The sequence below is a fragment of the Ruditapes philippinarum genome, unplaced genomic scaffold, assembly GCF_026571515.1.
Source record: "Ruditapes philippinarum isolate M1 unplaced genomic scaffold, ASM2657151v2 ctg3383_1_1_1_1, whole genome shotgun sequence".
Classification (NCBI taxonomy): Eukaryota; Metazoa; Mollusca; class Bivalvia; order Venerida; family Veneridae; genus Ruditapes; species Ruditapes philippinarum.
This window is the reverse complement of record NW_026853419.1, coordinates 1-108,085: the sequence shown is the minus strand read 5'-3', so window position 1 is coordinate 108,085 and position 108,085 is coordinate 1. Positions and strand designations below refer to the sequence as shown.

The following is a 108,085-nucleotide window of genomic DNA, read 5'->3' as shown; positions in this document are numbered from 1 at the left end:
ATTCCATAATATCAAAAATTAAAAAATATGCTACTTAAATTGATAAATACTAAAGAAACTATTATATATCTCCGCAATAAGCCCACCCTGTTCCGAGCAGACTTAAAGCATGCTAATTAAAAATAAAAGAAATTATAGGATATTGTCCCTCCAAAATTGGTTTTCTGAACAATAATGTCAGCCATATTCTGAAGAGAGTAAATCCATACCTTAGTTTAATATTTAAAACATATTAATTCTTTAAATTATTTCTAAAAAATAGAGTTGCACCATTCGATTGTCAGCGGCCTACAAATTTTCCGCCACAACAAAGTGTTTGCACGTTGTCCCCCAAAATTATTTACTACAGAAGCTTCAATGAAATTGAAGATGTATGGTTGCAACTATATAATCACATAATTATTTTTATAAGACCCTAATGTACCGCTAATATAACAGGCTGTCCAGCATCCCTAAAATTCCTAAAAAATCCTTTTTTTTTTCAGTTTGGCTAAAATTCCTAAAAAAGTGAAAATTTCAAAGGGAATTCCTAAAAATGACCTATTTTTTCACTGATATTCCTAAAAAAAATTATCTTTTGTTATAAACATACTTACAACTTTTAACACTGAGAAAATGATCTCGAACATAACAAAGTGGACCATGTTTTGAACATGGTCAAAAATGATTTTGCCATGATTTGCCAACTTAAAATTGGTGACATTGAAATGGTTTCGTTCCAACTAAAAGTTACTTTGACTATGTCCCTAACATTACTATTTCATAATCAAAGCAGTTGTTTATAATCATGTTGACAGTTAACAGCAAAAACACTACCATATCATGGTCCTGAAACTTAAATCATAACCATAAGAGGTTGACTTATACTGGAATATTTTGACACTGTTTTGCCAACTCCAGATATCTTGAATTTTATGTTCGTTCTTTTTTTCCAAATGGCTGAAGTGGTCCATTTATATCATATCATATTTTAAAATGATCATTATGAAGCTGTTGTAACACAACTTTAATCAAAAACATGTATAAATAGTTGTCAAAAATTAATGTGCAATTTTTTTACTCACAACTCTTTTATTTAAATCTGCATAATTTCAAAACAACATTGTAAAGTACTAAATGTGTTAACGTAGACTTTGCAAAATTAATTCTAACCATGTACACACATTTTGCAATTATATGATCTTCAAATGACTGTACTAAGGCTAATACCTTTTTACTTCCTACTTGTACAAAAATTTCTTTGTCCATATTCAAAAGCTGCATTGTGCATGAATTTCACTGTATAAAAATTCCTTTTAGATTCTCATGGTTATAACATTCACAAAACATAGGTAGAGCATGTTCTTTTGACATGTTCAACTAATGAAAAACCATATTTAAAATATGGTTTGAACATGGTTTGACTATGACTATTTCTGCAGGGGAGGCAGTTGAGTCCACACTGGTAGAAATCTTTGCCCTAACTAAACTAGAGCATTATTTGTGAGTTACTTTTGTGACAAATATGCAAAGGTTAGCCCACATCATGGTCCTTTGGGGTCATAGTTTATAAAATTCCAAATTTTAGCCCTAAAATTTCTATTATGTACCCTTAAATTCCTAATTTTAGCCCTAAAATTTCTAAAATATTGCCCTAAAATTCGCCCTAATTTTATGTCCGAAGTAGCTTGACAGCCTGATATAATTATCCAAAAGAAATGAAAACTTTTATATTGCATGATTCTTTCAAAACAATTCTGGCCTGAATTTCTTGTTTGTTATTATAAGGCATTATACAGCCTTTTGCGTTAATATGTCGACATCATACCTTGGGTAAGCTCTTTTAGGGAACCTTTGAGATAATGCTTTGAATATGTAGCACTTTTTAACAATATCCATTTTCTGATTTCAATACAATCTATAATCACCTATGAAAATTTACAGATCCCTGTGTTGATGGGTATGAGTCGTTGAATGACGCGTGTGTGGAGTGTGAACGAGGGACGTACAGACAGCAGAATGTGCAGCCAAGCTGCCAGGATTGCCGAGCCCAGTTCACAACCCTAGCCCCGCGTCAAGATACTGTAGACAAGTGTGTCCGTAAGTTGACTCTATCAAACATATCCACAATGCATTTCACTTAGTTAAACTTTACAATAATAAACATTTAAAATATCAGCATCTGTTTCTCATTTTACATGCTTAAACATGTTGTATGATAAACCATTTTAAATATTACCCATTTTTTTTTTTAATTTATAAATTAAATTAATTCTTGCAGTTCCATTGAATGTCTCATTTCAAATAAAAGTTTCTCTTTTCAAAACTACACTATTATTTTCTTTGTAGATAATTGAGTTTTTTTTATATTTTTTTAAAATCCTTTCTGAATAAAAAAACTGATTTTATTATATATTTTAAGCATTGTGCGGTCAAGGGGAACACTGGGACGAGGATAGTGATTCATGTGTACCATGTGAACCCGGTAAATACAATCCGGTTGAGTACCAGTTAGAGTGTTTGACCTGTCCTGCTGACAGACCTATCAGTTCCGATGACTTCACATCATGTCAAGGTAAATTAACAAATAGTTCTTAAGACCTCACATCATATCAAGGTAAAATAAACAAATTGTTCTAATGACTTCACATCATGTCAAGGTAAAATAAACAAATTGTTCTTATGACTTCACATCATGTCAAGGTAAAATAAACAAATTGTTCTTAAGACCTCACATCATATCAAGGTAAAATAATAAACAAAAAGTTCTTAAGACTTCACATCATGTTAAGGTAAAATCAACAAATAGTTCTTAAGACTTCACATCATGTTAAGGTAAAATTAACAAATAGTTCTTAAGATTTCACATCATGTCAAGGTAAAATAAACAAATTGTTCATATGCCTTCACATTCTGTCATAGTTGAATAAACATTTAGTTGTAAGGACTTCAGATCTTGTCAAGATAAGATGTTTAGGAGCCCCGCCCCCCATCATTGTCAATGTAATACTCCTTTTCCCATCTGTTGTTATTACTAAAGTATAAAATGCTTCTTTATTTCTTTTGTTTGTTCATTATTAATTTTATAATTTACATTGCACATACACATGTAGTTACATTGTACATTGAGTGTATTTATATTTCATCTGCAAAATAAAATAACTTTCTAAAGTGGGGATAATTGAAAACCTTATTTTGTGGCAGTGCCATATTTCTTGCTTTTACTTATTTTGGATCCAAATTAAGGAAGGTTAATTTTGATTTCACGATGCTGCTTTCTCTTTCAGCTGACTGTCCTCCTGGGGAACAATGGAACGAGGAGAGACAGTTATGTAACTGGTGTCAGCCGGGAACGTTTAGCACTGGTGGATACACAAACTGTCAAAATTGTCCTCCCGGTACATATTCATATATTATGGGAGCCACTTCATGTATAACAGGTAATGTCTCTGTTTTCAAACTAGTATGAGTAACTTCATTTACGTTTTTTGACATACATAAGGAGACCTTAAAATATTTTTTCAGAGATTTTTTTTACCATTTTGAAAGATCTTGACCAAAAACTTATGTGTTAAATACTATATCATTTGCTCTCTTCGGTTTATTTTTTTTTCAGAAAATTCATTTTAATTGTAAAAGAATTATCATTTTAATCGTGCAAAGTTACATTAAGTTACGTGCAAAGTTACATTAAGTTACGAAAAGGTTTAATAAAAGCTTTTAACTCAATGTGGACTAAGAATCACATTAAATATTGAATTTTCAATTTAATTATAAAGACATGTGCTGGTAAATGGTTGAGACTTTGATGAGACACATAATGTGTCAACATATGGAATTCTTCGTTATCTTAACCTTGATTATTTTTTTCTGAAAATTCAATATTTATACCCCCACAACATCATGTTGATTGGGATCATGATATGATAAAACTGGTTTCCCTTGATGCAATCAGTCTGTCGGTTTCTTTGGTCTTAAATGAATGTCTCATTGAGCTTCTTGAGATTTTATTATGCACAGAAAAGGGTGTATTTATCCAGTTATTGTTAAAATACGTAGAACAGAGATGAAATGTAAAACATAGTGATGTGTATACATGTTATGATATACATGTAAATAGAAATTATTTAAAAATAGAAAATACAAATAAGAAAAAAAAAACTGTAGAGAGAAGGTAATATACCGGTATCTAATTCAGGAGAATTATTTGTTGTTATTTGAAGTCAGATTTTACAACTATTTCACAAAAATTATCACCATATTGAAACAATGTGTCACGCGCATCACTTGGGTTGTTTTTACACTTTGAACTTTGTCTGCGACTGCGACATAACTCTGACACTACAAGAGGTATACCTTCCTGTGTCCAAAACCTGTTCGGGGAGCATCACCCGGTTCAACTGGCTCTTGTCTTCTGTGTGTATAGCAACAATATCATGAGTCATGTTGAAATTTGAAATAAGTTCCTTTAATTTATTTGCAGTGAATTGTGGTCCAGGATTTGTCAGACCTACAGCTGCTTCAGGTTGTATACAATGTACAGGGAACCAGATAGCTAACCCTACACAAAATGAATGTATTGATTGTCCTCCAGGCCTGGAACCATCTGATAGTCATAACAGTTGTGTGAGTCCAGGTATGTGTATTATATGAAATAGTAATTTTTTTATATGAAAGATATTTGTAACCATTGTTATTAACTAGCATATCAATAGAATGTGTAAACTATTTTTTACATGACATGAATGTTATTACATTTAATTTACATGAAAACTATTTAATACATGAAATTGATGCTAAATTAAACTTACATATTAAAAAGAATGTGTAAAGTAAACTATTTCTTACATGACATGAATGTTATTACATTTAATTAACATGTGAACTATTTAAGAAAAACTAACATATGAAATAGAATGTGTAAACTATTTCTTACATGAAATTGATGTTATTATATTTAATTAACATATGTAAAATGGAATGTGTTAACTATTTCTTACATGAAATTAATGTTATTATTTTTAATTAATATATGTTATGTGGAATGTGTTAACTATTTCTTACATAAAATTTATGTTATTATTTTTAATTAACATATGTAATGTGTAAACTATTTTTAGCTCACCTGTCACAAAGTGACAGGGTGAGCTTTTGTGATCGCTTTTCGTCCGTCGTCCGTCCGTCGTCCGTCCGTCGTCCGTCCGCAAACTTTTACTTTAAATGACATCTCCTCATAAACCACTAAGCCAATTTCATCCAAACTTCACAGGAATGTTCCTTTGGTGGTCACCTTTAAAAATTGTTCAAAGAATTTAATTCCATGCAGAACTCTGGTTGCCATGGCAACCAAAAGAAAAAACTTTAAATATCTTCTTTTAAAAAACCCAAAGAGCTAGAGCTTAGATATTTGGCATGAAACATCTTCTAGTGAGTGTCTACCAAGTTTGTTCAAATAAAAGCCCTGGGGTCAAAATTGGCCCCGCCCCAGGGGGTCATTGATTTTCCCTATATGCATATAGTAAAAACTTAAAAAATCTTCTTTTAAAGAACCCAAAGAGCTAGAGCTAAGATATTTAGCATGAAACATCTTCTAATGAGTGTCTACCAAGTTTGTTCAAATAAAAGCCCTGGGTTCAAAATTGGCCCCGCCCCAGGGGGTCATTGATTTTCCCTATATGCATATAGTAAAAACTTAAAAAATCTCCTTTTAAAGAACCCAAAGAGCTAGAGCTAAGATATTTGGCATGAAACATCTTCTAGTGAGTGTCTACCAAGATTGTTCAAATAAAAGCCCTGGGATCAAAAATGGCCCCGCCCCAGGGTGTCATTTATTTTCCCTATATGCATATAGTAAAAACTTAAAAAATCTTTTTTTTAAAGAACCCAAAGAGCTAGAGCTTAGATATTTAGCATGAAACATCTTCTAATGAGTGTCTACCAAGTTTGTTCAAATATAAGCCCTGGGGTCAAAATTGGCCCCATCCCAGGGGGTCATTGATTTTCCCTATATGCATATAGTAAAAATTTAAAAATCTTCTTTTAAAGAACTCATGGAGCTAGAGCTAAGATATTTAGCATGAAACATGTTCTAATGGGTGTCTACCAAGTTTGTTCAAATAAAAGCCTTGGGGTCAAAATTGCCCCGCCCCAGGGGGTCATTGATTTTCCCTATATGTATATAGTAAAAACTTAAAAAATCTTCTTTTAAAGAACCAAAAGAGCTAGAGCTAAGATATTTAGCATGAAACATGTTCTAATGGGTGTCTACCAAGTTTGTTCAAATAAAAGCCCTGGGGTCAAAATTGGCCCCGCCCCAGGGGGTCATTGATTTTCCCTATATGTATATAGTAAAAACTTAAAAAATCTTCTTTTAAAGAACTCAAAGAGCTAGAGCTAAGATATTTAGCATGAAACATGTTCTAATGGGTGTCTACCAAGTTTGTTCAAATAAAAGCCCTGGGGTCAAAATTGGCCCCGCCCCAGGGGGTCATTGATTTTCCCTATATGTATATAGTAAAAACTTAAAAAATCTTCTTTTAAAGAACTCAAAGAGCTAGAGCTAAGATATTTAGCATGAAACATGTTCTAATGGGTGTCTACCAAGTTTGTTCAAATAAGAGCCCTGGGGTCAAAATTGGCCCCGCCCCGGGGGTCATTGATTTTCCTTATATATGTGTATAGCAAAAACTTAAAAAGTATTCTTTGAAAAAATCTAAATAGCTAGAGTTAAGATATTAAGCATGAAACATCTTCTAGTGAGTGTCTACAAAGTTTGTTCAAATAAAAGCCCTGGGGTCAAAATTGTCCCTGCCCCGGGGGTCATTGATTTTCCTTATATGTGTATAGGAAAAACTTAAAAAACATCTTTGAAAAAACCCAAATAGCTAGAGTTTAGATATTAAGCATGAAACATGTTCTAGTAAGTGTCTACAAAGTTTGTTCAAATAAAAGCCCTGGGGTAAAAACTGGCCCCGCCCCAGGGGTGTCATTGTTTTTAACTATATGTGTATAGTAAAAATTTAAAAAATCTTCTTTGAAAAAAACACAATGAGCTACAGCTTAGATGTTTAGCATGAAACATCATCTTATGGGTGTCTACCAAGTTTGTTCAAATAAAAGCCCTTGGTTAAAATTGGCCCTGCCAGGGGTAGGGGAGGGCAGATCATTGTTTTTCATTATAAGTGTGTACATCATGAAACGTCTTCTTATAGGTGTCTTCCAAGTTCGTTCAAATAAAAGCCCTGAGGTTTAAACTGGCCCTGCTCCGGGGGCCTACATACAGGTGAGCGACCTTAGGGCCATCATGGCCCTCTTGTTTACATGAAATGGATGTTATTGTAAACTAAATGTATGAAATAGAATATGTAAACTATTTCTTATATGAAATACATGTTATGATGAACTTACATATAAATCATATTTTATAATCTAAAGCTATAATTGTTACATTTTGGTTTTCAAAGGGACAAATTGGTGCCCTGGAGGTTACCAACAAACTATCGGATGCGACAGACTTTGCCCCGCAGGGTCTTTCAGACCCACAGGAAGTCAACAGAACTGTCAGCTATGCCCTTTGAATACTTTCCAACCTTACGAGGGTCAGCAATACTGTATACCATGTTCATCAACACATACAACACAATCCACTGGAAGAACATCTCCTTCAGACTGTAGATCAGGTACTGTTTATTTGGCTGTTTTTTGGGAGGGGTTTGTTTACAAACAATAAAAAAAATTTTTGATGTTATCTGTTACTTGTTTATCATGCTTTGTTGGGCAAAGAAAATGTTTTCTACTTAATTTGAGTAACAGTTAAGGATCTCTTTGAAGATAAGCCACAATTTTTCATGACCAAGTTAGATAATCAATTATACTGGAACAGTCAATCAAGAGTTTAGACCCTTGAAATACCAAAAATGATTCTAGCAGGTTTACTGGTACCTAAATTACAAAGTCTGGCTCTCTTATTACAAAAAAAGTCTTGATACTAGCAGGTGTATTTGTACCTATAGGAAGTTTTGCTCTCCTGTAATGATTCTTTTGTTAGATTGTGTTGAAACAATTTATTCAATTGCTATAAGTGTTACTAAGGACAAAAAACTAGTTTTGTGTGAATTAAATTTTTAAAATCTTGTTGCCATTTACAATGTCTTTTTTATACAAAAAAATGTATATAGGCTGTGCAGTCATTACTCACTTGAAATTAGATATACATGTTTATACTTTGTCAGTGCTTGTTTTCATGTTATTTACTTTTATATAAAATGGTAGGTGGCTCAGTGTAAACACTTTCTTCCTTTTGCAATTCCAACAGTTTTCAAGATATTTACAAAACTATTGTTATGGTATTGTTCAGATATTTAAATTTCATCTATCTGAAGAAAAGTGAGAGCTATTATACTTCACCGAGCGGTGCTGTCAGCGTGCTTCTCCATCAGCACTGACCTCACATTTGTACCTCCAAAGTTACTGAAGGGAATAGGTTGAAACTGTTTACAATTGCTTTCTGTGATTATCTTACATGGGCATAGTTGCCATCAATCTAAGTAACCATTTTACATATTTATGCCTTTCCCTTACAGTCAAGCACAGAAGATATTGGAGCAAGATCTTACGGACAGCACTTGTTAGCAGAATGATTGCCTATTAATATTCACAAATTTAACATTTCAGACTGGTGCCTATTAATATTCACAAATTTAACATTTCAGACTGGTGCCTAATAATATCCACAAATTTAACATTTCAGACTGGTGCCTAATAATATTCACAAATTTAACATTTCAGACTGGTGCCTAATAATATCCACAAATTTAACATTTCAGACTGGTGCCTAGTAATATTCACAAATTTAACATTTCAGACTGGTGCCTAGTAATATCCACAAATTTAGCATTTCAGACTGGTGCCTATTAATATTCACAAATTTAACATTTCAGACTGGTGCCTATTAATATTCACAAATTTAGCATTTCAGACTAGTGCCTATTAATATTCACAAATTTAACATTTCAGACTGGTGCCTATTAATATTCACAAATTTAGCATTTCAGACTGGTGCCTATTAATATTCACAAATTTAACATTTCAGACTGGTGCCTAATAATATCCACAAATTTAACATTTCAGACTGGTGCCTATTTATACTCACAAATTTAACATTTCAGACTGGTGCCTAATAATATCCACAAATTTAACATTTCAGACTGGTGCCTAATAATATTCACAAATTTAACATTTCAGACTGGTGCCTAATAATATTCACAAATTTAACATTTCAGACTGGTGCCTAATAATATCCACAAATTTAACATTTCAGACTGGTGCCTATTAATATTCACAAATTTAACATTTCAGACTGGTGCCTAATAATATCCACAAATTTAACATTTCAGACTGGTGCCTATTAATATTCACAAATTTAACATTTCAGACTGGTGCCTATTAATAATCACAAATTTAGCATTTCAGACTGGTGCCAATTAATATTCACAAATTTAACATTTCAGACTGGTGCCTATTAATATTCACAAATTTAACATTTCAGACTGGTGCCTATTTATACTCACAAATTTAACATTTCAGACTGGTGCCTATTAATATTCACAAATTTAACATTTCAGACTGGTGCTTATTAGTATTCACAAATTTAACATTTCAGACTGGTGTGATGGTGGCTATGAGCCGAAGGGTAACCCTTGTAGCCCTTGTCCTGCCGGAAAATACAAGCCCGAAGGAAATACAGGGGACTGCCTAGAGTGTGAATTAAACTTCTTCCAGGACTTGACCGGCCAAACCTCGTGTAAATCTTGTGGTAATGGAGAGACAACTCAAAATAAAGGATCCACTAGTCAAGATCAATGCCAATCAGGTGAGGTTTTTTGCTGTAATATTCATCCTATATATTCAAACATTGTTTACATGGCGACCTCCATGGCTGAGTGGTTAAAATTCAACTTTCCCTCACAGCTGTGGGTTTGAATCTCTGACTAGTCACAGAGTTCTTTTATGTATAAAAAGCTATTCAGCTAATTTACAAAATGTTAGAGGTTCTTGCTTGCTTATGCCTGAAATGATATTAGTACTCAACAGTACTATTTTAATATAAAAAAAAAAACATATACTGCTTTAAAACATTGAAGGTTTTAAGAATAAAGCAAGGTTTGACAGAGGCAAAAACACTTTTGTTCTGTTTTGTCTGATACATTTTGTTTGGAAATAAATATAAAATTACATGTATGTTCTATAGATTGGTGCCAAGGAGGACATCAACCTAAACCTGGCAGCGCGGACGAATGTGAACCATGTCCACTTGGAAAGTACAAACCTTCAGGTCAGAGTGGACAATGCCTGGAATGTGAGAAGAACTTTTATCAGGATGAAACTGGGGCCGAGGGTTGTAAGTCATGCCCAAAGAAACGTCCACATACGATGTTTAAAGGAAGTATATCAGTGACATTATGCTCCGCAGGTAATATTTTCAAGCTTATAATGCTAGATATAAATTTACGATCTAAACAAAATGAACTTATCAGTGTTTTTTTCATGTTGGAAAGTCTATGATAACATGATTAATATATCTGATTCCAACAACAACAAAAAAGGGTCAACCCAAAATCTACAAAAAGTAAATATGGTATACTATTTATTGTTTTGTAGTTGTTCTCTGGTGCATCATATTACAAACATTACTTATCTCATAAAGTAGGGGTATATATAGCAAAAATGTTAAAGGTCGTTTAATTGCCCCTTGCCGCTGTATGTTTGAATCCTACCAGGGATTTTGGAAACTTTCCTGTGAGGAAGCTAATCAGCTAGCTTACAGAACATCACTGGTCCTACTCAGGTGCCTGCTAGTGCCTGAAAGAATGCATGGTCTCTTCCACCAGTAAAGCTGGGACATCGCCATATGACCTATTCTGTGTCCAACCCAATCAAACAAACAAATCAAACAAAGTGGTCGTTTGATCTCTACTGTTTATGTGACATAAAACAAAAAAAAAAAGCTTATGCACTTTGCAAACATAATTAATTAGCATTAACTAATGGATGAATCGTGAGTTATCATACACACCTTTGTGTTTTTTTATTTATAGAATATTTTTTGTGATTTAAGATATCGAGATCTAGCCGCTCTCTAATCTAAATATGAAGTGTGTTTTTTTTAAAATTTGTTACATTTTCAATGACTTAATGGTTAAAGATACTGACTTTGACTCTCTTGCACCTTGCTGTTCTGGGTTTGAACCTTATAATCATGAACTTTGGATTCTTACATATGAAGAACCTATCCAGCAATCTTATGTAAATTTGGTGGTGCATAACTCACATGTTTGCTTTTGACTGATTTAATGTATGGAAGGACAACTGATGTCTTTTGCTACTTAATAAACCTGCGCAAAAAAGTCAGAAAGTGATAAAATGTAAAAATAAATTTGCTTTTTTTTCATGTTAGAATGGTGTGACCCTGGAATGTCTTACGATAAAGGAAAGAAGGATTGTTTTAAATGTGGAATTGGTAAATACAGGTCATTAGATGATACAGGCTGTCAGGACTGTCCTAGTGGTGCTACATACACCCTAACTGCCAAATCTAGAAGTGAATGCCGAGGTATGTTATTGTTTTACTACCCAGTTGTTGCAGATAATTTTGAATAAATTTAGTTCTGATTTTTTTTTCACTGCACTCTTTAAAGTGAATTGGTCTATAATGGAAGGTTTGTAATACCAGAAGCTTTTTATATTTTTATTAAGTATAAATCCTGACAATAAATCACTAAAAAATATGGTTTGTGATTTATGATTTTATATGATATTTCTATAATATTATATACCAGATAATGAAGAGTCCTAGACCAATATATTATTTTCATTGTCTACAAATTTTTATACTTGATCATTTAGAGCTATATCACATATTTTTCAAGAAATATTTTATGAAAAAAGAATGTATCGAAATGATATTTTTTTTTATTCCATTTTTTTGGTCAAAATTTGAAATACTAATGGAAAAGTTGCACTCATGGAAAAGTTGCCCAATGTAGACCAATCGACTTTGAGTCTGTTGTAGTGTGTATGTCTCATTTACCAATAACTCATTAACTTTTGCTGTTATTTTTTGTTTTTGTTCAATGTTTATTCACTTAAATGGACAGTAACTCAGGCCCTTTGCTCGACCCCTACACTGCCAAAAGATTGGTAGACCATTCAGCCTTCTAGTTTAAACGTATTCTATTTCTTTTAAACTCTTATTCATATGTTTTGGAGAAGAAAATAATATAAAATCGGTGAATGTTTTTGTTTGAATTTCAGATCCATGCCCGAAAGGTTCTTTCATAAATTTAGAAGCGAAATCATGCGAGCAATGTAGAAAAGATACCTTTTCTGATGAAGAGAATTCACTAAGCTGTACTCCATGTGAGGACAATAAAAAAACAAAAGGGAAAGGATCAACAAGTGACATGTGCAATGAAAGTATGAAGATTTTATTATTATGCTGGATATTTTTTTTTTTTTTTTTTTTACAGGACAACTTTATATTTCAGTAAAAACAGATTTGTTGTAGCTTGTTTGCAAAACAAATTCTTGCAGGTTGTTACTTTAATTGATCACTTTTAAGTCCACTTCAAATCAGTGTCAAAAGAGGAAGCATAATTGTGACCGGAGCAGGGTTCGAACCCATAATCCCTGGGTTTAGAGGGGGACACCTTAACCACTTGGCTGCCACTCCCCTTTATATTTTTTTTGAAGATGACCTGGAATCATTTTTGATTCAAAGAAAAATAATACATGTATTTGACTGATATTTCACATTAAAAAACTATATACATTTGATCAGGCAAAGCTTTATTAAAGAATTTTTGTTTAATTTTTTATTTTTGTGGCATGAAGAGATTCGCTCTACTGAGAGTTCATTATAGTAGAAAAAGACCTAACATTTGATTTGAATATGTTTTTGACGGAAGAAACTTAAAACTTTTAATGTCTTTTTTTGTCTCTTTACTGGAACTAACCAGTACTAGTGTCAGAGAAGGACATGACTCCAGTAGGGCTTGTACACAAAATAACTTGGTTTAAGAGATGACAACCTAAATAACTATTGTTATTGTTATATATAGATTGGTGTCCCGGTGGTTACACTTTCGATGACATTGAGGAAAGTTGCGTTCCTTGCGGGTATGGTAAATACCGTAGGTATAAGCTGGATCCTGAATGTATTGATTGTGGTGATGGGAGATCTACACTGATAAACACGGCATCTTCACCAGATGACTGTATAGACAATGGAGGTAAATTGAGCCGCATCATGACAAAACCAACATAATGGGTTTGCGACCAGCCTGGATCCAGACCAGCCTGTGCATCCGCGCAGTCTGATCAGGATCCATGCTGTTTGCTATCAGTTTCCCTACGTGTTATAGGGTTTGTAAGCGAACAGCATGGATCCTGATCAGACTGCGCAGATGCGCAGGCTGGTCTGGATCCATGCTGGTCGCCAACCCATTATGTTGGTTTTGTCATGACGCGACTCAATTAGATATATTACTCTTAAAGTGGCTTGACTCCGAATTCTTGATAATTTTTATGAAACCTTGAAATTGTCTTATAGGTATGTATGCTAGTTATATTTCCTGTATGTATGTATGCTAGTTTTATTTCGTATAGGTATGTATGCTAGTTTTAATAAAACCATTAAACAGTTGTTCATACTTTAAAATTGATCATTGAACATTTTTCTTCTGTAATTGAATTTCCAGCAAGGTCATGTATAAATGGATATGTGTATAGAGATGGGCGATGCCGACCATGTCCGATCGGTACATACAGTTCACAAAACAGCTCCGATTGCACGCCATGTCCTGATGGTTTTACAACAAGACGTTCCGGTTCATACCATGAAAACTTGTGCATAAGTGAGTATGATTTACTTAACTCTTAGCCTGGTGGTGGCAATTGCTTCTACCGGTACAGACCAGAATATCTAGCTCGAGGGTTAATGTTTATGATGGTAACAAAGCTTTGGCAAGTTTCCAGAGCTAAATATTCCAGTCTGTTACTGCAGTCGAATCTTTTTTTTGCATATTTACATAGAAACAATATTTTAGAGCATATATTTTCATTTAGTACTTTTTTCTTACCATAACTTATGAATTACAAAAACTTCATTCATAACATCAAATTGACATCATATACTAAGAAAGCAATTCATTCATAAAAAGAGCTCGGGAATGTCGTTTAAAACACTTCACTTGTCTTGCACTGTTTGAGTTTGTATAAAAAATATATAATTAATCTCAATTTGTCTGAAACTTTTTATTTTTTGTTTTTATAATTTTAGCAATGCACAGTGAATGTGAGAGCCAGTTTGACCTAATTATTGCTGTAGACTTGTCAAACAGTTTGACTCACGATGCCAGTCATCATGTCAATAAACATCTGAAATATTGGCTGAAATGCTTAATTAGAAGGTAACATATTGAAACATTTGACAGAATGTTATGTGATGTACTTGATTAGTAATACAATTTTAGATATTGAAATAAAGTATTGGCTAAAAGAGCTGAGTAGATAATAATAAAGATAATGAAATATTTCCAAAATATTTTGAATATTAGCTGAAATGCCTATCTTAAATATTGGCTCAAATGGCAGAATAGAAGTTAAGATATTAAAATATTTGCATATGTCTTATAATGGACGGTATAGTCTATGGGTAACAAGGATCCATTTACCCTTTCAGGCACGTAGAGTACAGACCTTGGGCATGTCACCAGTCATGTCCTTAATTAAATAGTATTTAATTATCTAAAGTGGTGACCTAATTCATTTGAATTTACAATTATCAATTAAAATTTGAATGATTTTAAGTTTGGTTTGTTTACAATCATCTTATAGGTGAACTGTTCATCATTAATATTGGCTAATATTATACATGTAACTCTGTTTTCACCCCCTTGTGCCCGAGAGTTTGCCTTTAAGGGTTGAGGCATCAGAATTGCAGCCACAGTTTATTCCTGCGCAATGAGACAACTAAATGGGTTTGAATAATTGGAGTCTATGTATCTGTTAGATTCAGCATGTAAAGTGATTTTGACCCCTGATTTTGCTTTCAGTTTGTAACACTCTAAGCCAAATTCATCTTTAGCACCATTATCTAAATTGTGATGGTGCGCCATAGAACCAACCAACCAAACAAACAAACTCTTGTTTTCAGATTGGATATAGGGCTTTAGCCCTTATAGACTTTAATTTTCCTCAAGTAAATATTCTTGAAACATGTGTGATCTTATAAATATATTTGATGCTGTTATCATTATAGGTTAGATATACATCCATACAGAGTGAGAGTAAGTGTCATAAAATACGCTAGGGGAGTGTCCACACTTATAAATCTACACGACAGCTACACGACCGAGAATGTGTGTCGTGTTATCGACAGTGGGCTGAAACCCAGCATACGTATAACCGTGAACACAGCAGGTGCTCTACGAAAAGCATATGACCTATTTAAACAACAGGGACGGCCGGGAGTACAGAAACATATACTGCTGATTATGGACGACAGGTCGTCTAACCCGGCTCATGCCGTCCAGATTGCCAACTACCTTAAAGATAGACAGGTTCATATAACTGTTATAGGTAAGTGAGATAATTATCAGTAGGTTTTTATTTGTAAGAATTGCGCAACTAAATATTTTTCCTTTTTTGGCAGTGGTTACAAGGTGATACAGTACAATATAATACTGTATTAGCTGAATGAAATGTTAACAATTTTTCAAACACATATGGTTCCTTATTTATCATACTCTTTAATTTCTTGGCTTTACAAAGTTGAAGGCACAATTTTCTTTCTAGTAACACCTTATATTAGATAAATTACTCATTTGGAGGACAATTAATGTATGTCAGAATTTTAAAGTATGCATAAAATTTAAGTAATATTAATTTCCGCCTGGGAATTTTGACAAAAAATGTATAATTGATCTTCATTCGCATGAAACATAAAATACAAACGTGGGGAACTGCGGCCTGGTAGGTAAGGTGTCTACCTCTCAACCCAGGGATCATGGGTTCAAGCCAAACTTTAGTCAAAGCCATGTTTCCTTATATGTCATCAGTACTGATTAGTTCTAGGAAGTGGACCCTCGACTGGTTCAAATAGGCTTTAAGCTTGACATCCTAAGCCAAAGTAATTATATTCTTACTAAAAACTTACAATTCAAGTGAAAATGTTTTTTGTTTTTCAGGCCCCGATTTGGCAGAAGCTAGTTTACTTGCGTCTAGTCGATTTTCACAGTTTATTATACCGAGTTATCTCCGCCTTCCTCTGGATTATAACGTTCTCAGGGCAGTTTGCAGACCAAGGAAATAAACATTACAGCATAAATTCACCTCTTACCTCATTAAAATATTACAAAAATGAAATATTGGAATCAGATTACTTGAAACTGTAATGAAATTTTTAGAACAAGTTTCAATCTTTTAATTAATGAAGTTTTAAAAGTTATAGCCCCTAGATTATACACCATCATTTGTAAATGGATTCTAATCGCAGCTGTGGTGGTCTTATAATTTAGAATCTCAACTGGTTAAATTACTTACAATAACAATGTTCACTTATTTTGATGACATTCATGTAAATTTTCAAGATACTGAATTTTCTTATAATAAAAGGAAGATATATCAAAAGATAAATAGAATACTTGTACACACTGTCGTTTGTTTTCATTTTTTCCCTCCTTTGTAGATGACCTCTCTGGTAGAAGTGTAAATGACAACATTCTTTCCTTCATAATGTTGGTGATTCAAATCTTGCAAGGCAGATATTATGGCGGAACATATTATGACGGAACAGACATGTTGAAATATTCTGATATGACCTTGATCTTTACTTGACTTTAATCTCAAGGGCTACAGTTGTTTAAATTGTCATAACTGTTACTTATTTGCATATTTGACTTAAACTTTGACAAAATAACACATGACAAACCGATATGTTGATTTATTCTAAAATGACCTTGAACTTTAAATTACCTTTACCATCAAGGTCAAATTATTGAAATTTCCTTATATTGTCATAACTTTAATATTTATTTATAGATTTGATTCATTCTTGGACAAAATAACACTTATAATGATTGATTCAGATGCAACCTTGACCTTTTTAATGACCTTGACTATCAAGTTCAAATATGATGATTTAATTGTATTTTGTTCAAGACAATTATGTTTTCAGGAGTATTCTTTACTATAATAGTCTTCTTCCAATGTGTTTGACTTGAGAAATAAAACAAGCAAAGTGTGGCTTTCGCTTGGCAGTGACTTGCTACTAAACTAGCAAGTGTAATGATTCAATTTTGACCTTCACAGCTCCCAGTTCCTAAGGCCCTTCAACAATTCATTTGTATGGAGAATTGCTAATTGTTCAATAGACAATACATGAACATTAAAGAGAATCTTTTTTTCCCCATCTTTTTAAGTTAATCTTCATTGGGCTTTCAGGATATATTATTAATTTTATATGTATATATAAATAGCAAATCTGTGAATTAATTGATATCTTAATCAAAATCAAAGCAAATGTGCAACATTACAAATTTGTTATTATAATAAAGACTTTTGAGACACAAAATGGCAGTTAGCTATATAACACTCCTAAAGCAGCTTTGGAAATATAACCTTGAAACCATTTATACTGCAAAACATAGTCTGTAATAACATAGGCATTGTTTGACATGTAATGTCTGTTCATGGAGTGTTTGTTTATTGCAATTTTGTTTTACATTGTTTACAAAATAGATACAAAAAAATTTGTTATGTGATGATAAATTGTAATAAAATGCCCTAAGCCAACTTTGAATGCATTAATGATTTTCTATATTTTCTACAAATGACTAGGTAAGTCTTCTTATAAATTATATTTTTGAACAAGAAGACTCACAAATCCTAACAATCAGGAAAAAAACTTATACAAAGGTCAAAGGGCAATAACCCAAAAATACTAAGCTGGTTATCAAGAGATTTAATTATTCACCCTTAAGTTTCAACCAGCTATCGCCTGAACCTGGTTTTTAGGTGAACGATCACAAAAAGAGATCAAAGTAAGATTATTGTTTGGAGCAAAACTTCTACATGCATTGAGGGAATTTGATATACTAGTAATTATGCGCGAATGACATACAAAACAGAAAGAACATCAAAACACATAATGAGTCGCACCATGACAAAACCAACGTAATGTGTTTGCAACAAGCATGCATCCAGACCAGCCTTCGCATCCGCTCAGTCTAATCAGGATCCATTCTGTTTGCTATCAGTCTCTACTTGTTATAGGGTTTGTAAGCAAACAGCATGGATCCTGATCAGACTGCGCAGGCTGGTCTGGATCCATGCTGGTCGCAAATGCATTAGTTGGTTTTGTCATGGCGCGGCTCATATGACTCAGTTAACTGCATGTTTCATTGTTAATAAATTTGTAACAAACCACTAGAATTACAAGCATTTCTTATGCAATGCTATGGATAAATTTAAAACAAATGAGCTGTGTTACGACAAAACCAACATAATGGGTTTGCGACCAGCATGGATCCAGACCAGCCTGCGCATCCGTGTAGTCTGATCAGGATCCATGCTGTTCGATATCAGTTTCTTGACTTGTTATAGGGTCTGTAAGCGAACATCATGGATCCTAATCAGACTGTGCGGATGCGCAGGCTGGTCTGGATCCATGCTGGTCGCAAACCCATTATATTGGTTTTGTCGTGACGTGGCTCAAATTTGGTTTACTTATAAAAAAATGTCTTATTTCTTAAAAACAGAGCACATTTCAATCTAACAAAATACATATATGTATACAATATAATTCTGGTTTGGCAATTAACAAACAGTACACACTTTTATAATTTAACAAGAATTTTGTTTAGGAAATCTCATAATCCACAAATGGGAATTATAACATGACTGTATTACATGAAAATCTATACCAGACTTATGGATTGTAAGTCAGCCACAATTTTCACTATCAAGGCATGTGTTAAATTTCAAATGAATATCTTGGGTAGTTCTGAAAATAATAATTTACAACAATACCTTAATAAGGGACTTAATAGTGCAGATAGTTCTAAGATACCAAATACATGTACACGTTTTTAATTAAGCATTTTGTTCCTTAAAAGAAGCAGATAATTCATATTCACACTTTCATAAGTCAAGAAATGTCAAAAGACACATATGCCCTTGACTCATATTATTGGTAATTTTGTTAATTGTATTATTTGAAAGAAACTTGCAATAGATGGGTTATGACCAATCACTATGTGAAATATGTAGACTTTGTGATAAATAATTTTCAAGATAATGAGCGGAAACCATTTTGACATTTGTTTGGAATGACATGAGCAAATTCAAGTGTGACTGTCACAAGGATGCTACAGACCAAATTTGAAGTACAACAGCTTAATAGTTTCAGTAGAAGAAGACGATTGTTGACGCAGGACGGCGGACGATGGATGCCGGAGCATCCCCCTTTGATACTTATATAGCTCACCCTGAGCATTCAGCTCTGGTGAGCTAAAATTCACATGCAAAGTTGATCATTATTCCTGTAATTTAGTGATGTTGATCATTACTTTAAAGTTGGTTGACTCTAACTCAAGCACTCAATGAACAAATAACAACATAATGAAACGGTTTTTACTAAGTCAAGAGAAATAACTCTACAAATATTGGAAATATCCACAAGCAAAACCCCAGGTGCACAACTACATATGCTGAGCAACCTTCCTGTAAGGTTAAATGACTCTGTGTCAAATCCTTTTTGAGTTACATGCGACACAAATTGAAAATTACAAAAAATTTCTAAGTCAAGGCCAATAACTCTAAAAATACTAAATAAATCAATTCGAAAATACCCAGGTGCACAACTTCACATGCTCAGATCAACATTTCTGTACATTTTTATGACAGTTTCATGACTGTATCGATGGCTGAACGCAATACTGGTCTAACTTGATTTTTTTTCAAAAATGACTTTTTTGCATATTTTAGCCTAATTGCATGAAATACATCAGTAAATAAAATATTAGAAATAATTGTGAAATTTTATGGGTTTTATTTACCACTTGGCATTTTGCTCTATCTCAAATGTGAGTATAACTTAAATGCAACAGAGAGCTAACTCAAGTTAGAACTGTGTTGCATTAATCAAAATTTACTTATTGGATGATAACACTGTACTAACTCCAGTTAGCACTGTGTTGCTGTTAAATTTCAATACAATAAATTTCAGTATTGTTATATTTGCAGGTATTAAGTTAGGTCTGGCATATTCTTAAATACTTATTTCTACATTTTACCCTTTTTTGTTGCCAAAATTGCAGAATTGTAAATCCAAGGCTCTTAATTAATTCTATTTTGTTTTCAAGGAACAGTTATAAGTTTAAAATTGCTATATTATCTCTACATAGTCATATAAGATTGAAATAAAAAAATAAAAGCAAATTTATTTAACCTTTCAAAAAGATTTATTATTATATTTAAATCATTTAATTGATGAAAATTGATGTGTTGATGAAAATTATTTACAATACAATTTGTGTTGTTTTTTGTTGTTCTTGTTTTGTTTTTTTAAATCATAGTGATCTATTAATACTTATGAAACAAGATCTCCCACCCTCTAAAAATTTCAAGATTTTATAATTATTTAATACAATTTGCTTCTTCTTAAAGGGATTCCTATCTTGGCATCATGGGAGTTGAGATTTATGTTCAATTTGATGAAAGTATGGGCAAATTACTTTGCTTAAACTTTTAGATCATTTGCTAAGTTTTTTTCAGAGCAGTTATGTGAACTATAAAAATGACCGGATATTGAAAAGCATATTAATGCAGCTTTAAACTCAAATTAGATACTAATAGAACCATTATAAAATTTTCAACTTCATGTTATAATTTCTTTTTTTTATCTCTTGTGTATCTTTTTGTTTATGTGGCCCGACCTGATTCATTTCAGAAATTCAAATCTTAAGTTTTTATGCCTTGAAGCTCAGTGAAGTTTCTTTAAGTATCTGTATGTATAAGGCTTGTAATCATTTGAAAAAAATTTTTGGTTTGGTTTGGTTTGGCACACCAACACAACTGAGGTCATATTTTGCTGAAACAGGAAAGATTTTTTCTTGCATATCAGATAGGATTATCCACTGTTTTCACCGGTGCTAGAAAAACCTTTCTTGCATATCAGACTGGCGTTTCCGTGAGTTTTACCCATACCGGAAATTTCATCTGGCATGGGGGGTGCCAGATGAGTCGCGTGCTGTACAATGGCACGCTTAGGATGACGTCATTTTGCCGTTATGAATAAAGTTGTAATTCATACGCTGTTGTGAGAAAGTAGTTACAATTGTAATGATATAAATTTCCATTGAAAGTAAAGATAAAGAATTTAAAATTTAATGGAATATGGTAGAATATGCAAGAAAAAATATCTGACATGTGTTTGCGGTTCGGATCGGAATATCCGTCCCTCGGTCTCCCGCCCATGGGCGGGTCACCTTGGGACGGATATTCCGGTCCTAACCTGCAACATGTGACAGATATTATTAGTCTTACATCCGCCATGTAAGACAAGTCATTGTTTTTAAATGATGTCATTCCCAAGCACCTTTTATGAATGAATTGTGTTCTAATGATGACATCATTTTGCCTAAAGTCATATGCTACTATAAGAGAAAAGTGCTAAATGAAAGTATTAGTTGTCGTTATTTCTTTACGAAATATCACTGATATGTAATCTGCAAGAAACAAAATCAAACACAAGCTGTTGTCATAGACAGGAATATCTATCTCTCAGGTAACTGTGTAGTGGAAACTTGTGTCTCTTTACCGCCATAAAAAATTACCCTCAAGTTAGATATTATTGTCTGTACCAGCAGCCGGTGTAAATTCCTTATAGGCTAAGTAAATTCCTAAAAAATATAAGCTAACCTTGGATGTTACAAACTTGAAGCAACAGAATAATATTTAGTGGGGGCAATGCTGACAAAGAGGGTTATAATGGATTGCGAAATCAATGATGGGACAATACTGGTGATATAGTAAATGGGGACAATGCTGGTGATATCATAGTAGATGGGGACAATGCTGGTGATATGAGGGTTAGTTGGGACAATGCTAGAAATATTATAACTAGTGGGGACAATGCTGGGGATATCATAGTTAGTGGAGACAATGCTGGTATATGAGGGTTAATGGGGACAATATTGGTTATATTATAGTAAGTGAGGATTATGCTGGTGATATTATAGTTGTTGGGACAATGCTGGTGATATTATAGTTTATAGTGAGGACAATGTTGGTATTATAAGGGTTAGTGGGGACAATGCTGGTGATATTACAGTAAGAAGGGACAATGTTGGTATTATAAGGGTTAGTTGGGACAATGCTGGTGATATTTTAGTTTATAGTGAGGACAATGTTGGTATTATAAGGGTTAGTGGGGACAATGCTGGTGATATTACAGTAAGAAGGGACAATGTTGGTATTATAAGGGTTAGTTGGGACAATGCTGGTGATATTATAGTTATCAATAATGGAGACTATGTTGGTATTATAAAGGTTAGTGGGGACAATACTGGTGATATTATAGTAAGTGGGGACTATACTGGTTATGTAAGTGCTGAGGATGACAATGCTGGTGATAAAAGTGTGATTGATGACAATATTTATGTAATAAGGTCTAATTTGGTGACAATGCTGCTTATATGGGTGGTGAGGAAGATAATAGTGGTGAGATGTATACTCAGAATAGTAATGTTGATTAATTAGGGCTAGTGGAGACAATGCTGTTTATATAAGATCCAAGGATGATGATGGTGATAAAAATGCTGTTAATTTTGAAGGTGAAATTAGGGTTTTTGGTATCATTATGCTGGTGATGAGTGCTGACAAGTGGAGAATGGTTAAAATGATGGCTTATGTAATATAGAAAATATTTATTAAATGGGAAAAATATTAGATAAAAAAAGTAAGAATAATGATAGATAAAAGAGAAATGAAATGAATTACTGTAATAGGAATATGGGAAAAAATTATGTTTAAAAATCTGACAAAAAATTGAGTATAACGGAAGATAACAAAGGAAGGTTGACAAAGCTATAGATACAAGTGCCATGCCAAGTTAAATTACAAAGAGAGGCAAAAGTTTTTTCTTTGGCAACTTGGAGTTTTGTTTATGCAAATAACATTTTACTTGAAATTCTGTCTACATAAATAAACTTGAAAATATAAATGAATATTCAATAGGCAAAAATAATGTTAGTTTTGAATCAAATTGCCTGTGTTTTTAGAGTTGCGAGTTTTATATACATGCTTCTATTTTTCAGTTATGAACATGTGCTTCAATTTTAATGTTACATTGAATAATTCTTTATATAAAAAAAAATCTTATCTTGTCTACAAAACATTCATTCCGAACTGAAACTTTATAATTAGATTTTTTTTAAAATAATTTTATGTGATAAAACAACTGACTTTTAAGATTTCTAGTATGTTATGCAAAATTAATAATTGTCAATTTTTTGTAAATTAAAATGTCGGTTTCCGTAGAATAGTTGTTTTCTTTTAAAAATATGGTTAAAGTTATAGCTTTTTTCCATTATATTATCCTATTTTTTCAAACATAGCACTTATTGATTATTCTTTTAGCCTCACTGAACCCATTTTGTAAATGCAACATAGGGCTAAGTCAAGTTAGACCAGTTTTGCAGAAAATTTATCATTGAAATTTGGTGATTTATAGATGGAAAACTGATCTAACTCATAATTTTTCAAATATCTTTTTTATTTACCAATATTAATTTTTGAAACTCCTTTTAAATAAAATTCTAACTTATATGGATATAAAAATCTAAAAAAAATAACAAAAATGTCCAATTTATAGAATTAATGAAGTTTTTATAGCCTCCTTGAAATTTTGTAAAAATCAAGTTAGACCAGTGTTGCGTTCAGCCATCGGTATGTCAAATTATTTTTGATAAACATGCAACACAAGTTGAAAATTGCAAAATTTTACTAATTCAACAGCTGATCAACATTCCTGTAAAGTTTCATGACTCTATGTCAAATACTTTTTGAGTTACGTGCGACACAAAAGAGAACGGATGGACACACAGACAAGGGTAAATCTCAAGGTCAGTCATGAGTCAAGTTCAAGGTCTGTTTGGAAACTTGTAGGGCTATCCTTAAAGATTATTATGCTCAAATTTGAAGACAATTTATTCAAAAATAACAAATGTATATAGCCACTAATAGCAAAAAAAGAGCAAAATTTGGACAATTGACTTTGAATGTCAAAAACACCTACAACTTAGAAAAATTATGCTCAAGGTTTGCAGAGGGCAATGACAACTTCAACATGGCTGTAACAATACCTTTATTTTCATTTTTTTTTTCTCAAAAAATCGAATTTATGAAAATAATTTTTAAACCATTGCATTTGATGAAATAATTACACATTGTAAACAACAAAACAATTAAATCCAAACTGGGATTTGAACCCAGGCATTCTGTTACAAAGTAACAGCTGTTCTACCATTAAACTATCTGGATGCAAAGTGTTTCTTGTTGTTACAATCAGAGTGCATTACAAACAAAATCCCCACCTTGCTCATTTGTATATTTCCTTTTTTTTTTCTTTGATTGCTATTTATTTGGTTATGAGCTTGACTGTTTTGACTTAAACTCAGTCTTTTGTTAAACTTAATGTTCTCAAAAAGCCTTGTGTAAAGAACACACTGAAATCCGCTTAGTTGAAAAATATCTAAAAACAAAAAGTTAAAAGGAAATAAAGAACGCTATACTTTTTTTAGTGCTTGATAGAAAATTTTACATTATCAAGGCTCTTTGACTATGTTCAATTGGGGCAAACAAATTTTTCAGATCCATATGAAAGTTATAGATCTTTGAGATTGACCTATTATGCTCTCAAAAAAGTGTTTAAAATTTCAACTCTCTTCAAAACCAGATGTCAATGGAAAATGAAAATATTTGAGGTGGTACACCAAAAGGCAAATAATATTAGTTGGTATATTAATATAATAAATGTAAATATGAGTCTAAAAGGGGCATTAGAGTAGAGTTACTTCCTCCTGTGTACAGGTTGGGGGGCATGATGGTGAACAAGTGCGCAAAGTTTCAAAGCCATATTTCAATGGACATTGAAAATATTTGAAAGGGTACGCAAACTTTAACAAAAGTGGTTACGTCAACACTCGAGTGAGTTAAAGGGACTCCTTTGAGGTATTTTGACATGATGGGACTGAAAATATTTTTTCCAAATAAATTTACCATTTGATGTAGGTTTAGACCACTAATCTTTGTGCAAAATTCAGATCATTTGCGCACTACGTTTTTTCCAGAATAATTATTCAAATTGTAAAAAATGACCCAAAATTAAAAGCGTTTAAATGCTTTTCACTCAAATTGGGCTAAGAAAATCATTAAAATACAATTTTCAATTTATTTCATAGTATATTTCTTAACTATGTTTGCATATATTTCTGTTTAAAGTGCCCCAGCTCATTATGTAAGAAATTTAACTGTTATGTTTTTAGGCTTTTAAACCTCAGTGGAGTCCCTTTAAAACTAGGAATTAGCTCTATTTATTCTTCTTAAATATCTAGTCAAGGTAACAATGCCTTTTAAAGGATTTAATTCAGGGTCAATTCAATTTCTAACTATAATCAGAGAGCCAACACTCTACCACTATGAGAAAGGGATGAATAATGAGTAATTGATGTAAACAGATAATGAAAGGATACTGAATTTGAGCTATATTAAACTGACTTGCCTATCTTTCAATCTTATCATTTTAGGGAAAATTTCAAAATATATACTAAATGAATTGTGAACAATGATCAGACAATTTTTGTGGATATCACTATAAAATCTATCAACTTCATTAAAATTTTCTTCCCCTCTGCTTTTATCATGGCTTGGGACAATGCTAGTTATTAAACTAGGCAGCATTGGAAGAGTTAAACCTCAGTACCATGTTTAGTGTGTTAAATGGACTTAAATCCATCTTTCAATTTAATTACTTTATTTTTCAGAAAATTTCAAAATATGTTCTGTCTGAATTAAGTGAACAGTGCAGACCATGATAAGAACATTTTTGTTGATTTCGCTATAAAATCTATTAACTTCATTTCTTCCCCTCTGCTTTTATCATGGCTTGGGACATGCTAGTTATTAAAACTAGGCAGCATTGGAAGAAATAAACCTAACCAGGCTTAGTATGTTAAATGGACTTATATCCATCTTTCAATTTAATTACTTTATTTTTCGGAAAGTTTCAAAATTATGTTCTGTCTGAATAGTGAACAGTGCAGACCATGATCAGATCATTTTTGTTGATTTCGCTATAAAATCTATTAACTTCATTTCTTCCCCTCTGCTTTTATCATGGCTTGGGACATGCTAGTTATTAAAACTAGGCAGCATTGGAAGAAGTGTAGTCATAGTATACGTCGAACGGTTTATACGCGCGACTGAATGGACGTTTTATTTTATATTATTATTATTATTATAACGCGCTACACTTCTCCCACCATTCAGTTAACGAAGCTTAATTATGTTGTTGGTATGTGATTTGTTTGTTTTTCTTATTTGTTTTTTTTTTATAATTAGTATTTTTATGTTTTTATTATTATTTCTTTTTTTTTTTTTTATGATTAGTATTTTTATGTTTTTATTATTATTTCTTATATTTTTTTTTTATAATTAGTATTTTTATGTTTTTATTATTATTTCTTTTATAATTTTTTTTATAATTAGTATTTTTATGTTTTTATTATTATTTCTTTTATATTTTTTTTATAATTAGTATTTTTATGTTTTTATTATTATTTCTTTTATAATTTTTTTATAATTAGTATTTTTATGTTTTTATTATTATTTCTTTTATAATTTTTTTTATTACTATTTGTATTATTATAACTTTTTTTATAACTTTTTTATGTTAATTTTATACCTTTTTTTATATACACATTTTTCAAGCATATTTTTATAACACATTTGTTTACATTCTGGAATATTTTTAAAATTCTTTTAAAACATTTATTTTTACCACCTTTTGCACCTTAACTTTTCATATTATATAGACAATTCATAGCATATCATACCAATGTTAACATATGTGTTAACCCTTAGAATTGACCATCTTTGTGCTTAAAATTTCTAACTCTAGAACAGAAATTGCATAAAGACACACGATGAGCTCTGAACCGAAAGTTAGTATGTGCATGTTATACCAACATCAAAGATGCACAATTTTTACCTAAAACCCTTTTTTAAATTATAATTTTGCGATATTTTTTTTTACCACACATTATTCATATCATCTTATGAAATAATGGGGAATATTATGGAGCATACAGCCTACCAGAAACAACTTTACTACATATTCTTTATTCACATTCTCATACAAGTATTTTTATACCCAAGTTTTTATTTTTACTATTAATTAAAAAAAACCTTTGACATGTTAAACGGGATTTCTCGCGAAACAGCCAACCAGGAACCAGATACAATTTAATACCCTTTTATGATACCTTTTTCATACAAATTATTCATACAAGTTATTTTGATACACACATTATTTTTTACAAATCACATCTTACTAATCTTTCTTTAACCCAATTTTATACCCATGTTTTATACACACTTTTTATACCTTTTTTTTATACACAATTTTTATACCAATTCTTTATGTATACACATTTTTATACACAATCTTATACACATTTTTGAAACTCACTTCTTTGACATGTTTACAGTTAAACTATTATTTGTGATATTTTCTATTCCTTTTTTTGCATTTAATACCCGGCATTATGCATTTAATACTGATAGTGAAACAAAGATATCACCGCGCCGACCAGTAGCAAAATTTATATCCATTTATTTTACCAATTTTTATACACATTTTCTTCAATATACATCCTTTTACATATAATAAATAAACCTGTTTGACATGCGCAAAATACATGTATTAATAATCAGAATGTGGCGGGAATGTTTGTCAGTATACAATAAAAATTAAACAAAAAACGCCGAAGAATGCTATGTCGCGCGAAGTATGTAACGTCGAGCGGCTGGTCAACCTAGTCCGTAAAATTCAACATCAACCATAATCATCAACACGATTACTAGCAAGTCATGTGGGAGCAGGGTAATAAAACGGCCAGGTGTCTAAATTATCAGGAGCAATTATGCATACAAATCATCAAAATAAAAATAAGCAGGCAAATAACAAAGGCATTCAATACGATAGGCTAATGAAAAATGCAAATGACACAATAAAGTTGTTAAATATCAACACACCTGCACGCCATTTCTTCCATCTTCGTCATGTGACTCTCACTCCTAAATACGTTCTTAATTCTTCTTCTTTTTCTTCTTCTTCCAGTAAAACCTGTGACTGAGAGATCAAATTTATTTTCAAACCTTTTATACATGATTTTACGTAGAGAGTATGGACCCCCACCCAACCTGCGGCTGAGAGACCAGACTTTTTATACCTTTCTCTACATGTTATAAGTTGGGAGTACGGACCCCCAGCCAATGTGCGGCTGAAAGACCAGATTTTTAATACCTTTTAACACATGTTTTTATGTTGAGAGTAAGGACCCTCAGCCAACCTGCGGCTAAGAGACCAGATTATTTTATACCTTTTAATACATGTAGTATGGACCCCCAGCCAAACTGCGGCTGAAAGACCAGATTTTTTTATACCTTTTTACACATGTTTTACGTTGAGAGTATGGACCCCCAGCCAACCTGCGGCTAAGAGACCAGATTATTTTATACCTTTTTATACATGTAGTACGGACCCCCAGCCAAACTGCGGCTGTAAGACCAGATTTTTTTTATACCTTTTTACACGTTTTAACCTCGAGAGTATGGACCCACAGCCAACCTGCGGCTGAGAGACCAGATTATTTTATACCTTTTTATACATGTAGTATGGACCCCCAGCCAAACTGCGGCTGAAAGACCAGATTTTTTTTATACCTTTTTATACATGTAGTACGGACCCCCAGCAAACCTGCGGCTAAGAGACCAGATTATTTTATACCTTTTTAAACATGTAGTACGGACCCCCAGCCAAACTGCCGCTGAAAGACCAGATTTTTTTAAAACCTTTTTATACATGTAGCACGGACCCCCAGCCAACCTGCGGCTAAGAGACCAGATTATTTTATACCTTTTTATACATGTAGTACGGACCCCAGCCAAACTGCGGCTGAAAGACCAGACTTTTTTAATACCTTTTTATACATGTAGTAGCACCCCCAGCCAACCTGCGGCTAAGAGACCAGATTTTTTTATACCTTTTTATACATGTAGTACGGACCCCCAGCCAAACTGCGGCTAAGAGACCAGATTATTTTATACCTTTTTATACATGTAGTACGGACCCCCAGCCAAACTGCGGCTGAAAGACCAGATTTTTTATACCTTTTTACACATGTTTTACATCGAGAGTATGGACCCCCAGCCAACCTGCCGCTAAGAGACCAGATTATTTTATACCTTTTTATACATGTAGTACGGACTCCAAGCCAAACTGCGGCTGAAAGACCAGATTTTTTTTATACCTTTTTATACATGTAGTACGGATTCCCAGCCAACCTGCGGCTAAGAGACCAGATTATTTTATATCTTTTATACATGTAGTACGGACCCCCAGCCAAACTGCGGCTAAGAGACCAGATTATTTTATACCTTTTACACGTTTTAACCTCGAGAGTATGGACCCACAGCCAACCTGCGGCTGAGAGACAAGCTTTTTGTGTTATACCTTTTAATACCTAATGTATTTATAATCAGAATGTGCAGGGAGAGTTTGTCAAATAACATAAATAAAATAAACAAAAAACGCCGAAGTTATCTCGCGCGAAGTCGAACAACACGATTACTAGCAAGCCATGTGGGCGCAGGGTAATAAAACGGCCAGGTGTCTAAATTATCAGGAGCAATAATGTATACAAATCATCAAAATAAAACTAAACAGGCATATAACAAAGGCATAGGATAGGTTAATAAAAGAATAAAATGACACAATAAAGTTGTAAAATATCAACACACCTGCACGCCATTTCTTCTTCCATCTTCGCCATTTCTTCCATCTTCGCCATGCGACTCTCCCTTCTAAACAGGCTCTTCTTCTTTTTCTTCTTCTTTCAGTACTGTACATACCTGAAAAATCACAATAAAGTTGTAAAATATTAACACACCTGCAAAATCAACAGAGAACGCCATTTGCCCTCTTCGCCGTGCGACGTTCCCTCCTAAACTGGTCTTTTCTGTGCTCAAATGATCACGTGACCTGTAATGTGTGAAGCGGGAAAATTGTCCGGTTTTTTTCGCCGAACCTCGGTCAACTCTGACCTTTTCATTATAGAAAACAACAATACATTTATCTAAGTGTTCTTTTGTTAAAATAAATATGTTGGGGTCGCAACTTTTCGGCCCTTTCCGTCAGTCTTCGGACACGCAAACAGGACGTTTCGACCCCAAACCAAATCGGCCCCAGTAGAAAAATCGGCCCCTGGACGTTTCGGCCCTTTTCAGCGAGACGTTTCGGCCCTACTATAGTATATTGCTTGATTGATATTATGGCTTCTGTTTTCTTTTCATGGTAAAATTATATGACCGAATGTTTCGATTTTCACGTGCATGAACAACTAACTCTCCTTACCTGATACATTTAATTAAATGTGTTAGATTTTTCAATATCAAGGAAATAATTTCGAGTAGCTATTTATCGTGAGATATTTTTAAACATTGAAGTTAATTAACATTAAATGCAACAAGTATCTAATCTTTGATGGTTTACACACTCTTATGGTATAATTCCGTTTTATAATTCCTTAAAAGCTAAATGAAAAATGTGGCATTCCCTTATTGAATTGTAGCAAACAAACACTTTACCATGGGTAATAAAAATATTATTTATAATTAGACATGTTTTATAATTAGTAGGTTATTTTATTGTTTTGTAATTGATACGGACGAAGATAAATAAATTACATAGGTTTATTTAAAAATGGTTGTCAAACATATTTTCAAACCCCTTTTTTCGATGAGTGTCACAATTTAAGCAGAAGAAAATAAAAAAAATCGGTTCTGTACTGGCTACAAATACTAAAGAGGAAGTTAGCTAGTGAAAATTAGAAACATAGACCTTACAATTTATCTGAAAAAGAAAAGTGAACTTGAAAACGAGTCTGGCGAATGGTTTTCTCTCGAGCATTTTTAATTCTGACTACGTTAATACGTCATGGAATGTTATCGTTACATTATATTTTTAGACTGTAAACTACATGTATACTTATTTTGAAAATGTGATAAACAGAATATTTTGTTCTCATATTTTCTATGACTTAATTCATTGAAGTCATTGGTTGAATAAAGTAGTAATATTTTATGAAACGTGTTCAATAAATCAGAACCCACAGCGATCTTTAGGAAAAACCCGGACACTTAAAAGACTGTTGTTAACTTAATTCTGACACTAAGCTTCATTTTAACAAAATGTTAGGTTTTATATACATGCAAAATAAAATCACGTCCCTTGTTGTCGCAATATAAAGCCCAAGAAAAAAAGTAATCAGAGAATGAGCATCTGAATAGACATTTCTATCGTTGTCCATTTATCTGTCGTCACATTAAGTAAACCCCAGAAAAAAGGAGCCACTCTACAGGCATGCTCTGGAGTGGGGATATCTAAACACGTACTGTGCATGTATACGATTTAACTCTGACAGAAAGGTCCCTAAACTATAGTACACTTATAAATTGGTGTTCCTCAGTATGATAATATAACACAGTGACATTTTAAACTGAGATTGTTCTTCAGGGAGACGCTCAAAATCCCCTTGATCATAATCCCCTTGGTTGATAAACGACATAGTGATCGAAATCCCCTCAACAGAAATGACAGGGTTATCATAATCCCCTTGGCAAAAATAAAGGGGTGGTCATAATCCCCTCAGTGGGTAGTCAAAATTCCCTCAAATAATGTGAAATGGTTGGGAAATTTCTTTTCTTATTTTTCTTTTTAGTTCAATGAATTTAAGAACCAACTGCTTCAAGAATTGCTGAAAAAAAAGAGAAAAGCATACAAACAATTAAAAGGTGTATGTTTGTCACAGCCAGTTAATAATGACACCCTTTATTGATGTTATTATTGCTGAGAAAATTGTAAAATACAAACAAATAAATGATAGTTGATTATAATTAATCATTGCAATTATAGTTATATGTAACAAACAATCAATTAATCTTTGCAATGATAAACACCTTTAAAGGCAAATTTGTTGCACACTAGCTTTAGATCTTTCCAGATAATAACTTAAAATGAGGCTATTAATTGCAGTTTGCTATCTAAAATTACTTCATCTTTGTTTTACTTAACTGCAAACTGTTATTTTGTTGGGTATATAATATGATGGCTCTCTGCAATAGACATGAATACCCAAAATGGAATTCAAGTAATAAAGGTTCTCGTAAGCTTCTGTATGAAGGTTATGCCTACACAAAGAAAAATGAAAATAAGTCCTCAATGCGGTGGGAATGCTCTCAGAGAATTGGTCTGAACTGTAAAGGTGCACTGACTACTGATTTACATGTAAGTATATAATCAATAATAATCATTTGGTACATTGAACATGAGATAAACTAATATGTATCAATTGTGCAAGTTATGCCTGAATTAATTTTTTTCGTCTTATTATTTTTTTTAACCTTTGTATAGCACTCTTTTTAAGTAAAGCAAAAGAGATTACATGAAAATATTAATGGAGACATAAAGCACATCATAATAAAAGTATGCATAAATCTGAATTATAATAGGTAAATATTAATTTCAGCATGCTAACTTTATGTTCTATTTCTAGGTGTCTTCTGTCAAATCTGAAACCGCGCACAGTCATGCTCCTGACAAATTTGCAATGCAGGCACTTAAAGTCCGCAGTGAGATAAAAGCATCTGCTGAAGCTAACCGTGGTAAACCCGGACAGATAGAAACAGATAAATTATCGCTGCAGCCTACAGAGGTGAGTTAATAAATAAGACTCATAGAAATCCTGTAAATTTCAAAATTGTTCTTTTTTAAATTTCAAGATTTCCTCCACCAATTTGGAATGTGCACAGTGCCACAATGACTGACCAGGATAGAACAAATAACCAGTGTGAATCTTGGAACAATGGGTTTAAGCACCTTGTTGGACATTCAAATCCTTCACTTTGGACAGTTGTGCAATGTGTTGAAAAGGATGCAAAAATGGTGGCAGCTGAAATTCTGAGATGTAATCGTGGTGAACTTCTACAGAAACGAGTGAAGAAGGCCACTAAAGCTCACCAGTAGAGACTGAAAGTTTTGTGCTCACAGTACGCAAGTGGCATTAAATCCCTTGAAGACTTCTTGGGTGCTCTGGGACAGATTATCAGAATAAAATAATGTCGGTGCTATGTAAATTCTGTGAATGTGCTAACATATGTAAAATGTGCTGTCAGAAAATAAATAAGAGTGAAATTTTATGTCTGGTTTTATATTTTATATTAACATGAAAATGACAACATTGGAGTATTTAAAGATAACCTGTATTATATTGCTAAAGTATACTCCATACTCTTTCCTCTACTCAATGTAACTGCTGTTTGCAACATTTCTTTATGTAACACAATAGTTTAGCTGGAGTGACAAAAGATCAAAGGAAAAAGAATATTGAGTAAAGGGGGTTGTTTTTCACAAGTTGAGGGGATTTTGACCACCCCATCATTTTTGCCAAGGGGATTTTGACTATCCATCAAGGGGATTATGAACACCCGGTCATTTCTGTTGAGGGGATTTCGATCACTATGTCATTTTTCAACCAAGGGGATTATGATCAAGGGGATTTTGATATACATTCTGTTCTTCATATTCAATAATAAAGTATGTTTTGTTAATCTTCACGAGTATCTCTTTTATTTGTTTGTTGTTGAACCTGGAACAAAGGTCTTTTTACGTAGAATAGTCTACCAATGAAATTTTCAATGGAAGGTAAATAGTTCTAAGCAGAACGCCAGCATCTTTTTGTATTATTTCAAATACCAAAATAAACACGTTTCTTTAATGTCAAGTAAGACATATGTGATATGGTTTTGCCAGTAAAACATTAAAAGTAAAATTCAGTCGTAAAATTACCGAGAACGGCCATATTTTATTCACGGCTTCTGCACCTTATACTCCGACGCCGCTGCGATGGACCCACCACTTCTGCGAAAGCTATGGCCAGTGTGTTTAACTTATTGTACTTATTATATTTAACTTTTCCGATCATTGAAGATCGTTCAGCACGACATTATTGCTGTGTTTGTGGTATTTTTTAGTTTTTACTTTTCAGCATATTTTTTACTTGGGTGGTTCCAATGTGCACTAAACGAGAAAACAATGTGCGGAAGGTCTGAGGTTATGAAGCCTGCATATCACAGATAAGACGTCAAAACCATACGCCGATTTTAATGGAATGGCACTAACATGTCACATTGAAGGTTCCATGATACTCACCGTATGAACACATCTGCTGATGTATCTAAATTAAAAATACACCATTTTTATGTTTAAATGTTAAATTCTGCTAAAGCCGGTGCTAGGGGGCGTGGACGGTGGTTTGCACTTGACAGTACCGTCTATGAACAGGCTCAATCAAACCGAGCCTTCAACATTTTCAATTTTGCCTTGTTAGGTAGGGATTCTTATTTTCTCTATTTTAGTAACACAAGTAATGTCTTAGAGGAAAGTAGCAAAGCCTCAATACAAGGTTCATTTTCTCTTTCTAAATGAACGTATTATCTTATGACAATACTTATCATGCAAACATTTATACTAGTCACCTTTAACTATGTAATTAATCCTTTCTCCAGCATGTAAATATCACACCATTCTTTTCCGTTGTAAAATTACATGTATGAAATCCACGATTTTCACGTGCATGGACCCACCAACTCTCCCTACCAAAAGAAACTAAATAATCTTTGTAAAGGTCACTTAGTTGATCCTAATAGTTTATAATAAAATATATATTTGCGCAAAGAACTCGTTAATAGTAAAATACAATTGATTATACCCTTATTGTTTATGTGTAACGAACTATTTAAGATTGAAATATATTTCATTCGTGATCACCTGCTTTTCTATTTTCACTTGTGGCTATGCCACTCGTGAAAATATTGCATTTGGTGTTTACTAAGTGAAATATATTTTAACTTTACATGCAGAACAAACAAATATCCTCTATATATTTTACTTAAATTGCAATGATAAATTCTAAAGGGCAGGTTGCATTGACATTAGGACAAAACAACACTTGACATGTTGTGTAAGATAAGACTTGGTATGACCCTAATCTGTAAATGACCTTAAATGTACAGGTCAAATGTTATATTTATAATAATTTGTGTAAGAAAATGCTGTTTTTCTTGGAGAATTCTTTACCACAATATTCTTCCTCTGATGTGTTTAATAATAAGAAAAAGTCAAGCATGGCCCCCACTTAGTAGTTGCTCTAAAGTATACTTTTAGCTCCTGTAATTCTACATCAAACTGGAATCTTTTATATAAATTGTAGAGTTGCCCTCTTGAATTATTCCTTGAGGTTCGGCCAAATTTTACAAGGTAATTTATGGGATATTGTTGAAAGAAATTGTGGATATTTTATGTTAAGCAACAAGCAATATCACAAAATTGTGCAGAAAGAGATGGATGAATAGTGAAGTGGCTTATTTTAAATCACTTGTCCCTCACTTCTGTGGGCACAAATCCTGCTGGGAAGGTAGCTATTTGGTTTGTGGTTTAACTTTGGGCACCAGCTCATTTCAGACATTTTTTTCACTCCATTAGCAAAGCTTGAAATTCACCATATAACTTATATGTTGTGCCTGGGGTGATGTTATACTAGTATATACTTATATTATGACTATGAAGGTACTCTGAAAATTAGCAAATGTATGTTTCTTTTCAATTTAATGATAACAAACTTACTCCTACAGTTACAACTTGGAAGAAAAGTATATTGATAATAGGAGCAACAAGTAGATCACTTTTGTGAGCAGAAGTGCATTTTTAAGCTATAACAGTTTCTTTGTTTGTTTGTTTGGGTTTTACGTCACATCGACACAGTATAGGTCATTTGGCGACGTTCCAGCTTTACTGGTGGAGGAAGGCCTCAGGTGCCCTTCAAGCATTATTTCAGGCACGAACGGGCACCTGAGTAGAACCACCGACATTCAATAAGCTAGCTGGATAGCTTCCTCACATGAAAGAATCCAAAGTCCCTGCCGGGATTCAAACCCACAGTTTCTTTGTACCCTGGAATAAGATTGGAAAAAAACTCCACATTTTTTTCCAGATCCTCGAGAAAAACAAAATTTGAAAACAAATCTTTTGTTATATAATTTTATTTTCATACAAAAGTATGTGTATATAGCATATATCTTTTTATAATGATGTATTTGTATAAAGTCTTTGATTACAAAAATGAGTCAATAAAAATAATTTCATTTAAGGTTAAATGGGAACATGTTGTTTGTGACAATCTGGAATAAACAGTACTAATTTCTTAATGCTTTTTATCACATACCCGTGCCGCTTTGCGACTCTGTAAAAATGGTGTTGCATGGCCGAGCATACATTTTGAAGTGAAGTCAATTGTGTTATACAAACATAACATAAAGGTGCGCTAAATGTTACCGTTATACTATAGCGTCAATGATTCTTTTTCACTACAAACGGTCTTTATTTTTGGTATCTGATAAATAGAATATTAAATTCATGTAAGTTCATCACTGAATTTATTGAACTCGTTGAATAAAGTAATATTACGCTCGCCAGAGGCTTGCATAATTTAATTTTATTCAACTTGTTCAAATAATTCAGTATTGAATCCACACTCCTGTAATATCTTCTATATAATAAAAAATACAGTTGTATGAAAGATTTAACCTTATTAAATGCATGACAAGATCTAAAAAGAACTTGAACAACAAAGTGTTACCTGCAATGGTTTCACATTATCGTGTTAAGAAATGTTTTATATCTTATTTGATTATATTCATCATATTTAATTGTTACAATTTTATTTAATTTCTGAAATATCAAAGATTTAGAATACATATAATTTGATGAATTTGGCTTTAATAAGGATAAGAAACACAACTTCTGGTTGTATCAATTACAGGTTACCTGTTATAAGCACTGTTAAGCTTTTTAGTAAATTACTGGGAGAAAAAAAATGACTATAAATTTGAAGTTAGACATGTTCATGTTACAGGCGACTGCTGTATGAATAATTGTAAGTATAGCAAAATTAAATGATATATCTAAAATGAAATACATAAATGAAGGATTTGTCATGAATGACCTCTTTCTCACAATCTTTATCTCACTTGGTCTTCAATTTCATAAAGTTTTGACAATAATTGTTCTTAGGTGTCTACCTAATTTATGCTGTTGTAAAATTTACGCTGTTGTAATTTCTAGTCACTTCAAATGTTGAATACTCCTAAATGTTGAATATTCTTTTGTTTCTACTGAAAATCAACTTTATTAATAACATAATTAATATAACATTTTTGTTATCAATATTATTGTTATAAATAACATTCTTGAATATCCTATTAATAACATTTTCATTGCATTATTAATAACATTCATGTTATTTCAATCATTCTAGATCATTGCATTAGTGAGGTTATTTATGTAAAAAAATGAAAAATACATACATGTAACTATATACATCTATTATATATACTTTTATCATTTGTCTCTTTTATTGAGTATTATCAAATTGCATATATTCCCCCCAGGGGAGTGTTTGGGGTTCTACCCCAATCCCAGGGGATAAAAACATTATTTACAAATATAACACATCTAAGCTGGAATTCTTGGGAGGAGAAATTGCAACTCTTAGAATGTATTACAAACATACATATCTAAAATTTTCTATAAAATATATCTTTACAATATAATAACTGTCATGGAACAAGAATTCTAATTTTATTAAATTGAACAAAAATTTAATAATAATCTTCTAAAACTTCTAAGAACAACATTCAAATTACCCCTTCCAGATGAGCATTTTTGATTTGTAAATACATGTAATTTGATTTTTTTTCCAGGTAATTATCTATAAACTACAAATTGATAACATTTTGAATACAAAAATATACATAAAAAAGAAATTCATTAACAAAAACATCAGTAACATTCAGATAAAACTAAACTCTAACATTATGACAATGATGTTTTAAAAATAAAGAGTTGCCGCTCGTTTTTTTCTTATTTTGAAACCACTTTCTAAACCTTTTTTTATGGTCTTTTTCTTCTATTCCCAAGTGAAATCTTGTAATGTACTCTCTTTTACAAAAACACTGTTTTCCCGATTCTTACCACATACTCTAGCACTGTTACATTTCATTATGTACATTTTGCAATGATATATAAACTGAAAACGAAGTTCATTAAATTAGATAAGAATCTCTTCACAAACTTGTATCTACATTAAAAGTTTAATCTCAGGTTTGTTCACTTCTCCACCTCTCTTTTTGTTAATCAATTAGTTCACCTATGCCTCATACACTGCTGCATCTGAAAAAAACAACAACAATGATTTACTTCAAAGTTATAACTTTAGACAAATGTGATCTGTTATTAGTTAATTCTGAGATCTTATAGTGAAATTTTAAAGAGCAAAAAAAAATACAGAAAATTATCATCATAGAAAATGAATGGTTCAATATGTACTCTACAACAGTGACTTATATTAATGATTTATCAAAGAATGATAACTGTTACAATGATTTATCATGGACAAAATGACAATGATTTATCATGAAAGGAATAACAATGATTTATCATGAAAGGAATAACAATGATTCATGGACAAAATGACAGTGATTTTCATGGCAAAATTAACAATGATTTTTCATGTTAAAAAAATGATTTTTTTTCAAGTGAAAATGACTTGTAATGACTGAAATATCAAAGATTATTATCTTGGTAAGGATTAACAAAAATTGATTTATCAAATGTTTATCATGATGAAAAAAATACCATTAATTATCATTAATAAAATTTTAATGATTTGTTGGGGAAAAAATCAAATGCTTTATCATTAAAGAAATACTATTGATTTATATAATGACAGAAATTTCAATGATTAATCAAGAAAGAAATTTCAATGATTTATGAAAAAAATAATATTGATTATTATTAACTAATAATTTATTGTGAAAGAAATTGCTATTACATATAATGAAAGAAATACATGTACCAATAATTTATCATGAAAGAAATTCCAATCATGAAAGAAATTCAAATGATTTATACTATCATAAAATAAATACCATTCATTTATGATGAATGAAAAACCATTATGTTTTATCATGTAAAAAATATGGGTTTCATCAAGTAAGAAACTAGTGTCATGTGAAGAAATTTGCTTTTTCACAGGTATGACCTTGATCAATAAGGAGCCTGTTAAGTGTATAAATTTAAATATAAAATACTTTTTAATTCTAAATTATGTAAACTAAATTTGCTCTGTAACTTCTCTCTTTCCAAAAAAAATCTTAAATGAAAATTAAATGCACTAAATGTTCACAAAAATCATTTGAAGTATAAACAAATAATTGGGAATGTAACATGAACGAAACAAAATGGTCCAAAATATGAATAATTCCCATTGTAATGAACTCTTTCCAAATGATATTTCAAAATAAAATGGACTTGTGTAATTAAACTTGCAAAACTAATTTTACTGACATTGTAAGTTAAAAATATTGTATGATGTTACATACATCCCTTAAATTTTTTATTTGATATTCAATTAAATCCAGCTCAATACATCCCTATTCGTACTTTGTTGCAATAAAACTATAAACTACATGTACTAACTACATCAACTCCCTTATAATTGCACCTAGTGTATAATGATTCAAAACGAACTAAATGTAATGCTGAAATCTCCGAATGTAAAATAGTTATGAATTTAACTGAATAAAATATAACAACAAATGGCTTATTGTGAAAAATTAAATTCACATACAGTTTTACCATCTTCCCATTTCATAGCAATGACTAGTTTCAACCTCACAGTCATTCCCTTCACATTCTTATTCAGAACCATTTACCTTCTCCCACCACCAATTCCTGTTCAATCACCAGTTAAATTTCGGTCATCCCCTTACTTCATCTGTTCAAATGGATTACCAAATTTACTTCTAAAACCTAACCTTTTTTTCCAATCACCAGTAACTGTTTTTCATCCCAAAAACTTACCATTTTCTCACAATTATCAGCCTTACTTTTTTTTTTTTTTTTTTTTTTACTACAACTACAACTTTTCCTTTCAATTACTAATTTCAGGATGTCCCCCTCCCCCCATCCTCATCTTTTCCTCACAATAACCAGTTTTACTCCCCAAATCAAACCTGTTTCTCACATTGAAGTTGCCTAACATTTTCCTCTAAACTCACAATCCACCTTCACATTTTCTTATCAGTTTTACAGATCAATCAATTTTACTCTATAACTGCTGCCTGTATCACCAGAGTTTTGCGACTGTCAACCTTGCCCCCTCAATCACCAATTTTACCCCTTGAAACCATCTTATAAAAGCAAACCTTATCCACAGACTTATAGCTAAAGTGAAGATCAGGGCACAAAGGTGACACATGAAAAATGAAAAGAAAGAAAGCCATTAACATTTCTTCATCCTTTCTTTTATGATTCCTTCTTTTTTAATTTTTATTTATTATTGCTCATGCAATTACTGATAAGCCCAATGTTTGAGAAAGATATGTTTATATACTGTACAATCATTTACACAAATTTTCTGTAATGGTAACCCATATCAATATGTAAAGTCCCGTTTCCTGAGAAATTTAATAAAAACAAACCATCAAAAAATGTCATGTGTAAATGATTTTACATGTTTTTCTTATTAAATCACATGCTTTTAGATTTGATAAGGATCATTCTTACAGACTTGTAAAGTATAATTTCTTCAAGAAAAAGAAATGGATGTGAAATTAGGCCATACCAAATTTTATTGATGTAAAATGCCTCTTTTTTGCATATTATATTAAAAATATCTGAAAACATTTTGAAATTGACACTTTTGCTTCATATTTTTTTAGTTAGCAAAAATGGGTCTGTTACGAAATTCATGGATAAATATACTTGTGCATTGATGTATTACATTTTTCAGCCTTAAAGCTGCATGCCTCCACATTCAAGGTAATTTTTCATGAAAATGTTTTGAAAAGAAAAAAAATGTCAACTGAACAACTTGATAGTAATTTAAACATTGCAATCTACGAAAATTATCAAATTATAGGTCAGAATATGCAAAAATAGGCTTTACTGCATTAGTCATGTATTGGAAATAATTAATATGATGGTAAATACTGCAAATTCAGTTATTAATTGCACATAACATATAAATCATTGCTTTAATTTTGAATATATTTTATTATTCTTTAAATACATTTCTTCAAGGTTGATTTTCTTGAAATATTTTGGCTCATCTGGAGGCATGCAGTTTAAAAAGCTGATTGATGTTAAACTTATAAACTTTGCGGTCAAATTCAGTCTTTGAGTTCAGTTGGATTTGCCTGACTCCGAAAAACGTTAACAAAGAGATTCAGAAAGTAAATAAGACATTGTACAAAGTTGAAATTTGGTATGGCCATAATATTATTCTAAGAATAATTAGGCAAAACAAAATCTCTGTTTCTGGTCCCATATTATAAATAAAAATATATTTTCTATTATTGCTATGTTTAAGGACTAAGTAGACTGGTCTGGCATTGGGGCTAGTGCAAAATGTCCCTATTAGTTTATGTATTTTTTTTTATTTCAGTTCAGTTGTGTCGGAATTTGTTTTAGTATGCTTGTGTTGGAAGCTATTACCTTATAGACGCATTTTGAAGTCTGTTTCTGGAACTAACCAGTACTATGTAGAGCGTAAAAATTGGTGTCAAAAGAAACAATGGTATGCCCCTGATTCATAATTGAATTCAAACAGCCAGCCAGCAATCATTATATTTCTAGTTTGATGCTCTAACCACTTGGGGTCGCCACTAATAGTGTCCTTATTACAATGACTTTAGAGCAGGTAAGGCTCAAAAGAGTATAATTGTATTTGTATATTAATAGGACCAGAAACAAACATTTTTTAAGCAGACAAAATAAAGACATTAGGCAGTTAAGAGACATCTACACAGAAAAGATTTGTCTACCTATCATACTCGTATCAATAACTGAGTGATCTGAAAACAAAATATTAATATATACTATATCTAACAACTATCTTTTCCAAAAAATTATTTCGCCTTAGTAAAGGACAATTTGTATTAAATTGCTAAGGCTTTGAAAGAATTATGTAACCTAAAACTTTTAACATAATATTTATATAAATACTTCTTGAAAGTTTGGTTTCACCTTTTTTTTTATCTGTAATATTGTAAAATGAACAGGTTTAAGCTACATTGTACCAAAGTTGAAAGAAGTGAGATGACTAGAAAAAAAGACTAATATTCTATTGATGGGTAGAGCAAAGTCAGGGGGGAAGAGAAGGATAAAATGTATAAGAAATATGGTAAAACCTGTCTTGACAGACCTCATAAAATTTTCTTTTAAAACAACTTTTGGTTTTTCAAAATAATCAAAATATTTTATTTCCTTTCAAATGGTCTTTTGATCTTTAATCAAACAACAGTAAGAAAAATGATCACAATTTTAAACAAAATAATTTTTTTTTCCTTAAATTTTCAATGGGCATTTTTTAATGTAAAAGTATACTATAAACTAAAATGCAACACAGTTTTACTGCAACCCATCATATGATGAGCATTATATATCAGAACATCTGTTAATAACGCTGTTTCAGACCTTGGACGTCAACATGAGCTATAAAATCGGGTGCAAGTGTATTTTCAAGGAGTGTTCTTTACCCTGAAATTTTACTGTAACTATTTTCATTGGTAGTTCTGTAGCTCAAATCACTTTACTGTAATCATTACAATGAGGTCTTTAGCTTGAGGTTTTACTGTAACTTATCATAATCAATTAATCAATTATGATAGTGAGCAAACTTACTCATTTTACTGTAATTTTTACATTGAGGTCTTTAGCACGAGGTTTTACTGTAACTTATCATAATCAATTAATCAATTATGATAGTGAGCAAACTTACTCATTTTACTGTAATTTTTACATTGAGGTCTTTAGCTTGAGGTTTTACTGTAACTTATCATAATCAATTAATCAATTATGATAGTGAGCAAACTTACTCATTTTACTGTAATTTTTACATTGAGGTCTTTAGCACGAGGTTTTACTGAAACTTATTATAATTATAATAGCAAGTATACTTACTGTCGGTCATATTATAGGCTTTATTATCATAGACTATCTCATGCGCTGGTTGAAGCATCATCAGGCGTGATGGAGGTCTCGAGTTGTATGGCACGGCAAATGAGTGCATGCTTCCTTTATCATACCTGTCTCCGTTGAACTCACTGTACTGAGGCTCAGGCCCCTTCGTAGAGGGTCTCCTGAAAATTTACAGAAAATGGTAACTTTTTGCCATCATCAATTTAAACATGTTGTTTATGTAAACATTTCTATTTAAGTCCTTGTGTATCAAAGAAGTTCAGCTCAAAATAATTATGTCATAACCCCACAATAACATTGCTCTCAAACAAATTATAAACTAGTTATCCCCTGGAAACCATCTGTTTGATGACCGTACAACTAACCCCCCCCCCCCCCCCCCCCATTTGCCAATCTAATAACCAGGCTTTTTCAAAATTGTAAACCTGGTTAAAAAAATAGACTAGTTTACCTTCTCCAGCATAGACAGCAAACAGCTAGGATGATGAGGAAGAGAATCAGTCCACCAACTGCAATTGACACGGGGATTACAATGTCCAAAGTGTCATCTGACAACTCTTCGGCTTCTGCAAATCAAACAAACAGGAAAAACATGTGATTCTTCATATGTTTAGCTTTGTCATGTAGAACAGGTTCTTATCTCAACTTAGATGATATTAAAGTTTTTTACATTACCTTAGTAACAACATCCTCAGAAAAAAGTATTTTATTTTTAATCAGATTTGGTCATGTTGGATAGGTTATTCCTAAACTGCTAAGAATTCTTCCCTTTGTTCTGTTGATATAAAATTGATAGTTACACACTCACAGGCAGCATGCAAGTCTATTTACAACATCTTCTAACCAAAAAAAAACAAACAAAACCAAACCTCTGTTGAAATAATTCTTGCTAATTGAGAAAAACTTTTCACAAAAGAGCACAAGTTTTGCATAAGAGAAAAACTATATATATATTTTAATTTAAAGAAAACCAAAAAATTCTTACTTAGTCTGGTCGCACAGGTATCTCCCTTATACCATTTAGAACAGGTACAGCTTGGTCGCGGCTCTCTTACGCAAGTTGCGCCATTTTGACAGTAACCACGATCGCATTTATCTGAAATGTTACCAAGTTTTTATTATTTTAAAAAATAATTAAAATAACAACAACATTAAACACAATTTACTGTAATAATAATATAAATAATGATGTAATTCACTTACAAATGTGAAATTGGACCAAAATATAAATGTAACGGAGCTAAAAGGGAAACTCCTTTCGCTAAAATCTTTAGTTCTTGCATACTGGCAATGGTCCTGACCACTATCACATTTAACACATGTAAAGAGCTAAGCCAGTCAGCTCAAAGCCTGTATTCAGACATGCCTAGTGCCTTTAGGTATTTAAATATTGAAATTTTTGTTTAAACTAACAAATACTTGTTTTAAATTACATTCACGGACTGACCATTATATTCTTTAAGACATTTAATGTAAATAAAGTTATTAGCTAATCTTTATATTTAAAAATCAATAAATTCATAAAGAAAATGTACCATAATTTTCTTTTTAAAACTAGAAAATAATGCTAAAATGTAATTTAATCTACCCCCCCCCCCAACATATTTGGTACAGAAATAATTTCAACTCTACTTACGAACACATTCCCGTCCATTCAACTGACCGACACTCTCGTAATTGGTAAAGCAATTGCACGTGTAGCCTAACGCATTTGTGTCAGAGACTGTGCACGTGGCATTTGTGGAGCATTGATTGGCAGCTGATGCTGAACAATAACCTATAGAATTAAAAAAAAAAAAAATTATAGTACTATTTCCGTAACCAAAATTATGTTACATATAATCAATAACAGAGCATACAAACTTTTCTGAGTAATACAAATCCAAACAAACTCTTGGACTAATAAACTCTTGGACTAATAAAAAGAAAATTGAAATAGCAGTGAAAAATGTTTATGCCAAATTATGAATGTCAGCGGTTCAACTTAGGTGCCTGTTCCTGCCTGAAATAACGCAGGAAGGGGCACCTCAGATCCTTCTCCAATGGAAAACTGTCATATGTCCTCTACTGTGTTAGTGTGATGTAAAACCGAAACAAAACACACCAAAAAAGACTTTGGTTCAAAACAATAGAGAGCAAACATGAAATCTTATTACTGTCACTTTTTTCGCGAGGTAATTCTAATTATCTTCGATTGGTTCAACAATACAAAGCACACAGGAATGTGCTAACCGATGAACAGATGACCATGGCATTTCATTATCTGTTCAAAATATCTACTGAAGCAAACTATACATAGTTTTTGCTTGATAGTAACGACTGAACACAAAACTGCGTTAATTTTTCACTGACCCATACTTTTATAAAATACATGACCAAAGGTACTACATACTAAGACATGATTCAATGGTAGTTGAGCCTGTTTTAGATGTGAACTTTCTGCCTTCTGGACACTGCAAGCAGGTAAACTGGAATGCCTGTGGCTGGAATGTACCAGTTGGACAAGGGAAACAAATCTTCGTTGCTGGATCAAACTGTTTACCGGCTTCACAAGGACCTGAAAAAATACAATAGTTCCTTTAAAGCTGCACACATCCAGATTTGTGATAAATTATAGTGTAAAAAATATTAAAACTATTGTTTAACCCATTACTTCATATCCACGCCTTTTAACGCCTTTTTCACCCCCCCTTTTTTTGTTGTCTCAAATGATGAAAAAATGCCTTATTTAGGCCACTAACACTTGTTTTTGTTTGAGAAATGTTGTTAAAAAAGTGACCTCTTTTTCGGCGCGGTCCCCCAACAAAAAGATACATCAGGGGGTTGCCAGAAGGGGGATGTGCCCCCTTCTGTTTGTGTGGTTTGAAGGGGGGCGGAGTCCCCCTCATCGCCAAGAAAATTTTGGACTTGTGAGAGGCTGTAAATGACCACAGATTGATCATAAGGTAACGTGTAACCAACACTGAAAAGCATTTGACTCTATCTCAATCCATTGAGAAGTTGCAGCACTTTGAAATCAATTTTGATGGAAAAAATCAACGCAAAATAGTGATTTTTGGCAATTTATAGATGTCCCCTCGTTGCCATGGTAACAGAAAATTTAAGCCTGAGCATGCTGTTGCAAGGGCAATGGTCCAGTCAACATTTGTGCCAAGTTTGATTAGTGTTGAAGCAGTTTTATAGTATTATAGCAATTTGAACTTGTAACGGGAGACTTTTCAATGAAAACAGCCATTTTTCACAAAATGCTCATGAAGTAATGGGTTAATTAACAAATATTGCAATTTTTAGGAGACGGTCACTATCTATGGCAAAAATCACTTATTATGCATGAAAACAAGTCCTTCATCCGATAGTGTTAATGACTGCTAAATGTTCCCTTATGCTAAGCATTATTTAAGAGCTTACTTAATTTGACAGATTCTGGTGTAGAAATTTGATGATAAAAATAGTAATTTCAGTCATGTGTTACCTAAAACATGCAAAATGTTTGGAAGCACACTAATAAAAATCGATAATTTACATTATATCTAGAATGAACAAACCCTGAATGTGATGAATCATATTGTACTTCTTAAACCAAAGTTTAAAAAATTATAATAATACCTTTTGGCAATATGACACCATTTTGACATAGGAAATAATCAAAAGTAAATAACAAGGCTAACTTGTGTAACAAAATGTCTGACTTACTTCTGCATTGGTCCTCAGATATAGCACCAGTTGTTGGGGTGTATTTGATTGAAAACGGACAATCAATGCACTGGAAACTTCCGTTGTTCGGCTGGTATGTGCCTTCTTCACATTCAACACATCTTTGGTTATTAACATATTTTGATCCAGCAAAACATGGACCTAAAATGTGGATTAATAACAGTTTTATTAGAAAATTAGCGTTTTCCTGCAATTAAATTCAGTTTAAATTGACTTATAAACTTTTCAATTAGGATCTGTTCACTTAATTTCAGAAATTTTATGATTTGTAGACTCAAGGTTTTATGGTTTGTAATATGAGTCAAGAGTCTGTTTTGGCTGGGATTCAAACACTAGACTTCCTGCTAACAAGCCCAAACAACTCTAGATTATACAGCCAAAAATCGATTACCTGACCCTTCTGTCAGTGGGTTATAGTTAAGAACATACCTGTGTACTCGACCATAACAAATTTCAACACTTACTGATTCTGCATTTAGATGAACTATCAGCCCCTTCCTCTTCTGTTGTAAGGCCATTAGGACAATCTGTGCACTGGTCAGTGGCTGCGCTACTCCTGTAAGTTCCTTTTGGACATAGTTCACATGCATTGCTTGGGCCAACGTACTGTCCGAGTGGACATATTGCTAAAATGCATTAAATAAGTGGTTTCTCTGTAGTCATAAAAAACTAAAAGCATAATCTGTATTTAAGATAAGAATATGTAAAGAATAATCCTTTTTAGTGAAAAGTATAGTATAATACATTAGCTTTTCTTTATACCAAAAAAAAAAAAACGGAAAAAAAACCAAATAAAACAAAAATACAAAAGAAAATTAATTTTTTTCAGTCCAATTAATATTTTTTTCAGTCCAATTAATATAAAAAAAAACAAAAACTTAAATGTTTTGTTATAATTATAAACACAATTTTGTTATAATTATAAACACAAACATTTTTGCATAATACGTAAATTTAGTATATCTATTTACATCTGCAGTCTGTAATCACAGTGGCTCCAACTTCTCGCGTTGAGTTCCCTAATGGACAGTCTTTACAAGAAGTGACCCATTTCTCCGAGTTGTATGTTCCAATCGGACATTTTTTACATGTGTTTGAAGCAGTATCTCTGTATTCCCCGGGTGTTGTACAATTTGCTAATGAATAAAAAATCAAGACATTGTTATCATCATCATCATCATCATATATATATAAGATATAATAAATCAAATCTAAAATTAAACTTCCTAAAATTATTTATTAAATCATTTTTTGTATAAACATGTATAGATATAAGGTTACTTAGCAAGTCTTATCATATGAACAATATCTTGCACAGCTTTGAATTTAGAAAAGTTAATTCAAAGTGAAGGGGTTTCAACATCATTCAGCTACCAACTGTATACAGCCTGTTCAGACTGCAGGGATGTGCATGCTGACCTGGCACTACCCTGGTACCCTAATGGAAGAGTCGAGTCACTCTCAGGTTACAACAGGTTAAGAGTTTTACTCAAACACAATTATAATTGTATATCTTGTCTGAATATGTGTCTGTCTGTTTCATTGCCTTTAACACAACTTTATGATCGAGTGCTTCATAAATGAGCCGTGTCACGACAAAACCAACATAATGGGTTTGCGACTAGCATGGATCCAGACCAGCCTGCGCATTAGCGCAGCCTGATCAGGATCCATGCTGTTCGCTTACAAACCCTATTGCAAGTAGAGAAACTGAAAGTGCACAGCATAGATCCTGATCAGAATGCGCGGATGCGCAGGCTGGTCTGGATCCATGCTGGTCGCAAACCCATTATGTTGGTTTTGTCGTGACATGGCTCAAATAAAGTTTCAAGTTTAAAATAAAGTTTCAAGTTTATGTACAGACTACCTAAATTTTTGTATAACATGACAAAATGCAAGAACAACAATAGTGGCCATGAAAATGATTACTGACACCTAAAAACTATGGCTAGACAAAATTCTGGAAACAAAGTGATCGCTCGGAGGCATTAATCACAACAAAATTACATAAGAATTGCAGACTCGATTTGATTGAGTCTGTACATGAGAGATAATGAATAAGTGCAACATCCCTCACGCCCTCTAGCACCGGCTTGAGCAGTACTCAATTCTCATAAGAGTCATAATTTCTTTTAATCAAAAGTACTGGTTATTGAGACATATCTAAGTTATAATCATTACATAAGTACACAGACTATGTAATCTATCAAGATAGCTTTCTCACTAGAATAGAAGTCCCTTTTTCTCACTAGAATAGAAGTCCCTTTTGTGATTTAAACCAGAGAGGGACAAGTGATAATTATGGTGTCAATAAATCCTTAGAAGAACAAGTGATATGGTGTTAATAAAATTAACCGCTGACCCATTACAGCCATGAATTTACATCTAAAACGGCAAATTGTATCCTTGCAATTTGGTACATTTTAGTGGTTTTTTTTTTAACTTCTGCTTTTGCAATTTTCATATTCTTTTACTTAAATGAAGCTTCCCATGTAACAATAATGCTTCCCATGTAACAATAATGCTTACAATAATGCTTCCCATGTAACAATAATGATTTGCATGTATTGCTGCAAAATCATAATTTGTTGGGCACTAAATTTTGTGGATAGGTTAATCAACAAATTTAACATTAAACACAAATTCATTTTGTCTGCAGTCAGATTATTTTGCATCGCATTATTTACAGTTTACCTCGTTGAAAAATAAACAGTCCACAAATTTAAGTACCCATGAAAATGTTCTTTGTGACAATACCATGAAACTTCATGCCCTCGAAATGAAGTGAATTTACAGTAATTATTACTTACCAACAGTGCACTCTGAGATATCTTTACCACCTTCGTTTGCTGTAAGTTTATCAATAGGGCAAAGTTGACACTGTGGCTGCAGACGGTCATTCTTGTTCCTATAATATCCTCGAGGACAAAACTCACAACGACCTGTATCACGATTATATTCTTGTCCTGACGCACAGTCCACTATTAGAATGAAATAAAAAGTGGGTTATACATCCATGTGACATACAGAAGGACCAATAGCAACATGACAAAAACCTGCCTTTATAAAGAGATGATGATAATTATACTAGTTTAAAATAGAGAAGAACGGAATCCCAAAAGAACGCCCAACATGACAAAATTGAAAATGTTTCGTTTGATTTAGCCTGTTCATGAAAGCTACTGGGAAGTTCAAATTACCATCCACCCCCCCACACCCCCCAGCCTCAATCATAATATACATTTTACATACCATCATGTTTGTTCTTTAAAGGTACATAAAGCCTCAGAAATAACAACACTTTTTTCCCCTCAGGAAAAGGCAAAAAATTGTTTTATATCATAATAATAATGGAATTAGAGAATGTTAGATGCCTATCACATGGAGAAAGTGGCCCTTAATATGAAATAATTTGTTATAAAAGAAGAGAAATGTAAATAAATTGTATTTTGATTTATATGACAAGGAGTTGATTAAGTCCGAAACTAATGTCCTATTCTTTCATAAAAGTACACATCTGATTTAGTAATTCTGTGTTTTGTTGTCTGTTTTTAATATAAAGATACTGGTTTTATCAAGCTTTTAACAAACTAGTGCCAAGTCATTTGGCACTTATATTTTGATAATGAAAATACCAGGGCTCTTATTGCAATAAGCTATATTAACAAGGCCTCCTGAGTCATGCATATCTAAAAGCATGCAACAACGAGGCATGGTTGTATCATTTTATCTCTTAATAAATGATTTCTCCAATATGCTGAAAATGGAAACTCTAATCGCACACTTTTGTAAACAAGTAGCATCAACTACAGCAAAAATGTGAAAATAAGAAACAAATTGAGCAGCATCACAACAAAACCAACATAATGGGTTTGCGACCAGCATGGATCCAGACCAGCCTGCGCATCAGCGCAGTCTGATCAGGATCCATGCTGTTCGCTAACCATCCCTATTACAAGTAGAGAAACTGATAGCAAACAGCATGGATCCTGATCAGACTGTGACTGCGCGGATGCGCAGTCTGGTCTGGATCCATGCTGGTGGCAAACGCACTATGTTGGTTTTGTTGTGACGCGCCTCAAATATGTTAAAACAGAATACAACAACTTACAAACACAGTCTGAGGCTTCATCTGCACCTGTACTGAGGGTAACCTTGTTGTCTAGGCATGTCTTACATTGGTCTTGCCAAATCTCATCTTGATAAAAGTCATATGCACATGGCCTGCACAGTGGATTGATTGGGTTTGATACCTTATCAAGGTACTGGCCAGCAGGGCAAGCAGCTGAAATATATATAATTTTATCTATGATTATACATGTATCTCCGGACTCAAATTTTTAATTTGCTGATTTCAGACAAACTTTTATTTTCAAACTTTAAACTGGCTAAAGACTGATTTCAGCATGACCACAGTCTGCTGATTTAGTATTAACTACAATTTGCCCATATAAAGTTACCAGTACATATGTGAAGTGTGAGATAAAATCCCTATAGAAATAAAGAAGTTATAGTGAAACAAAACAACTTTTAAAGAAAATTGTAAGTCTGAAGGGGAAACAATTCATGGAATATGAGTGCTAGAGTCATGAACCTTATCACATGTGATGAATGGGCTGATGGTGAATATATATATATACCTGAAGTATGAAGTAAATCTCTTAAGAATTAAAGAAGTAAAACAAGAAACATGGCAATGCCATGAAACCAGGTTTTCAATTATCACCATTGTAGATAAATATGTTGAAGTTGAAATATAAATACAAGCAACAAAGAATGTAACTATGTGCAACGTAAATCATGAATAATGTAGGAGGAATTGCACACAGAAGAATTGTTCACTATATATTCTGTTTAGGTGAAAAAAACAAAGGGCCATAATTAGGTAAAAAATTATCCAATCACAAAACCCCGACACTATAACCAGGGCACTTGATGAAAAGCTTCTGTGAAAGTTAGAACAAAATCCATTGAGAAATGTAGGAGTTGAGCATAGAAGAAATTGTTCATTATATATTCTGTATAAGGAAAAAAAACAAAGGGCCATAATTAGGTCAAATATTATTCAATCACAAAATCCCGACAATATGCGCCAGGGCACTTGATAAACAAAGCTTCTGTGAAAGTTTGGTCAAAATACGTTGAGAAATGTAGGAGGAGTTGCGCACAGAAGAATTGTTCACTATATATTCTGTATAAGAAAAAAAAACACAAAGGGCCATAATTAGGTCAAATATTATCCAATCACAAAAACCCCTGACATTATGTGCAAGGGCACTTAATTACAAAGCTTGTGTGAAAGTTTGGTCAAAATCCGTTGAGAAATGTAGGAGGAGTTGCGCAAAGAAGAAATTGTTCACTATATATTCAATATAAGGAAAAAAAAACAAAGGGCCATAATTAGGTCAAATATTATCCAATCATAAAACCCCGACAATATGCGCCAGGGCACTTGATGACAAAGCTTCTGTGAAAGTTTCGTCAAAATCCATTGAAAATGTAGGAGGAGTTGCGCACAGAAGAAATTGTTTACCCCCGCCTATCCGCCCGCCCGCCGACATACCTCTAATCTTATAACCAGTTTTTTCCTTCGGAAAACCTGGTTAAAAATGAGAATAATTTAAAAAAAGATGATATGACCTTTGACTGCCAAATCAAGTTAAATCATGTAAACAGGATTTTCAATGTTAATGTCACTGTGACCTTGACCTTGGAGCCAGCCATGCGGAACATGCGTTCTGCACGTCATCTTGATGTGGTAAACATTTGTCTGAAGTTTCATCAAAATTTCTTCAAAGGGTTGAAGAGTTACAGAGCGGACAGGATTTTCAATGTTAATGTCACTGTGACCTTTGACCTTGGAGCCAGCCATGCGGAACATGCGTTCTGCACGTCATCTTGATGTGGTAAAACATTTGTCTGAAGTTTCATCAAAATTCTTCAAAGGGTTGAAGAGTTACAGAGCGGACACAATTTCGTTTGACGCCCGCCCGCCCATCCGCCCAGCCGCCCATCCGCCCATCCGCCCATCCGCCCGCCATACCCCAATCTAATAACCAGGATTTTCAAAATTGAAAACCTGGTTAATAAAACAAGTTTTAAGAAAGTTCTGACTGAAAAAGATAGATAATTCTGAATATATGGGTGCTAGATTTAGATATACTCAGCTAAAATTTCAGGAAAACTTAACAATACTATGGTTTTTATTATATATATAAATGAAGTTGAAAAACTTTCCCGATGCAAAGGAAATATATCATGAATAAATTTTGTTTTTTCTCATGCTTTTTCTCAAGAGACCCGTTGTATTAAGCAGCATTTTTGTGTTTCCCTTGCGAGGTCGCTTAACACAAGTTTAACTGTATTTTCTTGTTTCACACAGCATTTAATTATAGGCTATTAAATTTTTTAAATGATCCCTTCTTTAAACATGTCTGTGTAAGAACTTTTTCAGCAGAACATTTTTGAAATGTTAAAAATAATCAAACAAAATCTATTAATATAATGAGCAGAGACTGTGTAATACAGCAGTCTTAATCTTACGTAATGTGCATGCATTAGACGAAGTTGCCCCTGTTCCTACAGTTGTGAACCCTGTATCACAAGGTTTACATTTTGCAGCAGCTCTTTCTACCTTGTAAGTTCCTCTCGGACATTCCTTGCAGACTCCATTAATATCTTCATAGCCAGGACTGCATTCAACTATAGATTAAAGAAAAACAACCATCAATATATGGTATATGCCTACATTTTTTTTTTGTAACTTGCTTAGTTTAAACACTAAATCCAGTCTATTAGATGTTTTTTAAATTTATAAGTGACTTTGTCTACTTTTAGATATACAAGTGACTGTATCCAATTGTAAAAATATACTAGATGCCGAGGGTAACATGTCAAGCCCACTGTCACATCTGACCTTGAGATATGAACTTGAGCTTTGACCTAGTCAAACTATTCTTCTGTGCAACATGCCATTTCATGATGTTGAAAATTTGTGCCAGATTATTTGAAATTTCACCAGCTAGTGATAATGTTATGGTGCTGACTAGCTCTTTGAGACTATTTTGTTGCATTTCACCTGACAGTTAGACCTTGACCTTTGATTTAGCCACATGGTTCTTGAGCATGACATGCCATCTCATGATGTAAATCATATGTGCTAGGTAATTTGAAATTCCACAGCTTGTGATAGTTATTTTGCCGAAAAAGGGCCTTTTTGTTTCCCGGGTTTTTTTTGGTTTGACCTTTAAAAGGGAAGGGCCCGGGGGACCAACATTTTCTTGTTGGGGTTTAAACGTTTCATTCATGGAGGGGGGTTGGGGAAACTTTTTGGGGCCGGGTTTTTGGGGGAAAATCAAACCAACTTGTAAAATTTATTTGAGGTGCAGACAAGCTTTTTTTTGGAAGACCATTTTTTGGGGGCATTTGATTTTTTAAAATTAAACCTTGACCTTTACCTACCCCACCCCAATTTTTTTGCGTATTGACACATTTTTTTAAATTATTGTGACCATTTGGGGCAAGGTTTTTTGGGGAAATTCGCCTCTTAATGCCCACAGTTAGGGGCCCCCGATCCACCTTTAACAAACATTCCCCTCAAGGGGGTTTTTCGAAAAAAAGGGGGGGAACGGGGGTCTACTTGCAAATATACAAATGACTTTTGGAAATTTATACATCAGAGGGGCAAAATTTTGACTCCCCACATGGGAGTTTTTTTTAACTTAAAATACCCAATCTAAAACTTTACCACTAAAATTAAAATTCTAAAGATTATTTCCAAAAAAATTTAAACATATATAACAAATTTGAAACCCAAAAACATACCAATACACTCAGATTCCAGTGATGCACCATCTGTCTCTGTTGTTTTGTCTGTACCGCAGCTAATACAAGATGTTTGCCATTTCGTTGGCTGATATTGACCTTTAGGACATGGAGCACAAACATTGTTTCCTTGTAGATATTGCCCGGCACTGCAGTTACCTGTGAAAGAAATTACACAAATATAAAAGTTCTTTATCTCCCTGGACTCAGTATCATCACATTTCATCAACAGTAATGAACTTTTTTTCTTCTTTTTTAACAAAAAAAAAGAAACAATAAAAAACACAGTATGGGTCATATGGGGACTTTCCAGCTTCACAGGTGTCTTTCCAGGCACAAATGAGCACCTGAGTAGAGCCAGTGACTGACGTTCAGCAAGCTAGCTGGATAGCTTCCTCACATGACAGCATCCAAAGTCCCTATCAGGATTGGAACCAACAGTGGTGAGGGACAAATGGTTTGAATGGTTAAAATAATGCCAGTGCCACATGGCAAAAACAGTAAAGAGGGGAAGAAAACAAGAGCTGTTGGTAGGACAGCAAGCTTGACTATTCTCAGTGCTCTATAGTAAAACAAGAGCCTGGACAATGTAGAATTTGGTATAATCCTGCCAAAATCCATGTACAGGCAGACTAGCTGACACATCTGAGTAGTCTGACCAGGCTCAATACTGGTGCTAGATCAATTACCAAATGTATGCATTCTGATAAAGAAAACCCTTAAATTTTCAAATGGACTGTTCCAATTTCAATGCCGGGGTAGTCCATTACACAAAATCAGCAGGTTAAAGGTTAAAAGTCAGGCAATATCATCCTGATTTGACTTACCAACAACACAGAGTGTTTCAGAGGTGGCTTGGTTACTTGCTGTAATGTATTCTGCGGGACAAAGAGTGCAGGGAGAAAACACATCATCATTGTTATCTTTAAAGTACCCTCTTTCACATCCTACACATTGTCCGTTGATCTTCTCAAAACCAGAGTTACAGTAGGCTGAAAAATGAGGATAAAGATTTTCACAACATCTAAATTTGGTGCAATTAAAAACTCCATTGTGGTTCAAATGTCTAAAAAAAAAATGAAATCCTGAATAAGATAACCTATATAGATATAGGCACAATAAAACAGAAAAATATACAAAAGAAAATACAAATACATGCTTTGATATTTAGCCCAATGAATTTCAGTTAGAAATGTTAATAAATAAACATTTTTTCATTTTTTTGTTGTTTTGCACAAGCAAAATGACCATTCTGGAAAGACAGAGTAATCAAATTATCTGCACACATGTTTTCCAGACCTTAATCAAATGGCACATACAAATCAATGGCACAAACATTTTGAAAAATACTATTTCCTGTAAAGTTTAAAAAAAAAATCTTTTGTGACCCTTGTCATTTTAACAGTGAGCTTGAAGATACAAAAAGGGAATAAAAATATATGTACAGTAAAAAGCCTTCCTCTCCAAAGAACTCTAATTTGAAATAAAATCATAAAATAATAATCTGATTAATGTTCTAACTCACTTTCACAGTCAGATTTTCTCGTGGAATTAACCATTCTTGTACTTGTGCCTGAGTCACATGGTAGACAATCCTTTTGGTAAGCATCTGGTTGGTACGTTCCTCTTGGACATGGGTCACATCCAGTATCCGTATCATCAATCTTTGTTCCAGCTGGGCATGTCCCTAATAAAATAACAAATTATAAATATATTTTTTTTGGTTTGGACATGTTCCAAATGAAAAAGAATCAAATATATTCTTTGTTTGGCCATTTTCCTAACAAAATATACTTACTTGTTCAGAATGAGACATTTATTTACCAATTCAAATAAAACATCACTGTAACCTGTCATGATTAATTTTTTAAGATAACATAAAGTTATGTACATGTACAAGTTAGAGAAACCTTAAGAACATTACTCCCAGCATTTGAACTTGTGACCTTGAGAATCAACCATTTAACCCTCGTCATGCTGAATTTGTTAAGAAGTTCTTCATCGCCTTTAGATTACATTACATTTAAAATTTGGAAATATCAAATTGGTTTTGGCAATGAAATATATTTTCAAAACATTCCGAATGCACAACAATTTGCATATTTTTGGGAGTACCCTTCCCTTTGTTGGGAAATTACTACATAAAAATCTTCTGCTCCAAGCTTCACTTTTTTTTTTATATTTTTTGGGTTTAAAACAGAAATGTGATTATGGCCCACATTCCCCGCTATTTTCCCGCCTTTACCTTTTGAAAGGGAAATCCCCATTCCCCCCCCAAAGCATTTTTTTTCAGGGACAAACAGGGGTCCGGAGTAATAAACCCGAAGGGTTTCCTTTTAAACAAAGCTGGTTTTGCTTCTCCCCATATTAAAAAGAAAAGTCTGTGACCAAATATTTTAACACACCCGGGAGTGGGGGGAAAGTCCCCTTGGGTGTCAGTATCTTTACAAAACCCAAACACAAAACAAACCCCCCAAACATTCATTATGCCTTTTAAAAAATTCCCCCCTAGCATGGTAAAAAAAAGGGGGAAAAAACCCCCATGAAAGTTTTCAAAGGCCCGATTTGGGCTGTTGATCCCCAAAAACAGCTGTGGTTTTAAAAGGCTTTTCACACTGTTTACATGCTTCAAACACTCCATCGTTGTTATTTTTGTAGAAACCTACTTTGCATGACCTACAAGAACCACTAATCATTTCCTGACCAGAGGGGCAATACACTGAAAAAAGAAATGAATAGAACATGGCATTTAAATATCTCTTTGTCAAAACAGCATATTTTTTAAGATTTATTTTTATATATTATCAAAATGATTAGTGTATGTTAAGGCACTGACAAATATACAGTTTAATTGGACTTAAAAGGGGCTCCACTGAGGCCTTAAGCCTTAAAACGTAAAATTTGAATTTCTTAATAGACACTTAAAACAGAAAGATTTGCAAAAAAATAATTCAAAATATGCCCAGAATTAAATTGAAAACCATATTTTGTGCTATCCTTGTCACAATATGAGATATAGAAATTTTCTATGTGTGGTCTCATTTAATATTCACTTACTTTCACAATCATTCGAAGACGTAGATGCTTCCTGTCTTGTACTGTAAGAAGCTTGGCACTGCTTACACTGGGTGCTATATTTCTCATCTTGGTAATAACCAAAAGTACAGTTGTCACACCCATTGTTCGCAGCATTCGCTGCGTAACCAGGCTGGCATTTGTCTGCAAAAATAACATTATAACATTATAAATGTGTAATTGAAAATAATTGTTTTTTAAGAACATCTTTACAGTACATTATTTTGTAACACCAATTTTGTTTGCAGAATTTGCAGCGTAACAAACCTGACCTTTGTCTGCAAAAAGTTACATTACAGACAAGAAAATAGAAATACTTGTTTGTTTGTAAAAAACATTTTTATTGTCACAAATACAGTAGCATAAGGATCCTGTTAATACTGACCACCAAATTGAAGATAACCTTAATATACCATTATTTCTATATTGTTGATTAGATTTAAGAATACTGAAACAGATTTGGTACCATATAAGTCAAGCCTGTGAACAAAGGTCATCTAAAGGAGAGATCAAAAATGGCCTTTATAGATAAGTGGTCTTTACTTGGAGGTTTTATTTAACCCTGAACATGCTGAATATTTTAAATTGACTTGTCCCACTTCCATTTTTGGGACGGTCCATTATCAATTTTAGGGATATCAATTTGAATATTTAAAATTTGTCAGCCAACAGTATAGAGCCTGGTCAGACTGCACCGATGTGCAGGCTGGCCTGGCTCTATACTGGTGGCAAAGGCTTAACATTGTCGGGTCCAGCACTTAAAGGGTTAATCAATGAACAGTTGTCAGAGTAGCCTTTATTTACAGGGTGATCTTTATTAAGAGGTGGTCTTTCACACAGGGTTGACTGTACATTGTAAGTACTTATTTTTGCATCTAGTATTTCTGCAGATAATACAGAACTTGAAGATTAAATATAAATAATCAATTATAATTTAAGTGCCAAAGTTACTACAAATATCAAAACAAAAGCATTTATTCGTTATCCTCTATATTTCATACAATCCAGGATGTCATTTGTTCCAGATCACAGGTCGTGATATTGTCCTGTACAACCATATGGTACTAGAAAAAAACCCAGATGAAAGAATTCCGTATATAATAAAAGAAGGTGTTTCCCGTTGGTGGAAGAAGGGAACTGTTTGTGTTCAGAGTAATAATGTTAAAATATGACCATTTTGATTTGTAATTTGGATTTCTTTCAACTATACAATGTTTTTGAAGATGGATTTAGAAATATTAGTAAGACAGTAGTTTTTCTGTTATATTCTCTACCGCTTTAAGCAAATTGGATGGTGAACTGCAAGACGTCATTAATATGTTAATGTTGCTGCAGAAATGAACTACTAAGTGGTTTAAGACCTATGTGCTGTAGCAAAAATTGCAGAATATCATGCCTGCAGGTATAAGTACTTTATAATCATAATACAGTATCATGGCTATTGTGAAGCTGTGATGGTCAAAAAAGACCTAAAGTACATGTCGGCCCTTGAAAAGAACCATTGGCTCTTAAAAAGAACCACTGGCCAATGACAGCAACCAGTTACACAGTTTGATAGCTTTCTGGCATGAAATATCTCATTTTGATTACAGAATGCAAACCCGAAGTGGCACATGAAAAACAATTTGAATGAAGTCAACAACCTGGCCATGAAGAACAATTATATTACCAAATTGAAGCCACAAGATAAACGCAAAACATTTTCAAATTAAAGCAACTTACAAATGGTACATTCAGCAGAGGATTTGGCTCCTGGAGTAGGTGATACTTTATTGCCGGGACAGGTGACACATGGTCCTTGTGGATCTACACTATTGTCCTTGTACTCTTCAACTGGGCAGATATCACAGGAACTCCCTGTGTCCACATTTACTTCAAATCCAGATGCACAATAATCTGAAAAGAAAATACAAATGTAGAAATGTGCAATAAATTGTGATAAAAAAAGAGCAATTATCTAGAAAGTAAAAAAATGCTTAAATTGGTTTCTTAAAGATTCTAGTCAAAGGAGAAAAAGACTATAGAACAAAAAGGCTTCAGACAATAAAGGTTCCAGATTAAAAAAACTATAGAGAAAAAAGGCTCTCGAGTTAAAAGACTCCAGATCAAAAAGAATCTAGAAAAAGAAGGCCCCAGAGTAATATTAAATACTCTCGGGCATGAAGGCCTTTGAGTAAGACAGCTCTATATAAAAAAAAACAAAAACAAAAAAAACAACAACAACAACAGCTTTTCTCAATTATGAAAAAGGGAGCTAACAAAAGCTCCAGTGTTTAAGGCATGCTTCAGTCTACGTATAAATGGTAATCAGATAATAATAGGTTATTACAATAATTAAAGTCAATTGCTAACAGTCATTTTATCTAATAGGAAAATTATTGTGTGTTAAGCTTAGTCAGTTATTGCAATGGGCTTGCTTTGTTTTTAGTTTTGGAGCATGCTCCAGTTTGGCTTCCATGTAAGCTTTTAAACATGTTCTGTTTTGGCTACAAAATCAGCTCAATTTTGGCTTTAAAACTTGTTCTGTTTTGGCTATGAAGCTTGTTCTGTTTTAACTACTGAACTCATTTTGACTCGGGGCCTTTTTACCCTTCCTTGCTGTAGCCGGTATCCGGCTACTTTCCCAAGCCGAATTACTAGTACCTTTTTTCAAAAAAAAAAAGCAGTCTAAAATTCCCCTTTTTACCAATATTTCCCCTTTTAAAGAAAAGAAAAATCAAAGAATAAAACTTTCTTGTTTAAAAAGAGATGAAATGAAAGTCAATAATTCAATTACCAACTAGAGGGATACATTGATTTCATAAAATTGATGATAACCAACAGCGTCAGTCTGAGTTTACAACTTTCTAAAAATAGCATGGGAAAACCCTGCTGTCTTATTTTTAAGAGCACATGTAATTTTTTTACGACAATTCAGCAACTGATTATCTATGTGGCTAATTATGTTAACAATGTCACAGAACATGAAGAAAATACAATTGAGATACGTTTGTAATTGTTTATTAAAAATTTGAGGAATTGATGCCCTTGTAAGTGCAAGAGAATCCAAGACATGTAAACCCTAGCAAGCCCATGTGTCCAAGTAGCACAACATGCCCAACTGTTTGAAATAGCCAGCCTAGCACAACAGTGCCAGTAATACAGTGGGAACTGATAATATTGTACCCTCTGAATCAAACAAAGAACCCTCATATGACCTACGTAGATTTTCTATAATTAGGGAATATGAGTTAATATAAAGTGGGAATAAATTGATCTGGAAAAAAATGCCTGTAACTTATGTTGGACAGAAAGCTTAATGCTATAGTAAACATTAAATGTGTGGAGGAAAATATGCAAAATAAATTATTATATTCCCCCCAAATGTGTGAAAATATCATATTTTCACCAAATGTGTGAAAATCACACATTTTTTCCCCACAAAAAGGGCTACGGTGCCTTCCCCAAAACTAATGAAAAGGCCGAGTGACTTTAAAGTTTGTTTTGACTTTAAAATTGTTCTGTTTTAACTTCAAAACTTGGTCTGTACTGTGTTTGTATCTAATTCAATTTTGACTTTTGAACTCATCTCAATTTTTCTCCTACTTTGGAATTGTCTGCAGTTTTTTCAGGAGATTTCAAAATAAAAATAAATAGAATTTTATCATTCCATAAAATTAAGTTTGGATAAAAAGGCACAGCGTTTAGTGCCATGCAAAACAAGTTTCTACTACAAAGACATGATTGGCAAGTTATTGTTTTGACTAGTTCCTGAATATTAATAATCTTTCTCTTACACAAGCACTGTGATTGTAATGAAGATCCTGTAGATGCTGTTCTCCAATTTGCTTCATTACCACAGCTTAAACAGGTCGTCTGCCGTATCTTGTCCTGGTATGTATTCAAAGGGCAAGGCTTACATGTATTTGTATCTGTATCTCTATAATTACCAGCGGAGCAATCAGCTGTTGTAAAAGTAAGAAATACAATTTAAAGTGATAATTTGTATCATACTAGAAAACTTCTTTGTATAGTTGGTATTGTGTCCACAAATTGCAAGAAGGTGTTAAGTTGTTCTTAAAATGTGCAAAGAGGTTGATAATAGCCTGTCTTGCTAAACAAGGATATCTGTAACAGTGGCTTATTGTACAGTTCTGTTGTCATGTCATATTGACAATGCTATAGGCAATGCTTTCCAGCTTATTTTGGAACTAAAGTCTTATCCCCGAACCTGTTACTGTTCCTGTAGTGACTTGTCCAGCAAACAAAATTGGGCCTGTCCATTATCAGTTTTAAGGATATCAAAATACATCAAAATACAAATTAGACTCTAGTCAGCCAACAGTATCGAGCCTGGTCAGACTGCACAGATGTGCAAGTTGAACAGGCTCTATACAGGAGGTACAGGCTTATCCCTTTTAGTTCCAACAGATGCTATATCATTGAAAACCGTTTCAGACATTTTCTTTTAAGACAACTGACCTTTAACATGCTAGACATTATGCTCCGATAATAAGATTCTATTCAACGAGTTCAATGAATTTAGTATGAAATCTACACTGTCATTCAATATGATTTATTTTTACCACTGAACCAATCTGCATTAAAACAAACCACTCAGGCCAGATTGAAAGATTGATGGACTTGAAAACATTATTCCCAATTCTTATGAGCCGTGTCACGACAAAACCAACATAATGGGTTTGTGAACAGCATGGATCCAGACCAGCCTGCGCATCTGTGCAGTCTTATCAGGATCCATGATGTTCGCTATAAGATTCTTTACTTGATATAGGGTTTATTAGCAAACAGCATGGATCCTGATCAGATGTACTGCGCGGATGCGCAGGCTGGTCTGGATCCATGCTGGACGCAAACCCATTATGTTGGTTTTGTCATGACGCGGCTCAATTATATACTACAGAGGAATATCATAGAAATTGTACCTATGTTGCAGTCAGCTAGCTTCTTTGCTCCTTTTGTTGCCGTTATGAATCCGTTGCCACAATCCACACATGTTCGGCCTAGATCAGCATCTCTATATTGCCCTATCTCACAAAGGTCACACCCACCATTGTTATTCAACTCTGACCCACTTTCACATGAAACTGTAAAAATAATACATAATCGGAAATCCTCTTTTGTATTTGTACAATGGATACACGACAAATTTTTTTTTCTTAATCCAAAGTAATAAAATATGCTTATCATACTCTCTTTCTCTAAATAGCATCATAACATCAATGGAACACTTCACCGCTGGTTCAGAATCATTGGATCTATATTTTAAAAAGTCAATGACAAAACCAACATAATGGGTTTGCGACCAGCATGGATCCAGACCTGCCTGCGCATCCGCACAGTACATCTGATCAGGATCCATGCTGTTCGCTTACAAACCCTATAGCAATTAGAGAAACTGATAGCGAACAGCATGGATCCTGATCAGCGCGGATGCGCAGACTGGTCTGGATGCATGCTGGTCGCAAGCGCATTACATGTATGTTGGTTTTGTCATGACGCGGCTTAATTGTTTTTTCTGGGTTTTTTTCTAAGTAACATGATGAAATTTTAATAAGGTTAAACACCTGTTTTGAAGTATACCAGACCAAATCATAAAATAGCAATTTGACTGTTAACTGCAATACTTTAGCAGCTTGAAATATATAATCCTGGTTGTACTATCTACCAGGAATGTAAACCTTACCAGGCCCACCATCATATAATACTGAAAAAGTCTAGGATAAAATAGTTAAAACTACCATTTTTCAACAAAATTAATGATTTTCCAAAAGAAATTTTAACTCTAAATCAACAAGCAATTATCATAGTATTCCAAGCAATCCCCTACCGGTTAGAACCCCATCAACATTCTGAAGGGCCATTGGCCATTCACTAATGTTTCAATTTATTTTTCTCTATTTCAGGTAAATTTGTTGGAAAAGTTCTTTAAGAGTGATTACAGGAAACAGTTTTTATGAACAGATACACAGACGGACTGAAGGACACTCTAAAGTTAATATTTGAAACATCCCTGTTACCAAAATATAACATTTTTAAAAGCAAAATTCTTAAAGAGGAGATAACTTGAATTAAAGATGCAATTTCATAAAAATTTTCAGCTCTTTTTGACTTAATCACAAAAATTGTTATATTTGCCATGTTTTAAGCCTATTTGTTGCCAAGGCAACCAATATTTTTTTTAAAATAGGAAGAAAAGATAAGGCATGCATAATCTCCAGACTGCCATCAACCCATATATGTCAAGTTTCATAAAAATATTTCCAGTACTTTTTGAGTTATCACTGGATTCAGTTTATGTGTAAAATTTTCCATATTTTCAGTCTATTTGTTGCCATAGCAACCAGAATTTTCAACATAGGAAGAAAAGAAAAAGACGTGCATAATCTCCAGACTGCCATCTACCCATATTACAAGTTTCATAAAAATATTTCTATTACTTTTGCGTTAACACTGGATCCAGTTTATGTGTAAAATTTGCCATATTTTCAGTCTATTTGTTGCCATAGCAAACAGAATTTTCAACATAGGAAGAAAAGAAAAAGACGTGCATAATCTCCAGACTGCCATCTACCCATATTTCAAGTTTCATAAAAATATTTCCAGTACTTTTTGCGTTATCACTGGATCCAGTTTATGTGTAAAATTTGCCATATTTTCAGCCTATTTGTTGCCATAGCAACCAGAATTTTCAACATAGGAAGAAATGAAAAAGACGTGCATAATCTCCATACTGCCATCTATCCATATATCAAGTTTCATAAAAATATTTTATACTTTTCAAGTTATCACGGGATCCAGTTTTGTGGACTGACGGACTGACAGACAGACAGACAGACAGACAGACAGACGGACGGACAGACAGACGGACGGAGGGTAAACCTAAAGTCCCCTCCGGTAAACCGGTAGGGGACTAAAAAGATATTTCTGTAAATAACCTCATATGAGTGGCAGCCATCTTATTTTCATGTACTTAACACTGGGAATGACTCTAAAACAATCAGTAAAAAGTTAAAAACATATGTAAATGGTCGATTACTGCTAATGATACAACAGTAAAGTTTTATTCAATATTAATCAATTATTACACAGTAATGAAAAGGGTAAACATTTGATAAGCATTTGCACACACATTCAAAATGTCATGTTGGGTCCAAATCGTTAGTGAATACTAATGGTTTTGATGCGGGGGGGAAAAACAAGAGAATATCTGGACATTCCGGGTACAAAGTACCCTCCCGGTATAAAGTACATTGAGGATAACCCTTAGCCTGCAGACACAACAGTTTTAACACATAGTACTAGTGCAGGCCAAGATCACGGAGTCCATACTCTCGTACTCTCGGTGCCTGAAAGGGCGGATGGACCCTCATAAAGCCTAGAACACAGACCAAGATCAACTGGCATATCCCAGCTGTATGACCATGGTCTGCACTGTTCACTATTCATTCTGTTAATATTTTGAAAATTTCCCTAGAAATGACAAATGGTTTAGTCCAAACTGAAAGTTGGGCAAGTCCACTTAAGATATTTAGGATGGTAAGGGTTTAATAACTTACCTGAACATTGTTGTTTGGAAGTTGCGCCAGTTTCTTTTGTCGTCTCTCCAGCGTTACATCCTTTACATCTGAACTGACCTACTTCATCCTGGTAGTAGCCAATAGGGCAGAGCTGACAATTGTTCCTGTCATTGTCAAAGTATTGTCCAATTGGGCAAGATGCTTGTAAACAGAACAAAACAAATGCTTTATCAATGTCAGATTTTACTCAAAACATTATAACTTCTTAAAAAGAACAAAAAATTAAAGACAGGAGAAAACACAACAACAACAACAAAACAACATTTTAAAGTATATTTAGAGACAGCAGGTAGATTGGGAGATTTGAGGTCCTGGTCACATATATATTGTTTTTCAAGATTTAGGCATAAAGTTTATACAGATTTCTGTCCATTGTTTCAATCAGAACTATGCATTGTGACACGATAATCCACCTTTCACAATCAAGCTCTTTTTGTATCATTTTACAAAAATAATTAGTCAAACAGCCCTAAATAAGTCAAAATGGTATGCCTAATTTACCAATATTTTACATTTCTATGCAGTCCCGCATGAATGTTTTAATGCTTAACTTAAATATCTGAAATCGATCTTCAAATCATTGTAATAAACATGATTCATATGCAATTCCAACTAAAATAAATACATTCCAGTCACCAAAAAATTGCTAAGAAAAAAATAGTTATACCAGTATTAAATTTTTTTTATGGAAAGCAGAAACAAGAGTCACAGTGCAACCTCTGTAGAAAGACCCTCTGTTAAGCAATAACCTCATTATAACTACCATATTCATCTTGTTTACATTAAACTTCACAATAAACTCGTAATATCTGTTTAACGAAAAACGTAAATCGACCTAATGGCTAAATATAAAACTTTACCAAATGTGTATGATGAATTGATTAACGCATTCCCCTTCCGTAACAACAGCATTATTCGACATTTTTAATGTTTTATACATTTGCATTCTGTAAAGTTTTAAGCTTAGCCATAAGGTGATTCTGTCGCTGATTACATTAGAATTTGAAATAAGTATACAGACTCCGTAAGAATTTGAATGAAATAAGTATACAGACTATGTCAAAGATTATACATTAAAATTATGAAAAATATAAACAAAATGTAATTAAATAAAGCCAGTTTTTCTGAAATAGACCAGTAGATATTAAATTTGAGTCATATAATTGAAGTTTTTGATTTTAATGATTTTTTCTGTCAAAATGCAGGGCAAGTATATTTTGTGAAGGGCTAGTAAATTTTGAAAAATTCTGCGAGGCCTGAATTTAAAACACTCAAGACCAACAATTTTCAACAAAATCCAAAATTTATATATAGTCACATACTTTTGCAGCTCGATGATGAAAATTCTCCACTCAGTTCAGTTGTGAGTCCAGTTGTACACTGTTTACAGCTTGACGCGCCACTTAAGTCTTGATAAGATCCAAGTGGGCAGTCGTCGCAGATAGCAGTTGTGTTGGTGCTGTCCGTGTACCGGAAATAGTTACCTGGTCCACACTCAACTGAAATGTTGTAACAAGTTACAATTTAAACTCTGAAATGCATGCTCTATGATTTGTTGTATTACACATTTAGGATGAAATATTTTTACAGCTATTGTCATCAATTTTTATAATTTGAGGGCTGATCCCAAAACTGTTGCAAGTCTTTCTTTATAAGTCACTGTAGTTTTGCAGTCAACACTCGAGTTGAAAAAACTACTTTACATGATATTTCCGATGCAGGATAAAAATACATTTGCATTGAAAACCGGAATAAAAAAATGTTTTCTTTTTACTTACTACACTGTCCATCTCTGAGAACTTCACCAGCTGGGCATTTCTCTGTCATAACTATCTCAAAATTCTCTTTCAGGAAATTCAAATTTGGGATTGTGTCCTGAAAGTAGCAAAAAATACAAAACTAGAATTCAAAGATTTAAAAAAAAAAAAGCAACACACATATTCGGACTATTATTGGGATGTTAGTGGGTTAATTCATATACATGTATAACTTCAAAGTACACATTGCTTAAAATTACTAATCATGTATGATTTACAAGAAAAAGACAAGGATCTATGACCTTGACCTACAAAATTATAAGCAAATGAACAATTTTTATTAACTTTGGAAACACCAATTTTGTTTGTTGAGTTTTCCATGGCAACAATACTGTAAAGGTCATATGATACATCTCCAGCTTTACTAGTGAAGAAAGTCCTTGGTGCAATTTTTTTAACACATGAACCTGCAGGCACCTAGTTAGAATCATCAATGTTCTATAAGCTGACTAGATAGCTGCCTCACATGAAACAACCCAAAGTCCTTGGCAGGATTTGAACCCAAAGTGGAGAGGGGCAAGTGGTTAAGTAAAAGTATAAGCAGATGAAAATATTATGACATTCAATAACTTTGACCTACAAAAATAACACAAAAAAAACAATTTATTTCTTATCATCAACATTATACCAAAATACAAATGTACAATTATTAGAGTATTGTAAATTTCTGATATAGTGTCTGACATACATGTATGCTTAAAATCGTAACTTAATCTTAATGTGATTTGACAAGTTCATCTAAAATATTTAGCATGGTAAGGTTTAAAATTTGCATCAATACTTACAAAGTTCAGAACTCCAGCCCCAAGGATAAAGTAGGTCAAGAACTCTTGGGAAGAAATAGTTTCACCATCGAAGTTAACTCTGAAAATAATATAAAATGATTTGTAACATTAAAACGAAAATTTAAAGCATAAATGAAGTTCAAAGCTCTTCCCAAAAATGAAAAACAGCATTTCTAAGCAATAACTCCAAGCTTTTGAATAAATCTCTCGATTGCCATATAAATACACTTCTATACACCTTCGATTGCCGTATATATATTTCTTTTCGCCCTGGACTGCCGTATATATATTCTTATTCGCCATATTCTTATACCTTCTTTAGGGCATTTATAACACATAGATCTTTTTGTAATTTATATGACAGAGTAATTATCCGGACTTTGCAGGAACCCATTTCTGCATGAATAAAGTGAAGGGCTATCTGTCATTTAGAAACAAGTTCCACTTTAAATAGTGAACAAGAACTGCATGCTTATTAGAGTTTGAATATCTTCTATAGTTTTTGAGAAATTAACCTAAATAAAGTCCATAAAACTCTAAGTAAAATTTGGTATGTAACACCTTTTAACCTGGGAAGCCTATAATCATGTTGATGCAATATATAAAGCAACCCTCACAGATAACCCCTTTGCAAGCATGTGAAATGAAGCAATGACATAATTATATCTTTACAATTTATGAAGCTTGTACATGTATATAAATTGTAAATAAATTGAGATTTAAGGTCAAATTGTAGGCAAAACATATTGACATGCCAAAGCAGTATATTTAGAAAGTTCCTTTAGGAACACACATTTCATACGATAAAAACCTGCCAACACACATTTAATATGATAAAAATCTGCCAACACACATCTAATATGATAAAAATCTGCCAACACACATCTAATATGATAAAAATCAGCTAAAACACATTTCATAATGATAACTAGAAATGTGTCCATAGGACACGGGTGCCCCCACTGCACCACTATTCTGTCAATCTGATGACCCTAGGTCAAATATTTTTTGAAAACTAAAAATCTTTTACTAAGTAAAGGGCAAGAACTTTACAAATAATGAATAAATCCACAAGCAAACCCCAAGGTGCATAAGTACACATACTAACCAACATTCTTGTAAACTTTCAAGCCTACAAGTGAAATACTTTTTGAGCTATGCATGAAAATTGCAAATTTATACTACTGTAAGTCAAGGGCAATTACACTAACAAAACTGAAAAAAAATCCACATGCAAAGTCCCAGGTGCATAGCTTCACAGTGATGTGAATCATTATTACTGTAATTTAGTGATGTTGATCATTATTCCTGTAAAGTTGGTTGATTCTAACTCAAGCACTCAAGGAACAAGTAACAACATAATGAAAAGGTTTTTACTAAGTCAAGGGAAATAAGTCTACAAATACTGGATAAATCCACAAGTGAAACCCCAGGTGCACAACTACATATGCTGAGCAACCTTCCCGTAAGGTTTAATGACTCTATGTCAAATCCTTTTTGAGTTACATGCGACACAAGTTGAAAATTGCAAAAATTTTCTAAGTCAAGGACAATAACTCTAAAATTACTAAATAAATCCACACGAAAATACCCAGGTGCACAACTGCACATGCTGATCAACATTCCTGTTAAGTTTCATGACTCTAGGTCAAACAATTTTTGAGTTACGTACGACACAAAAGCAAAAGAGAACGGATGGACAGAAGGACGGACAAGGGTAAATCTAAATGCCCGCCACTAAAGTGGGGGCACAAAAATTGGCTAACACACATATGATATGATAAAAATCGGCTAACACACATTTCATATGATAAAAATCTGCGGATCAGTAACAATTTTATCATGATTTTCTTACCTTGAATCAATTAACGGGAGAGTGATCTCTAACAGGAAGTTAGATAAAGACGACGTCTGCCGCTTTCTACGTTTCCCCGAATTTATTGTCTGACAAGTAGTTAATACAGTAATATCCGTACAGTCTGCCTGCTGACAAAACTGGCCAGTGAATAGATCCTTCATTTTACGGAATTCCTCGTATGTGCGAACTCGTATATTCGTCTGGGCTGCATCACACGCAGCAGTCAATATTCTGTAGTTAACACGAATATATGCTTGCACCTTTGGTATCGGTTTGATAACTGGAATCGAATATAGAATTTATACATGAATAAAATCTTGATTTTTAGGAAAAATGATTAAAAGTTAATGAAACTTTGGCATAAATAAACAGCACTAATGCTGACCTACATATGGTAATAAACCCTTTTAAATGATAATAAAAAGATAATTCTGCAGCAGAATATGACTGGATAAACTTTCTACTGTCACTATTTTTGGCATTTGGAAATGATTTACGATAAATGTAGTCAAAATGTATTGACTCGCAAAAGCTAGATTTTGAGATATGTATGTTCTGGGTCAGACTCTCACCACTTTGTAGAGGAGAGATATTGCCCATACATAAAATAGCACAATATCTCATTGCGTAGTACAATTAGTTGGACTAAGCTAAATGTGTAAGTTTATCTATTTCAATTATGCTTATATCTTGTTGTAGCTTATAACTAACGCAACAGCCCATATGATGATAATACATGTAATAATACATGTAAGGTATGAAATATGATATAATATAATTTGCTAGTATTTAACATTACTGAGCAAATAATAACTTTTCAACTTAATGATTTCTTTTATTTTTTATTGGGTTTTATACCAATCAGAATGTCCTATTCTATCTTTAAACTTCTGCATGTGATAATAATTTTTAACTAGACATGAAAAAGTACTGAAAACATATTAAATTGGTAAAGAACGTTGTAATCATCAATACATACGTCCACATGATGGATATCTAAAACGTCTAAATGGTTTATCTGCATTCCAAAAACCGGTTGGTCCGCAGGTGAACAGATCTGGATGAGCACGATCAATTCCGTAAGTTACTGTGTTCGGATTATTGCAAGATATCATGCAGTTTCTGCGGCCATCCACTGTATTGCACACCTGCGTACCGCCTCTTGGGTCAGGATTAGCATCACATCGCCCAGCTAGAATATAAACATAACACCATATTTCACATGTACTATATGCAAATAAAAAGTAGATAAAAGGTACAAAAAAAAACAAATTTTTTTCAATTATTTGTACATTATTTACATGTGTATTGTAATTCCTATCAGTTATTCCATACAAATCATTACCATCTGATAATCATCTGAGTTGTGTCGCCTTTCTGAAATAATGTTCCGTACACAATATCCACCAAGTCACGTTACAATGACACAAGACTGACAAGTACTTGAACTATTCCACTAACAGCTGTGTACCAATATCCTGTTTACAAGTCTGTTGATTTTCTTATCTGCTTCTGTTCAGCAAATCAACAAATTTATACTACCAGGTGCTCGTACAAAATATAAGAGGCATGAGGGGGTGCCTGAGTAAACCCACTGACCTTCCATTAGCTAGCCATTTTTTTTTAAGACACTGTGTAAACCTAGAGTGTGTGGAATTTGGCGCAGCAATATCTTTTCTGTGTGTACTCGAACAAGGTTTTTTTACAAATAAAAAGAGACTGTATTGTAACAATCAGTAATTTCAAATATCAAATTTGAGCATAATATAACAAAACATAAGCTCTCACCATTCACATAAACTGTAAAATGACAGTAGGCTTTATTGTTGGCACCATCTATCCCTATGTAGGTGTTTCTGTAGATTCCCCACGTAAATGAACTTCCTGTAAATGAAAGAAAAATTATATTTTGTCAAAATAGAAAAAAAACTATGTCCTTCATCATCATCATCATCTCAAGTAATTGCATCACTCCGCAAGGAGTATACTTGCAATAACAAAAGAAGAAGAAAATAATAGACCTCATAAACTTAAATAAGACATTACCATAATTAGTTAATAAATTTCAGCTTACACATTAGAACAGGTGTACAAAAAAATATTATATAAATTGTATCAAAAGTTCCAAAATACATGTAGTCTGTATCAGTATCTTTTGTGGTCATCGGAGGAGCTATTAAGTGATACTGACCTGGGGGACGACTTGGCCTGGTTACACTGACATCGCTACTAAATTCTGGTTCATCCCAGGTAACTGTAGTAATTCGATCCTCAGAATAAATGACCTTGTCTCCAGGACAGCTGATGACCAAGGGATGTTGTGAGGTTGCTAAAATATGAACAGGAATCTTAAGTCAAACAAAACAATTTAAATCATTAATGGCAATGCAAGCCTTAGAAACACAAGATATGTTGCATGTGTTATACTAAAAAATACAAACATTTTTGCTTTGATAAATTAAAATATGTGTACATTCAATATAAAAATAAATCAACTTCACAAATATACTGAAATAGGTGGGCTAAAAAACAATATGATAAAATTAGTTTTTCACTCTGTTTTTTACAACAAAGGAGCCATTTCATTCTCCAAAATCTTTGACCCCCTTACTTTGTATAATAGACATGTCTTGCTTTTATTGTGGAAGAGTCCATTTACAATTACAGTGGAACCTGTCTAATCCGAACACGTCTGGACCAGAAGAAAAGTTCGGATTTGAAAGGTTTCCGGATTAGAAGGCTTTTTACATGTTTGTTCATGTGATTGGCAGAATAGTTCAAGGAAAGAAAACAGGAATGCATTTGAAATTGCAATATATACATATTTTATTTTTGCAATATCTTATTGTTCATTTTAATACATGTGAATACAAAAATAAATAAACATAAATAATTATGTAAAAATGTTTTGTCCTCAAGTTAACCTAAGATGTTAAAATGTTAAACAGGAGGCTGAGACATGATTAAATATTTGTACCAGCATTTGTCAATTGATGTTTACTCTTATCCGATTCAGCGATTATCCGAATTCACTCACAGTTTCCATTAATTTCCGTTACTTAATCATGTGTCATTGAATTCATTACAAAAGATTAAAAGATATTTGTATTGCATTGTATCAAAATATTTAATGTAGGTGACGGAAAACAACCAATTAAGCAATTATAGTAGATATCAAGGCAAGCTAAGTGTAATTTGAAAATGGATATCCCTTAAAATTCAAATAGACTGCCCTAAATTGAAAACCGGGCAGATTCAGGAGGTAAAGAGTTAAGTGTGATTGGAAAACCTAAAGTGCCAATCGATGTATTACACTAAGCACCAGCAAGAGCCACAAGGTTTATGCTAGTTGGATAACTTCTAAACATGGGAGCTAGACCTCAAAGATTTAAAACGTTAATCACACTAAACTTTTGTACAGATTGCTTTTTTGTTCTACTCTTACGTCTGCTTCTTGAAACTAACCAGAACTAATGTCATATGATGTATGAATCATGATCGTGACCCAAGTGATGCTCAAACCTAAGATCCCTTGACTTACTATTTAACCATAAGACCTTCACTATGCTTTTTAAATTTACCTCTGTAGGAACTACAGGCTGGGTTTCTGTTCAGAACATTACAAGGTTGACCATTAGCCTCAGAAGGTGTCATCTTCCCCACGCCATTTTCATACACATACTCGTTCCATGCAAGGAGGAGGTAATTCAAATCTCCAAACACGTATCGTGGATTGATGAAAATCGTAGGTATGTCCCCTACACTGCCATCACCCGGGCCTTCGAAAGACAGCATTCGTGTGTACCAGTTAACCTGGCTGATGTAACCACGGAAACCTTTGCCATTTTCAGTACATCTCCTTTCATCATTGTCAAATTCACATCCCAGCACAATCCAATGTCTGAAACTATATATTTATATAATAATTAGTATTATTCCTAACAGAAGTTTACGGTAATTGCCAAATATTCACTTACATGGTAGTCAAGAAATTTCATCTGCAACATTTGTAGGGGGCACTAATATCAGAAAGGGGAGGGGAGCTTTAATTGGAAACATTATACAGTTTACCTACAGACATTATGTAATCTTAATAGTTATACACTAACAGATACATCACACCAATCTGCTACTAGCAGAGACAAATCTGCTAAATTCAGCAATGAGAATTTATTTTATTTATGGTATTGAATAAGTCTACTTAATGACTTTTTTTCACAACCAACACCCCCCCCCCCCCCTCAAATGCATGTTAACTTGAAATACAAACAACAAATGATTGGAAACATGTAAACTTTTAATGTATTTTTAGTAACGTTGTTTTCTTAAAGTACCGCACATTTTATACCCTTTAAGGGTATACTAGGTATGTAATTTTAATCATGGAGAATGTGATGATATCACAGAAACCAATTGAATTATCAAAAGTATTGAAGTCATGTTACATTCGTGATGACCTATACTGTGTCGATGTGACATAAAACCCAAACAAACAAACAAACATCCTATTTCCTAAATTAACAAAGTTAGTTTTACAATCTGGTTAAAAACACTCATCATTTTTCAGTTTTATTACCTAACATCTGGCATGACCAGTCCTTGATCAGTCACTGAATCATGTGGTATAGTGTCGAGATACAGACTTGCTACACCTTTGATCATGTCGCATGTTAACGCCACTAAATGCCAGTTTCCGTCATTGACTACGGCTGCACGACCGTATTGTAACAGTACATGATCAGAATTGGGTTGATTAATATAAATCTTTACACCCCTCTCCTCAAATTCCATAAATCTATCTGCATCTTCAAAACGATCTCTGTTGAAAATATAAAAATTCATTTTGAACGATATGTCAGAAATCTTGTCAGTGCCAAAAAAAGTTCTTTCAACTTCAATTAAACACTTTTCCATGCTTACTGACGTGTAAACAGGGCTGTGAATATCTTAGATCTTTACCCCATTACTTACCCTTATCTACTTTCCCTTATAAAATAACAATAACAAAGGAAACAGAAAACAAATGTTAGGAAATAAGGTGATTGTATCAAAACTTGCGCCGCCATTGACTCCTGTGCGCCTCCTGTGCTCATTATTATTTGTAAGCTGTATTCCAAAGCAATAAACTGATAATAAAAGTATCACATGGGGCATTAACGCTAGTCTGTTAATAACAAATTTTAATAAATATTCTAAGTTAAAAAGGGGCATAACTCTTAGAAATATTGCTTTCAGGATAATAATCCTTGTCTTACAACCGATCTCTGTCCTAATAATCGAGTGTTGTAGTTTCATGTTGATAGTTTTGATATACCACTGAATAGGCCGATTTTGACAAAGCCCTAGTTTATTTTAGCATAAGAGACCAGCTAATTATCACACATGATTTTTGATTATCAAATGAATGCTTCTGAAGTTATGTACACAGTCAGTACAAGTGTTAGAATAAAGTATATGCCAGTATCCATGGTAAATTGTTTCGATGCTAATTATAGTCATAATTGACGTACTTGTTATGTACAATCCGTGCTAATAATCACATGGTCTGACAACTTAAAAAAGTGACATGAAATTGTCGTAAAACCAGGTTTGCTGTGACTGTGAAAAAAAAAGCAACAACATAGGCCAGAATTTGGCAAACACAAGCTGTCAGTAGGACAGCATGCTCAACTATACTTAATGCTTCATAGAAAATCATGTGCCAAGATAATGAAGAAAATTCTAAGTTAAAAACACCAAGAATTCTGTCAAAATCCATAAATGAGTTATGGGCCTTTGTAAGTAACCTCCTATTATTCTCTCAAAGAAGTGTGTGAAGTTTCAACCTATTCAGATTAGTTGTTTCTGAAATACCAACTTTCACACAAAAACTTAACAAAAGTGTGATTCCGACGACAACCTTTAGGTGAGTACAAAAGCTCTCTCTATTTTTCAAATAGGGACCTAAAAATAGGAAAAAACACAAAAGCCCTGACTACATACACCATACCACTTAATGACAAACTCTGTGAGTTTGGTTGTAATTTATAAAAAAATGTATGAGTTAAAAGACATGTCTGGCTGTACGTCAACATTCACAAAACATCAGGTTGGAGGTCTCTTTATCACAGGGTGAGAAAAATTTGCAGCCTGACCATGACTAGAATTCATGGCCATCTGAATAATGTTTGGCAACTCTACTAACCCACTTACACATTTTCTCCCTTTATTGATGAAAAATTATAAACTGTAACATTTTTAATTTGAAAACCTGATTGAAAACTCAAATATCATAATAATCATGATGTTTTACTGCCACCATCACTTTAGTTCTAAAAGTAAAAGCAAAACCATACCCGACAATCACTTTAGTTCTAAAAGTAAAAGCAAAACCATACCCGACAAACTGTGTCATGTACACCCCTGTGTCTCCACTTGTGGAATATCTCACCCATAGTGTTACTGAGATATAGTTCACATTGGTAACTTGGATATAATATGGAATCCATGCAAAGCCATACCCTCGAGGATGATAGAAAGACAGGTCGTAGTTAACGTCAACATCTATGAATAAAAGAAAAATAATAATGACAAAATAATAACTGATCTAACGCTTTACTGTGTATAATTAGGAACACAAATCTTTGATAGCAGTTCAAACACCAGGTTCAAGAACACACCTATTTTATTCAAAATACAGTTTGACATTTTTTAAGTGTATAAAGCTATATATTGCTCGGCTGTAGGTCACACAATTATTGTTTGAATTTTGAAAAGGAAAACTTCAAAAAACAATTATGAAAGAAATCTGTTTGTATATTTTGTTCCAAAACATTTTACCCTGTTTATAACAATATTCATATTTATACCATTTATGTTATTATTTACATTGAATTTGGTCACACAGGTTCCTGCAGGAAAAATTCTTGTACATGTTTTCTTGAATAATGAACAAGAATAATTGACAATAATAAGTGCAAAAACAAAACACTTTATTTGGACATACCTTTTAGACAATTGGTACCAGTTTTTCGTAGTGGGCATCGGCAGTAGTAGGTATTAACTCCATCAAAACAAGTGCCGCCGTTAGGGCATGTTACAGCAGGGCAGTCATTTACCTCATTTTCACAGTTAGTTCCCTCATAGCCTGGAACAAGAGATAAATGAGCCGTGTCACAACAAAACCAACATAATGGGTTTGCGACCAGCATGGATCAAGACCAGCCTGCGCATCCGCGCAGGCTGAACAGGATCCATGCTGTTCGCTTACAGACCCTATAACAAGTAAAAAAACTGATAGCGAACAGCATGGATCCTGGTCAGACTGTGTGGATGCGCAGGCTGATCTGGATCCATGCTGGTTGCAAACGCATTATGTTGGTTTTGTCGTGACACGGCTCATTAATGTAAATTCATGTAATTGTTATAATGGTTTCTACTAGTAGTAGTGGTGTTGTATTTTATTGGTAGTTTACCCTTGGTATCACGGCACTAAGCCACTTTGAATTTACCAGAGCACAGTTTAGCTACAACATCATTCCTGGGCATGTTGGCAACCAGTTTACCAGTACTAGTTGCCTCCACTTTCTCAAGGAACTGATAACTTCTGAACATGCCAGAGCAAAGGTATAAAGCAAATGATTCAATCACAACAAAAATGACTTGCACCATCTGGGACTCAAATCAGGGTCGCCCGATTCAAAGTCTGACACTCTAACTATTGAGCTAGCCTAATGGTTATGGTTTCTTCTAATACACTTTGTAATAATATACATAACAATTTTAAGACTTTCCTTTTCATTCTCTCCCCAAAATTTTTTTCCTGATAACAAAATTTCTTCAAAAGCAAATACAATGTATGATTAAATTTAAAAAATCCCTATATAAATTATGATACATTCGCTTGTAACAGACAATTAAACTTTTAAAAATTTTCCAATAAAAAGCAGCATTAACCATAGATTTTAAAATTGTCATCTTAGTGAGCTCCCTTTTTTAAAAACTTAGAAAAAAATGTTGGTTATTTTAAAAAGAGGTGCATGGGACATTTGAAAATAATGTTTAAGAAAAGTACACAATATTAATATTTTCAATATCGTGGATCTAACTTATTGTAGATCTATTTGTAGAGCAAAATCTTAATATTATTTTTAGTTTGCATATCACAAAAATAATGAACTTCACTAACTTCCTGGGTTTAAAATTTCAGACAAAACCTTATCTGCCTCAGTTTGAATTACACATATTTTCTGATCAAGGGAAATAATTCTACCCAGACTGATTTTTTTTTCCTTCAGAGGAACACATAATGTAGTGGATCATTTAAGAAAACATCGTATGACTCACCGTCTTTACATGTACATGTGTATCCTGTATTTGTCACAGAACACATGGCATCATTCTTACATGGGTTTGTCATTCCACAGTAATCAACGAGGGTTTGGCAACCGTCTTCAGTGTATTCTGAAAAAATGAAGAATAATTAGATTTTTAAAGGCCCATTATTCCTCAGAAAATTATTGACATTTCTCAAAAGATTTTGATATATTTTCAAAAAAGGATTATTCATTGGCCAATTTTCACCCTATACCAACTTCTGCTTCTATTGCTTTCCAGCAATTTAAACCATTATAGTGATTGACTATTTTGTATGGAAGTCAAAATACTACTTTGTTTACATTTTGCTAATTTTATTAACAATCATTTTACATTCAATGCTACTATCTTCCAAGTGATAATCATCATGATTTTTAACTTATAAACCACATGTTTATTCTTTCTAAAGAAAGAAACATTTATTTGTTTCTGAGGAATAATATACCTTTTAAAAAATCATATTATATAACAATGTTCAAAATAAAAAGTAGTCCAAAGAAGCAAGAAACAGTTGATTTTTTCTCCTTGACCAATTAGTATTTCTAATTTACAATGACATTCACTTAGAAACTAGAGAAACTTGCCTCTACATTATAATCCTAATTTTAATGGCTGCTATAAACTATCTTATGTTGAATTTATATCTCAAGTATTAAAGGCCCATTATGCCTTAGAAATGTTATCAATTTTATTTCTCACAAAAAAATTCTAAATCTTTGGTATCTTATCACTGTTACCAAAAATTACTCACTTGCCATTTATAAAAAATTATGGTTTTTCTTGATATAAAATTATAAAATATTTCAAATGTCAATTGCAAAACATATTTTATTTAAACAAAAGTTGCTGTATTTAATTGTATGCCTGAATACTCAAAAAGCATACTGACATATTGTACATATTTGCTTACAAAAACTGAACTTAAACATTGACTAAAATTAAGCAATAACAAATGGTCCATTGTATAAAACAAAACTTACTAGTTGGGCATCTACACATCATAGAGGTATCATAAGAGCACTGGCCACCATTTTGACACTTGTTGTAGTCCCGGCATGGACTTCGAACATTTTCACAATTTGACCCAAATCTGTTGGCATCACATCTGGTTAACAGCAAAAATAAAGAGTAATTGACCATTTGATTTTAGAAATAATAATCTCTTAAACAGGCCTTCAAAAGTGTCTTATTGTTGTTTTTTGTCCTTTTTTTCTGTAAATGGACCCATTCCCGAAGACTAGAAGTTGTGCCATTTTCAAAGTAGTGTCAAAATTTACAATTTGGCTTCTTTCCAAGTTTATTAATTTCTGTATTAATGTTCATCATTTACATCCAGAATAATATAAAAAGACCAAAAAAATATTAACAAAAATATATAGAACTGATAAAGAAATATTGGGGATTAAATATGAAATCAATTATGACAATTTAGAATTTTAACTTACTTGCAGCTATAGTCATTAAAGATGTTATAACAGGTTCCCTGACATCTTCCTCCCGTCACTTGGTCATTGCACTTTTTCACTGCGGTCTCACAGTTTATTCCTTGCCAACCATTAATGCAAGCACATGTGTAACCACCAATTCTACCATTACAGGTACCACCATGCTGACATGGATCACTTTCGCAATAATCTATTTCAATCTGAAGCGGAAAAAAAAAAACAGCAATAAAAATTCCACATTTTATAAGTATTAAGATACTCCAGATTTTGGTACTTCACTGACTTTTGTCTAAATCTATATATCTTATTTCTGTATCTTGAATATCACACTTTTAAATCTTCTTGTTTATATCTGTATCTCACATCTAAATCTTATATCATCTTGTTTATATCTATATCCCACTTCTTAACCTTATATCTTATTGTTTATATCGATAATCTATATCCCACTTCTAAATCTTTATCTTATAGTTTATATCTATATCCCACTTCTAAATCTTATATCTAATTGTTTGTATCTGTATCCCACTTCTTAACCTTATATCTAATTGTTTGTATCTATATCCCACTTCTTAACCTTATATCTAATTGTTTGTATCTATATCCCACTTCTTAACCTTATATCTAATTGTTTGTATCTATATCCCACTTCTTAACCTTATATGTAATTGTTTATATCTATATCCCACTTCTTAACCTTACATTGTATATCTAATTGTTTATATCTATATCCCACTTCTTAACCTTATATCTAATTCTTTGTATCTATATCCCACTTCTTAACCTTATATCTAATTGTTTATATCTATATCCCACTTCTTAACCTTATATCTTATTGTTTATATCAAAATTCTTGTATATCAGACAGGATTATCTACTGTTTACACCAGTGCAAGAAAACCCTGTCCTACAGCCCCCCCCCCACCTCCCATGTAAAACAAGTCGCATGCTTTAAATGACGTCATTGCTGCGCGCATTTTATGAATGAATTGCATTCTTAGGATGACGTCAACCGTTAGGAATGAAGTTCTAAGTTCATACGCTACTATAAGAAAAAAGTGCATAATGAGAATATCAGGTTTTGTAGTTCCTGTTATGAAAATAATTGATATGTAATATGCAAGAAAAGAATCAAACACCGGCTGTCGTTGCAGACAGGATTATCTAGCTCTCGGGTAACTGTTCAGCGAAAAACTTGGCAGAGCCTTGTTACCGCTGTAAACTGTCACTCTCGAGCTAGATATTCCTGTCTGTACCGTTAGCCGGTGTAAGATTCATATAATCTATACCCCACTTTCTAAATCTTTATCATATTGTTTATATCTATATCCCACTTCTAAATCTTATCTGATTGTTTACATCTGTATCCTTACTTCAAAATCTTATTTCTTATTGTTTATATCTATATCCCACTTCTAAATCTATATCATATTTCTGCATCTTGTATATCACACTACAAAAACTTATTGTTTATATCTTTATCTTATTGTTTATATCTGTATCCCCCTTCTAAATCATATCTTATTGTTTATATCTGTATCCCACTTCTAAATCTATATCTTATTACTTATATCTATATGTCACTTCTTGATGCAGATATTAACAGATAAGCCTTCACTATAGACGTTTACCTCACAATCTGTACCCTCGTATCCACGGTTACATGTACATCTGTAGCCAGATCCAGGGACATTGTTACAAGATCCGCGTCGGTTGCAACTGTCAACATTACAGAAAGCTTTCAGACTGGCACAGTTTGTTCCTGAAAACATTAATGACATTATCACTTTAATATGTCCCTTCTTTCCATTGAAAACTTGATACTGGGGCTCTGACAGTATTTTTAATCTTGCCTTTTTTGCAATTTGAGGGATTCCATCCTTCTGAACATTTTTCTGATATTTTACATTTGTAACAGAGTTTTGTTAGTATTTTTTTATTCTTCGGGTGGAGCCAAGGCCTATGAGCGTTATACTGAGGTTAGCCTTATAACATTGTGTGTTATAACAAAGTAGCAGTGTAATTGTTGATAAAACCATCAGTGCACCTTTATCATGACTTTCCCATACATATGTGACCTTTGAGCTAGAGATCTGATTCTTGTGCACAACACAAGGTCATCATGTCCAACACATTCATATATTCTTATTTCAAAATCCATCTAAGGAACACTCAACACAAACATCAGTGTACTTTTACGAAAAAGTGTGACCTTCACCTTTGAGCTACAGATCTGCTGGAACTTTTGGTGACACAATGTCCAAATGTGCTATACATTTATGCAAAAAATATTCCAAATTCATTATTAAAAGAAAGATTTAGACTAGACAGCAAGTGTGGACAGACCAAAGGAAGGAAGCTTTAAAACAAGAGCTGTCGGTAGGACAGCAACGCTCGACTATTCTTAGTGCTTGATCAGGGTTCATACAGATGTCCAATGCCAAAATTCAAGGACTTTTTAAGCACTATTTAAGCATGTTTTCCCATTTTTCAAGCACATTTGTTGCACATATACCGACACAATTTTCAATCGAAGATGGGTAGTTTATTTGCCATTTTTTGTTGAATACACATTTTCTCACCACAATTTTAAGGAATTTATAGAAGAACAAGGATTTAGGGTCATCAAATACAGATTAGTTCAAAACAACTGCAATTTGCCCACTTACTGTTACCTTGAGTAAACATTTAATTGATTTTGATACTAAATTTGATTATTTTCTTTTTACTTTGTTAATTTTTATCGAAACTATGTTATTCTGTGTTTCAAATTTTCAAGCACATTTTCAGCATATTCAACCACTTTTTAAGCACTTTTAAGCACTTTTCAAGAGAGTAATCAAATTCAAGGACTTTTAAGCACTTTTTTTTATTTTTAAGCACTTTTTAAGAAAGGGACTCAAATTTAAGCACTTTTTAAGACTGTACGAACCCTGTTGATAGTAAAAAAGCCTTGATAATGGAATTTTCTAAGTAAAGAAAAGGATGAAAAATTTCTTTAAATCCATATTACAGATATAGGCCTTGAAGAGAGTCCTATTATACTCTCAAAGAAGACTATAAAATTTCAACTTGTTTCAAAGCCATATGTCAATTGACTTTGAAAATATTTGAGTACATTCTAAGTCGAAAAAAAGGAGCATAATTCTGTCAAAATGCTTGATACAGTTACCTCCCCCTGTCTACAGGTTGGGGTCATAATGGTGAACAAGTGTGCAAAGTTTCAAAGCCATATGTCAATGGACTTTGAAAATATTTGAGGTATTACAAAACTTTAACAAAGTGGTTACGCCGACGCGGACACCAACGCCGACGCTCGGGTGACTACAATAGCTCTACTTATTCTTATCGAATAGTCGAGCTAAAAAACTATTTTTATTTTTTATTTTTACCTTCCCCATTTTTTGTTTCATTTTTTTTTTTTTTTTGGTAAGGGGGAATAAAAACACCAATACAAACACCTCACTGATCGTTCATGCGATTGCCATTATAACACATTTATTCTTGAAAATTTCCAAATGTGCATTATTGCTACAACCTATGGTTCTATATACATACATTCTAATAGATTTATTGTTAATAAAGATATATTTTTTATTACATGCTTTTCGGTGGTTTATAGCAATATATCAGTGATATAAAAACTGGTAATTTCACTGTTTGAAACAGTGAAATTACCACTGTTGTTAATTTCCCAACTTTTTTTTGAAATTTAAGCCCCTTCCCCTTGGGGGGTTTTAAAAATTTAAAAATTAAAAAAGGTTTGCCAAGGAAAAACTGGGGAACCCAAACTTAAATTAAAAACCCGGTAAACGTTCGAAAAAATGAGGGTCACACTGTATTATTTTTTGGGCCCAAACGTTTCATTTCAGTATTGGGTTTTTAAATTTGTTTTTTTAAAAACGTTTTTTTTGCTTTATAAAAAAAAGGGAAAATTTTGTTTAGTTTTGAAAGGAGATCAAAATATATTTCACCTTTGAAAAACCAAAAAGTTAATTTTTTCACTCGGGTTGCGCCCCCTCGTGAATATCCCTTTTTTGGTGTTTCACTCGGGGGAAAAAAATTTCCCGATCTTACACAAACCCTTAAAAAAATATCCTCAAATATAATAATTAAACAACAACAAAACTTGGAAAAACAGGCCAAGATAGTTTTCCCTACCAAATTAACTTGTCACCAGAATATATTTATCCAAGACAATCAAGAGGTCAGACACTTTATAAATATGAAATGTTATGATCAAATTAAACCTTACCTTCATAGAATTCGGTACATTGACACTCATAGCCAATAATTTGATCCACACATGTTCCACCATTTATACATGGGTTAGTTGCGCATGAGTTAATATTGGTCTGACAATTTTTGCCCGTGTAACCGGTTGTACAACTGCATCGATACCCACCGAACATGTCGGAACATGCCGCACCATGCTGGCACGGGGTAAGTGAAGCACAGTAATCGGTCTTCTGTTTACAAGTGAAAGACCTGAATACTGAAATATATTTCAAGGGTCAAAGGTCAAAATCTGAAAACAAGCAGACAAAGGTCACCTCTGTTTAAAATCATATTTAATTTATTAATGTAGGTAAATATCCATAGTATGCCTTAATCACAATGACTTTGAGCATTGTTACTATTGCATAAAAATAACACCATAATATAGATGATGAAACAACCTGATATTGACTTAATAATAAAGATACCCCTATGAGTATTGTAAAACTAGCCATAATTTTAAATTGGAACTAGATCTACTTGTTAAAATCAGGTTTTATAACAAATTTTAACAGGCATAAAATCATGACAGAATGTTGTCATTAACTTCATTATATTAAAGGCTAAGCCACCAGTATATGTCAGACCAGCCTGCACACCCATGAAGTCTAACCAGGCTTTATACTACTGATAGCTAGATCTTTTTGTATTCTGATATTGAAATCCCTCAACCTTTAAAAAATGGACTGGTCCAAATTCAAAATAGGGTAAATCCATTACAAAAATTCTGGGAGTTAAGGATAAATTCTTAAGCTGGTATTTTGATGCTTAATGTACTCTTAAACAGCAAGTATCAGTAATTTATGTACCTCTGCTCACAGAACACTTAAACTGAATATCATAATCTTGATTTGCAAACGGATACGAGAGTGTTTTTAGTTCCTGGTTGCATGTAAGACCGCCTGGTAAGTTTCTATTATCCAAGCATGTAGCTCCAACTCGGCAACATCTCGTATATAAAGGTTCAGTGCCTCCACAAATATCTAGTCCGTACTGAAACAAAGTATCGCAAATACTATATGCTATATTCTAACAAACTTCATAATATTTTCCTAGTCAGAAGAGTATATTACTACATGAAATATGCATGACATCATAAAGAAATGTTAATGCATCATCTGATATCAAATGTGATGACAATAGACAAAGTTTTAATACATGTAATGACACTTTTCTGCTTGGTAATAGTACGATATATTTTTCTGAATTCTAGTTTCAGCAGCATTTTTAAATGGAAACCTATATCATTTTTTCCTACATTTTAATTCAATAATCTTAAATATTTTGTTATGAATCATTCAGGTACACCAATCTCATGATCATCACATCATTGTCATCATTATTGCCCATTTGAACTCTGCATTATATTACAACAATATTGTCTTGCATTTCCTACGTAAAATTATCTTAGACATGTGTCAAATTTACATAAACTAAGACAAAAATGTAAAAATGTCTATCAATTGTCCTTACTTTTCTGATTTTTTTGGTTTCAAAAAACAAAGAAAAACCTTTTTAAAAAAAACAACCTTTTTAAAACCCATGGGGAAAAAAAAACAAAAAATTTAAAAAAATTTATTAAAAGCTACCCCCACCTAAATATTTTATGACCAAAATACTTTTTTGGGCATCAAAAATACGGTAATTTATGACTTCCAAAACCAACTTTTTTTGCCTGACATTTTTTTTAATCAAAACACTATCTCCCCTTTTAAATTTTTTTAAAATTTTACCCTTCTTTTTTGACATGATTTACATCCCCATGATTTTTTGTTAGACCTTTAGGTTTCCCTTTATGATATGAATTTTTATGGTAAAAAAACAAAAAAACTTGGGCAAAAATTGACTTTAAAATATATTATCAAATTTGGGTTTCTGTACTTTCATGAAAAATTTCCCCAGAGTTGCACGGAGAATTGAAGGGACTAGTATATTATGATATTTTATTTATTTCACAAACATTTTTTACCATTACATATTATAAGTTGTTTGGTCTATATGTACTTACACCTCTCAGAGTTGCCAGGATATATTGAGGTATAATAAGATAGTTCATTAATTTCACAAACATTTTTTACCATTACATATTATAAGTTGTTTGGTCTATATGTACTTACACCTCTCAGAGTTGCCAGGATATATTGAGGTATAATAAGATTGTTCATTAATTTCACAAACATTTTTTGCCATTATTTATAACGAGCTTTGGTCTACATGTACTTACATCTCTCAGAGTTGCCAGAGATTCAGAATCAGCAGGTGATGAAGGAGTAGGTGTTTTCAGGCTATATTTTGGTGTAAAGAAATCATCTGGAATAAAGAAACCAACACAAAAATTTAACACCACATTTGGCAAAAAGTCTTAATATTTTGTCTGACTGCGGAAGTTTGTCTTTCAAATTTCAGTCATCGTTGAACATATATAGATCTTTATTATTTCTGTCTTAACAGAGAAATTTTCTGTTCATACTGTATAAAAATGCAGTGATAATATTTCACTTTGAACTTCCTGATTATTGATTATTGTCAGTTCATTGTCAAGGGTTGAAAGTAGGGGTGTCACGTTTATCCGTTGAAACAGGTACATCTGTTTTTAGCTAAAAACCAGTGAGAAAATTCAATAACCAGTAATTGAGGCTTGTATCTGGCAAAGGGGCGAAAAAAGCTTTAAATTGATTCTAAATATTACCTTAGTTCTTTTATAACAAGATATGACAATAGTTTGTATTTTAGTTTTACTCAACAAAGTTCTTTTTTCCGGTCTGATAATATGCATTATTATATGATCTAAATATATCTGTAATCTCATTGGTCCAAACAGTAGTCAATAGAACTTTTTATAAAATCATATTTACTGGGTGTAGTATCATATTCACTGGCTGAATTGGATTTTCCCAGTCTAAAAATAGATTCAGACTCATATTCAATGATCATACACTGTAGACTGTTAAATACGCGTGTTACTTAAAAAATAATTGTTGCTTCTTGTTCTTTATGGCATATTTCTCGATTAAAATATCAATACATTACCATTTTACTTAAAGGCTACACCGCAATGTTGAGTATAAACTTGAATTACTTTTGTATGCGCAGCATTCGCAAAGTCGTTGCACGCCTAACACGTGCGTCTTTTTTCCCCGAGCTCCAACGAGGCAAAATGTGTACATGTATATAAGGTTGTACTTTTTGTGCTTGTTTTATTTATTAGCCTATTCATATAATAAAACAATTATTGACTAGTGAGCCATTGAATATGATGTGATATTCACCGGCAGAAAGTCATATTGACCTCGGCTATCGCCTCGGTCAATATGTCATCTGCCGGTGAATATCACATCATATTCAATGGCTCACTAGTCAATAATTGTATAGTATGACCCTAGCCAAAAATAGTTACTCCATATTCAGATATGTATTGTAATCATTTTGAGTTCAATAAAATACAAACAAAATGTCATATCTTGTCATAAAGAAACATAAAGAAAGTTTATGTTGAAAATCTAAGGATTTCATTAGTATGGTCGGTTAAATGTTTAACACCCTTCTTACGTTACCATTTAAACCATTAGCATTTTTCTAACCGTGACACACCTAGTATGCGATATCCCTTAAAAGGTAGCAGGACCTCAGTTGGTTGTACCATTTTTATAAAGTACCTACAACTAACTTTTTTATAATATTCATACAAACATTTTGAGGGTATTATAATTATTTTCCAGCTTAACTGGTGAAAAGACTTCAAGATGTCCCTTCGTGCATAATTTCAGCGGGGGAACCTGAGGAACGCTTATTTTTCATGACATTAACATTTCAATACAAAGGCCAGTTGATGCAACATTTCTTTTGAAGGTTAACATCAGGAACATGGTTGCCATAGCATTTCTTTTTATAGCATGTGAAATTATCCTTTAAATTGCACAAAATTAGAGGTTCGTAAACTGAAAATGTGTCATATGTATCATTCCAAGAATACTTGTTAATATGGAAAAATTGTTCTTATTTTTATGGCAGTTAAACTGTATTTGATCATGAAATCGTTTCATTCATTCTAACAGACTTTATACAAAAAATATACCCAGACTACTGTACTAGCTACTTTCTGTGTTATGTCAAACATTGTCATACTCAAACATTAAGCTAACATGTGAATACACACAGTGTTAGTGAAGCCTTACCAGTTGGGTTGATGACATATTTTGTGTACAGATGCACATTTGAATTGGTGCCAAATGTCAGGGATGTGTCAGAACTCCAAATGTAACATTTGTTGGTATTCAAATCAAATGCAAACAGGTTGCAGCGAGTTGTAATGCTAGTGCATCTTATCCTACATTCGGCTGCAGTGTCCACATCACTTTCAGCGGTAAAGTCCTGAAGATTTGTAGGTGCTCTGTTTAGCAGTATCTGGTACTGAGCATAACTTCCCTCAGCATCTGAAATTCAAACAAATATAAAAATGGTTATAAAAACTTTGATATATCGAAGGTTTAACACAAAACTGTTGTAAGTCCATTTTATTTCATATAAGTTACTGCCATTTTGCAATGAATTTGTAATAAAAAAGTACTAGTAATCTGTTTTATGGGTTAAGCTTTTCAATGGATTGTGAAATGATTTTTTATCCGCCACCGCAAAATACTATAAAGATCATATGGCAATTATACTATTGAAGAAACAACTCAGATGCCATGTCCATGCATTGTTTTAAGCATAAACATGCACCTTTGTAAGGCCACTGGCCTTCCATATCCCTCCAATGAGACAATTATAAGTCCATGGAAGATTTGAACTTACAGCACTGAAAAGCCAGTGATATAAAGTCCCTAACAATATGGCCATGCAAGTAAAGCACTTCCAACTATAACACTAAATATCATAGCTAGGTTTGGAAAAACGGCCTTATGGTCTAGGTAGATGTTAACTTTTGAAACATCATGGGTTTGTGCTGTGATATTACATCTTGTGCTGTTACATCTACAAGTTATTTCTGGAATGGGATATTTCCTCATTTGACAACCAGTTATTTCTGGAAGGGGATTTTTCCACATTTGACAACCAGTTATTTCCTGAAGGGGATATTTCCACATTTGACAACCAGTTATTTCCTGAAGGGGATATTTCCTCATTTGACAACCAGTAATTTCTGGAAGGGGATATTTCCTCATTTGACAACCAGTTATTTCTGGAAGGGGATATTTCCTCATTTGATAACCAGTAATTCCTGGAAGGGGATATTTCCTCATTTGACAATCAGTTATTTCTGGAAGGGGATATTTCCTCAATTGACAACAAGTTAATTCTGGAAGGGGATTTTTCCTAATTTGACAACCAGTTATTTCTATAAAGGGATATTTTCTCATTTGACAACCAGTTATGTCTTTAAGAGAATATTTCCTCATTTGACAACCAGTTAATTCTATAAAGGGACATTTCCTCATTTGACAACCAGTTATTTCTGGAATGGGATATTTCCTCATTTAACAACCAGTTATTTCTGGAAGGGGATTTTTCCTCATTTGACAACCAGTTATTTCTATAAAAGGATATTTCCTCATTTGACAACCAGTTATTTCTGAGAGGGGATATTTCCTCAATTGACAACCAGTTAATTCTGGAAGGGGATTTTTCCTAATTTTACAACCAGTTATTTCTATAAAGGGATATTTCCTCATTTGACAACCAGTTATTTCTGCAAGGGGATTTTTCCTCATTTGACAATCAGTTATTTCTGGAAGGGAATTTTTCCTCAATTGACAACCAGTTATTTCTATAAAGGGATATTTCCTCATTTGACAACCAGTTATTTCTATAAAGGGATATTTCCTCATTTGACAACCAGTTATTTCTGGAAGGGGATATTTTCTCATTTGACAACCAGTTATTTCTGGAACAGGGTATTTCCTCATAAACAACCAGTTATTTCTGAAAGATTATATTTCTTCATTTGACAACCAGTTATTTCTGGAACAGGGTATTTCCTCACTTGACAAACAGTTATTTCTGGAAGGGGATGAGGATGACATTTTTGAGTGCCTTTTACATAACAGATTAAACTGCTATTTTTTAAACAAGAGCACTGCATGTGATGTTAATTCTTGTCTGTTGCAGTCAACAATTATCAATTACCAATTTTTACAAACATTACAAGTTAAAAAGGGGCATAACTCCAAACATATAGCTTTCAAAATTATGACTCTTATATAACAACTCCACATGGTCATAATAAGTATGTTTTCATGTTGATAACTTTTAAGTTTGAATAATGGGCTACATTAAAATTTTGGAGAACAACTACCAGTCAATTCTTTCTTCGAAACAGACTAGCTAAAAGTGAATTTCCTAGACAGTACCAGCTTCAGGCACAAGTATATTTTTTATGAAAGAAGTCCCTGAAATATTTCAGAACTAGAAAAGGTCAACTGATAAAGAATAAAGGGAACACTATTGGTGAATTTCATCAGCAAAACTTACCATAGGTATATTCTGAATTACAAATGCACATATGTTTATTTGCTTGATAATCATCAACGCAAGATGCCCCATTGTCTGACCTCCGACAATTGTTAGATGTGACAAAGTATCCTGACGCACTTCACAGAAAACTCCGCTGTAGGGCCAAATGACAATTACATGAGAAAGAATTCAACTGATTATTACACACACCTCCATTGATGCATGGATTTGAAGCACATTCATCTGAAATTCAAAATTTTATTCATCATTGTTAAACTTGCAGCATTTATATTTGGTTGATAGGCTCTTTATATAACATTCTTATATAACATTCTTATATAACATTCTTATATAACATTCTTATATAAAAGAACTTCTATGTGCCAAAGTCTATTAAGTCAATTCATCTCAATGTGTCGAAGTAAAATGAAAGTTTCAGATTTTTTTTCGAAAATATTCATTATAAAACCTATATGAGGACAAATTTTTGGTTAAGTTATTGCCCCTTTCCTTTTGTGACACCTTTTGTAATTTACATGTAAATGCCAACAACTGGAAATATTGACATTAAGTTGAGGCAAATATCCTGATATTTCTTATTTTTTACACAAATCCCTTCAAACTTTGGACATACTGAAGTTCGATCGATATATCGATATACCTGCTAAATATTAATCCCTGCATGCTTCTGTATGTATATGAATAATATACTTAGCAACAAAATGGCAGATATCCTTGCTTCAATTTCTTACCAATCGTTTACATTTTTAAATCTTTTTATTAGTCATTTTGGGATATCAACATTTCAAATATTTCTTGTTTAATTTGTACCAAAAAAAAAAGCTATTTGAAAATATCATATAATCAACTTTATCAGCTTGATTCCATAAAACCAACACTAGGAGCCTCAAAACTTACAGCCATGATGTCTTAATACAGAAGTTTGTCATCATTCCTATGTAAGCTGGAAACATTTATACTTGGTATGAAATTCCACATAGACATAAAACAATTTTTCATCATGGATGATAAATGTTCAAGAATCCAAAATGAAAAAGAAATATTTTACTAACCAACATCTTCTTGGCATTTTTCGCCTGTATATCCGGATCGACAAACACATCTGTATCGTAAATTGGAGTCTCGGCTCACGTCTTCACAACGGAGTGTTCCAACAGCATTGCATGGTGATGGGTTACATATTTCGGCACTCCTCTCGCAGCTTTAAAAATAAGTAACATGCAATCAATGTTAAAATATCACTCCTGATTTTTTTTATTATCATACAATCATGCAATTATACTGCGCAGGTTTCAATATTCATACTGTATTATCATTGTTTCTTTACCTGTAACATTTGTTTGTACATTTTATTATCTTTTATCGTATATCATAACCCTACTTTTGTCAATAACCCTATACAGACAGAAAATGAAGTTATCCATGCAACTAGTGCAGACCTAAACCAGTCTGCATATACAATATATGCTGTCTGATCATAGTCTGCAATATTTGTTACTGACACAGTCAAATTTTCCCTTCAAATAATCAGCGGTATAGTCCAGATTGAAATACGGCCAAGTCCATTTTAGATATTTAGCATGGTAAGGTTAATATATAACTTGAAGCACTCTTCACTCATTAGTACAATTTTCAAGTTTTCATATAAGTTAACATGAATCTTGTGGTGTACAGCTTTAATCATTCATCTTCAATTATTCATTATAACACAGTATCTCCTCTTACACAGCATTACCTCTAAACATGCTGTGTACCATTAAAAAATTTTAAACATATCATGATTAAAACAATGTGCTATATCTATCTATGCAAATTTGAAGAATTTTCTTTTTTTAATAAATCTTTAAGATAAAATTCTAAGGAAAAAAAACACAAAATCTTGTTTTGGCCATTTACAAGTTTAAAGTAGTTTCAGAATGACATACTTTAAAGTCATGCAAAATTTATTCACAGGGAAAGCAGTATTCGCTAATACATGTACATGTTAAAAAGCCACAGACATTTCATGCATTTTAACAAAAAAATACACAAAAAATCACGTCAGAGTGTTAAGTACATCTGAAACAAAAGCTGGCATGACATGATATCTGATTATATACTAATTAGATTTTCTGTACAGAGGAAGAAAAAGGGTGCTGGATTCAATTCCTTTTATATACATTTTATATTTAAATACATTTTTCTCAATCAGTCATGTAGGGAGCAGTATCTTTTGTCAGTGGGGCAGCACTTTTTAACATCCAGTTGATTTTTACATCCACTTTAACGTATGTTTTTGGTTGTATTGCAGCGGCCAGTATATACTTTGATATAGCCAATATAACATAGAAAGACATTGACATTATTTTGAAACCAATCTGAGAGCTCCTAGAGTTATTTTTTCTTCAATGTACAGGTGTGAAGGTTTGATATAAAAAAAATCCCCTGTATCCAGCAATTTTGGTTACAAATATTCAGCAATTTTGGTTATAGTACTATGTAGATGGATGTTTTATGTAAAAACAAGTGCCAAGTTCCAATGAATATCAGCCATGCCCTGCGGAGTAACCTTGATTGACCCAGTGACCTATGACACCTGGTAGAATTTATCAAACTTCATTTGCCTGTGAAGACTATAATTCAGAAATAACCTGAAAATTTCACCAAATGAATACCAAATTTACTTTACCAAGAGCAAAACATGGAAGTACTAGAAGCATTGTCCCGGTAGTTCTACATGAGATTTGGGGCATCCGAGGGGACGAATTGCCCAAAGATGAGCAAGAGACATGTTTTATATCGAGACTGAGCAAGAGAATTGTAACACCAGTATTCAGAATTCATGCATTATCACCTAAACACGTAAAGCCAATTTCTGCCATGCTCATTGCTTAATCATAAATTCCACCATTGCTTAATCATAAATTCCAAATGCCATTTACTGAATGATTATTGCAGCTCAAAGAGCAATGTACATTAATTTGACAATTTAAAAAAAAGTTCTGAAACAACAATTGTTTATAACAAGTGCCAAACTTAAAATTGCTAAATGCTTGGCATTTAGTATTAACCACTATAGCACAATACTTGGCTTTCAGCATATAATATCTGTTTAGGGTACATTATGATCAGCAGCAATCAAGTTAACAAACTAGTAGTGGATTACATATAAAAATATATATTTTCTCAACAACATGTACTCAATTATTGTAAGATTTCAAGTGCTTGACCAAGTTATAAATTGCACCATCTGCAAAAACTGTGATAACCAGCAAACTGACTATCCATATTAACCTAATTCTGGTAAAAAAAAGACAATTAAATTTTAAGAGTAATATTACATTATGCTTTTTTACACTTTTGTGTGATATTGTTTATCTCTGCCACCAGTATTTTTAGCTAGATCAGACAACACAGATGAGAATGCTGGCATGGCTATATATTGTAAACTGTTTAATTATAAATAAAAAAAAAGAAAATCTCTAGAAACAGCAAGTCATATTCTCTCAAACATTGTTTGAGCCGCGTCATGACAAAACCAACATAGTGCGTTTGCGACCAGCATGGATTCAGACCAGCTTGCGCAATTCCACGCAGTCTGATCAGGATCCATGCTGTTGGCTGTCAGTTTCTCCACTTGTAATAGAGTTGGTAAGCGAACAGCATGGATCCTGATCAGAGTGCGTGGAGGCACAGGCTGGTCTGGATCCATGCTGGTCATAAACGCACTATGTTGGTTTTGTCGTGACGAGGCTCATTTGTTCTTTTGCATCAAGAAGAAGAAAAAAAGAAACCACTTAAAAATGGACTGTTATAAAGTTGGCAAATCAAGGACACTTTCCACCATGTGGTATGCATCCTTTTTTTCATGAATGTAGTTCTAAAGGGTAAAGAAAGCTGTCAAACATTAAATGTTGATACCCACTACTAGTTCATTACTTTAAAGGGACTCAACTGAGGTTTCATTACACAACCGGAATGCAAATAATTTTTTGAGACTAATGTTGATGTAATTTTAGACCAATACTTGAGTGCAAAATTTCAGATCGTCCCTCACTCAGTTTTTCTAATTGTGAAAAATGATCAAAATTTGAAAAATGTTGCAAGGCTTTTTAATTAAATCAGACTATAATAGCACAATCATACTATTTTCAATTTATTCTGAATATATATCTTAAATATCTTTTGCAAATATTTCTGTTTTAATTGCCCAAGCTGATACATTTAAGAAATTCAAATTTTATGTTTTTGGGCTCTTGAACCTCAGAAGAGTTCCTTTAATAATGTTATGCTGTTTATAATTTGTTTATTGTCTAAACTCAAACCCACTTGTTGCTTTATAAAGTAAAAGACAGAGTAAACAAAAATTAAAACAATCATTATATACATACAATATTTCATTTTTTATAAAGGTTTAAAATGGTAGTGATAAAACATTTCAAATATAAATTGTATAACTTTGAAAGTTTTTGACAAAAATGAAATATGTAAATAACAAAGCAAAATTGACAGTCAGCATTACCTGACATTTAAAGAAATGCATTTCAAATAGGAGAGTAACTTATAAGGAATTCTGTGGGTTATAAGAAATTCCACAGGTTATATGAAATTCAATGGGCTATAAGAATTTTATGGGCAATAAGAATTCCATGAATCATAAGAAATTTCATGGTCTATAAGAAATTTAATAAGAGAGATCTTTTCAAAATTGAACAAGTGTTCCATTCATGAACTCAGAATACCTTCAATAGTAAATGAGAAAGGAACCTTTGCAAAAAAAATTTGAAGTCAAAACAAAATAATACATATTATTGAAGGATTATCATTCTGCTTTTGAAAATGTTTGAAGTAACTTTAGACAGTTTCTGTGAAAATAGACATTAACAAAATGTTTAATCAGGGTAAAAAATGAAAAAGTGATTATGATTATCGGTCCTTCGGTCTTTTTCATAATGGCTTCTTTTTATGATAATGAAAAGTGAGATTAAAGTACATGGATATTGCATCATCTGTGAAAATATGGTCCATAATGAAAAAGTTAACCAATGCAAATGCCAACAAAATAGTCATAAAAACATCTCCACTTATTTTCTTGGAAAAGTAGATATACATGTATCACTTATTTTCTTTGAATATGCCTAGACATAAAACTTAACCATTCAAAAAAACCTGGTCACTTCAATTCAACTTTTGTTCAAATGTCATTGCTGGTTGTGGAAGTGGTAACTGCATTCTAAATCAAGACTTAAACCTGGGACCAGTGGCATATCATTCCACAGCTGAGCTACCTGACCACTTCCTTTAAAAGCAATCAGTGCTATACTATAACACAGGGTTCCGCCACTCACCCACTATATTGAAACTAATCGTCAAATTTCTAACGAGTGCAGTCTGAGGATAATTTGTAATGGCTTGATCGAAATGTACAACCATTTTTACTATTTATTCAGTGTCCAACACTTATATACTTACAAATCTCCAGTGAAACCTTCGGCACACAAACATTCAAATGAATTGAGTCTATTAATACAATGGCCACCATTTTTACAACTCGGATTTGAACCTGTTTGGCATTTTTTCACCAAAGTTTCACATCTTGTTCCAGTGGCAAAACCTGAAATATATATATACATGTACTAATATCATTATGTTAAACAAGAGAACCTTGATAGACCTTAATTGCTCTCCAAAATATAAACGTAAAATCTAATCTGTTTATAAGTAACAGTAAGGGGTAACTTTACAAAACAAGATTGGGAAAATGTTTACAAGTCGGTATTTTACTTTAAAAATAAACATAGAACAAAAGTACCATTATAGTACACATGTGTAAATAAAGTAATATGTTATGGTTATGTTTACACAGAAAACTGGGTTAATCATATGATTACGTAACAGAGGATATTGAACGAGTGTAGGTTCAATATTGGACTTTGAATGAGCTGAACAGAATTATGTTATGTGAGCCTCGCCTCTGGTTTGCATATTATCTTAGTCAACATGGTCAATGAGTTCAATAATTCAGGAATGAAACTACACCAAAAGTATGCTCAATTTACCAATTTACCACATACCCAAAATAAGAACTTTTTTCAGAAAAAAAGAAAGAATCACTTTTTCATTAACATGCTTAAAGCGTAACACCTACATTTAGCATGTCTTTGAAAATGCATTGTTTGTATAGTGTTAGTGCTATGTTTGTATGGTACAAATGAAATAACATCAAATATATGCACTGATTTGTGATAAAAACTAAAAAGGTGACACTAACCTCTACAATCACAAGTGAAGGTATGTGATAACATCTACAATTACAAGTGAAGGTATGTGATTAAAGGTGATACTAACCTCTACAATCACAGGTTTGCCGTGAAAGGTGATACTAACCTCTACAATCACAGGTTTGCCGTGAAAGGTGATACTAACCTCTACAATCACAAGTGTAGGTCTGTGATAAAAGGTGACACTAACCTCTACAATCCTAAGTGTAGATCTGTAATAAAAGGTGACACTAACCTCTACAATCACAAGTGTAGGTCTGTGATAAAAGGTGACACTAACCTCTACAATCACAAGTATGTCATAAAAGGTGATACTAACCTCTATAATCACATGTGTAGGTATGTCATAAAAGGTGACACTAACCTCTACAATTACAGGTTTGTATTATGTCCCTAACCTCTACAATCACAAAGTATTAGTATGTGATAAAAGATGACACTAACCTCTGCAATCACAAATGTAAGTATGTGATAAAAAGTGACACTAACCTCTACAATCACAAGTGTTAGTATGTGATAAAAGGTGACACTAACCTCTGCAGTCACAAATGTAGGTATGTGATAAAAAGCAACACTGATCTCTAAAATCACAAGTGTAGGTATTTTATAAAAGATGACACTAACCTCTACAATCACAAGTGTAACCAGCAGCAGTGCTTGAACAAAGTCCGTTGTTATAACAAGGATTTGATCTACAGTGATCAACTTGAGTCGAACATCTTGTTCCAAAGTATTGTCCTGTTTAAGATAAAAAGAAACAAAATTTCAAGCTGAAAAGTCATTCTTGTCACAATACACTTCAATATCTTAATGGCTTTATAGGCCACAAAACCACAACAAGATATAGTTTGTAAGTAATTTGTTTACATAAGTACACAATTATTTAGCTAAAGTTTTGACTAAAATAAACTAAAGAAATAGAGAATAACATGCTACTGTCTTTTGATATCAATTTTATCAGGCGAGGCTGATATGGGCTAGAAAGGGCGAGGCTTGCCGAGCCCTTTCTGCCCATATCAGCCGAGCCTGATAAAATTGATATCAAAAGACAGTAGCATGTTTTTCTATTTATTATGTAACACATAATAACTGTGAAAATAACAAAATAATCTACTTTTAAATAGCGAATTTCGTAAAAAGGGGGATTTTGTTCAAAGAAATAATTCTTGAAAAACAAATTCTTCCGCCCCTGAAACTTAGAATTTGTTATGGCGGCCATTTTTTCTTTCGACTCGGATAAAAGATACACAGAATGTAGGCCTAATACAATAAAATTCTTACCTTTAATTTAAACATTTAAACGTCAATCCAAAAATTCACTAAGAATCACATAAACTTATATTTACTGCAACTTTTGTCTTGAATTGTCAAATTCAAAAGTTCACGATAATTTCAATCAAAGAAAATTCAAATCGGCAATCAAACACAAGCTACTGTACACAATCATGCATCTTATTTTTCAAACGAAACAATGTGTTCATTTATGAAATAATAATCCGGCGAAATAAAGTAAACATTTACAAGTTCTCAAAGAAAATCGTCTAGCCTGTTTGTTATGATTACATGTATAGTATGACGTGAACATCGATGATGTCATTTGCAATATAAATTATGACGTCACTTCATTTAGTTGGTGCTAAAACTATTCGCTATCTAATTTATTCGTAATTGAAATCGAAATAATAAATAAATAAATATCACATCTTGATTCAAGACTTGTAAGGGTATGAGATTACATTGAAGAACTCACATGCTGATGAAAATGAGAATATAAGCAATTGATAAAAAGTCCGTTAAAATGGGCGGGGCTTATTTTTGATATCAGGTTACTGACCTGATATCAAAAATAATTATCAGGCAAGTGTTATCGGGCAGTTACCATAGCAGTTGCATGATAAAATATAAAATGATACAAAATTTCCCTGCTTACGATCATTATCATAAATGAACCAAAACAGATGTCAGACATTGATACCCAATGTATGTATTTTCTTTCTTGTCCATTGTCATTATGGATATTGAGGTACTAAGTTTTTCCAGCAAATTGTCAATTGGAACAATAGTGTCATATTCTCATAAGGATTAAATTAAAATCCCACCACTTATGACAATACCTCTCTTTTTCACTTTCTCAACCAACCTTGGACTTTATCATATGACCTTGACATTAGCAGGTGGACCTAATTTTTTTCACATAAAACTATGTTTCACAATTTGGAAAAATTGTGAAAAGTTACATGAAACAAGAGGGCCATGATGGCCCTGAGATCGCTCACCTGTATATAGGCCCCCAGAGCAGGGCCAGTTTAAACCCCAGGGCTTATATTTGAACAAACTTGGAAGACACCCATTAGAAGATGTTTAATGAAGTTAAGTTTTTACTACGCACATATAATGAAAAACAATGATCTCTGCCCCCCCCCCCCACTTTTTGCAGAGCCAATTTTAACCCAAGTGCTTTTATTTGAACAAACTTGGTAAACACCAACAAAAAGATGTTTCCTGCTTAAAATCTAACCTCTAGCTCATTGGGTTTTGTAAAAGAAGATTTTTTAAGTTTTTTCTATATGCATAAAGTTAAAAACAATGACACCTCTAGGGCGTAGCCAGTTTTCAAAGTTTTCAAAGAAGATTTTTAAGTTTTTGCCTTACATATATAAGGAAAATCAATGACCCCCGGGGCCGGGCCAATTTTAACCCTAGGGCTTTTATTTGAACAAACTTTGTAGACACTCACTAGAAGATGTTCATGCTTAATATCTAAACTCTAGCTATTTGGGTTTTTTCAAAGAAATTTTTTTAAGTTTTTGCTATACACATATAAGGAAAATTAATGACCCCGGGGCGGGGCAAATTTTGACCCTAGGGCTTTTATTTGAACAAACTTGGTATACACCGGGCATTAGAACATTTTTCATGCTAAATATCTAAGCTCTAGCTCTTTGGCTTCCTTAAAAGAAGATTTTTTAAGTTTTAACTATATGCATAAAGGGAAAATCAATGACCCCCTGGGGCGGGGGCCAATTTTGCCCCCAGGGCTTTTATTTGAACAAACTTGGTAGACACTTATTAGAAGATGTTTCATGCTAAATATCTAAGCTCTAGCTCTATGGGTTCTTTTAAAGAAGATTTTTCAAGTTTTTACTATATGCATATAGGGAAAATCAATGACCCCCTGGGGCGGGGCCAATTTTGACCCCAGGGCATTTATTTAAAAAACTTGGTAGACACTCATTAGAAGATGTTTCATGCCAAAGATCTAAGCTCTAGCTCTTTGGGTTTTTTTAAAAAAAGATATTTAAAGTATTTTCTTTCTGCATGGAATTTAATTCTTTGAACAATTTTTAAAGGTGACCACCAAAGGAACATTCCTGTGAAGTTTGGATGAAATTGGCTTAGTGGTTTATGAGGAGATGTCATTTAAAGTAAAAGTTTACGGACGGACGGACGACGAACGGACGCCCGACGAAAAGTGATCACAAAAGCTCACCCTGTCACTTTGTGACAGGTGATCTAAAACTAACTCTCAATGCATACAGAAGTTTTGCTTTGGATAACTTTTTTTGTCTGACCTCTGAATTTGACCTTGTCTTTTAACCTAAGAGGCCTGGTTCATGGGTGGACACTATGTCTCATGGTGGTGATCATTTGTATCAAGTTCAAATGAAATCAATCCATCAAAGTTAAAGATATGATCCTGACAAAACCTGCTCATTTCTTCATGCCTCGGGTCAGTGACCTTGCATATATTTATTTGACTTTGCTTGGAAGACCCAGTTTCACGACTGTGAACATTTCTATAAAATGTAACACTACCAAACTTTCAGTACACACATTTTTATATTTCTATCAAACTTTTACGCTCTAATTGCAATCTTGATCTTGACCATAGTGAATTTTGCGCACAATACACTGGACAACAATGGTGAACATTTGTGTAAACTTATAAATATTAAAATCTCTCAATTCATGTAGAAACTTTGCTCCAAACACTCTCCTTTCAACTCTAAATGTTACCTCGACAAAATATTCTACAAATATGATTATAACAATAAAATTGTTTACCTGGTGTGCAATCACATACTGGTTCATTGTTTCTAATGACACAGTTACCTCCATTGGAGCAGTAGTTATTACATAGGGTACCTGTAATATACACAATCATTGAAGCAATTGTGCATTTGTCCAATTCTGACTATCTTTAAGACATTACTAATGTTATCATTAATAATTTTTTTGGCATTTACTACTTCATAGTGAATTAATTTAGACAATATTTAGTTCAATATCTGATTGTGCAGAAAATGTGTAGCTTATTTGACAATATCAATTTCAATACATCATTACACAGAAAATTTACAGCTTATTTAAACTTCATTCCAGTGGGCTTCATGGTTCTAAACAGTATCATATGACCTGACACGACCATGATCTGATTCGGGCTCAAACCCATAATCCCTGGGCTGAGAGGCATTTTTACAAACAGGCCAAAGCTCCACTATACTTTTTCAACTTCTGCTCCTCCTAAGCTCCCAAAGTGTATACATGCCTGTCAAATATAGCAAAGCCTCAGCAGCTAGTTAATAACCTTGCTGAAATAATATCCATGTAGTTAAACAAGTCTATAATACTGCTGACTCAGCAAATTTTAAAAATACTCAAGATGACAATTCTTCAAATCAATAGATGTAATTGACAAGTCCTTTCAATAAATTCAGCAGATCACTCATCCAGTACTTACCAGCGGCAAGACATTGGGTAGATGAAGTCAAACCAGTTTCTGTAGAGTACGTGGAACTTGGTGTACATTGAATACAACTATCTTGCCCTGTCTGGGATTGATAGTGATTCCGGGGACACTGCCTACATGCTCCATTCTGATTATAGCCATTAAATGAGAAATATCCTTCATCACATTTTCCTAAAGAAAAAAAAAATAGAAGAAAATAAGAAGTCATTAAACAGTAACAAATACAGGGCAGTTATAAAAGATGGGTTTTTTTTTTGTATCATCGCACAAAGTAACCTCTCATATAGCAAGAGCTGTCCTTAAAATAGTATGCTTGACTATTGTCATTGCTTTTCAGTTGAAAAAAGGGGCATTACTCTGAAGAAAAAAAGTAATTCAGAGTTATGGAACCTTTGCCTATATATTAGAGAATCAGAGATAACAACCCATCACCTCCAGGAATTTTGGAGATTGGGGGAGGAAGAGAACAATAGCACACATTTCACTTTGAATAGCTAGACCTAGGACCAAAATGTCACATTTCATATATATCAATTCAAAATCAATATATATATCTTCTATAAAAGGAATGTCACATTCTCCAGTTTACTAAAAATACTCATGTCCGCTACACTCTATAAAAGGAATGTCACTGTCTTGAAATTCTGCTGGTTCTTATTTACTATATATAAATATTTTGAATTTTTACAGCTTTACAATACAAAGATGTTACTTATACTTACTTATGCATTGTGAATCAGAAGTTGATGTTGTTGTGGCGGTTATCATATCATTACTTATACTGCAAGGCGTACAATCTGTGGCTCCGAATGTTGATGAATACCTGCCGATACCACAAGGAGTACACGGTGCCTTCCCGGTGCTCGAGTAGAATCCTGGCGGGCACTTGGCTGATTAAAAAAATTCTTATGTATAAATATATATCATTGTTGGAAAGTAGGATAAATATAAAATAAGACAGTACAGTATTGATACATCACATTGTTGACTTTGATAAATAATTTCGAGTCAGCAACCTTTACGACTTGGTTACATTGAATCTTTTCAAATGGAAATACGTCAAAGGTGATCTCAACTGAGCAGAACAACCATCATTATAATACTGCATGATGTTACATCAATTTTCATTTGTCAATCATAACATTTACATTACCAGTATATACTTGGCTGATGCAAAGTTCAAATAATTTTCAATTTTGACAAAAAAGATATCAATTTGACAGGTTAGGCCTTAAAAAAAATGTTTTTGTTAGCGTAACACTACCCTGCCTAAAAAAATATGCCTGGCCCTACCATTTTTATTTAGATCTGTTAAAAAAAAAAAAATTGCAAAATTAAAGTGTGTTTAGAAATCACGTTCTTGTGCCATGGCGGGACATCGGATGATTCATTGTTAAGGCATAATTGAATATAATGAATAGTAAATCCCTTATGAAAATGAGCCAGTTTTTACATACCGTACAATCAGGGAATGAGCATTTTCTCTGGATTGTACTGTTCAGAATTGAACATGATTTAAAAAAAAATAAAAAAAATTGACTTACCCTACCTATTCTTGGACAGCATGTTACCCTAACAACACAATTTATTTTAGGCCTTATGTGGTATAATTTATATCCATTCTTGTGAAGTGGAAGGTAATACGAGACAATGACCACTTTCTCCTAGATGTCCCTTAATATTTCTACAGGATATAATTCATAATAAAAAATTTCATGCAACTTTATTCAGACTACTATAAATGTACTTACATCTGCACATTGTTCTTGCTGTAGCACCAGCAAAGAAAGTTGTATCTGTAGCAGGACAGGAGGTACAAGACCCTTCCTCATTTGAGTTGTATGTTCCCTCAGCACAGTTTACACACTGGCTATTTATATCTCTTGAGGTACCTCTTGGGCACTTTACTAAAATCAAGAGATTTACAACAGTATTACATATTTCCCTCAGGACATTTTACACACTAGCTATTTACATCTCTTGAGGTACCTCTCTGGTACTTTACTAAAATCAAGAGATTTATAATATTATTATATATTTCCCTCTGGACAGTTTACACACTAGCTATTTACATCTCTTGAGGTACCTCTCGGGCACTTTACTATAACATCAAGAGATTTATAATATTATTACAATTTTCCCTCAGGACAGTTTACACACTGGTTATTTATATCTCTTGAGGTACCTCACTGACAGTTCATATTAATTTTTTTTCTAGTTTTATAAGCGGAGGAAACTTCATACATTTTGTAAATTATTGTACCAAGCCTGTAAGTAGACATACCCCTTTCAGAGTACCAAAAGCGGAAGCTATTTTAAGCACACAATTTCAAGTAAAAGATTAAGTATTTCTGGGATGTATACAATATTTGTACTGTTAATTAACTAAAGGAAAATAAATGCTAGTTAAACAGAAAAAAATTATTTCAGTACAGATACTTATATATGAGGCACACATTTGAATGTCAGAATAGCCCCATAGGTTTATAAATTTATTTTTTTTCTTTCATTCTTTATTGGGTTAAATGTTTCACCAACAATTTAGTATACAAGTCATATGGCAACTTTCCAGCTTTAATAATGGAGGAAGACCTCAGGTGTCCCTCATGTGCCTCTCAGGTGCCCCTCTGTACATTAGCTTTAAAAATGGAGGAAGACTTCCGGTGCCCCTTTGTACATTATTTCAGGACTACACCTACTAGTTTTTTTTTTTCCTGTTTTTTTTAATATTCGTTAAATGCTACTCACTTCTTGATGAACTTATCTCGACACAAGGATACTGCCCGGCATATGTTGTAGTAAAACCTGATGGACAGGTTTCACATTTAGTTGGACTTACAGAATACTGACCAATAGGACAGGCTGTACATGGAGCTAAACCTGTTGAAGATGTAGACCCTTGTCTACATGTTGCTGAAAATATAGAGAAAAGAAATATATCAGTACAGTAAACTCACAAGTTTACTTAAACTTCTAAGTAGAAATTCCCACTTCCACACCCCTAAGAATGAAAGGGGCGTTACAGTACGTACAACTGATTAGCATATGACCACTCTTCCAAGTGCAATTTACTATCTTAATTCATCTTCTTTAACCCATTACTTCATGAGCATTTTGTGAAAAATGGCTGTTTTCATTGAAAAGTCTTCCGTTACAAGTTCAAATTGCTATAAAACTATAAAAAATGATTCAATACTAATCAAACTTGGCACAAATGTTGACTGGACAATTGCCTTTGCAACAACATGCTCAGGCTTAAATTTTCTGTTACCATGGCAATGAGGGGACATCTCAAAATTGCCAAAAATCACTATTTTGCGTTGATTTTTTCCATCAAAATTGATTTCAAAGTGCTGCAACTTCTCAATGGATTGAGATAGAGTCAAATCCTTTCAGCGTTGGTTAAACGTTACCTTATGATAGATCTGGGGTCATTTTTAGCCTCTCACAAGTCCGGGGGCCTGCGCCGAAAAAGTGGGCACTTTTTTTAACAACATTTCTCAAACAAAAACAAGTGTTGGGGGCCTAAATAAGGCATTTTTTCACCATTTGAGACAACAAGAAAGGGGGCGTGAAAAAGGCGTTAAAAGGTGTGTATATGGCGTAATGGGTTAACATAAATTTAATAAATCTAACCAACACTTTTATTTTCTACTTTAGACACTAACCAAGTACACCCAAAATGGTCTTCTCTACACACTTTCAAAAGCACTTTCTTAACAGCATACAAATTCTGTCCTTAACACACTTACCTTGAGCTTTTTTTACCAACAGGTAAAATTATCTATATTAGACACTTACCATAGCATTGACGGCTTGATGTTGCTCCTCTAATATAAGTGCTTGTCCCAGCTACTGGACAAGCTACACAGGTGTTGGATAATGTGTTCACACTTCTGTATGTACCTATTTGACATGGTTCACAGGTGTTGCCATTCAGCTGAGTCCCTATTGTGCATGGTACTGCAAAAATTGAAATCAAAGTAGCTACAAGTAACGTATCAAAATTATGTTAAAATACTTGATTTACATTTTTTGGTGTTACCTTTCAGTTGAACAGTATTGGAGTTTTATTCCTATGGGTAATTGTCTAACAAGTGCTCACGGATTTTGTACCAATAATACTCAACTGTTTTTCTGAAATTAACTGCCAACTACTCCACATAAATCATTTCAAACAGATATAATAGATGAATTCCATTAGATGTACTGAAGTTTGTCCATCAAACTGGCATGGAGACATTCACCCTTCCTTGGTTTATTCACATAAAACTGACAAACATAGCCCTAAAGAACTCATAACTGAGCCCTTTCTTTTTTGGTTGGGTTTTACATCACACCAACACAGTATAGATCATATGTTTACTTTTACAGTTTAACTGTAGGAGGAAGACCTCAGGTACCCCTCAGTGCATTATTTCCGGCACAAACGGGCACCTGAATAGAACTGCCAACATTCCATAAGCTAGCTGGATAGCTTCCTCACATGACAGACACCAAAGTCCCTTTCTGGATTCTAACTCACAGCGATCAGAGGGGCAAGTGGTTTAAAGTCAATGACCTTAACTACTTGGCCACGGATCCATTACTAAGCTAAATGGGCAAGTTTTCTCAATCTTTATACCCTAATCCAAATGTTGTTGTCTCAAAACATGGATTTCGTAATAACTACACATGCCTTTTATCTTTGATTTATACCTATAGCTGTCCCTAGTTTCTTCAGAATTATAACAAAAAACATACAAATGTGATGTCACATCAAAACTTCATCTCCTTTTCCAGCAAAATAAAACAAAATATAATTCATTGCTATATATAAATATATACAGAAATATGTAAAACTGACATAGAATAAAAACATTCTTTTTTAGGTATTAAGAACATCATTGGAAAAGAAAAATGTATACAAAATATTTACCATCATCGATAGTACTAGATACACAAGCATCTATGCTAGTGGCGCCATCTCCATTTGTCGTCTGCCCAAATCCACAAGACTGACATGTCAAACTGTCAGATCTGTAGCTACCTTTCTGGCAAGTTAAACAGGGACTGAATCCAGTTGTAGAAATTTGTCCAGTACAAGGGGCTGTTTTAAAAATAATAGGCATTTTATAAAATAAGTACTTGATGATTATGTTTAAAATCTAAATCAATGAAATGCAAATGGTTTGATTCAAAAAATGATAACCAATTCATAGGAATTTAAAAAGTTAAGAAAGGGGAATAATTCAGTAAACATACCGGTTCAGGGCAGAGTTATGGGTGTTGGTTCTCCATTTATGATAGTCAAGACATGCATGAAGTTTTTATTTAATATTTTTATTATTGTAGACCTAGAACTTACATTCAAAACCCTTGTTAGGAATTTATATATTTCACAAAGGAGGGCAACTCTGTGAAGATTTAATCTCTTGCTACAGTTATAGGAAATAGTTAAAGACTTAAAATTATTACCTAGAAGATATTCATGAAATTTCAAGGAAACATTCCTGTGGTTTATAATATATGAAGTTCCAAGCAAAATCTTTATACCGTGTCACCCTTTCCAAGGTGAGTAAACATTTGTTGAGTTAAAGTCAAGTTGAAAACACGTGTTAGAACTTATATAAAGTTTAAATAGCCCATAAAAACAATGTGTTTCCCGCTTAAAAATTGAAAATGGCAGAATATAAGCAGTACTTACCGATACACGATCCACTATTTATGGCACCGGGATATCTTGTTGTATAACCAGTCGGACATTGAATGCATGAAGCATCTGCATAGTTCCTGTATGTACCTTTTGGGCATATTGAGCAAAATTCTCCGTTAGACTGCGTGCCAGCTGGACATCGGACTGTAAACATTAGAAGATGTAACCAAGTTATCATACAAATGATTACAGGAATAAAAATGCAATGATTAACAATATTACCAAGAAGAATAATTAAGAATCCAATAATACAATTCTTTGATAGAAAATCCAATTAAATCAGTCTGGTATGGAAAATCCAATAAAATAAGTCTTGGATAGAAAATCGAGGATAGAAAAATCAAATTAAATAAGTCTCGGATAGAAAAAAAACCAATAAAATAAGTGTTAGATAGAAAATCGAATAAATAAGTCTTGGAAAGAAAAATTGAATCAAATAAGTCTCTGACAGAAAAAAAAACAATAATATAAGTCTTGGATAGAAAAACCAACAACATAAATCTTAACACTTGTGTTAAACTTGTCAAATTAAGGGTTCCTAGCAAAACCAATTTGAGTTCTTTGTTTAAATTATGCCCTGGAAATTTTAATGTCTATTTTTTGGGGAACTGGTAACAAATTGCTAAAATTGGGAAAATGTATTTACAGACAAAACAAAGTTTTTAGAAAAAGTTTAACACTGAAAATGTTGAAAG

At 33.1% G+C, this 108,085-nt stretch overlaps 2 protein-coding genes and 1 long non-coding RNA gene across 3 annotated transcripts; 1 reads left to right on the top strand and 2 right to left on the bottom strand.

Annotated features, from left to right (window-relative positions):
• Positions 1–1,923: 1,923 nt before the first annotated feature.
• Positions 1,924–16,687, top strand: LOC132736826 (zonadhesin-like; the record flags this gene model as incomplete). The annotated part of the gene is given in 14 exon segments (XM_060724041.1): positions 1,924–2,079; positions 2,402–2,554; positions 3,267–3,419; positions 4,463–4,615; positions 7,443–7,658; positions 9,641–9,850; positions 10,229–10,450; positions 11,435–11,590; positions 12,292–12,453; positions 13,098–13,268; positions 13,737–13,892; positions 14,318–14,447; positions 15,299–15,618; positions 16,227–16,687. Coding segments are annotated over 14 exon segments (2,483 nt in total), but the record flags the coding sequence as incomplete, so codon positions are not given.
• Positions 16,688–27,089: 10,402 nt separating this feature from the next.
• On the bottom strand, positions 27,090–31,206 carry LOC132736825 (uncharacterized). Its single transcript, XR_009626633.1, has 2 exons — positions 30,124–31,206; positions 27,090–28,453 (listed from the first exon to the last, which is right to left on the bottom strand). It is a non-coding gene; the product is annotated as an uncharacterized LOC132736825 (long non-coding RNA).
• A 5,256-nt stretch (positions 31,207–36,462) lies between these two features.
• On the bottom strand, positions 36,463–107,529 carry LOC132736824 (uncharacterized). Its single transcript, XM_060724039.1, has 53 exons — positions 107,382–107,529; positions 106,614–106,784; positions 105,497–105,658; positions 104,444–104,608; positions 103,447–103,602; positions 102,418–102,585; positions 101,687–101,866; positions 101,011–101,091; positions 97,570–97,683; positions 96,137–96,278; positions 91,738–91,886; positions 90,842–90,907; positions 88,387–88,644; positions 86,436–86,521; positions 85,021–85,204; positions 84,189–84,428; positions 81,565–81,695; positions 79,934–80,133; positions 79,469–79,593; positions 78,459–78,575; positions 77,119–77,259; positions 76,511–76,676; positions 74,710–74,952; positions 73,715–74,040; positions 72,325–72,462; positions 71,922–72,017; positions 71,113–71,325; positions 70,131–70,413; positions 68,276–68,354; positions 67,452–67,548; positions 66,996–67,172; positions 65,653–65,814; positions 63,019–63,180; positions 61,870–62,037; positions 59,816–59,989; positions 58,076–58,237; positions 57,579–57,737; positions 56,544–56,705; positions 55,846–56,010; positions 55,019–55,177; positions 53,738–53,896; positions 51,306–51,479; positions 50,005–50,175; positions 48,166–48,330; positions 47,659–47,820; positions 47,174–47,335; positions 45,873–46,037; positions 45,117–45,257; positions 44,466–44,576; positions 43,932–44,046; positions 43,463–43,641; positions 42,325–42,354; positions 36,463–38,668 (listed from the first exon to the last, which is right to left on the bottom strand). Exons 5-53 carry the CDS (start codon positions 103,454–103,456, stop codon positions 38,646–38,648), a joined length of 7,440 nt encoding a protein of 2,479 aa, XP_060580022.1. The 5' UTR covers positions 103,457–103,602; positions 104,444–104,608; positions 105,497–105,658; positions 106,614–106,784; positions 107,382–107,529; the 3' UTR covers positions 36,463–38,645.
• Positions 107,530–108,085: the final 556 nt, after the last annotated feature.

Coding starts and splice junctions, on each gene's coding strand:
- LOC132736824 (XM_060724039.1), bottom strand. Junction 72,018..72,324: donor CAGGCCAAGTCGTCCCCCAG/GTCAGTATCACT, acceptor TTTCATTTACAG/GAAGTTCATTTACGTGGGGA. Junction 50,176..51,305: donor TGAAGCCTCAGACTGTGTTT/GTAAGTTGTTGT, acceptor TCATTCTAATAG/TGGACTGTGCGTCAGGACAA.